Source organism: Mytilus californianus, unplaced genomic scaffold, assembly GCF_021869535.1.
Source record: "Mytilus californianus isolate M0D057914Y unplaced genomic scaffold, xbMytCali1.0.p SCAF_9, whole genome shotgun sequence".
NCBI lineage: Eukaryota > Metazoa > Mollusca > Bivalvia > Mytilida > Mytilidae > Mytilus > Mytilus californianus.
In genome coordinates this window covers 84,512,331-84,633,454 of record NW_026262745.1, presented here as the reverse complement: position 1 = coordinate 84,633,454, position 121,124 = coordinate 84,512,331, and the positions used below count along the sequence as shown (strand labels likewise).

Sequence of the window (121,124 nt, the reverse complement as noted above, 5' to 3'; positions counted from 1 at the left end):
TGGTATCTTCGACGTACAGATACAGATACAGAACTTATCTGATGAAGTTTTCAAGTACCAAAATATGATATTACCAATAATTCAAATATTAAACTTTTTTATTGATGGACTCTCTTTAGACCACCTAAATATAAGAATCATAACATTTTTCAAAGTTTCGTGACCGTACGAAGCCTATGAAAAATATTTGATTTGAGAAGCGGAAACCAAGGGAGATCAAGTTTAAAAGATTTTGGGGTGCAAGTCATGACTAAATGGAAGGTATCCGCGATAGAGGTGTTAAACATTGTTTCAATTGTGATACAAAAGTGGCAACAATCAAAAGAATGTAAGGCAAGAATCAAACATGTACACACATTTTGCTAACCAAATAAAATTGTTGGAAATGTGGACGAAAAGAACTCACAAAAAGATGCAAAAATTATCCAAATTAAGAATACTATTCTAGATAAAGGAAATTTAGAGAATATCTAGGGAGTGAAAATAATCGAGAAACGAATAAAGTTTTTATTATCAGTGTCAATTTTTATCGTTACACTCATCTCTGTTTTTTTTTTTATTAGCTCATTGTTTACTTTGGATACCAAAGAACCAAAAAAACATGGTATTCCGAAAATTGCAGAAAAATTTAATGATTAAGAGACAAAAAATATTTTTGACACGAATTGAATTGCTCAACTCATTGATCAAATGATGGGGATGGTTGAGAATATTTTTATGTGAACATGTTTTGATAAACTTTCTCAATTTCATTAGTATTCCATTAGGTTTATTTTTTTCTGTTTCTACAATATGATTTGTCCACTTTAAACTGGAAATAATAATAAATTTGTAAAAAGAAATACTGAGGGCTCCAGAAAGGTACACTACACGTGAGACATCAGTTGCGTTACTCATTCTAAGTTAGCATTTGGCAATGTTACAACAACAAAACCCAGATAGGACTGTGGACACAAATATAACACACCCTAGGTCTTCGGTCGGACAGATATTCCATATCAGTCAACCAACTGCGTCCGTAAAAATTTCAAAAGGATGACTTCAACATTTACACGTGATGCAATAGCTCATTTGTAAGCAATAACCCTTAAAAATAAATTGCCACAGGACGTAGAACAATCAGAAATCAATAAATAAAAAAAATCCTGGACATATATATATATAAGCCTTATAATATCGAACCAACTTGAAATAAAATGCTTCGCTGAGCGCAGCCTGATACGACCGCAGAGGTCGAACCCTGAACAGTTTGGGCAGATTTGGACACAATATTCAAGCTTGATACTGTCTGAATTTGGATTGTGATCAAATTTTTGACATAATATAGGTTTCTGACACAAAATAAATGTGGTCAAAGATCTTACAAATCTATTGCGCAATACTGTGCAATTAAAGATTTCTTCTTGAAACTTTTCAAAAATTCGAAATTTGAAAATTTTTTAAAAAAAAATATGAATCCCTTAAAAAAATTGGAAAAAAAAAATCCCCCCCAACTTTTTGAAACCCCCTTGGAGCAATAACCCCAAAACTCAATCCCAGCCTTTCCTTTGTAGTATTGAACATTGTAGTACAATTTCATAGAGATCCATACACTTAAACCAGGGCCGTAAATTGCCTGTCTTGTAACGGGAGGCAGCTAAGTTTTGCCTAGCGGAGCGAGGCGAAAAAATTTTTTGACCCATTTTAAGCAGAAAATTATATTTTTTTCGGGCCTTTTCCCTGTATGCAATGTACCTCCTCAGAATTCACCACTTGTTAAATTTTTGTTATATTCAATAAATAAACGCCTGGAATATATTGAAAATAGTTATAAACCAGAGTTAGATTACGTGTGCCGGTAAAGTAAGATTTTTTACGCTTCATCCTGCTTTATGACTCTTCACAAGCTATTCTTACTTAGTTTTAGGGAAACAATTTGCGAAATTAAAATGAAAGGCCCCCTAAAGTTGAGACTTTTTTTGTGGTTTATCATGCTTTTTTGGCTGTCCCAATCGAGCTATTTTGACTTCGTTTCAGAGACACAATTTTCAAACCTTAAAATGAAAATGCATAATTAATCACTCATAACTTTTAATTATCAAATTCAAATTATTATAACGTAACACTTTTTTTTTACACTGACAATTTTATTCGGTTAGGCTTTGTCAATTGCTAAGGGGATTTTTCTGTGCTCGGACGATTCCCATCTCTTTAGCACTTCTATGCATTCGATATTGCCAACATTGTCACTTCTATGTGTAGCATAGCCAGACCACGAAATCTGCTTTCCGTTTTTGTTGACCTGTTCCATGTTTTAAGGTGCCGTAGCGCAGAAAACGATCTCTCACAACTGCAGGACCCAACTGGTAAGGCTAACAGAAGCAAAAGTTAGTATTTGTTTTATATTTGGGTAGAAGTGCGTGTGTTTGATTGCTTGCTCTATTGTACATTTTGACCCAATCTCATTAATAGACAATAAAGTAACAACCAGTGCTATCAAAATAATGCTTGATTTTAACAATTTTTTCTTTTCAGTATTTTTTTCTTCATTTTTTCTTTTTTTTTTTTTTGTCAGTCCGCAATCGGAGGCAACTGCCTACATGCCTCTATGTAATTTACGGCTCTGTAAACACAAGTTATTGTCTAGAAACTAGAAAAATGCTTGTTTTGGCCCTCTTTTGGCCCCTGACTCCTACATGTTTAGGGCAATTAACCCAAACTCAATCACAGCCTTCCCTTTGTTATATGGAACCTTGTGGTACAATGTCAGAGAGATCCATACACTTACACACAAGTTATTGTCTGGAAACTAGAAAAATGCTTGTTTTTATCCCTTTTTTGGCCCTTTATTCCTTAACTGTTGACCCCATAACCCCTAAAATGAATCCCAACCTTCTACTTGTAGTATTAAACATTGTGGTACAATTTCAGAGCAATCGAAATACTTATTCACAAGTTATTATCCTGAAACTAGAAAAATGCTTCTTTTGGGCCCCTTTTGGGCCCCTAATTCCTAAACGGTTGGAACCATCATCCCCAAAATCAATCCAAACCATCCTTTTGTGGTATTGAACCTTCTTAGAAAAATTTATAGAGATCCATTCACTTAAACTAAAGTTATTGTCCGGAAACCAATGGGTCTTCGGACAACGACGCAGACGACAACGACGACGACATCATACCATTATACGATACCAAAAACTTTTTGCGGTCGTATAAAAACATGGGCAATATGCAAGTCGCAGCTTGAACGAAAACAAATTTTTACAGATGTTTTAAGGTATATATAACAAAATAAGAATAATCATAGCTGTTGTGGCTTCATAAATACAAAAAAACAATTAAATTAAGGATATCATTGTAATCAATGTAATTTTGAGAGTTGAATAATTTATTTATCTGTTAGATCTTCACATATGTTTCTGAATAATCTTCCCAAAAGAACATATTTGAGAAATCAAAGGAAAATACACTTTTTAAATCCAGAATAATGTAAGGAATGGATGATCTTCTCTAAAGTAAAGTCATGTGGCCGCATGGTCTGAGTAGTCTAACTAGAACAAGAGGCTCTCAAGAGCCTGAATCGCTCACCTAGCTGTTATTTTTTTTGCTTAAATCTTTCATCAATGATTATTTTTGCTTTTTACCCATATGTTCCATTTTAGCCATAGTGTCTATGTTTCTTGACGTACAAGGAAATGAAATACAAAATTTATACTAGATTCATTTGAGAAGATTTTTAAAGTTAAAAAACATAAAACAACTTGTGTAAAATTGTCCTTAAAGGGCAATAACTCCTTAAGGGGTCAATTGACAATTTTTGTCATATAAACTTTTTTTGTAGATCTTACTTTGCTGAACATTTTTGCTGTTTACAGTTTATCTTTATCTTCAATAATATTCAAGATAATAACCAAAAACTGCAAAATTTCCTTAAAACAACCAATTTAGTGGCAACAACCCAACAATGGGTTGTTCGGTGTGTCTGAAAATTTCAGGGCTGATAGATCTTGACCTTTTGAACATTTTAACCCATGTCAGATTTGCTCTAAATGCTCTAGTTTCTGAGATATAAGCCAAAAACTGCATTTCACCCCATATGTTCTAATTTTAGCCATGGTGGCCATGTTTGTTGATGGATCATAATTTCGGATACAATTTATAAACTAGATTCCTAAAGGAACATTCATTTAAAGTTAAGAAGTACAATGTATTAGGCACAATAGTTTCAGAAGAGAAGATTTTAAAATGTTAGCAAACTTGATGAACACATTTCGTAAAATTGTCTTAAAATGGCAATAACTCCTTAAGGGGTCAATTGACAAATTTGTTCATTTACTTTTTCTGTAGATCTTACTTTGCTGAACATTATTGCTGTTTACAGTTTATATCTATCTATAATAATATTCAAGATAATAACAAAAAACTGCAAAATTTCCTCAAACCTACCAATTTAGTGGCAGCAACCCAACAATGGGTTGTTTGATTTCTCTGAAAATTTCAGGGCTGATAGATCTTGACCAATTGAACAATTATACCCATGTCAGATTTGCTCTAAAAGCTTTAGTTTTGGAGATATAAGCCAAAAACTGCATTTGACCCCTATGTTCTATTTTTAGCCATGGCGGCCATGTTTGTCGATGGATTAAAACTTCGGATACAATTTATAAACTAAATATCCTAAGGAACATTTAGATGATGAAGTTTGAAGGTATTTGGCCCAGTAGTTTCAGAGGAGAAGATTTTTAAATGTTAGCAAACTTGATGAACAAATTGTGTAAAATTGTCTTTAAAGGGCAATAACTCCTTAAGGGATCAATTGACAATTTTGGTCATATAAACTTTTTTGTAGATCTTACTTTGCTGAACATTATTGCTGTTTACAGTTTATATCTATCTATAATAATATTCAAGATAATAACAAATAAAATGCTTCGCTGAGCGCAGCCTGATACCACCGCAGAGGTCGAACCCTGAACAGTTGTGGCAAATTTGGACACAATATTCAAGCTTGATACTGTCTGAATTTGGATTGTGATTAAATTTTTGACATTAAATAGGTTTCTGACACAAAATAAATGTGGTCAAAGATCTTATAAATCCATTGCCCAATACTGTGCAATTGAAGATTTCTTCTTGATACTTTTCAAAAGTTCGAAATTTGAAAAAGTTTGAAAAAAAAATTTGAATCCCTTAAAAAAATTTGGAAAAAATTCCCCCCCCCCCCCCCCCAACTTTTTGCAACCCCCCTTGGAGCAATAACCCCAAAACTCGATCCCAGCCTTTCCTTTGAAGTATTGAACCTTGTAGTACAATTTCAGAGAGATCCATACACTTACACACAAGTTATTGTCTGGAAACTAGAAAAATGCTTGTTTTCTGCCCTTTTTTGGCCCCTCATTCCTACATAATTTGGGCAATTAACCCCAAACTCAATCCCAGCCTTCCCTTTGTTATATGGAACCTTGTGGTACAATGTCAGAGAGATCCATACACTTACACACTAGTTATTGTCTGGAAACTAGAAAAATGCCTGTTTTTGGCCCTTAATTCCTAAACTGTTGGCCCCATAACCCCTAAAATGAATCCAAACCTTCTACTTGTGGTATTAAACATTGTTGTACAATTTCAGAGCAATAGAAATACTTATACACAAGTTATTATCCGGAAACTAGAAAAATGCTTGTTTTGGGCCCCTTTTTGGGCCCCTAATTCCTAAACGGTTAGGACCATCATCCCCAAAATCAATCTTAACCTTCCTTTTGTGGTATTGAACTTTCTTAAAAAATTTCATAGAGATCCATTCACTTAAACTAAAGTTATTGTCCGGAAACCAATATGTCTTCGGACGACGACGCAGACGACGACAACATCATACCATTATACGATCCAAAAAAAATTTTTGCAGTCGTATAAAACCTGCAAAATTTCCTTAAAACTACCAATTTAGTGACAGCAACCCAACAATGAGTTGTTCGGTTCGTCTAAAAATTTCAGGGCTGATAGATCTTGACCAATTGAACAATTAAACCCAATGTCAGATTTGCTCTAAAAGCTTTAGTTTTTGAGATATAAGCAAAAAACTGCATTTGACCCCTATATTCTATTTTTAGCCATGGTGGCCATGTTTGTCGATGGATCAAAACTTTGGATACAATTTATAAACTAGATACCCTAAGGAGCATTTAGTTAAAGTTTGAAGGTATTTGGCACAGTAGTTTCAGAGGAGAAGATTTTTGAAATAGTTTACGACGACAGACGACGACAGACGACAACAGACGACGACGACGGACGCCAAGTGATGGCATAAGCTCACATGGGGCCCTTCGGACCCCGGAGGGCTAAAAAAGCAGTCCAACTTCTGTATCACTAGCCTGTCAATACTGAGGTTTCAAGTTCACTCGACTAACAACCTTTATTGACTAGGAATGTCAGGTTTCCTACCGATAGTCCGTGGTTCTATCTGGGCAGTACGGATACCACCACCAATAAAAACTGACTGCCACTAAATGGCACAAAAGTGATGAAAGTGCTAATGACCAATCAATCTTAAAGTAAGAACTACACATAATATTCAACATATATATCAACTGCTGATGTTTCCTCGCTAAAAGCTAATAGAAGATATGTGGTACATATTCAGAAAAAACAGACAAACAACAATTCATAAAACTCTGCAAAAAGAACTAAAAATTCAGAAACATGAACACGACCAATCAAATGGAGTTACTCCGGTTTCTCAGAAGGCTCTGAAATTTTCCACTATTGTCATCTGTCACGTTGTTCGTGGCAATTATAATCCAGTGATAATTCAAATTATGTGTGGCAACAATTGGTGGAACATATTCATGTTCATCTCTGACCCACATATGCATGTGTCCCTAAAACTTTTATCATTCTTATCAAATTGAATAATTATGATTATTAGATAAACACATTTCTCAATCATTAATCATATTCATGTTCACTAGAATATATGAGATGTAAGCAACTGATTAAAATGGTGGTTATTTAGTGACAAAATATCAATATGTCTGAAATTGAAATTAAATGTGGATTGTGTCCACATGTGGACACAGATGATGCCCCCGCTTGCATATCATATAGTTATAAAGGGACATAACTGAAGAACTGTAAAAGTGACGCTACCCAAATTTGAACTTGATCTGAGTTTTGTGGTAATAAGCATTGTGTGTAAGTCTCATAACATTTGGTTGAGGCTAACTTTAGAGAACAGAAACTAAAAAATCAGCAATTTTTCTATTTGTAAATACGCATAACTCTAGAACGGTTGTGTATAAGTTTTATAACATTTGGTTGAGACAAACTAAAGTTAGAGAACAGACACAAAAAATTCTGCAATTTATATGTTTTTAAAGGGACATAACTCAAGAATGGTAAAAGTGACGCCACCAAATTTCGTACTTAATCTGTATTATGTAGTAAAAAGCATTGTGTATAAGTTTCATAACATTTGGTTGAGGCAAACTAAAGTTAGAGAAGGAAACAAAAAAATTGTACATTATCTTAGTTTTGAGGTAATGAATATTGTGTATAGGTTTCATAATATTTGGTTGGGGCAAACATAAGTTACAGAATGGAAACTAAAAATTTTGCAATCTTTGATTTAAAAAGGGGCATAACTCAATAATGGTTAAAGTGACACTACCCAAATTCTACTTGATCTGTGTTTTATCAGTGGAAGGCAAATTTAAACATTGCATTGTATAAAGCATTGATTGTAGTTGATTCAACTATAATCATGACAAAGGAAGAAAACTCCAATTCTAAAAATTACTTGAATAATGACATTGATATATTAAGAAATTACATTTAGTTAAGACAAACTCAAGTTAGAGAAAGGAATCGAAAAATTCAGCAATTTTTTCATTTGTAAAGGGGCATGACCCTAGAACGGTAATCAAAGTGCTTGTAAGCACTGAATGGTAAAGATTACTTTAATTTATCAGTAGGAAGTAAAATTGATTATTGCATTGTATAAAGCATTGGTTGTAGTTGATTCAACTACCATTATGCACAAAGAAAGATAACTCCAATTTTCAAAGAAGACTTTAAAATATTTTTAGAAATGAAGGGTAAAAATTGCTTTAATTTATCAGTGGAAGGCAAAATTAAACATTGCATTGTATAAAGCATTGATTGTAGTTGATTCAACTATAATCATGGACAAAGGAAGATAACTCCAATTTTAAAAATGACTTGATATTTAGAAAAAAAAAAAAAAATTAACAATTTTTCCATTTGTAAAGGGCATAACTCTAGAACAGTAAAAGTGACGGCACCAAAATTCAAACTTGATCTGTATATTGTGGTAATAAGCATTGTTTAAGTTTCATAACATTTGGTTGAGGCAAACTTAAGTTAGAGAACGGAAACGAAAAATTTAGCAATTTTTCCATTTGTAAAGGAGCATAACTCTAGAACGGTAAAAGTGACACCACCAAAATTCAACCTTGATCTGTATTTAGTGGTAATAAGCATTGTGTATAAGTTTCATAACATTTAGTTGAGGTAAACTTAAGTTAGAGAACGGAAACCAACTTTGGAACGTACGGACAGATGGACAGACGGACGGACGGACGGACGTACAGACGGACAAGGGTAAAACTTAATGCCCCCTCCGCCACGGCGGGGGGCATAAAAATTTTGCCATATGATATTTCTTTTTGCCTTTGAGATTCTGTATGAATTCAGCTTAATATGAGTACAAAAACAACTCGTAGACTCATACCTCTATGAATATTAACATTTTTCAAATGTTTTCTTCAATTTTACAAGGCTTGAATTACTATTTTCATTTCAATGCTCGCAAGAACAATTACTTTACTGATTGAAAACAGTTTATATACAATTTGCTGCCATCCCTGCCATGAGCCATATCGGAATCAGAATTTTTATACCTCTGGATCTTTTAAAAGGTTACCTCTCTTAAGTGGTCACTTTTGATACTACCCATGAGTGACTGTTTAATACAGGTTTGACTATCATGCTAGTGACGAATACCTGGATGTAACTATGCACATTGATCAACATATATCACATTTGTTTCCTCGTATCAGGTGTTTTACATTTTGTCATTTCTGGACCTTTTTTTTTAGATTGCTATGCGGTCTGGGCTTTGCTCATTGTTGAAGGCATCTAATAACTGACATCTATATCATTTGGTGATACAGACTCAATTTGTTTTAATTTTGAAAATAAGACCAACTTCATATTGAGTAATTTTATGGGGCTAGCTTCCTCCTTATCAGCTGTGGATATCATAGGCATAAAGATAATAAAAATAATTACTTGCTTTCCCATCATTTTATCAATTCTATATTTACAATTTGTCACAAATATGGCAAGCATTCATATTTTATACCAATTTAATATTTCAGCATTCTTCTCATAAAAACAGACATTAACAAAACAACTTGCACAACTCTCACCACAGTTTCATCTACATACAACATGTTCTATTGCATTTCAAATTTTTACTCATTTCCACTTTTGACTCTTTTCTTTGACAAAAGCAGTTATAATATCTCACCCAACAATTGAATATATAAATTAACACACAAAAACAGCAATCATTACATCACAGAATAAAATATTTGATTTTGGAATGAGAAAAAAGAGAAGGCATAATGGATAACAAGTAACAAAAATACCTTCAATTGACCAAATTATATATGGTTTCATTATAACAATAAGGGTAAAGTTTATCTTCCTCTCTTAACATATATAATCAAAAGACTGATAAAGATGGAAAGGTGACAACTTAGATGAACAGGAACAACAAGGAACTAAAGACAGAACTATAAAGAAAACTGTACCATATAAATATTGAGTTTCTGTGATGATACCCCCCCCCCCACTCCCCCAAACCCCCCTCGAAAAAAAATTTATCACACCTCCTCCTTCCTACTCAATTCACTCTACACATTTCACACAGTAACAGACAGTGCACCAAATATATTTATTTTGCAAAATGAACACAATAAAGTATTACATATCCATATGTTCTACCACATCCATCTACTTACATACTGACTTAAAATCACAAAGCACTTTGGCTTAATTGTAAATATTCAGCATTTCTGCTGTAAGACTGTAGCAAATCAATTTTTGACATATTTAAGTTGCTTTTCAAACTATCAACTAGCAAACTAATTAAATGACACAACTGACTAGTAGAAAGTTATCAGCTACTGTTTCTCAAAAGAGAAGTTTTGAAACCTACATTTTAGGTCTGAAACAATGTTCTATTATATTTACCTAATATCAACATGTTTTCAATATTAACCATAATTGTTGCTATCAATACTTTATAATCAAACTTTTATTTCTATTTTTGGGAAACATTTTTAAAAGTTTAACTATTAAAACTCCAAAAATGAACTTTAAACAGTCCTTTTCAATATCACATCTGATAAATGACATGCATATCACATTTATTTTATTTCAACCACTTTGAATTCTCAACTAAATGTATTTTTCAACTCTCTTTTTCATTAGTTGTTGAGAACAGCAGAACATAAAAATCCTCTTTGACTGTCTTCCTCAGTTCGTCTACACTTTGACCTTGATCATCTTCTCCATGACCTACTTTCTTCATCCTCTTCTTCTTCATCCTCGACCCTTAACAGATCCTCTTCGTCAGCTAGCAATGCCTCTTCATCAATCTCTTCTGTTCCCTGTCAACACAAAACATGAAAATTAAATAAATGGATCTAACTTCATGGCAGTTTGTTTTATTATGAATTCCATGAACCTATTTGCATGTTTGATCAGCTGGTAATTATTTTCACCATAATACCTACAGAAAGATTTGCACATGTTTAGTCATCATGAAAATCAAACTTGAAGCTTTAAAGGTAATAATTATAATTTATTGCTTCTTCTTTTTGTAATGTAAAAGGGTTGTAAAAGTTGTGACCCTGAGGTAAAGTTGACCTTGAGATATATTTGGCTCTCAGCTTTGAGATCCTGTTTGGTCAAATAGAGCTTCATGTAGTTCAGTACTTATACATCCTTGGCTTTTGAGTGTTCCTGATGAAGGTAAATACAGAGAAGATGTTACCCTCCAGTATTGATACTATTGTTTGTACTTTCATTCATGACTATTGTTAATCATGCTAACATAATTTTTACTTATGATCAATTCTAAAATTTTACCTCATCTGTAGTGTCGTGATGTTCCCCTGTAAAACTATCATCACTGCTAACATTGAGGCGAATGTTAATTTTAACTCCTGTATGCCATTTCATTGTCAATACACTGTCTTGTAACTTAGCACCACGTAGAACTGCCTAAAAAATTAAAAACACAAAATTGTTATATTTCCTGTAATAGTATTACTATATTGACTGAGATGCCATTCAATATAAATTAATTAAAGATAACTTTTTATATTAACCTTTTCATATGCAATTTATTCTTTCTTTAATACATATGAATTCTTAAAAAAGTTCAAAATCTTCATAGTTGTCTTAAAATTTCCCCAAAAATGTCTGTTACGTCAATTTACTCCTAAGAAAGGAGATGTCCGGTATATCTTTCTGAGACAGCAATATAACAACACAAAATTAAAGAACCTCACAAAACCCTATGCCGTAAACTTATTTTAGCAAGCTACAGCTTTCATAGTGGTATCATAAAAAGTGGTCCTACAAAGCTTAAAATATAGTCATGTTTGGTTAATTGGGGAAACCGCTTTTTTGCAATTATTTCTAGTAAATGATATCTTAATCTATTGACCTCAAAATCGATAAGTATTTTAATACTCTCATTAAGTGTGACAATATATAAAGTATTTGATTTATCATCTGGAAACCAAGATGACGACCAGAATAATGGAAGTATGAACAGGTCAAAAACTACATTAAAATCTATACATTATAGTGTGGTGTATAAAAAAACTCATCAGTAATCTAAAAGCCTTCATACGGTCTTAAACAAAAGACAAGTATCTATATAGTATGTAAAGCTCTTAAGGATGTTCGCTTGTCATGTTTTGGAATTTTTGCCAGATTTTCGGAATCCTCTGGTTTTATCCATTTGAATGCCTTAAAAAATTTTGCCCACTAACCCCCATTTTTCTTTTTATAAATCTTTAACATGTATAATTATAAGCCATCTGTAAAAGTCTTATAAAATCTTTGTTACTTTTTAATAGTTTTTGAGAACTAAAACTTTTCAATGATAAAGCTATGAAAAATCAAGAGAGAACATTTCCCCGCCAAAATTTCAATGGCTAATACCTCGAAAACAAGCACACGGACCTATATTTTTATTCCCGCTCTTTTGGTCCTTTATTAATCCCCTATCAATATATACTAGTGCTATGAAAAGCTTGTTATTTTGAAATGGAGTAGCGAACTTCCTTAATCTACCATAGACGGGGTTGATTGATTGATTGTTGGTGTTTTACACCACTTAAAGCACTTTTGGCTATATTACATCATGATGGGCAATTTTTATTGGAGGAGGCAGCTGGAGTACCCAGAGAACCACCATTTCAGCTGGAAAACAGGATATGCTAGTCAATTAAGTTCCGAGTTGACGCACCTGCCTCTTACGGATTCTAACTCACACAGGCTAGTGCTCACTTAAGATGAACGGCTTCGACCACTCAGACTATTATTATCAAAGATCTCCCATCAACTCAAACCTTGACAATAACTTACATGTTCTGCATCTTGTCTTGTTTTAAAGGAGACTATTGCACTGTTATCTACATCATCAAAGTCAATTCTTTCTACCATTCCATATTGCTGAAATAACAAGTAGGTTTAGACTTTGTAGATTGATGGTAATTTCTAATAATTAAATAACATAATTTTTTAGAGACAAATTTAGATCTGTGCCCTATAAACCACATGATACACTCACTTATTCTGACTATTTCAGTATCACAAATCAATCAGATCAGGGAAATAATTCAAAGTCAAAAGGACAGAGCTTTTAATACTGGTTGTATATTACACTTCATGCTAAGTGAAAGAAAACTGGATTATGGTGCATACCTGATCCTGACATTGGTTAAAGTCAACCAGATAAAGGACCTCTATACATCTGTCAACATTTCAGAATAGACCTGCATAGGCCTTACATTGTTATATTTTGGCCTTGAGCATCACTGAAGAGACATTTTTTGTCTCTGGTGAAGTAAAATTGGTACCATTTAATGTTATTCTTAAAGCAATCAAATATATATACAAGACTTTCAATGTTAAATCCTAAAAAGTCCTTCAAAAAATCTAAAGGTCATAGTCAAATGTTCACAATTTTCAACCTCTGCAAAGGACAGCAATTTACCTTAAAATGAGTCTCCAACTGATCTTTCTGTTCAGCTTTGAAGCCGATCACTTCAAACTGTTTAGGTCTGTTGTCTAACGACCTACTGTTGTTAACTGCTGGGAATTGACTAGCACCTCGACCAAGAGAGAATGGACTTGTTCCTCGTGCAGCACCTCCAGCTACCCATGTCATAGCACCACGGTTTGGGATGAAACCTCGACCTCTACCACCTCTGATGGCTCCGCGACCTCTGCCTCGACCTATCAGACCCATAGCTGTAGCCTGTACAAAAAAAAAATTTGTTAAATGTGTATCTATCAAACAATCTTTTTAAGAACATTTCATCAGAAAATAAGAAAATAACTATTTAACTCTACCTGCTAAACCTCCCTACCTTTCTAGAAAATGTCATGTTTTACACTTAATACAATTAAACAGACAATAAATAACTGGATTAAGATGGTTATCATTATTTTTATTTTACTGCACTCCATTCATACTAACAACCTTTCACTGAAAAAATGAGCTAAAATATTTTACCAGTTGATCAGTTTGTAAAGGTGAATTTACACTGCAATTGGGTAAAACTTTTTTTGCAACTGGTATTGTGCAAGGACAAAGCCTTCTGATCAAGCACAGCAAAAAACTTAACCTTTATACTTAAGACATTTTGTGTTGCTAAGATTATCAGTTTCACTTTGCTAGCAAAATAAAATTGCATAAAATACCAACTACTAAATATTTGACAGATTCCTAAAATTCCTTTATTTCCTTCTTATCTGCAAAAAATAACTAACCGAAGCACTACTGCACATTTCAGTTTGTGCAAATTATTTCACATAACAAACATCAAAGACCTTATCAAAAGTCCTGGTGAATGAATAGCCTAAACAGAAAAGAAAATGATGTAACTAACAGAAATTTAGACAACAGGAAAAATAAAGACATCCCTCCCTTTCTTGAAAGTATCTTGTTAAGGAAAGACACTCGAGACACTAATGAATCATCCTTAATGGCAATAAAAGCTATGTGAGGACATGATATAGGTTACACAATATTTTTTTTCAAATTATGATATCTTTATTTCTTAATTACTAAGTAAGAATATTACTATGTTTATAATATGTAGGTTTTTTTGCAGTTAACATGAAAATCTGTTTTAACCTATGCAAGAATTGTTTACAAAGTAAAGATACATGTTTTGTTTTACTATAATAAATGTACGAATTACAGGATTATGTAATTATTTAGGGAGTCCACTGGACTAACAAATTACTATCAAAACATTTAATTCTTACTGTAACAGTAGCTTTTTGATTGTGATTTTTTTATATTAAGAAATCTTGTTTGTAGCCACACAATGATTTTCCAATTTTAATGAAAAATCACATGATATTAGTGTATGTATCTAATCTTGAAAATCATTTATTGATATGATTAAATGGAGATGACAGGTAAAAATCAATAAAGCAACAAAAAATACAATATCCACTGTTTGCTTTGTTGGTATATTTCGATATGATGTAATTTCAGTTTGTGTTATTTTCCTTGGCCTTCATTTTGGAGGCGTAAATGGTTGATTTTCTTATTTGACTAACCAAATTGAAACATGCCATACAAACTGGTCAGATAAAAGATCCTAACTGGATCATAGTGATGAATTAAACAAGACTAAAAGAAATTTAAATTGTTCAGAAAATAACTTTTTCTAAAGTCTAGCGGTCATTATAACAAGTTGAATTAGGCTGATTTTTGAATAAATTTGTGCACTTAAGGTATAGAACCACTAATTCGGCCCAGTCAGAAAGAACATACAAGAAAGTAGTACATATTTTTTAAACATAATAGTTCCTACGAATAGCTGTAATGTTGTCAATAAGTAAAATATTTGGGTAATTTTGGTATCAAATGGAAGCTTAAGGACTTGGGATCACTGTAGAACCCTTGTTAACAGTTCTTTTGAATAATAAAAAAAATATGAAATTAAGATGAGAGGGCATATTTACCCTGTTGCTCAAATCAGATGTACCTGTTTTTGTACTACCTAACTTTCGGGAACCAGTGTGCTCTAATATGCAATTAAAGGTATGCTGATTGTTTGAGCACATTTCAGGATAAGGTATAGTTTTGACATGAAATGACTACCACTTTATTTAAACTTAAGACAAAATCGCTATGAATGCTTGAAGTTGAAGAATTTAACATTGAAAGTAAGGAGGCTATGAATTAGTGGTGTTATTCCTTTAACCTCCAACATGGCGACAAAAAGGAAGTTACTCTTCCTTAAAAAGTGTCAATCGAAACCTATCTATTGTGTTGTCGGTTTCCTGTTTCACTGTCAGACATAAAATAAAAAGATCATTATTGCAAACTGGAACAACTATACTCCACATAAATTGGATTTGTTTAATTTCATTTCAATTTATGCTATGGGCATTCTGCATGTAATTTTTGTTACCTGTTTAGTAAGTTCATTAAGTTTTTTCCTGAGTATTATTGTGTCTTCACCACTTTGCTGCTTGTTAAACAATTCTAATTCTGTGTCAAGAATCTCCTTCTTTGCCTGGAAAAAGAAAGGAATTCATGTCACACACATTTACCAAGTCATTTAAATAAACGAGAAGATTAAACTGTTATTTGTGATTTTTTTACATATAAAGCCTTTTTTTTCTTCATTATTTTCATGAATGTGGGAGCCCATCAAGATTCCTAAACCAAGAAAATTCTGTATCTACTATTTCAAACCATTTTGTAAAAGTTTGAACATGGATTTGTCTGTAATATCTGAAGTGACAGTAAATATACAGAGTGTCTATTGACACAAACAAAGACAACCATACATTAAAGGAAGCAAATTTGTTAATGATCTTATGAGAAACAAACCTGTTCTGGTGATGTAATAACAGGTAACTCGGGTGTGCTAGGTGGTGTAGATTTCTGGATGACAGGTACCACTTCTTTGGTTAGCCTCTCTATACTACCTGTGAGTATCTTTAAAGTCTGAAAGAGAAAGCAAGAATTCAAAAAGAGGTTTTCTAGAATTCAAACAAATAATTATAGATTAACTATTCCAAGAATTCTCTGATTAGCTTTTCATTTTATTACACCGACATTTGTAAAGCAGAAATGCAAGGATCTTTTCCTACATATTCTCACACTTTATTTTCATGCAACTTCGTTGATTGCTTGACAACTATTGTTATATAACAGAAAAAATGGAAAATGTGTCCCCATGGACACAGATGATGCCCCCGCTTGCATACAACATTATAAAGGGACATAACTCAAAAACAATAAAAGTGACGATACCCAAATTTGTACTAGATCTGAGTTTTGTGGTAAAAGTATTGTGTATAGGTTTCATAATGTTTGGTTGAGGCAAACTTAAGTTACAGAACGGAAACTAAAAATTTTGCAATTTTCCGATTTATAAAGGGGCATAACTCGATAATGGTTAAAGTGACGCCACCAAAATTCAACTTGATCTGTGTTTTGTGGTAATGAGCATTGTGTATAAGTTTCATAACATTTGGTTGAGGCAACTTAAGTTAGAGAGCGAAAACTAAAAATTTTGTAATTTTTTCATTTATAAAGGGGCATAACTCTAAAACGGTTACAGTGACGCTACCAAAATTCAAATTTGATCTGTATTATGTGGTAATAAGCATTGTGTATAAGTTTCATAACATTTGGTTGAGGCAAACTTTAGTTAGAGAACGGAAACTAAAATTTTGGAATTTTTCCATTATTAAAAGAGCATTACTCTAGAACAATAAAAGTGATGCCACCAAAATTCAAACTTGATCTGTATATTGTGGTAATAAGCATTGTGTATAAGTTTCATAACATTTGGTTTAGGCAAACTCAAGTTAGAGAACGGAAACCAATTTTGGGACGTACGTACGTACGTACGTACGTACAGACGTACAGACGGACAAGGGTAAACTTAATGCCCCCTCTGCTACGGCGGGGGCATAAAAACAAGATTCATTTCACATGTGAAATAAGTTTTCATTTACAGTGTACAACAAAATTTCTGAATTAATCACTATACCTGTCTGACAGAATTCATAACTATACCTGTATTACACAAGTTTCCGTAATAACCTTTTTCAATGGAGACCCAAAGTTTAGAACTTAACCAAATTACACGAATTAAGCTTATAAACAGTGCTATTTATTTTTTACTATCTATATCATTTGAGGCATGCACTCTACCAATTATTGTTCAAGAAATTAAAGGTGTCTGAAGACAACTTTCATTATACAAAACTGTACATAATTTAATCTAAAATATATTCTTTATTTCTCAAGACAGACTTTGAGTAACCACATTAATTAAGTTTTAATTATCAAGTACCTACTGATCTCCATATAAGGCCCAAGAAAAAAACTATTTTTTTTTAAGTTCAATGTCCAATAATAAAGATCCCAGTATTTCTTTTGATGTTTCTTTTTGCTTTTACATTAGTTAGTGCAAAATAGTAAGAGAATTGTGATTTTAGAAGGTTTCTAGATTTATCTTTTCTCGAATGTGTTTTCTACAGAATGTGTACATTTGAGGATTAAGGCTGGATATTGCATTCACAACAGATACTCAAATCATCAATGGTGCTACTTTTCAAATATGACAAAACGCTATACAGGAAAAGTTATTGATAAGTAATTGTGATCGTAGGATATATACAACAGCTATAACTGTTTCCAGGGCATTTTATGATGCCACCTTGATAGCTTTCTTCATCAGAACCAATCCTCAAAATTGAGCTTCTATCTTGTTAATTAACGTTATAAAGGGCTAAATGTATGAAACATATATGATACAGAAAATTTATAGGCATTATATTGAGGAAGTGTTGCACAAGTCAGACTGACAAATCTTGTTGTATTTTATGTTATAAAGCAATATATATGTATGAATTTTACCTCTTTTATTTTATCCTTGTCCGTAGCTGACAACACCTTATTCTTTTCCAACTTCTCTATCAATTTCTGGAAAATAAAAATAATTCTTTTAATTACATTTACTATAACAAGAACTGTGTTCTAAATGACAGCTACCATTCTACCTCATTACTTCAAAATGAAAAAAAATTAATAAAAAACATCATTCTATTTTTCTTCTGGTGATAAAAAAGGTTTATCAATTTGGTGATGTCTTAGGGTTAGATAAGAGTAAATAAAATGCTTCGCTGGGCACAGCTTGATACGACCGCAGAGGTCGAACCCTGAACAGTTGGGGCAAGTATGGACACAACATTCAAGCTTGATACAGCTCTGAATTTGGATTGTGATTAAATATTTGACACAGCATAGGTTTCTGACACAGAAAGAATGTGGTCTAAGAACTTCAATTTTTTTAATTTACCTATTATGGTCCAATGTCCAAAATCATAATACATGGTTAGATTCAGCATATCAAAGAACCCCATATATTCAATTTTTGTTGAAATCAAACAAAGTTTAATTTTGGACCCCAACTTGGACAAACTTGAAAACTGGTCCCATAATCAAAAATCTAAACACATGTTTAGATTCAGCATATCAAAGTATCCCAAGAATTCAATTTTTGTTAAAATCAAACCAAGTTTAATTTTGGACCCTTTGGACCTTAATGTAGACCAATTTAAAAAACGGGACCCAAAATTAAAAATCTAAAAACACGGTTAGATTTGGCATATCAAAGAACCCCAATAATTCAATTTTTGATGAAATCAAACAAAGTTTAATTTTGGACCCTTTTGACCTCAATATGAACCAATTTGATAGCGGGCCCACAAATAAAAAATCTAAATACATGGTAAGATTCAGCATATCAAAGAACCCCATATATTCAATTTTTGTTGAAATCAAACAAAATTTAATTTTGGACCCCAATTTGGACCAACTTGAAAACTGGGCCAAAAATCTAAAATCTAAATACATGTTTAGATTCAGCATATCAAAGAACCCCATATATTCAATTTTTGTTGATTTCAAACAAAGTTTAATTTTGGACCCCAACTTGGACAAACTTGAAAAATGGGCCCATAATCAAAAATCTAAACACATGTTTAGATTCAGCATATCAAAGTACCCCAAGAATTCAATTTTTGTTAAAATCAAACTAAGTTTAATTTTGGACCCTTTGGACCTTAATGTAGACCAATTTAAAAAACGGGACCCAAAATTAAAAATCTACAAACACGGTTAGATTTGGCATATCAAAGAACCCCAATAATTCAATTTTTGATGAAATCAAACAAAGTTTAATTTTGGACCCTTTTGACCTCAATATGAACCAATTTGATAGCGGGCCCACAAATAAAAAATCTAAATACATGGTTAGATTCAGCATATCAAAGAAACCCATATATTCAATTTTTGTTGAATTCAAACAAAATTTAATTTTGGACCCCAATTTGGACCAACTTGAAAACTGGGCCAAAAATCTAAAATCTAAATACATGTTTAGATTCAGCATATCAAAGAACTCCATATATTCAATTTTTGTTGAAATCAAACAAAGTTTAATTTTGGACCCCAACTTGGACAAACTTGAAAAATGGGCCCATAATCAAAAATCTAAACACATGTTAAGATTCAGCATATCAAAGAACCCAAAACATTCAATTTTTGTTAAAATCAAACTAAGTTTAATTTTGGACCCTTTGGACCTTAATGTAGACCAATTTAAAAAACGGGACCCAAAATTAAAAATCTAAATACACGGTTAGATTTGGCATATCAAAGAACCCCAATAATTCAATTTTTGATGAAATCAAACAAAGTTTAATTTTGGACCCTTTTGACCTCAATATGAACCACTTGATAGTGGGGTCCACAAATAAAAAATCTAAATACATGGTTAGATTCAGCATATCAAAGAACCCCATATATTCAATTTTTGTTGAAATCAAACAAAGTTTAATTTTGGACCCTAACTTGGACAAACTTGAAAACTGGGCCCATAATCAAAAATCTAAACACATGTTTAGATTCAGCATATCAAAGAACCCCATATATTCAATTTTTGTTAAAATCAAACAAAGTTTAATTTTGGACCCTTTGGACCTTAATGTAGACCAATTTGAAAACTGGACCCAAAATTAAAAATCTAAATACACGGTTAGATTCGGCATAACAAATAAATAAATGTGGTCAAAGATTTTTCTAATGCGCCATACTGTGCAATTAAAGATTACTTCTTGAAATTTTTCAATATTTGAAATTTGAAAAAAAAATAATATTTGAAGAATAATTCTTTTTAATTTCTGAAATCTGAAATGAGAAAAAATTGACCCCCAACAATTTCTTTTTACCCCCCCCCCCCCTTTTTTCCCCAAAAAAATTCTTTCCCTCAAGATATGGTCATAATCTCAATTCAAATTTCCAATGGAGTTTGCAACCATAATTACCCATTTAAATTTACCATAGTGCTAACTTAATCTATTTTATAATAGAATTTAAAATATAGTATCAAATCTTTCATATGGATTTTTTTGTAAAAAAAAAAGATGCAACATTTGCAGATATTTTTACTGGTCTTCCTTTATAAATATGCATTTCTTTAAACATAATTTAAAAGCAGTGTAAGGGAAGTAACCAAAACGTTGTATTTGGATTACCTCCCTTACACTGTTTTAAATTATCTTAATTGTTCATTAACCATTACTTTATACATAATTTAAAAGCAGTGTAAGGGAGATAATTTCAATGATGTATTTGATTTATCTCCCTTACACTGCTTTAAATTATGTTTTGTACTAAAGTATTTGTCCATTAACCAGGACAACCTTGTTTTTCCCCCTTTTTTGCCCCTAATTCTTAAACGGTTTGAGCCATAACCCCCCAAAGCAAATCCTAACCATCCCTTTGTGGTATGGAAACTTGTAGTATAATTTCAGAGAGATCCATACACCGTTCCACAGTTATTGTCTGGAAACTAGAAAATGCTTATTTTTGGACCCTAATTCCTTAACTGTTGATACCATAACCCCCAAAATCAATCCCCACCTTCCTTTTGTGGTATTGAACCTTATGGTAAAATTTCACAGAGATCCATTCACTTAAACTAAAGTTACAGTGCGAAAACTAATGCGTCTTCGGACGACGACGACTACGACGACGCCAACGTCATACCAATATACGACCACAAAATTTTTTTTGCCGTCGTATAAAAACTGATCCACTTTTTTGTAATGCCTTATCACTTGATACTTATCAACGTATTTTATAGGAGTAACACGACGGGTGTCGCATGTGGAGCAGGATCTGCTTAGGGCTATTCCATTAAAAAGAATGTACCAGGGTCGGACGGCAATTACAAAAAATCCCGTTGGTTGTTGATGTGTTGAAGCGTGTATGGCCAGTGGCCCTTGGTGTTTAGAGAAACTAAGTATTGTTGGTTGTTGGTCTTCTTTGACAGTCATTTTTCGTGACTGTTGGTTTCAATGTGTTATTTTCCGTTATTTATTATTATTTGTTTTTGCAAGGACTTATTTAACCGATTGTTTTTGTCTCCTGCTCTTATCATGATATTTTGGAAAACATAACTGTCTCCGCGACTTACGCAGCGGCAGGCGCAACGTTGTATTCTACCTATGGTACCAGTTCCGGAAGTGGAAGGGTTACTTCCCTTTAATGACAAGCACATGGCGAACGATGTCAAATTCTATTGAAAATAATATTCGGAGGTTCAAATTAGCGGTGGTCCGAGGTCCGCGACCTTCCACTATTGCAATCGGACTTTCTTTTGGTTACTAGCTAGGCACGACGGACCTTCGATTTGAAAGAAAATAAAAATTAACTTTGACGACCTTTGTTAACCATCAGTATGGTCATTTTAAAGCCATATTACTATTGAGATCGTACACCCCTCCAGGGATTTTTCTAGCATTCCACAGGGTCCAAATACCGGACCCATTCCTATTGGCAATGGCAAATACCCTACGACTACGTTTCCCAATTTTCAATTTGGGACCTAAACTTCCAAACGATCTCAAAATTTATTTTTATCTTTATTATTCATGACAGCGATGCTCAGTTTGTTCAACCGCTAGCATTATACTGAAAATTGCCAACAAGTAATGCGTGAATACGAGTAAAATCGTATCTGACTGACAAAAACAACATTGAAAAACAATGGATGCCATAAACCGGAAATGAAGACGATTGCAATAGCCAATCAGATTCCGGGGTCGGATAAGGGTAATTCCGGGTTTGCCGATCAAATACAATAAACAAAACAAAAAATTCCACGCAGGTGACAAAATACATCTATGATGATGAAATATAAACACTAGAATTGAAAACCATAAGATATATGGAAAAGAAAGAAAAGCATGAAATATTTTATACAGAAACTCAAAATAACTTTTAGTTCACAAATTTTCATGTCAAAATCCAATGAAATGTGACAGTAATTTTCTTTATCATTAATAAATGTTGATATTACATGTAGATGTTTTTATAGAGTAAACATCTACAATTCCAAGAGGTCATTTCTTCTCAATTTTGAACGGCCAGTAAAAATCTGGAAGTTTCTTACTTTATTTTTACAGAGCTTATATAATAGTGCAACTAGATATGGTACATTTAAACAGCTTTGAATTTGAACTGTTACTTTAGTTGTATACTCGGGTATGAATTGAACAATATAAAAAAAAAGATATACAAATAGCCCTTTATATCATAGTAATAACCAAATATTGTAGCTCCTTGACCCTGTCCACTCCCTCTAAATTGTCCAGCAACTATAATGTTTAAATAACAATTCCTTTGGTTGTGGTAAATTAGAATAAAATAAGTTAAATATATTCCAGTTGGTTCTTGTATTATTATGAAACGACTTCCTGTTGGTTGGTGTTAAGATACATGGTACATTCCTCTTGGTCATGGGGGTACTTAAAAATTGCCTTCCGACCCTAGTACCTCCTTTTTAATGGAATAGCCCTTACCCTTACAGAGCACCTGATATCACCCTTAGTTTTTTGGTTGGGTTCGTGTTGCTCAGTCTTTAGTTTTCTATGTCTTGTGTACTATTGTTTGTCTGTTGGTCTTTTTTCTTATTAGCCATGGCATTGTCAGTTTATTTTCGACTTACGAATTTGAATGTCCCTTTGGTATCCTTTGACTCTTTTTTAATACCTGAATTTTTTTTGTCTTAAAATTATGTATGTTTTTTTTCCCCTATCACTATTAGAATTACAGTGTAAACCATTGAAGTGTTAACTTATTTTCTTCCTAATACTGTGGATTCATTTATTTTTCTAGGTACCATTTTTCACAGATTAAGGAAAACTTGCATTTTTGTGGATATTTGATTTCATAGTTTTGCCCAAGTCTGCAAACATCCATATAGAAAATTTGTAATTTGTTGAACATTTAAATTTATGATTCCCCTGTAACCAGGAATTCAACGAAAATTGGTATCCAACGAATAACATTTAAAAATATTTAGGTCACAATCTGCAGGCAAAATGAAAATCTGTTTGATTTCCAAGGGACAGGAATGAAAGATAATGGTAACACTATATACCCTGAGTGATAAGGGGCAGGTGTGTAAAATAAAGATGTAGTTTTATGAAATTTTACAGAATTGTTTCTTACTTTCTGCTGTTCTATTTGTTTCTGCAACAGTTCTTGTTTCTGTTTTTGTATCTCTGCTTTTTTCTTGGCTGCCTCTTTCTTTAGGTCTTCTGCTTTTTTAATGGCCTCTATCTTTGACACAAACTGGGCCGACCCTATGGATGTTGGACTAGTGAGTTTTGGTTTGGCAGCCGGTGACACTTTGGGATTGTACACAGTCTTTGTAATAACCCCCAAGGATGGTGTGTACACAATACTCTACAATATAAACATAGAATTAAAGATGTTATTTAAAGTATAGAATGAATACCACATTTCTTTACGATCTATTTACATTCATTTATTTGCTTCAAGCAAGAAAACCATCAAAAACAAAATGATAAAGGACTTTTTCTGTTTTGTCAAAATTTGTATTTGAAATTATATCAATTATTTTTTTCCCATTTCTATCAAGTTATCAATGAGCAAGATAATAAATAATGTTTTTTTTCAAATTTTTCATACATTTATTTAAATTTCAACTGTCAAACACATAAACCTAAAATAATTTCTTGTTGAAATAGATTATAAGATTATGAGCAATAGCCCAACCTTAAAAGAATAATTAGCTATAAGATGTCTTATACAATTGATTTCATCTCAAATATTTTTTTAGATTAAAAGTATGAGTTTAAAATATATATATGTTCAAATTTGGAAAAAAAATCAGTTAATAAAAACCTTTTCTGGTTTGGAAGCATCATACTGTTTGGGTATTGTATTGTTTAGCGACAATTTGTGAGCAGGAGGAATTTCCACACGTAATTTGACATTTCTTTCATCCTTCTGTTTGGGTGGAGGAGGAGTTGGTGTTGTACTTGTTGCATCAGATGTCGTTGTGTTTGAGTCATCTCCCTGAAAGATATTTATATTTATTTCATATCCGTTAAGAATTAGCTTCTCTTATTGGATAACAAGGGGCCACATGACATTCTTTATTCTTTATTAAAAAATTCCATCGGTCTCTAACAGAAAAAAACGGATAAGAAAACCGGTCGTTAACGGACTTTAACATGTTAATGACCAGTGGGGCGTGGTTTCTCTGTTTAGAGTGATGTCCCTTTAACATAATGCAATCGCGATTAGTTAATTATAAAATTATAGAAAACTTTATTTTGTAATCATACCCTGAAAAATCGCACTTAAATTAATGGCAGTGACTTATAGTTATCACTATGACTGGTCTTCACTCTTTCCTATAGAAATCGTACAATAACTCGAGTTTGCTTTGAACAATTCGAATTTATGAGAATTTTTAAAAACATGGTTCCTCAATGAAAAAAACATAATAGTTATTGAAGAACTGGTCATTATCGTGATACATGGACTGCCCGTAGGACAATGGTATTGACTGCGACAGCCATAATGACCTCGCCTATATCTCAGTCATTATCGCTTTCTTAGTCAATACCACTGTCCTGTGGGCAGTCCATATATCACAATAATAATGACCAGTTTTTCAATAACTATTATGTTATTAATGATAGATGAAAATTTTTTTACAAACTTATATTATTACACCACAAAATGTCTCCCATGTACTCTCTTTCCCTTTTAATAGTTTCTAGTAATTCACTAAATACATGTAGCACTCAAGAATTTTATTTATATAAGAATGTATGACATGGTTTCCACATTTAATTCCAATGCATGTCATACATGTATGTTAAGGTGCCTGTACACAAAAAGCTTTTTGATTTGTAAACAATGGATTTTCAACCAATAGCATGGTATGACTTTGAACCTTCCCTACTGATATATTGTTTACTTATGTTTGATTTTTTTATCATGAATACTCATGCAATATTTAAAACATAAGAGATGAATATTTATTGTTTGTGTAGAGCCCATCTCCATGTACATGATGTATCAGCACACAGTATCTTACCTGTTCTTTTTTATCTTTTGGTTTATGCCAGAAGACTTTAATAAATCTGTTGTTGAAAACTGGTTCACTACTCCTGTAGGCAGCAAAGGCCTGGGCATTGTTGGCAAAACATATCACAGCAGCTTCTGGGTCTCCTTCAAAAGATACCTGTAAAAAAGAACCAGATAGGTTACTATGGTAGTAACAGTAAACAAATATTTCAGTGGCCTCAAAACAAAAAGTCAGTAATAAACAGAATGTTTCTTTGGTAATTTCCAGGCTTTCCATCAACAAGAATATCTGAACTAACCAGAACAGTTACTATGGAAACAAGTAAGGTAGTCAAATCTCCATCAAAGAAAACAAGAATGTGTCCATAGTACACAGATGCCCCACTCGCACTATCATTTTCTATGTTCAGTGGACCATGAAATTGGGGTCAAACTCTAATTTGGCATTAAAGTTAGAAAGATCATATCATAGGGAACATGTGTACTAAGTTTCAAGTTGATTTCAACTTCATCAAAAACTACCTTGACCAAAACTTTAACCTGAAGAGAAACCGACGGACGAACGAACGAACGTACAAACCGAAAAACATAATCCTCTACTATCGTAGGTGGGGCATAAAAATACTTATTGACCACAACAGCATTGTTTCATTAGACAATATAGAGTTCCAAAGCTACAAAACAATAGACTGTTGATTTGAAAGTTTTTTCTAAAAAAAATATTTACTTTAAAATAAAGACTAATATCATAGATAACAATTTGAATACATTTTACTGTAAATCTTTCCCTGGAAATTTCCCTCAGAAGGAAATAAGTAATAATTTGACACATTAATGAGCATTACAAAATATCCAAAGTATTTATGCAAAACCTACTGTACTGTGGTGAGTGAACCAAACTTTCCAAAGTATTCATACAAAACCTACCTGTACATTGGTGAGTGTACCAAACTTTCCAAAGTATTCATACAAAACCTACCTGTACATTGGTGAGTGTACCAAACTTTCCAAAGTATTCATACAAAACCTACCTGTACATTGGTGAGTGTACCAAACTTTCAAAAGTATTCATACAAAACCTACCTGTACATTGGTGAGTGTACCAAATTTTCCAAAGTATTCATACAAAACCTACCTGTACATTGGTGAGTGTACCAAACTTTCAAAAGTATTCATACAAAACCTACCTGTACATTGGTGAATGTACCCAACTTTCCAAAGTATTCATACAAAACCTAACTTTCCAAAGTATTTATACAAAACCTACCTGTACATTGGTGAGTGTACCAAACTTTCCAAAGTTTTCATACAAAACCTACCTGTACATTGGTGAATGTACCCAACTTTCCAAAGTATTCATACAAAACCTAACTTTCCAAAGTATTCATACAAAACCTACCTGTACATTGGTGAGTGTACCAAACTTTCCAAAGTATTCATATAAAACCTACCTGTACATTGGTGAGTGTACCAAACTTTCCAAAGTATTCATACAAAACCTACCTGTACATTGGTGAGTGTACCAAACTTTCCAAAGTATTCATACAATTTGGCAATATTGTTATTCTCCCTTGGAACTTTCCTCAGTTCTAATGTTGTATTGGTGTTATTAGCTCCTGGTTTTCTGTAACCTAGTAACAATCAAAAAAAGTTTATAATAAACAAGGCATTAAAGTGATGAAAAATGATTATACTTTCTTTTTTTTTTGCTCAGTTACAAAGTAAGAGTACATTAGGTCGTTAAGCAATTTAACACCTTGTTATGTAAAACAATAAACAAATATCTTCTTGAAATAAGAATACATATTTTTATGTAGGACACCAGAGAAAACAAAAAATGTTTTGAAGTTGGAACGACTTGTAATCATTTGCTCTATGTTGAAGACATCACTGTGACTTTGAGATCATGTACATGTATAACTGGTATTTTGAGGAAACCTGTTACCTTATGCTTTACTCCTGCTTACTGCTACTTAATACATCTGGTATAACAACTAAGTGCCTACACTCAGGGCACTCTACAAAGCATAGTCTATCGGATACACAATTGTCTATTGTTAAAGACTATGTGTTAATCTCAAGATGGTCCTTCCTGGTTTTGTTGTGATGTTGGGTTGCTGTTTATTTGATGTGTACCCACATCTTTTCTTGTAGGAAAAATAGATTGGACTGAGGCAATATGTGTGATCTCTGGTTTTCCTAAATTGTTAAGTAGTGAGCTGATTTTGTTGTAACATATTAGATCAGATATTTTACATTAGTCTGTCAAAGCCCAATCATTAAAGAAGTTATCTATGGTCTGACAGATTTCAAGAAAACTATACCTCCAATCCTATTGTAATCAAACGGTTTCTTTGAAGGTGGCCCTCCGTAATGTCTGTCTTGTCCATTATCATAAGGCCTCTTTGGTGCAATGACTGTCCTCTCAGGTTGAGATTGTGGTGGAGGAGGGATATGTACAGGCTCAGTGCCAGGAGGATGGATGGGGGGCTCGTCTGATATAACAAATAAATGATAGTTTAGTTATAATTTCTTTCTTCTGTGAACTCTAGTTAACATAGAAACCATTTATATGAAATTTTCTAGTTTTTTATTTTCAATCTATTGCTTTACATTGAAGAATTGCATGTTACAGGGTTTTCATTTGATTTCAATTTAATAAGTTCTCCTTTAGTTCTTAGTCAGTCAGCAAATTCGAAGTTTTGTCACAAATTGTGAATTTTTAGTTTTACCAAAATTTTAAACACATAGGTTTAGATAATATCTTTTCATTAGTAAAATTGAAAAAAATGAACTTTTTGCTTCTTTTAAGCAGCAAGGTTTATGCCTTTGATGCAATCATTTAGCTGCAAATTCTATTTTAGTTGAAAAAATGCTATAAAAATGGCTTTACATAATGAACTGATACTTTCTTAACAGATTTTTCCAAGCATTGGGGGTATTTTTCCTGTAAAGTTCAAGGTTTCATCTTATAGATTATGTAATAAAATTCTACCGTTCGCGATCAAAATATCACTGTTCGGGAGTGTTGAAATTAGTGGGGGTTATTAAAATGATGATACTTAAAGAAGTGATTTTTTGAAAGGAAATTGAGGTATGATACTTAAACAAGTGATTTTTATGTCATTATCCTAGATTTAGTACAAGGTCATCACCTGATATGACCCAGTCATCCTATCAATACAGATGTTGGTTCTGATAATTTTAGAAAAATAATTAGTCCCTGGATCATTAGTATTCTATATTTAAAGCTACAATAAAATTAAATCACTTAGTCTAGTGATAAATTTGTACTACTTAAAAAGGTGATTATTAAAGAAAGACAACTCTTACTTCCAACCTTTATGGACATAATGTTACTTAAATAAGTGATTTAGAAAATCACTCATTTAAGTAAGTCCCCTGACTGTTAGTTGATTAATTTATCAGTCTTTGAAGATCAATGTGTGGATTACTTGTTTTATTTTTCTCATTGGTTAAAGTTCTACTATCAAATCAAATTTGCTCATTTTGCTGGTTCTGTCATTGTGATTGCACAACAGAAACTGATGTCACAAAAATAATAAATCATATCTAGCACATCTTTAAATTTTTTAAATATCAACAAAAATCATTTCAGAAACAGATTCTACCACTGCATGATAAGATATTTCTTTTAAATACACCCAAATACTGTGGATTCATTATTATTTGTGGGATATCAATTTTCTGTGGATTCTGTGTTTATAGGAGAACCACGAATCTGAATGTTTAACAATGAGCGCATTTTCTATAGGATTGTTTATTGACTTTGTCAAAACATTGAAATCAAATATTTGTGAAACCATAATATTTCCTTCATCCACAAATATAAATGAATTCACTGTATCAAAAACAACACATTTCCATGGTTATATCTCTAACATGTCTAACTTACCATTTCTTTGATTAGGCATAGTTTGTATATTAACAAGGTCCCTTGGTCTCTGCTGGTTCAAGTTTGGAGGAAGGGGAGGTCCATGCATCATAAACATCCCAGGAGGTCTTTGTGGAGGTGGACCACCAAGAGGTGGAGGAGGTCCAGTCCAATATGGTGGAGGCCTGCTCATGGCTGGTGCTTCTGGATTGTAAGGTTCGAAATGTTCTAGAATACAAATTGAGATAAAAAAATATACTTACTATGTCATGTCAATGGTCTTCAAAAAATAATGGCATTATAGTTAACAAAGGGGGACGAAAGATACCAGAGGGACAGTCACACTCATAGATCGAAAACAAACTGACAACGTCATGGCCAAAAATAAAAAGACAAACAGACAAATAATAGTACAGATGACACAACATAGAAAACCAAAGACTAAGCAACACGAACCCCACCAAAAACTGGGGGTGATCTCAGGTGCTCCGGAAGGGTAAGCAGATCCTGCTCCACATGTGGCACCCGTCGTGTTGCTTATGTTATTACAAATCCGGTAAATAGTCTAATTCGGTAAGTCACATTCGTGAAAAGGGAGGGTATTGTAGTTACGACATAAGGAACATATCCGATATCATCTGTGAAACGGTTATTCCATAACGGTTAACAAAATGTGTTAAATGATAAGTGTTAGTTTTAATTTTGAAATAAGACACAATCAAACAGTTTTCATTGCACTAATGTTTTCAATTTGTCACAGGTTTATATTAACAATTTTCTGAAGCAGAGACACAAGATGCATACATAACAAAATAAGCAATGAAATCTATACAGAAAAAAATTTAATGCAAGAAAACTGTGCTTGGGCTCTTAATTATGATAATTTCTAGGAATGGCAACATGAATTTGAAAACAATGTAGTGAAATGTACTAGTCCTACTGTACAATCTAAACATTTTATTCAGTGAAGACATTTTGTGGTTTTAAAGAGCATGAAGGATGCCTTCATCAAACTGGTAATTATTTTTTTAATATTTTCTGTGGTATCCAATGGGATTTTTCTTTATGAGAACCTTACCCTATCTCAAAATAAAATAAGAAAAGCAACATATATGTATCAAATTTTTTCTTTGCTTGACCCTGTTGTTTGTTCATGGAAAAATGCATTGTATTCAAATGAATATAAATTAGTATTAGGTTAGGCAGAGGGTTTGGGGACAGGAAACATGTTTAACCCTACTCAATTCTGTATGTGCCTGTCCCAAGTCAGGAGCCTGTAAATCAGTGGTCGTCATTTGTTGTTGTATATCAAATCTGTTTTTAGTTTTATTGTTTTGTACATAAATCAGGCCGATAGTTTTCTTGTTTGAGATATTTTACATCTATGATTTCAGGGCCTTTTATAGCTTACTAGGCTGTATGGGTTTTTCTCATTGTCGAAGGCTGAAAGGCAAGCTATAGTTTTTAACATCTATATCTTTTGGTCTCTGGTGGAGAGTTGTCTCAATGGCAATCAAATCACATCTCCTTATTTTCATTTATAGTATAAACCTTGTGCAGTTACTTTCATAAACTTTTTCTTTGGTAGCTATAGGAAAATTTTGAATTCTTTCTTTCTGCATAACACACTGTCATATATTTGTGTGCACTTATATATCTAAAAGGTTTAAAATTCTGAGAAACCTGAAGCATGCATGTACAAACCTGGCCTGGGTGGTGGAGGCCGTATAATTTGTGGTGGTGGTCCACCATGTGGTGGCATTGGTGGTGCTCCACTGGCTGGAGGAGGTGGTGGTCCTGTAAGATAAAGAGCATATAAAATTACATCTGAGGTGCAACAACGAAAAGCATTTTTAACTTTACAGTTCCTTGTACAAAAATTTAAAGTCATTCTGAGAATGAAGGTGTTATTGTAAACAAAACCTTATTTTGTATTGAATGAATGAAATTTTATACTGAATGAGTGAATGGGAAAAAAATCATGAATTTAAAGAATGCTTCAATGAATGGAATGCTTTTTCCAGACAGAATGAGTGAATGTAAAAAGAATGAATTGTTAAAATGAATGAATGAATACCACCAATTATAAGGGAACAACATATTTTTTTCACAAAAACAACATGATGGTAGCAATAAAAATATAAAAATGACCTTCTTTTGTATTTTTTAGTTAATACTAATTTATGCTCCTGCAAATACCTTAATAGTAAATGGCCAAGTTTCAAAACCTTTTTGAAATGTGCATGAGTTACCTAATACACCAGAAACAATAGCATTTGTCACTTAGGACTATTCCAGAAAAAACAATATGGAGGGTTGTATGGCACTTTTTTTAAGGCCATCATCTTTACAATTGCATTTTATTTTACATACATAACCACACAACTTGAACTTCGTGACCTGCCCCCACCTGTAAAAAATAATTGAATAGCCTTCCAAACCAACCAACCAACCCTATATTTCTTTTCTGGAATAGCCTATAGTTAAATTCATGGTATAAATAATGACCATTCATCAGAAATGTTTCGTATTTATCTTTTTTTTTTTAATTTTGAACTGACCATTTTTCTTTTAATTCTAACCAAAAGCATGACCTGTGGTTATTAAAGCAGCACCCTAAACTGACCCCTTACCTGAAGGAGGAGGGTATGATGTGATAGGAACATCGTCAACAATGACTGGATCTATTCCATGGTCAAATGGACACAAGTCTCCTCTCATGCAGAATCCCTGCTCTGTCAAAATACAAACTTTTCTAATTCTCATATTTGGGTCGAAATTTTTTTCTGTTTCTAAACCTCTTTTTTTCTTAAATCTTATTTTTTCATTTTTTTCTTTGATTCTATCTTAAAATAATTTTTTTTTCTTCAATTTCTGACCCAATACTTGTGTTCATTATATCATAAATAAAAGCAATTAAATACTCAAACTAATTTCTGTTTGAAAGTTAAGTTGAAAATAAGCAGTTGAAGGCCAAAAAATCATCCCTTTTGTTTCTTTTTTCCTTAATGCCGTTTTTTTAACAAGCATATTTAAAATAATGAAACATAATATAAATTTATACAATTCTATTTAAAAATTGCTAGAAATTTTGCAAAGTTCAATTGACATATATATATTCCATGAAGTTTGAACTTTATACAACCTAAATATTGAGAAATCGGTATTTTATCAGTTTGAGTATTTAAGAAAGAAACATATTAACATAATACATGCAGCAATTTAAACCAAAATTCCATTAACATGCATTTAAAAGAATAGCCTGAACTCTTTCTGTGGACCAGTCTGCACCTTTTCTATTTTTTTCTTTTTATCTCTTTTGCTTTGAAGGTTTTATTTTTTCCTTCCTCTTTTGCTCAAGATTTTGAAACTAAATTTGCTTTTTTTTTAAAAGAAATTAAATTTTTTCAGGTGCACATCATAATTATTTTTTACAATCCAGTCCTTTTTTTTTAAAGTAATGTTGCAATTGTTATCTTTAATCATAAAATAGCACATGATTTCTATAAAGCTATATCTTAACTTTTTTCAAGTATGAAAATGTATCAAGATAACTTGATTTACCAAATAAGCATCACACTCTTTCTTATGACCAGTCTGCATATTTTTTCTTTTCTTTTTTTCTTGAAGATTTTAATTCTTTGAAGGCGTTTTATTTTTTTCCTTCACTCTTTTCCTTCATTTTTTAGTCTTCTCATTTTTCTTCCTGATTTTTTTCTTTATTTTGCTCTTGTATCTTCTCACATCATAATTTTTATTATTTTTTTTTCTCAATTATTTGCTTCTTTTTTCTTTCTCTTTAGTTTTTTTTCATTTTTTTTCTTTTTCTTGCTTACTCCTTTTTTTTTTCTTTTTTTTTCTTTTTTGGGAGTTCCTTTTTTTCACATGCAAGACTATTTCTTTTTATTCTGGTCTTCTTTTTTTAAAGAAAGAGCAATGATGAGAATTTTATTTCAGATCTTTCAATATTTAGATTCACCAAAGATAAATTGAATTTTCATTTTTTTCCCCTTTACAAACATAGAAAGCAATGACAAGATCATCCACCGCTAAAGACGGAGAATCCTGAATTACCATCGTAATCTTTGCATCTGGGCAGTGATTTAACAGTTGACGGCTTAGTCTCATTGGATTCCGTTCTAGCTGTGCTGTAGACAGTGACCCCCATGACAGGAATACTAGATTCTACATATTTTCCATTATCCATAGTTGGAGTCGGACCTCTGCTGTCTCTTTTCCTTCCTGAAATTAAATAATATGGCCATATTGTATGGAATTCACACAGAAACATTTGCTACAAAAATGACAATACCTGTATACAATGCAAGTTTCATGAAGTACATAAAGGAAAGGGTTGATTCTAGACTACAGGTACAGGGCCTAATCTAGGATTTTGAAGAGGGAGAAGTGACTTCTCCTTCCATGAGAGAGAAGGGAGAAGTGGTCAACTTCTTGGAGAAGTGAGATTCCATAACCGTTTCGGTTGCATCGTGTTTTAGAAAGTTCTTAATAAAAAGGTTTACTAGACAATATATAGTTGTTATTTATTTATTGATACCATAATGTGTTCTAAATAAAATTTGTTGATTGGGAAATGAGGGCGTAGCCTAGTAATATTATCAAGATTATGATGCATTAAATTCATGTGCATCTGCCTCAATTCATTTTTAAAACTCCAGAAAAATATGATGAATTTCACATGACTGGGAATTTAATTTATATCACCATTTGTCATTGTTTTGTAAAACATTATTGAATGTCCAGGACATTTATGTTAGTTGTAGTAAATTGAGATTATCGTTAAAGATTGTAAGTCTATAAATGAAAATATCTTTCAATCTCAAGTTAATTATCCGATAAAGAGCTAATTTCTATCATATTTTTTGAAAATATCATCCATATCAACGAAGTGGTCATGAGAAACAATCCACTGCTGATCACAATCTGGTCTAAGTGTCGTACGTTTGCAATCACATTATCCATCAGCTGTCTTTCTACCTTTTATATTTCAATTTTTATTCAATGAATATAATAAATCTACCGTTAATTCCCACCCTTTACCTACCGAATAGTAAAATTGATTGACTCATGTAGGTAATAAAAATAAAACAAATCAGCTGAGTGATTACGCAACATCCTCAGATGAAAATCATCGTAAAACGATAACTTAAACAGACTGTCAGTTTTCCGTATGAACAGTTTTGAAAGTTATATCCGAGGATGTTCAAAGTCGCCGCTGTATTTATTTAATTTGATCTTTAACAGTATTAGTCCTGGGTCGTTTCGAAAATTTCGATTTTCCTTGTCAGCCGCCATTTTTTTTTACCTGTGAGACTTGTCAATCACAAGTTGTCTCCCTTTTACCGATTTTGATAGCGATTTGACTTCGCTAAGAAGTCAGTCGGCCGGCGAGATTTAGCAATTTTCAAAATTCTTTGGCGACTTGTATCGTCATTTCGCCGGCAAGATTATGGCCTGCAGGTATATGCTAATAACTGATAACCAAAATAAATGATAGGTACCAAAAAAGTGCAACACCTGGGACTAGCAATGCTTTAGACACGAAGCTCGATGCCAAAGCTCTGACCTGCAGTTTCTGAGAAAACTGACAATTTCAAGGGACAGAAGGTCAATCATAAACAGTATACTACTTCAGGTCAGGAGAATAAATATTCTTGTATGGAAACTGTTGGGAGCTTATCAATAGAAAATAGAAACTCATTCGGAATTTAGCAACTTGCAAGTTTCTCATGAAATAATGTCATATATATATTTTTTTTAAACTGATGTAGATGACTACAATCGGGGTTCCCCATAATGCATTAGCAACAATCTGCAGGTCTCTTCCCATCTATCTTTTGTCAGACTTCATTTTTACAAAATTGGTACTGCTGACAACTTAATCTTGACCAATAATGCATTCATCATTTTACTGCAAGACCATCTTTTGCTGGCCTTGTATTAGAACATGAGCTACATGTATAAATTGAACATCTGTGATTGAAATATGTGACCAATCTCAAACAGTAGTTTTAACAACACTGCAATGTCATCTGATTTTCTCATGTCTCATTCAATATTATAAAAACTCACCTGGAGACCTTGATCCCGACCTAGAACGTGACCTAGGGGTAGATCTGGATCTTGACCTTGACCTACTCCATGATCCAGATCGCCTGGGTGACCTTGGTGACCTGGCTCTAGCTTTGGGTGACCTGTAACCAGGTGATCTTCCTCTTGGAGACCTAGATCTTGGTGATCGTGACCATCTTTTTGGTGATTCCCTTACAATCCTCCTAGGACTTCGACCTCTTGGTGATCTTGACCTCAATCTAGGGGATCTTGCCCTAGGTGACCAGTGTCTTGGCGACTTTGATCTCCCTCTTGGTGACCATGCTCTCGGAGATCGAGCTCTAGGTGGTCTGTATGGACTTCTTGATCTAGTTCTTCGCCTAATTCTCCTGTCATCAACTCTCCGTCTTCTTTCATCACTGACAAAACAACAAAAAGGAATAGTGCATATATCATATACAAGGGTACATTAAAGGTTTCTAAACATTATGTACCATATTCTACCTTGATTTGTGTAATCATTACTCTTTCTGGTCATATCTTTGTCAGATGTGGACCAGTACTTTCCTTAACTATAGGAGGCATTTTTCTAGGTATTCTATGAATACATGATATGAAATTCCTCAATTCAGGCAGTATTGATCAGTTGTTTAGAAGAGCTAAAGTACTGAGTACTCAATGAAAAGTCTGGATGGCAGAAAAATTTGCTGTTTCATCTATCTAAAATGCAGAATAATTGAGGAGCTTTTTTCTTATATTAGACATTTATCATGTAAATAAACAAAAACATTGTTTAAAATATGTTATCGCTTGAAATTCAGTGGTTGTTATTTGTTGATGTAAATCATATTTGATTTTCATTTATTGCTTTGTACATAAATTGGGCCTTTAGTCAATTTGAAGTCCTTTATAGCTTGCTATGGGGAATGGGCTTTGCTCACTGTTAAAGGCCATACATTGACTAATAGTTCTTAACTTCGTCATCATTTGGTCTTCGGTGGAGAGTTGTCTCACTGGCAATCATACCACATCCTCTTATTTTTATATGTATTTTATATGTAAAGTGTTCTAATATTTCAGTGAATATTCAAAAAATATATATATAAAAAGATCACAGTTAACAGTATAGATCTTGTGTACAACTATCAAAAATTTAGATGCAAAACTTCACAAGTAAAGTAAAATCCACACTGCATCTGCAGAATAATACATTGACTGTTCCTTTATACATATACAAGCACCACCCAATTTATAAACCAAGTACTCAACTTACAATTCTCTCCTTCGAGGACTAGGACTTCTTGAACTGTGTCGTTTCCTGATAACATCTCGTAAATCTTTTTGATCTTCCTTACTGTTGCTTCTTTTAACTGGAGGCTTAAAGAATTCAAAAGATAATCTACATAAATTGGCATATAGATTATTGTATAACGGTAAACATAATCATTTGATGTACCAAATAATTGATTATTGCAAACCTAAGACAGTCGATTTATGATGCTGTAAAAAAAAAATTCTTTCCACTGCAATGGAAGGCCATGGTCATGATGATTTCGTGATGGCAAGATGTTAATGTGAACTCATACAGGAGGCTATGACCATGATGACCACAAATTGCAATGTTGAAGTAAGTATTTATACAAAATACATTTGTTTAAAATGTGAGACTAGGATTTAATATGGTTTTCAGGTTGAGTAAAACAATTGATTATATCCTGTTAAAAATGTGTGACTAGGATTTAATAGGGTTCTCTTCAGCATGTTCTGGTAGAGTAAACAATTGATTATATCCTATTTAAAATGTAGACTAGGATAATATTCCTATATGATTATCCTCATGTAGCGTTCTACATTTGTATAAAGTTTCATCAATATCAGTAGTTGTTTAGGAGAAGTGGTGCTGACAAAGCACATGGACAGAATGCCAAACAGTACGAAACAAGAATGCCTCTTGTGGCCATTTTCAAGATAATTTTCATTTATTTATTGGACAATAAGCATTGACATTCCAGCCCCCTCCCCCAAATGAAATAAACATTAAATTTCCTTCTAGAATAAAAGCAAACCCTTAGACTGTGTATTAAGTCTTTCACAGTGAAAATTATTTATGTATATCTCAAAATTGGCCTTTCTTTTTTACCTCTTTTGGTTCTTCTTTGACCTTTATATCATCTGTTGTCGAGGAGGGTGTCTCCTGAATGATATCTGATACATCTAGTTTTCCTTTGGTTTGGAGGTAAGCTTTTGACTTTAAAGCATCGAAAAGAACATCAACAAAGCCTGCTGTCTCTGAAGAGGAAAATATATCTTAATAAATTTTGTTTGTTTTGTTACATAATATTTTTCTTAAAGGGAATATACATTAAAGTATATAATACTCAAATACAATATACAATTGGGGAAATTAATGCATTGCCTCTTATATATGGTATAACAAAAACATTGCCAAGTATTTATTAGTGGACACTTCTATAAAAACTTGATGCCCCCTTTAAATTTTTTCTTTAACAGTCCTTAGGACATGTTTCAAGTTTCTAAGCCTAAAACAGTTGCAATGTTAAAATTGGTGTGTGCCATTTTCTGTATTGCTTGAGTATGAATTATTCAAATTTTCATTTTTAACCTATATCTGAAATTATATTGAAATAAAATGCTCCGCAGGGCGCAGCTTGATACGACCGCAGAGGTCGAACCCTGAACAGTTGGGGCAAGTATGGACACAACATTCAAGCTTGATACAGCTCTGAATTTGGATTGTGATTAAATATTTGACACAGCATAGGTTTCTGACACAGAATGAATGTGGTCTAAGAACTTAAAAATTTTAAATTGGACATTCACCTATTATGGTCCAATATCCAAAATCTAAATACATGGTTAGATTCAGCATATCAAAGAACCCCAAGAATTCAATTTTTGATGAAATCAAACAAAGTTTAATTTTGGACCCTTTTGATCTCAATGTGGACAAAAATGATAACAGTGGACAAAAATGATAACAGGGCCCAAAAATCAAAAATCTAAATACATGGTTAGATTCAGCATATCAAAGAACCCCATATATTCAATTTTTGTTGAAATCAAACAAAGTTTAATTTTGGACCCCGATTTGGACCAACTTGAAAACTGGGCCCATAATCAAAAATCTAAATACATGTTTAGATTCAGCATATCAAAGAACCCTAAAAATTCAATTTTTGTTAAAATCAAACTAAGTTTAATTTTGGACCCTTTGGACCTTTATGTAGACCAATTTGAAAACGGAACCAAAAATTAAGAATCTAAATACACAGTTAGATTCGGCATATCAAAGAACCCCAATAATTCAATTTTTGATGAAATCAAACAAAGTTAAATTTTGGACCCTTTGGACTTCAATGTGGACCAATTTAAAAACGGGGCCCAAAATCCAAAAACTTAATACACGGTTAGATTCAGCATATTAGAGAACCCCATATATTCCATTTTTGTTGAAATCAAACAAAGTTTAATTTTGGACCCCGATTTGGACCAACTTGAAAACTGGGCCCATAATCAAAAATCTAAATACATGGTTAGATTCAGCATATCAAAGAACCCCATATATTCAATTTTTGTTGAAATCAAACAAAGTTTAATTTTGGACCCCGATTTGGACCAACTTGAAAACTGGGCCCATAATCAAAAATCTAAATACATGGTTAGATTCAGCATATCAAAGAACCCCATATATTCAATTTTTGATGAAATCAAACAAAGTTTAATTTTGGACCCTTTTGATCTCAATGTGGACAAAGTTGATAACGGGGCCCAACAATCAAAAATCTAAATACATGGTTAGATTCAGCATATCAAAGAACCCCATATATTCAATTTTTGTTGAAATCAAACAAAGTTTAATTTTGGACCCCGATTTGGACCAACTTGAAAACTGGGCCCATAATCAAAAATCTAAATACATGGTTAGATTCAGCATATCAAAGAACCCCATATATTCAATTTTTGTTGAAATCAAACAAAGTTTAATTTTGGACCCCGATTTGGACCAACTCGAAAACTGGGCCCATAATCAAAAATCTAAATACATGGTTAGATTCAGCATATCAAAGAACCCCATATATTCAATTTTTGATGAAATCAAACAAAGTTTAATTTTGGACCCTTTTGATCTCAATGTGGACAAAGTTGATAACGGGGCCCAACAATCAAAAATCTAAATACATGGTTAGATTCAGCATATCAAAGAACCCCATATATTCAATTTTTGTTGAAATCAAACAAAGTTTAATTTTGGACCCCGATTTGGACCAACTTGAAAACTGGGCCCATAATCAAAAATCTAAATACATGGTTAGATTCAGCATATCAAAGAACCCCATATATTCAATTTTTGTTGAAATCAAACAAAGTTTAATTTTGGACCCCGATTTGGACCAACTCGAAAACTGGGCCCATAATCAAAAATCTAAATACATGGTTAGATTCAGCATATCAAAAAACCCCATATATTCAATTTTTGTTGAAATCAAACTAAGTTTAATTTTGGACCCTTTGGACCTTTATGTAGACCAATTTGAAAACAGAACCAAAAATTAAGAATCTAAATACACGGTTAGATTCGGCATATCAAAGAACCCCAATAATTCAATTTTTGATGAAATCAAACAAAGTAAAATTTTGGACCCTTTGGACCTCAATGTGGACCAATTTAAAAACGGGGCCCAAAATCTAAAAACTTAATACACGGTTAGATTCAGCATATTAAAGAACCCCAAGAATTCAAGAATAAAACCCCATTGAAATTGATCAAGAAATAAGCAATTTATACGAAGTATCTTCTTTTGCACAATACTGTGCAATTGATTATTTCTTGCTATTGCGCAATACTGTACAATTGACAATTTCTTGCTATTGCGCAATATTGTGCTATTGGATATTTCTTGCTATTGCGCAATACTGTGCAATTGAAGATTTCTTGCTATTGCGCAATACTGTGCAATTGAAGATTTCTTGCTATTGTGCAATACTGTGCAATTGAAAATTTCTTGCTATTGCACAATACTTATTATATAATAATTTACACATCCTGTTTGGTGTGTATCTCCTACCATATCATTATTATTTGCTTTTAAATATAAATCAGAAATAACCAACTTAAAATGGAAAATTTTAAAAGAAAAAAAAAAAGGAAAAAAAGAAAAAAAAAAGAAAAAAAAAAAAATCCCCCCCCCCAAAATTTTTTGAACCCCCTTATGATTCATCACCCCCAAACTCAATCTCAGCCTTCCCTTTGTGGTATGGTACCTTGCAGTACAATTTCAGAGAGATCCATACACTTGAACACAAGTTATTGTCTGGAAACTAGAAAAATGCTTATTTTTGGCCCCTTTTTGGCCCCCAATTCCTAAACGTTTCGGGCAATTACCCCCAAACTCAATTCCAGCTTTCCCTTTGTGATATGGAACCTTGTAGTACAATTTCAGAAATATCCAAACACTTACACACAAGTTATTGTCATGAAACTAGAAAAATGCTTGTTTTTTGCCCCTTTTTTGGCCCCTAATTCCTAACATTTTGAGGCAATTACCCCCAAAATCAATTACAACCTTCCCTTTGTGATATGGAACCTTGTGGTACAATGTCAGAGAGATCCATACACTTACACACAAGTTATTGTCTGGAAGTTACAAAAATGCTTATTGTTGGCCCCTTTTTGGCCCCTAATTCCTTAACTGTTGGTACCATAACCCCCAAAATCAATCCCAACCTTCCTTTCATGGTATTGAACCTTATGGTAAAATTTCATGGAGATCCATTCACTTAAACTAAAGTTAGAGTGCGAAAACCAATGTGTCTTCGGACGACGCCAGACGACGCCGGACGACGACGACGACAACGACGACGACGACGACGCCAACGTCATACCAATATACGACCAAAAAATTTTCAATTTTTGCGGTCGTATAAAAATACAGCAACTTCTTCCTAAACACTAAGAATTAATTAAATAAATGAACAAATAGAAGAATAAAATGAATGTAGTATCATGAGTACATCACCAATTCTGCAAGTAGTGGTGATATAATTAATGTAACAAAGTGAAACTAAGTACTAACTGCCCTGTAAGAAGACCTCTAGCTGATCTAGACAAAATTCTCGTAGTTCAGACTCAGATTTATCTTTCTTCACCAAAGCTAAGCAATAGCGTGACAATGGCTCTGGATCTGCATCACAACTGTAAAAGAAAAAAAAGAGTAAAAAATCATGTTCTTGTCAGAGAAAAAAGGGGTTAATAAGCTGATAATTTTAGCTTATTCTTTAATACCTAAAAATAAGATTTCATCATACTAAGACAAGAGAACTTAAATGGATATGAAAGAAAAATTTAGTTTTATGCCTATTTTAAAATTTTGGTTCATTTATGTGTTTTGGAATTAGTGAGACATGCTTTTGCTGAACTAGCATACATTATTGCTTAGGGGCCAGCTGAAGCTCGCTCCCAATCTGGAATTTAACTGCTGCGTTGAAGACCCATTGGTGGCCTTGTGCTGTTCTGCTCTTTGGTCGGGGTTGTCCCTTCGACACATTCCCCATTTCCATTCTCTGTTAAACTTTTCAGTGCTACTATGCACTAGATGTACTAAATATCATATAAAATTTGGCAGACTTGAATTTCTGGATAATATAAATAGAATGTTCCCGAAATTTGGGTCAATCCAATTTTACGGCGTTTGGTATTTTATACGCTCCGGAAGTGAAGGAATCTTGGGAAATCAGGAAAACCATTATAAATTATTGCACATCTCAAATGGAATCGTAGCTTATTTTATAAAATTGAGAATGGAAATGGGGAATGTGTCAAAGAGACAACAACCCGACCATAGAGCATGTAGAGCAGACAACAGCCGAAGGCCACCAATGGGTCTTCAATGCAGCGAGAAACTCCCACACCCGGAGGCGTCCTTTAGCTAATTCTTAATAATTACTTATGGATATTTCTGGAAATATTTTGCACAAACAAGTAGACAAGAAGGTAAGACTTTGTATATATGCAAATTTCTAGCCTTCAAATTATGAAGATTTAATGACAAAATTGGGTCTCAAAGTTCATTCAAAAATTCTCTCAAAATCCAGACAAAAAATGGCTTTAGCTTTACATCATAGGAAGGCGTCACAGAAAAAAAAATTTAAAATAGCCCTTTCAAAGAATTAATATTTATTTGGATTTGATCTTCCCCAACCTGATAGTGATACATGAATCCGGATACGTTCGCCCCCTTTCACATTCGAACTATGGGTATGTTTGCATCCTTTTTAATCATCATGGCCTATATGATACAAAACAGATTGGTAGACATTGACCTATCTAATTATTACAAACCCGGAGACTCACTGACCAGAGGAGGTCATCTAATACATCAACACCGTACTCTAAAAGACCAGTACAGATACTCCTGCTTTCCAAGATCAACTAAGGAATGGAACACTTTACCAGAAAAATAATAATATTTTATTCAATAAAATATCAAGCATATGAGTTAATACAATACTCAATATATACGATACATTAAGACATTACTAACACATACTTTGTAAAATATAATGGTATTTTATGAGTGTAGATAATCTTTAACTGCATGGAAAAAATTTGCTGATATTTTATCAGGGATAACCCATGAAAGCTTTAAAGCTTGTTTCCAATGGGGTCCCTTCATGTAAACGGCTTATAGTTTCGACATACAAAAAAGATATCACACAAATTAATATGACATAAAAAATTCATATAAGAATAATTTGAATAAAAAATTAGTTTAATAATATAAAAAGAAGTCTGATGAGGCCGCACTATAACTTTTGGTCAAGTACTCTTTAACACTAATTTTGAAATCCTTTATTTTCTTTATTTTTTTAACATTATTTGGCAACATATTCCAATCTTGTATGCCATTAAAATAAAATGTATCTTTTTGTTGACTCTTTACTGGTGGAACCCAGAAGTTATATTCACTATTTCGTGTAAAATGATGATGAAGATGTCTCACCTTTGTAAAATTTGTATACATATAATTAGGACAATGATGGTAATAGATATTATGAACATGGTTTAATCTCAATTGTTTAACACGATTTTCAATATTAACATAACCAATACTATTCAATACATTATGGTCAACTTTTGATCTATATCCAGTATTTTTTATAAATCTAACACATTTGTTTTGTAATACTTGTAACTTATCTTTATATTTTTTGCTGACACCAGCATACCATGCAGAACAGGCATAGTCAAAATGACATTGAATTAGAGCTGTAACTAGTCTTTCTAGATTGTTCTGATAAGCATTTGGCCTGTCTGTATAGGAACTTCAATCTTGAATTTATCTTTTGAATAATATTATTTAAAATTTTTTCTCCAGAAAGAGAATAATCAATATTCAGGCCTAAATATTTCACACAATTTTGAGATGAAATTGTGTGATTATTACATGTAACATCAAAGTTACGAATTTTAGACAATTTACGTTTTGACCCAAACAGAATAGTTTCTGTTTTCCCCAAATGAAGTGATAATTTATTATCGATAAGCCATTTGCTGCAAGATTCAAGTTCCTTACCCAGTTTCTCAGATATAACTTCTGGGTTCTTATGAGAATATAGTATGGTACTATCGTCAGCATATAATAAAATTTTACAGTCTTTACTTATACTTATAGACATGTCATTAACATAACATAAGAATAATAGTGGTCCTAAAATACTCCCTTGTGGTACCCCACATGTAATATATCTTAAATCAGATTCAGTACCATTAATACTAACTTTTTGTTGTCTATTACATAAATATGATTCAAACCATTTAGTACATTTGACACCCATTATTTGTAGTTTGTTACACAATATATGATGATCGACCGTGTCAAAGGCTTTTTGCAAATCTAACATTATCATTCCAGTAAAGAGTCCCTTAGCAGATTCATTTTTAATATGATCTAACAAATGAATAAGACATATATCTGTGGAATAAGCAGATCTGAAACCAGATTGTAAATTATAAAGTAGATCATTTTCTACCAGATATTTCTCAAAGCCACATCAGCTACACTAGAAGAGTTCAAGGCCAGCCTTACCATCCTGCCAGAGGCCTTGACAGGAGACTCTCACATCTAGAACTCCATAGATCCCACATGTACATACTTTAAATTTGTAAATAAATATTGTAAATAGAAACTGCTGGATTTGATAATAGAGGAGGAAAGGCCTCATGATTAAATGAGCAAGAGTCATTCTACACTCAAGAAGATTCCGACTCTGTATTGAAATATGAAGAAGAAGAAGTGTTTTGAGAGCCAACGGACCAAGGTGATACATGTAGCTGAGGTATTATGATCCCTGCGATATTTTTTGTTTATATGCATATAAAATTGGTCCTGTTCTAAAGTTCAACATCTGTGGAAAGCTGCGGGATTGTAGCTCTTACGGTTCTTATGCTTTATCAATGGTCTGCAAATGCATTGTCAAAAATAGCATTTGGATCATACCAGAACCGCAGGATCAGCTAAATTTTTCTGAACAGATGCATGGCAGAGTTCGCGAAAATGGTCGGTCCTGTCGGTCCTATTGGTCAAAATGAGGCTCGGACCAGTATTTTGAAGGCTAGTGCCGGTCCCGATGACCGATGTAAAAACGGCCGTTGTAGTGCATATTTCGGCACTTTTTTACAACGGTTATTAGATGTACCGCAACTGTTTCCAATAAGTGTTTACATCGGTTATCAGATGTACCCGCTGCCAATTTCCGGTACTAGTTTACAGATTTATTATAAACAAACCAAAGCGGCGATTTACACGTGGCCTACTAAATTTGTTCATAGAGCCATCCCTGGCAAACAATCGGCGATTGAACCCTTCAATGGAGCAAACAAATACTGTAACAGCTGAGAAAGCGATTCAGATGATGAAATGGATAGTGAAGATGACTTTAAATAAGAACAATCAGAAGACCTGAACTGGTCCTTCATTGTTAATTTGCCTGTGGGTGCGAAGAATCAAACTAATATTAATAAAGTTATTTTTCAATAGAATATGTTATTAATTTTATTTCAGGATAAAATTGACAGATTTTGTAGGACTGGCTAAAATTTTGTAGGACTGACAAATAATCATGCTTTGTCGGTCCCATGACCGACGGGTCGAAATAAGTTTTCGCGAACTCTGGCATGGATGCGAGCAGCCGGTACTTAAAGTTAAACCTACATCGGTGCAACAGTATCCATCACCCATTTCTTCAAAGCTTCGACGTTTTCAATAATCATTTCTGTGGTTACTCTATACGGCCTTTAAATGTTGAAGTAGCTCTTTATAACATAGCTTGCAAATCTTTTTTTTTGTCGTCGCCGGAAACGTGTAGCAAATTTTCAAAATGGCGACAATATAATCTCTTAATTTTAGCCGGTGGTATTGAATAACCAAAAATCATACCAAAATATATAACTTATTGTTTTTTGAAAGAATTAAAATAATTGCATAAAGTTCTATTACATATTTGAATAATAAAGATAAATAGATAATTATTATTTTAGTTATGTAGAGAGTAACAACTATTTTTCAACAGGTCCCCGGTTAAAGAAACGGTCGAAAGTAACCAGTAGTATTTGTAAACAGAAACACGTGGGCAAAGTGAAATGCCCCCGAAGTCAAAACAGCAGAAACAAGAATGGCTTCAGTGTGTGAAATGCAAACACTTGATTTTTCATAAAGACACTGAAAAGCATCCCAAGGAATGTGATTTGCAAAAAAATTACATAGGTTGCAGCATCATTGGAAACAAACTCAGTGCATTAATCTCCCCATTGAATGCATTAGAAGGTTATCATCATTAGTTTTTGTGCCATTGAAAATAAGCATCTAGGGCTTCACATATACATGGAAAATATTCTTTTATTTTTAAATAAAATGATTTTAGGGCCCGTAACTTAGGGTAATCCTTTTTGTGATTCTGAATCTGGAACGACTCATTTATGGGCAACCAAATCCGAAAATCGCCCAGGACTCACAATACGGAAAGTAATTAGTATTTTAGGGGGCTTTTATTTATTGTGTCCAAAGCTGAACTCATTATAAGCCCTAAAAGTTCTTTGTAGCTAACTTGTGTCATTGGAATTGCTGCCTCATTTACATCTAGCCCTTAATTCTTTTTATTCATATACAGTACATTCAGGGTGAATGTTCTCAATGAATGCTAATGATTGTGGATGAGTAAATCTAAAATATCTTTCTGTGTATTCTATGTAGGTAATATATTACAGGGTCATAAATACAAGTGATTTCAAGTCCAATCACCAATATAACCCTGTTTCATTGTGAATGGACACCAGAAAGGGAAATTTTTGACTGGATCACCTGGTGTGTACTGTATAATAAACATTAGCTGTGAAACTAACTCTATAAACTAATGGTCCTTAGGATATTTTCTGATTTGTGCAGACCAATGATGGCCAAAGATGGTCTGCACATTGTCAAAAAAATATGACACTGGATCATAAGAGCTATGGTTCTGCAGCTAGATAAACATGCACTTCTCTTTTAAAAGTATGAATAATGGAAGTACTAGGTATACTATAATGAACCAAATACCCAACAACACAAAGCAAATAACATCAACAAGTCAGCATACAAGTCAATTTTATATCATTTTCCCAAGTATTCAAAATTGTCTTTAAATGTTTTGCTCTTACATGTATGTAAAGGATTAAATTAAATACTTGGACAAGGAGAGGTTTTTATTTCTATGACAGTAGATCAACACTTAATTATCATTGGGGAGGAGTGTAGGGATAACATGTGGGATATCAAATCTTGAGTTTGAATGCTGAATTTGCTTAGAACCTGCAAGGTATTCCTTTTTTCATTACTTTCTAGCACACAAACACTTGAAAAAAGACAACTATCAGACAATAAAATGAAAATCATAAGTGTCCATGACAGTTTTGTTGGATTTTTTTTTTTTTAAATTAAGCAGTTCAACTATTAAATAAATTTCAAATTAAATGTAAAATTGAGCAAATTGGATTAGATTCAAAGTAAACATGGTATTAGATCTGCTTGAAAAAAAAAAATATTCCTTGTTTCATAAATGACCATGATGACAGATGATTAAAAGTTTTTGTAATTATTTACACATTTAGTTATAGCATGCTTCAATTTAGCTTACCAAGAATTTGAAGGTTTATAAAGTGTGCATTTATTGAATGTGTCTATTGTCTCCTCTAAACTGACAATGAACCATGATAAGCGATGCAAAGTTATTGTCAAAGACAGGCTACTTATGACTCCCTGGCCTGGACAAATTGAATGCATTTCTGAAGCAATGAAGATTCAACAGTTTACTTGAAAACACTAAAAATAATAAAATAATCGTAGAGGCATCAAAAGTGGAACACAAAGTTGTGGTCAGTGAAAGGGTAAAAAAGCTTGGAAATGATTTCATGAGCAATTATCATTGATTTAATTGGATAGCACTGCTGTAAGTTCTATAGCACAGCATTGAAATGCTTTAGGTGCTAAATAATGCACTGCAACGTTAAACAGCCTGGGGAGATTACTGCCATCATATATAGCATACTTGATATACATTGTACTTGAATGTCAAAACGTTTTAACTTTTATTTCTTTTCCTTTTTCTATTCTTTTTTAAAACAGTCAATCCTTAACTTTTTTTATTTGAGTGTCACTGATGAGTCTTCTGTAGACAAAACGTGTGTCTGGTGTACAACATTTAAGCCTTGTATCTATGATGAGTTAAAAAGATTCATATTCATTTTTTTATCTTCAACATGATCAATATTAACATGATTAACAGGATTTACAGAAATTTGTTTGCTTTGTTTCAGTTGGGAAGCTTGGTTTACCTCATGATTTAAGTGACAATGTTACTGTTGTTCATCCCAGTACAATGAAATATAGTGGGCTTGCCATTGGACGACCATGCTTATTGGACAGTCATTATGTCAGTGTAGCCTGGCCTTCAACTTCCATGGCCCAGACATCAGTAGGGGTGCCAGATGATTTAATGAAGTTGCTGGAGAAAGAATCTGGTGGAAAAATAACAGTAGAGCCATTAAATTACGGACTACCTACAGCTTCAGAGATATGCTTGAAGCAGAGGTAACATTTATTTTGTAAGACATGAACAATTAACAATTGTTACCTGTTCACCAGAAAATTAATTTTGTAAGAGTACTAACACATTAACAATTAACAAATGTTTCCTATACATTTGTAGTATACACTAGAAAACTTATATTGTAAGAAATGAACAATTAACAAATGTAACGTGTACGCCAGAAAATTTATTTTGTAAGACACAAACAATTAACCAATGTAACCTGTACACCAGAAAATTTATTTTGTAAGAAATGAACATTATGTTTATTTGTTGTCTTAAGCATGTTAAGTGATTAACAGTTGAACAGAGTGATTTACTATTTCTTAGAGTTTATTTAAGTGATTATACATGTACACTATAACAGGGAGACATTTTGAAATTGAATCATGTATTATCAACATTATTCTTTGTGAAAAGTCAGTATCAATATATTTTTTTAATTTAATCATGTGTGGAATAAAATTCTTCTGCAATTATTCAGAGTTATCTCCCATTGATTGCAACAATAAGCAAGTTTAATAAATCTTGAATTTTTGTCTTTTGATAGTGTTCAACATTAAATGGTAAAGACTTTACCATGGCAATTATATATGGGTCATAAATTGTTTATCATATGCATAGTCATTTATCATTTCCCAAAATTTGCCTTTACCCACCCTCTAAAAACATTTAAGTTTGTTTATTATAAAAAAAAGTATGTATATATTTAGATTATTTAAGATAATATTTGGTTCCAATTTCTTTGACATTTAAAGTTGATTGAATTTTTCACTGGAATTTTTAATTTTGTCATTAATTACTTAGGAATTTAGAATGAGACACCTCTAATGCTCCTTCGAAAATGGTGCCATGCATGCCACCATTACTGTTAATAATGTGTCTATATTAACTGAATATATAAACAAATGATCTGCCTGCAGATTTAGGACATTGAATAAGCTAGTGAAGTATAGTATTGATATAAGATGCAAACCAAATAGTTGATCATTTTGTGTATTTAGTATTAATTGATTAATTATTCAATCAGTTTGTACATTTCAATACAGCACTGATGGGTTTCCGCCAGAGGAAAGTTGCTTTCAAGATTTTGTCAGAAATAAGCTATGTGAGTATTTACCATTTAGTGTCAGTATCACACATAATGATGTATTATTCATGATGAAAAAGGCTGTGAAAACAGGATGTTATTATCTCCTGTGACAGCAAAATAATTGTACGATATTGCAAGTATAGAAAAATTTTCAACGAGTAACCAAATTGTTCAACGAGTGAACACATTAATTCTGAATACGCAGCTCATTAGTTATTCGTCAGTGTTGTTTGGTCTTGAGTTGAATATTTTTCACTATTTATATTCTTAAATAATTATTCTCTTAATAACATGACCAAGAACTTTTTTTTAATTTGAATTAAGTACAAAATGCATTGACCTATATCTTTTTTAAACATTTTCATTACTTTTTATACAAATTCATCAACAATGTCTTGACCACACCTTTCAATTATCGGTTTTTCATTGCAACTTAAGAAATAAAACTATACAATATTTGTAGCTTAATTGTCTGCTTGTGTCTTCTGACCTATCTACATGCTATTCGTTTTTTACAGATGGAAAGTGTTTCAAAATAGGAAATAGAATAAACATTAGTTATTATGGACAAATGTATCAGTTTGTAGTGACAGATCTAACCATACAAAGAACTCAAAATCTGAACCAATCAAATGTTGATGAAATATCACATGACCTTTCCAGAATAAATATGTCTGACATGTCATGTGACACATCATTAAAATCACCTTGTACACCTTCAAGCTCTGACAGATCTTTATCATCTGAAAATCAAAGTTTTAATGATTCTTCGCCAATATCAAGTACTCCAAAATCTAAACAAAGGAATATAGACATGTTTAAAACTCCAGAGCCTCCTGGCAAACAGAATTTAAAGATGGATGAACAGTTTGCAAAAATAGCCTCACAAACAAGACTGATGATTTTACAAGATGAACAGATTGAAGAAAAAGATATAAAAGACAAAGTGACATTTGATTGGATAGGAGGACTGAAATCTCAGATTAAAATTTTGAGGGAAATGATTCAGCTTCCTCTAGCAAAACCAGAACTGTTTAAATCATTTGGTAATACAATAAATTTTAATTTTCAAATGGGATATCAGGTACTTGTCAAAATCTTTTGTACCTGGGCTTGTCACAGATATTTATTTTACCCTGTTAATTCTGAAAAATTTTCTAAGACACCCAAAAATACTTGGTAACAAAAGAGGTTGACATTTAATAACCTGCTACAAGTGTTCTCACACTCTCAGAAGTCAAATTGCATAACTTTTTAAGCAATACCAAATTTAAAAATAACACTAAAGCTATTAAAATTTTGCAGCAATTCTAAACAATGATGAGTTGTAGCATATGTATAAAAATTAGGAGATATGGTATGATTGCCAATGAGACAACTATCCACAAAAGTTCAAATTATGTGGATGTAAGCAATTATAGGCAACTGTACAGACTTCAACAATGAGAAAAACTCATACTGTATGGTCTGCTATAAAAGGCCATGACAAGAAAAATATGAAGCAATTCAATTGAAAAAACTAATGGCCTAATTTTAACAAAACAATTTCTTTTCAGATTTGTCAGACACCTACTTCATGTACTTCCTGTATTGCAATACTTTGGATTGCAAGTCGGGGTATGCTTTGCACATATGTGCTCTTGTTTAATACTGAACATATAATTCATATTGATCCTCAAATAAAGTCTTAACGAAAAAGACCTGATTAATTTATATCATAAAGTTAAAAAAAGTCACAAAGCTACTTGCAATTTAAAAAAAATTGCTGGGGTCAAGACAACTGGAACCAGTTGAATTTGAAGTTTAATATCTTTTAAATATCATAGAAAATATGGACTATTTAAATAAAAAATATATTTTTTTGTTTTAGGAATACCTCCACCAAGAGGAGTGTTGATATATGGTCCATCAGGGACGGGGAAGTCATTGTTGATTAAAGCTGTAACCAATGAGGTTCAAGCACATATAATTAGTGTATCCTCTTCGGATGTCATTAGCAAGTAAGTATTTAATAGAATACAGGGTTCCAGTTTTGAAGGGGCATATGAAATAAAAGTGCTCAAAGCTGATACAGCATATCCCTTCTTTTCCGTAAGAAATAAACATTCAGTTAAGGGCTGCTCCAGTATGAAACTAAGGAACTTGGCCGTATGGTTGTCTATAATTGCTTACATCCACTTCATTTGAACTTTGGTGGATAGTTGACACATTGGCAATCATACCACATCTCCTTTTTATACAACCGCAAAATTTTTTTGGGGTTAGTATAATGCTATGGTGTTGTCTTCGGCGTTGTTGTCTTCGGCTTCTATATCGTCATCATCTGAAGACACATTTGGTTTCCAGAAAATAACTTTAGTTTAAGTGAATGGATCTCTATGAAATTTTACTGTTCAGGGTTCAACCTCTGCGGTCGTATCAAGCTGCGCTCAGCGAAGCATTTTATTTTATATTGGAAGATACTTTTCAACCCAATCCATCCATTGAATTTTCCCAAATGTATAATGCAAATGTGTATGGTCAAAACACAACCACCTTCATATTTCTATTTAAATAGTTTTAATGTCCACTTTTATTTTCTGAATATTACAAGTAAGCTTGCACTGAACACTGAATAAATCAAATTCCTAAAATTTCAATGTCAGTGTGTTCTGCAAAAGAAAGTTCAATCAATCTATAAAATAAATTTTAATAATTTTAGTGTCTATGATATTGTAATGGAATTTGTGGTTTATACAGAGGGATATGTTATCAAATTATTCATCCTCATTTCTGCATACTTTATTTCAGATTTTTTGGTGAATCAGAACTAAAACTGAGGAATATATTCATGGAAGCAGAAGAAAGGTAGAATATTTTGTTTGTTGTGTTTTATTAGTTTAAAATAGTATTGGACATGCCCAGAGAGACTTTTTTAATGTTTGATAGCTAAGACTCTTTAATGTGGTCTTCTCAATAAAGAGAACCACATTAAAAAAAAAAGGTACTACTGTCTCATATTCTGTCAGTCAACTAAAGTGAACGGTGTATATGTTGTTGTGGGTTGCATAGTCTTTATAAAATTTGAAAAAGTCATAATGAATTTTGGTATGTTTGTTAAGGTCAAAGTGTCAGTGAATATTTAACCCAGAATTCTTATTTTCAAATATTCCTAATGTTTTGCAGAGCGCCATCTATTATAGTTATGGATGATGTAGATTCTATTTTACCAAGTCGAGATAAAACACAAAATGACTCCCAGAAAAGACTGGTAGCCACCATGTTAACATTGATGGATGGGATAAGTCAGGTTAGTAAAAAATTTTCTTTCTTTTTCATTAAATTATGCAGCTTGATATTGCTTAATTTCTATATTTTAATAGTTTTTAGAAAAGACTGAAAAAGGACAAAAACTTGTGCTATGACAAAAATTTCACAAATTTAGAATAAAGGGACACAATAGAAGATGGGAGACTTTTTTGGAAAAAACCGGAATTATGGTTTACAAAGTACAGAAAATGCAAAAACATGGACTATAGACGACCAAATGTTTGGAATCAAGCCAGCCTCCCCTAATTTAAAAAAAAAGTTTTTACTAAGAAAATTCAGTCTTGTTTCTATCAGGCTCCTTTCAAAGGGAGATCACTCCTCTTATATGACTTTTTACTCACATTCAGCAAAGGTCTATGACAAAAATCTCCAAGATTTAAACCACACCCCCTTTTTATTAATTTATTAATTAAGCACTTTCCTCTTCTCAATTGACTGCCTAATGAATGGGGGACTGCTGTAATAATAACTAGCTTTTAGTTGTGGCATGATTCATTTTGGAGTTAGATTTGTTATTGTTTATCTCTTATTATTCTAAAGTGTAAAAAGCAAATGATACCGATGATTGGTTTCTTATTGAATTTAACATGTTTTAGAACCAGAGGGAAGATAAAGTTATTATGGTTTTAGCTGCATGTTGTGTACCAGATCAGATTGATCCAGCATTGAGGCGCCCTGGTAGATTTGATAAAGAAATTGAAGTAGGAGTTCCAACATCACAGGATAGACGAGAGGCAGGTTTTGATTCTGTATTTACTGTGTTTTAAACATAAAGGGATGCTAGGATAAAGCCTTTTTTTAAACAAGACTAATTATGAATTGTCTGCTATACTTAGTCATGCTTAGAAAAACTGCAAACGTCAGGTTGATAATATCTATATTTTAGTGTTGATATAATACTTATTGTATACTGAAATTTACCATTTTAAATGATTGAAAGTAATAGTGACTTTTGGTATTTATAACTGTTGCGAACTAATTGAAACTTTTCCACAGAGTCATTACCTTTTGGTCAATCTATTTTAACTTTTGTCAGTTCTATTGTCCCATTGAATAAATACAATAGCTATTGTTCTCTGTGTAGTTTATTCACTGGGACCTTTAAAAATACCTTGACCAAGAGGAGATGACTCTGTGGAAAAGTTTCATTTGGTTCGCAATTAAAAGAAAAATATAATTCAAAGAAAGAAAAAAAACCTGATAAACAAACCAGGTCTTGTGTGAAGAAGTTTTCTTAACCTGGCTGAAAAAAAAACTTTTATTATTTGAAAAACACAAAAACTTCAGAAAACACTCCCACAACCACCATTCTGTTCATACATCAAATAACCATACAACCATATATAACTGACAACTTTCCTTCCTACCTGTCCATGTTCATTTAATGGAATAGCGCTAATTCTAATCAAAGATTGATTGATTGCCAATTGTTAACCACCCAGTAATCAATGTGACATTCATTTATGATAAAAAAAGGAAAGCACAGGTATAAAAAAAACAAAAACACATAATAGGGATTAGGGCTATTTCAGAAAAAAAACCAATATGAGTAGGGGGTGGGGGATGGAAGGTACTTTTTTTATAATGACCATCACCCATACAGTTACATTTTACTTTGCATACTTAACCACATAATTCTTAACTTTGTTATCTGCTCTCACCTATACAAAAATAATTCAAGTGCCATCCAACCTCCATATATATTTTTTTATTGGCCCTTAAAGAGAAAGACCAAGAAAGAAAAGATAGAAAAAAGACAGGGGATAAGATATTACCTCATCAAGTTTTCTTTTTCAGATGAAATTTCATTTTATGTTGCAGATTTTACAGAAGTTGTTGCAGAAAGTGCCAAATAGTTTAGAGAAAGAAAGCATACTGAAAATAGCAGATAAAGCACATGGGTTTGTTGGAGCAGACCTTGCTAGTGTTTGTCAACAAGGTATGTGGAGGTCAAAGGTTGGTTGTTTGTAGACATAGCACATGGTTATAGGACATTCTAAAAACTCACTTCTGGAAGCCAAAATTTGATATTAAAATTACAACTTATGTAATATGAATTATTTCCTTTGTTGGGAAGCATAGTGGTATAAATACTAGTTCACTTCAGTGGAGAGCAATGGTGAGAAGTAAATAGAAAAAACAGAAATTTCCAGCTTTATAATTGAGTTTAATTACAAAAATGTTGAAAGGCAAAAGACTACTTAGAATTTTTATATTAATAATGTAATAACAAAAAAATAATCTTTAAATCAACAGGAAACACAAAATCATCCATAGTCATTAAGGTTCTTAAGAAGTCTATTTTTACGATTCTTTAGGATTGATTTAGTATCATAACCCCACTCATGAAGTCACATACTGCAATGACCTGATTGACCTTGCTCATCCATCCATCTGTCCTTTTCTCTGTCCATCAGTCAGTTCATCCATTTTTGACTTGTAAAGTATTGTTTCTGTATTACAAAATGATTTGATATTTGGTGAGTAACTTTATGATGTTGAGTTGTACCATGAAAACGATTTTCAGGTCTGGTTGACAGTATTTTTATGTTTGACACTGATTTTTTTCTATGTTTATTTTGATTTATTTTCTGTTAAACAACAGCTAGTTTGAACTCTTTGAAGAGAACTCTCAAGAATGGTGGGAATCAAATGGTGTCTGTTAGTGTGAATAAAGATGATATGTCTGTTGCCATGACAATGGTTCAGCCTAGTGGTATGAGAGAAGTACAGTTAGAGATTCCTCAGGTATTATTGCAAATATCTGTAATTAAGAATTTATATCAATAATTTCAAATGTACACTACAGGCTTCTGTATTTTTATCGATTCTTGAAATAAAACTAATTTAAAAAGTAAAAATAATGATCATCATCTTTAAAGATCTTAAGAAATATTTTGCTAAAAATAGGAATAAAGGATATTATCGCTATTTTACGAAGTTTTTCTTTGATCTTACTGACTGGTAATTTCCTTTTTCAGCACATGATATGAAAAATTATCGCTAGAAACTAAGGGGGCACGTGCCGTTGTCAATGAAATTAACAACGTCATCATAGGTAAAATAGCGATAAACAGATTATCATTGGTCATCTCAACTCAATCGCTTTTCTCATTTTCGCCGTACCGGCTCAAGCGAGAAAAATCAATCTTGTTGAGATGACCAACGATAATCTATAATTATGTTGCAGGTCAGTATTAAAAATAGACACATAAACAGAATATTTATTTTAATATTTGTTTTGAATATGAATTGACTTACAGATCAGTGTATATGGACCAGTCAAGTGCTGTCCGTCAAATTTGTTATTTGTTTTATCATATTTAATTCAAAACAACAATTTTTAATTAAGGTCCTTTGGAGTGACATTGGAGGACAAGAAGAAATTAAATTAAAGTTGAAACAAGCAGTAGAATGGCCACTGTTACATCCTGAGGCCTTCCAGAGAATGGGAATTAGTCCACCACGTGGTATATTGATGTATGGTCCTCCAGGTTGTTCTAAAACCATGATTGCTAAAGCCTTAGCGACAGAAAGTGGACTGAATTTTATTGCAATTAAGGTAATTTTCAAACTTCTTATTATACTGTGGATTCATAAGGGCTATTCCATTAAAATGTATGTGGGAGAGTAGGAAGGGACTTTCAAAATATCCCTACAACCAAGAACCATTTTTTAGATAATTTTGCATAATGGTAATAGAGGCATACTGAAAAAAGACCCATGACCCACATTCAATAATTGAACTTCCCTTCCTATCCTCCCACATACATTTTAATGGAATAGCCCTAACTATATCTGTCAAAAGCTCAGTAGAGCTTATGTTTTACCAATTTGTTTTTGTATTATGCCAACTTTAAATATATATTTATTTATATGGGGTGCTAAGTTTCATTGATCTTATGGGTAAAGGTGATCTGTGAGTTTAAGAATTCAAGCACAAACAAATTTTTAACTGGCTTGTATTTGAAATTTGTTAAAACCATGAAATCAAGTATGATAGTGTCAACCAATGAAACATGGCCACTGTTACTGGAAATCAATATTTATATTTTCTTTAGGATTCCACTGTTTGGTTAAAAAAAAAAAGAATAGTGACAGCAACAAAAGAAAATGTCCTTAAGGGAACAGACAAAAAATGGCTAAGATCAACTTTTTGAAATCATAACATTTAAAACTGATAATTCTACAAATTTGATAAATCATAAAAAGTTCTGATCAGTTGGAGATTGATACATGTAAAAGGACCTATAAATTACATGCCATCTTCAATCACCTTTTGTTTAGGCAGTTGCAAAATTATAGTTCTTCAAATTTACAAAATTGGTCCCTCTATTTGAACTTTTTGAAATAAGTCATCTTTGAAGTTTGAACTTATTATTTTTATTTGTACAGGGACCTGAGCTGTTTAACAAGTGGGTTGGAGAATCAGAAAGAGCAGTAAGAGAAGTGTTCAGAAAGGCAAGAGCAGCAGCACCATCTATTGTATTCTTTGATGAAATTGATGCCTTGGCTGTAGAAAGGGGGAGGTAATAAGGGTGTTTTTTACAGATTTGTAAAGGAAGATGACCAGAGATAATCCTTGTGGGTTTTCTGCTGTGAAATAATTGAAGGAAAATTGACAGTTATCATTGTTTTCAAGACTTACACATATGGGATATTTGATTTGTCCCATTTAACACTTTAATTTTGTGTTTTTTTTTGTGTAACACTACTTTATCTATACAAATAAAATAAAGATAAAGAGATGGGGTATGATTGCCAATGACACAACTATCCACCAGAGTTCAAAATGACACAAATAGAAGCAAATGCAGGTCACCGTACAGCTTTCAACAATGACAAAAACCCATACTATATATATATATAGTCAGCTATAAAAGGCCCTGACATGAAAAATGTGAAACAATTTAAACGAGAAAACCAATGACCTAATTTATACAATACAATTTACAAAAAAAAAATATGACAGACATGAACCAACGACGACCACTGAATAAGAAGAGAAAAAGTCTGTATATCACTAGGCTTATTGTTTAAAGGTATTCCGCAATGTATAAGGATTAATTGAAAGATTTCTGTTAACATAACATTCTACAGCAAATATGTCATATTAGGACAAAAGATATGACAGAAGATATTATATAAGGATGTGTATTTTAAAGATATTTGATTTAAAGGAATTTTTGAGGATATTGGATGATGATTCCACTAAATTAACTAATGAATAAGAAATATTGATACTCTGCACCTCAAGGGTGACTGGGGAATAGAAATAGGGTTACTCTCAGTCTGTCATGCATGAAATATTTGGCACTGGATGTTGAGCAAACAACAATCAATCACTAATACTCTGTAAAGAAAAAAGACATGGGTTTTGCACAATCATTCATGTTAAGTGTAATATTGGATTATGATCAGGTCTTTGTACATGTTCATTAGACTGTTTTGTTCTTTCTTTAGTGTTAAGAATATTAATATGTTTTAGCTCTGGTGGCAGCAGTAATGTTGGGGATAGAGTCCTGGCTCAGTTATTGACAGAGATTGATGGAGTTGAAAGGTTAAAAGATGTCACTATTGTAGCTGCAACAAATAGACCTGATATGATTGACAAGGTGAGGTTAAAGTTGAAAGGTTAAAAGATGTCACTATTGTAGCTGCTATAACATGACATGATAGAAAAGGTGATGCTTTAGAGATTGATATCTATGAATCATAACCATTGTAATGTATGTGCTTAGAGTTACTGTAAATTCAAAAATTATTGCGATGTTTTTATTATTGCGAAAAATGCGACAGGGTTATAATCGCAATAATTTAAACTCGCATTTTGAAATTTTTTATATGAATTAAACAGGATTTTTCTCAATATCGCAAAAATTAAAATCGCATTTTAGTCTAAAATGACAAAATCGCAATAATAAATGCACGCAATAATTTCTGAATTTACAGTATATTTATATTCCTTATGTTATGCAGCTACAACCAATCACTGAATCTGAATATTACTAAAACTTAAATGAACTGCACCTGCTAAGGATTACTTTGTGTAAAGTTGCATGTTTAAATACATTTTGGAGTACACCAGGCACTCCACAGGCAAAAATCCTTGGTCCTTACTTTTCATCCTGAGAGACATTCATCTGGCAGAGTGGGAGGGAAAAATTAAACCACCATATTCTTTGACTATATACACATCATCATATCTTTAACTCCAGGAAAGTTAATAGGAAATTGAATACTTGTTTTACATGTGAGATTTGACATGCTTCAAACTTTTAACCAAGAACTTCTATTCAACACACTGGAATTTATCTTTTAAACAAGGAGATAATTTTATGTAGCCAAATCGGGATGTAAAACAATTTTTTATAAGTCATTTCTAAAGGGCATACAACCCATCAATGCTAAATGTATAATAAACATTTTTCAGTCATCTTTTCTGGCCTGGATATATTTCTTGTTTTTATCATTTTGTAGGCTTTAATGAGACCAGGTCGATTAGACAGGATTCTGTATGTACCTTTGCCTAATGAAAAAACAAGACATGAAATATTGAGAATTAATCTCTGTAAAATGCCAGTGGAGAGTTCTGTTGACATTGATTGGATTGTACAGAAAACAGATGGATATTCTGGAGCGGAGGTAATTAGAAATGAAAAGATAGGGAGGATACCAAGGGGGAAATCATTAATCATGTGATCAAAACAGACAATACCATGGCCAAAAAATAAAAAAACACTGAAAAGACAAATAACAATAACTTAACCAAAAAAACCACATTAAATCAAAAATTGAGCTACACAAACCCCAATCAAAACCAGGGATGAACTCAGATGCTTCCGAATGGTAAACGGTGCCTGCTCCACAAGAGGAACCCATTGTTTTAAGACATTTTATCAAGTTGTGTAACAGCCTTATTATACCCCACGCAACGAGTTGCGGAGGGTATAATGTTTTTGACCCGTCCTTCCGTCCATCTGTCTGTCTGTCAGTCTGTCAGTCCGTCAGTCCTGTTTCTTGTCATCGCAACTCCTCTCAAACCACACAACAGAATTTCACGAAACCTTTTTAGATAATAAGTACATACTATGTAGTTGTGCATATCGACAGGAAATTACGATTCAATTCTTTTTCTAGGAGTTGCGCCACTTCGAACTTATTTACTTTAATGTACTACTGCAACAGTTTGTCATCGCAATTCCTCTCAAACCACACAACAGAATTTCATGAAACCTGTTCAGATAATAAGGACATACTACGTAGATGTGCATATCGACAGGAAATTACGATTCAATTTTTTTTCCAGGAGTTACGCCCCTTTGAACTTATTTGCCCAATATACTACTGCAACCTTTTGTCATCGCAACTCCTCTCAAACCACACAACAGAATTTCATGAAACCTTTTCAGATAATAAGGACACACTACGTAGATGTGCATATCGACAGGAAATTACGATTCAATTTTTTTCCCAGGAGTTACGCCCCTTTGAACTTATTTGCCCAATATACTACTGCAACCTTTTGTCATCGCAAATCCTCTCAAACGACACAACAGAATTTCATGAAACCTTTTCAGATAATAAGGACATACTACGTAGATGTGCATATCGACAGGAAATTACGATTCAATTTTTTTTCAGGAGTTGCGCCCCTTTGAACTTATTTGCCCAATATACTACTGCAACCTTTTGTCATCGCAACTCCTCTCAAACCACACAACAGAATTTCATGAAACTGTGTAGATAATAAGGACATACTATGTAGATGTGCATATTGACAGGAAATTATGATTCAATTTTTTTTTCTGATACTATTTTTTTTTCTTACACTTATTTTATTTCTCCAATGACAATGTGGGGACGTGGAGTATGTGAGCGCGCTCACTAAGGTTCTTTCATTGTGAGACAGCTTAAGTCAGATTCATGGTATACTGCCATTTTTTATTGTACAATCCCAGTACAAAATCGGTCTAGATATTTGCCCAAATCTGCAAATTTGGAGACAGAATTGCAATTTATTGGTTCGACTGTTTATTTATATAAAGAAAACTTGGTGATTTATTGTATAACTCAAAATATTTAAACAAATATCAAATTTTGTGTTTTTAGAATCAATTTTATTAAATAAACCATTTAAGGGGAGATAACTCTTTTAGTAAAATTTATATACTGGACTGATAGGGAAATTTTTAATTATACCCCACGCAACAAGTTGCAGAGGGTATAATGTTTATGACCCGTCTGTCCGTCTGTCTGTCCGTCCGTCAGTCCTATTTCTTGTCATCGCAACTCCTCTCAAACCACACAACAGAATTTCACGAAACCTTTTTAGATAATAAGTACATACTATGTAGTTGTGCATATCAACAGGAAATTACGATTCAATTTTTTTTCTAGGAGTTGCGCCCCTTTGAACTTATTTACTTTAATGTACTACTGCAACAGTTTGTCATCGCAACTCCTCTCAAACCACACAACAGAATTTAATGAAACCTTTCCAGATAATAAGGACATACTACGTAGATGTGCATATCGACAGGAAATTATGATTCAATTTTTTTCCCAGGAGTTATGCCCCTTTGAACTTATTTGCCCAATATACTACTGCAACAGTTTGTCATCGCAACTCCTCTCAAATCACACAATAGAATTTCATGAAACCTTTTCAGATAATAAGGACATACTATGTAGATGTGCATATCGATAGGAAAACACGATTCAATTTTTTTTCCAGGAGTTACGCCCCTTTGAACTTATTTGCCCAATATACTACTGCAACCTTTTGTCATCGCAACTCCTCTCAAACCACACAACAGAATTTCATGAAACCTTTTCAGATAATAAGGACATACTACGTAGATGTGCATATTGACAGGAAATAACGATTTTTTTCCAGGAGTTACGCCCCTTTGAACTTTTTTGCCCAATATACTACTGCAACCTTTTGTCATTGCAACACCTCTCAAACCACACAACAGAATTTCATGAAACTGTGTAGATAATAAGGACATACTATGTAGATGTGCATATTGACAGGAAATTATGATTCAATTTTTTTTTCTTACACTTATTTTATTTCTCCAATGACAATGTGGGGACGTGGGGTATGTGAGCGCGCTCACTAAGGTTCTTTCATTTTTACTTGTAGCAAGAAAACAAGTTTGGTGACACCATTTTTTCTTTTTATTTTCTTAAAACATATTATAAAACCTATCTTCTCACAATTTATTTCAAAATTCTATCTCATAGATTTTTTTTTATGCACATAAATGTGTTTTTTCATGAACAATCTAACCAAATTTAGGCAATTTTCACTGACTCATAGCTTGGAAAATAGCACGGTGACCCATACTTTTTATTATATTTTTGAAAAAAGCAAAAATCTTCATTTTGGCAAAGTATAATATATAATCAATAAAATCACTTGCTAAAAACTTGCTTGAAAGTAACGTAATTGTAAATAAATGTAGAATTTTAACACAAAATTAAAGAAGAAATTGATGAAGTATTTATAAGACCCATACAAAAGGAATGTTTCTTTTAACATTATTGTATGCTCAAGGGATGATTTTATGCTCAAGAGATGATTTTATGCTCAAGTGATGATTTTGAAGTCTTTCAGGTAGTCCAATGTTACAGGATGTCTGATTTGATTCTCATTGTACAATATCATAAATTATGATGATAGAAAAAATCTACTTGTATCATTTAAAAGTGACATAAATTCAGATTTTAAAGCACCATCCTTATTTATATGAAACAAAGTTGAGAGAATAATTAAGACTTACAGTTTAGTTTTTTTGGGATCACATCTTGTACCTGCAGCTCCTTCAAGAATGATCTTATTTCAAAAATATTTTTTCGAGGATATATCTTATGTAACACTGTCACTGTTAGTTTTCTTTTATTCTATATTTCAATATCTATTTTTTTTTTTACAATTTCCCTATACAAATAAGAGAGCAGGAATTGAATTTGTGAGCTCTGTCTACCCATAGTTTTTCTAATTCATGAGAATTTTTAGTTACATGTCCTTAATAGCTTATAAAACCTTTTTCTTTTACAGATCTGTGCTGTGTGCCATGAAGCAGCCATGAGTGCTTTACAAGAAAACATTGATGCAAAGCATGTGAAATTAAAACATTTTAGTGATGCGCTGACAGTTGTGACACCTAGAATAGATTCTGAGCTTATTAAATGTTATAATGACTATCAAACAAAAAGTGGAATAAATTCTATATAAGATAAAAATAATTTGTTATTAGACTTTTATACTGTACAGTATTTAATAAAAAGTAAAACAACAAAAATACCGAACTCCAAGGAAAATTCTCAATAATCTCATGTGAATTGTTCAGATGAATAAATATAAAAAGAGGAATTAGTGTTGGATAATCGGTTGAAATTACCAACCAATTATCTATTACTATCGGTTGACAGCAACCAACCCACTATTGGTTATAGTCATCATTATACCTTGCCCCCTTTTTGTTATATAAAATCATGAATTCAGCCACATTGTACATGTCTAATGCAAATATTTCATATCATTGCAGAGTTTTATATGTTCATGTTTGATCTTTTGTTTTGTTTTCATATTTTATTTAGCAATTTAAACAGTGAGTCAATTAAAATCCAGATTCAGATTGAACATATTTTGTCTTATAATTACAACAAATTACCAACAATGACACTAAAATTTCTAAATTTTAATGGTATCACTCACATTATAATTTCAAATACATAGCTGTATCAAAATGTGAATGCTTCTCATTTAAAAAAGATATATAAAGTATTTAACTTTAAGCAATTTGAAATTAATCAATAAATAAAACAATGCATTTGCATTGAAATATATATATTTAACTAAGGGGATCCAATCAATGTCTGTTAATTCGTGTGGAATCACTCTCCGAATGTGTATTTGTCACTTTTGTGATCATTATTCTTCTGTCAGTTGTGTCATTCATGCGTCTGTACTTAAAATTGTAAGAATACGGAATATTTTCATATTTGGTCCATATCCAAACCGTGATTCATATATATTTAAATGGCGGACAAACCGAGAAAATTTACAAAACGCAACAAATGGATGAAACATTATTAAAAGGCAATTTGCACCACGTTTTAATGTAGCAACAAATTTATTTTAATTGTCGAAAATCAGAATGATTTGTTGTACGCCCTTGAGTAACAAGTACCGGAAGTGAAAGAAAGTATTTCATAAAAGTTTTTTTTTTAAATAACATATGATCAATCTGTTAAGTCAATACTTTATCCAAGTTTATAAAGAAAGGAATCTGTCTTTGATAATAGGATGTTTGATATTGTTATTGTCATCTACTTATATTTTTGTTACAATTTGTTTGACTGCGCATGTAAAATGTAAACCAAAAACGGACCGGAAGTTGATATGCTAAAAGTCCAGAAACTACAACGACAATCGATTGAACGAAATCCCAATTGATTATCGACATCGCGAAGCCCAACCAAATGATTTCTGACTTATTCTGATCATCGGAACAACACTAAGAGGAAAAATAAAATTTTACCTTATTGAAGGTAATCAACAAGGGATACATTTGTTTGAAAGATTGCATTTTAACTTCATACTTTATTTGACCCTTTTAACTTTTGATTCAAGCGTTACTGATGAGTCTTTTGTAGACAAAACGCATGTCTGGAATTCAAAGTTTTAAGCCTGGTATCTTTGATGAATTTTTTGACAAAGTTCCCTTTTTTAACCTTTGTATTTAATTGCATGCTTAGCTCCTTTTGCATATGAACTGTTTTAGTACTTATTATAAATATTCCAAACTCTTTAAGAAAATTTTCAAAATTGCAAATGACTGTAGCACCCTAAGTTTACAGTACTATGTTTTTACTACAATTCCAAAGTACCTATTTTGTGCATACATTTTGTACTAGTCTACAGATACTAACCATATGCTGCTCTGTTTATTACTTACATATTACTGTACTTTTTCTGTAAAATTTCATGAGTACTTAATAAGTATTGTATAGTCTGTGTAAAAAAATACTAAATGATTGAGTTGATTGTTTAATATTTAATGGGAAATATTAAATGAACGATCAGGATGAAAAGAAATTAACAATCTTTGCAGTTGGAAGGTTCTTCAAATTTAATCTACCCAGATAAAGAGCTGGAATTTCGGATGTCACTGGAAAATGAGGGAAGCTGTATTGGTGCCTTTCTTCTTCCTTTAAAGTTGCTACCATCAAAGAGTTGTTGCAAGGGTTATTAGTCCCCTATCGATGAAGTGGAAGGGGACTATAGGTTTGCACTCCATCCATCTGTCTGTCTGTCTGTTCATCCATCAGTTCGGCAAATCAGTTTTCTACACTTTTTTTCTTCGTGCTTGAAGATATTGATTTGATATTTGTTATTTAGTTTAACCATGACAAGTTACAGATTATTTCGAATTGTGTTCGGTTCAGATGATTATTTTGCAGAGTTATGGTTCTCAGACTTAGAAAATTCACGCAAATAATCAGTTTTCCACACTTTTTTTCGTCATGCTTGAAGATATTGATTTAATATTTGTTAAATAGTTTACACATGACAAGTTATAGATCAAGTTAGAATTTTGTTCCAGTACAATGAATTTCCCTACACAAGGCATTGGACTTAATTGTCCCCATTACGAGCTGAAGTGATTGCATATTCATACATCGAGCATAGCCAAACCAACATTCCTCATTAGCATGGGTTTTATTGTCAGAGATGACCATATTTCTTTACCCCAGTTAACCCTTGTGGTGCACACCAAGTACTAGGAAATTTTGGAACTAAAGCAGGACTACATGATTTAGTTATATTATCAGTATTTAAAACATAGTATTTGTAAAGTACATATTATGCAAACGTAGCTATTTACTTTTCAAAAGGCTCCCTGAAGGTTCTTCCTTCTTGGAAGGGAATTTTCATCAAAGGATAAATCGTGGACAGGGTTTGTTATAAAGACTGCCCACTATCTCTAGAAATTATCACGTGAATTGATCAGATGAATAAATATAAAAAGAGGAATAATAAAATTTTACCTTATTCAAGGTAATCAACAAAAAGGCCACAGACACTGTAAAAATTAAAAAAAAACCGATCAAAGCATGACAGAACGAATATTAAAAAAAAAGTTTATTCCATATCCATTGATATAAAAACATTAAATAAACTGGAAGGGTTTGTAACTTGATAAACTTAAAGCAAACAGTTTCTTGTTCCATAAGTATGTTGCATATAAAAATAATAACAAATGGTTGAATGGTAGAATGGGTGAACATAAGAAATATAAAATATGAGGGAAGAATGCACCAATTGTGAGTTTGCTTTTGCCATATTTTACTGCGCCACAACAGAAAGCGTTCAACGTCACATTTTGTTAAGCAAACCTGTCATTAGACCAACCAGTGCAAAATTTAGGTGAGTTTTGGTAAAAACTCTAAATTGTTGTATAATTACATAAATCAGTTCAAAGACCCAAAAAGCCCAGGTTGAACTCTAAACGTAATGAGACAATGTGTATAAACAGGGTAAGCATATTCTGATTTGAATACATCACTCATCATGCTATTTCAAAATTATTTTTTACGAGAAATATCAAAAATAGGAACATTAGAAACCAGTATTGAATTTTGAATGACGATAATTGGCACATTGCATGAGCACATATGTTAATCTTCAAGATGTACTTTCGGAATATCAATAAAGGGACGACCATTTGATTTTGGAGCTTGGGTGGAATACAAGGATTTTGAATTTAAAGATGATCGCCTGGTAAGAACTGAAAAATCTTGCCTGAAATATTGCAATGCGTTCCGAAAATATTTAAAGCGTATCGTTACTTGTTTAATTTTCAGAATGTTTTTTTTTTCAAAATTTGCAGAACTTGTTTCATATGCTGTTGAAACCATTGCGCCAAAAGACAAGTACTAGGGATATTTTTTATGTAAAAATAAATGAATATGCATGTGTCCATAAACAGACAAGAATTACTGACAAAAGCAATACTTTCGGTTTTACTTTTTGTCACTTTTGATTTTAACAGGTCTTCAACGTTTGTACAAAATGTATTAGTTTCAGGATATTCAAAGAGTGTTTCCTCGAGTATCACTGACGAGACAATAATTTTCAAAATAAGCATCTGATGCAGTAAACTTGGTACTATAGATGCTTTTATCATCATGAATTCCTGGTTTTCGAACCATCAACTGAAAAAAATGTGTTCAGTGTTCTCCATAACAAAATAAACATCATTATATATAGTTTTTAGTAAATAGCGAGACGATATTGAAATCAAACTATGCAAATAAATACAACATAAAACGCCTGCCATGAAATTTGTCACATGTTGTATTGTTACTTCATCTGCCAAAGTGCACTTACTTCGAAAATAAATATATATATTTGTTTTATTCGACGATATGGGCTGATAATCTATATCAGTCGATTTCATTATGACATTTAAAGGATAACATTCATATTAGTGTACATTAAAGTGATAACAGGACCTTCCACAAACACAAGACAGTACAACTGACCACACAAACCACCCACAACCGATTCATCTAAGAAAATAAAATGTAAATTAAAGGGACATAAGCTACGAGATATATAAAAAAAAAAAAGTATAATTTTTTTGTTCAATCATTAATGGAAGTGAAATAGTGAAATAATAATTCGCTTTTAGCAGCAGGTTTGGTTCAATTTTGTCAAAATAAACTAAGAAACATCGCTGATGAATTATTCACTTGGAAGAGAATAATTCGACCTCATTGAATCCGTATTCATGTGACCTTCAATTTAACCCTTTAGCTAGAGATGGGTTACGCATGAATTAGGCGTGTTCAGTTATTAAAAGGAAATGAATGCCAACATTGAAAGTGAAACAAGGGTAAACCGTTTGATTGATCCACAAAAAACTCATTCTTATACAGGTAAAAACGATGATTAACACATATTTTTAACCTATAATATGAAATCAAACGGACCTAGAAAAATCTAATTGCACGAGCTATCTATTTATATCTATATTTATGTTTATATCGAGTTATATGACCGTCGGCAGTCTTCGGAGGTCACCTCGGTGGATAATTAGATGGCGTCTAGACTAAAGCACACACGAAATGCTGATACATCTTATCGAGCCCTTGCATTGTAAATTGTTTATTTCAGACTTTTTATAATTTGGATATACGTTTTAGTATGTTATAAATCAAATATGAGAATTTGAGTCAAATCGGTGAACATGAATTTGACAACTAATGCCCCTTTAAACATGGCATTGTTGAAACTGGACCCACGAATCCTCATAAATTATTATAACCTTCTGTGTCGGTAGCAGATATGTGTTCAATCGTCACGAATATATAAATTTCCAGCAAATTAAATTCAGATGAGATTGAACGACTTTATTTTTCTGAAAATTTTGTACTAGTTTCAGTACAGTATAAGTATAAAAATGTGTATATCAAAAAAGAATAGTTCAGCAGGGAGAAAGAGTAAATACCATGACAGCAATTAAACAATTTCTGATGATGTTACATATCCACATCTATTGCGAATTTCTGGACATGATTTGCATCTTAAAAATCCGAATCTTATAATCATATTTCTCCGATATATAATTTCTCGTAAATGTATGAAATATATGTTGTCTGACATTTGTACATGCGATTTTTGTTATTAAACACAATTACTTTGTTTTAAAATTTCGGTTTAACCAATAACTTATTTCTAGAGTTGAAATGTCAATAAAACTTTGTTCTTATGTTGTATTGTTACACCACAAATTAATCGATTATTACAAGGCAAACCTTAATTTACCACAAGTAAAATAATATAAAGTATAATAAAGTATTGGTTTTGTAGACGAACAACTACTTAGTACTAAAATTGTATTCTATATACTGACATATAAACTTATATTTTATCCAATGGGAATATTTTTAAGATCATATTTTAATAATTCTAAGTAAGATGACAATTTCTTAACTCAGCAGAATCATTGTAGGCATGTCTATTATTTCACCCTCTCTTCATGTTTATTTTCCCTAGTTTCGGGTTTTCTATAAATAATGAGACATTTAACCTAAGAAATTTGAACGCATGACACTTTCTTTTGTATAAAAGGACGAAGAAATATAAGACTTCTTATAAATTCATAAGCACAAGGAAGTTTGCATGAATACAATACTATTTGAACGACCCTGAATTATATTTTACACAATTGTTAAAGTTGCTCCAGAATTCGGTTTGTTTTGGTTTTCTTATATTTGAAATATAAAACCTATCAATCATACAACACCTCCTTATTTTATAATGAATCATTTGCGTAATTGTCTCTAAATTATAACAACTTACTGTAATTTAAGCGTTTTGTTAAGAAAATTTTCTTATAGGGAGACGAAAAAAAAAATCACTCTTGCTAAATTTGATGCATGAGAAGCGCTTTTCTGAATAAAATAAATGAACTGTTATTTGTTTACGCATGCACTATTATAATAGTATATATTATAATTGTATGCTAATTTCTCTGTAACATTATGTTTATGAGAATATAATATTCGTTCTTTCGTTCGAATTTATCTTCATCTGGAACACTCAAAGCCAATGATGTATAAGTACCGACACATGTGAAGAGCTACATGACCCGTGGTCAATTACATGCCTAATTAATTAATTACATTTCAATTCTATGCTGACCTTCTCAATTAAATTTGATTCAGGAGTACACAATTATAAGCCTGGTATCTGATAAGTTTTTTTTAATTAACACAAATTAGAAATGTTATTGATTACATTATTATTACACTTATCGGAAAATTTCTGTAAAATAAAAGTGCTTTTCCTTTTTATATCATACTGTTAACATATTAATATTTAAAATTTATGTATTGAAATGTGCATTTGAGAAATTGTAAAAGATAATAACACCCTCTAATAATGTTTATAACAAAGCAAGACAGTTGAAACATGTTTTGGATAACCTGGATTTTTTTGTTAACAATGAACTGGATTAAATGTTTCTTTAAAAAAAATAGTTCTGAATTGGTTGCAATACTATGATGAATGATCATAAGAGCGGAAGTTCATGCATCCGAAGCGCTTTTCTGGATTTACCATATATCATAGTTTTTGAATTTCCAAGGTCCAGATCAAGTCTTAAACATATTTCATCCTTTAAAAATGAAAAAATAAATTACATCCAGTGTGCAAAAAAAGGATATTTTGGCATACGAAATCAACAATACAACATATAATTTGATATATTGGTTTTTATTTATAATGCAACTGTCATACAAGTGAATGTTTTAGCTGGATACAAAACCAGTTTTAATCCAACTTTTGCCTCGGACATGCCTGTACCTATGTTCTCATGAATATGACAGTTATTTTCAATTCGTTCTGTTGGTTGATTAAGTCGAGCGTGTGATTTTGTCAGGCTTTATGGACTTCCCCCTTTTTGATTTTACCTTGGAGTTCGGTATTTTTGTTAACGCTTTTTTGCATAGTTTGATACCTGCGTGTTTACACTATTTTCCCACATTACAAACGAAATTTATCTTTCAGTTATCAGTTTTCTCTCCGGTTTCTCGGAAGAATGTCATTTTTTTAATTTGAGATTCAAATTACAATAATAAAGTTATTAAGTTTCATTCTCGAAAGATTCGTGCATGCATGGTATGTTATGATCCCGATAGGAAGAAACCTTGTGTGACTTCCCTAAAGAGAATACTAATATTTTGTGCAACTTTAAAATTTTGTGTTATGTAATAATATAATATGGGGTTGTTCAAATAATTTTCTTAGATATTAGTATCAGTAATATAACACTTCTTAGTCCTTATTTCAAGAATGCCATGCCGTCAATTTTAGGATTGAAGGTCTAGTCAAATATAGACTACATGAAACAAGGAAAAAAGAAATGATAAAAATGTTTTCAATGGTTCTTAGAATAATTTTCTGCAGCAGATGCGCGTTTCGACAATTAATGTCTATTCAGTGATGATCAACTAACATGTTTGAAAATCTTAAACCTAATACAATTGTTGAAGAGCTGATAAAAAAAACCCAAAAAAGACCAAAAGTATATATAAATTTGCAAAAGGAATCAGACTTTTGCATGACGGAGATACATTCCTTATTCTTAAATAATTTCCAAAATTTTAAAACAGCAAATTTCAATTACGTATTAAAGTCATATGAAACTTCAAATTTAAAAAAAAAAAGATGAATATGATTAATATACTTGAATACCTGAAGTTTTACAAAACACAAGTGTACGTGAACTTTCTTGTAAAAGAAAATCCTTTATATTTTCAAAATCTTCATAAAAGTACAGCCATTGAATTATTGTCTTCCCGTATACTAATCCGCCGATATTTTCCCGTATGCAGGGACCTTAACTACGAGACCTCTCGTTAGAACTTTGGCCACCACACAGCGCAAGTGCCAGGGGAAAACCGTGATGAAACGGAATGTGAACAAACGTGCACTGGAAGGTAAAAAGAAATAGCTGATTCTTAAAGAACAAGTTTAGTACAACAAATCATTAAACAACTGTTAAGGAAAAGTTTAACTAAGTTTAAGTATGGGTTTTGCTCATTGTTGAAGGCCGTACTGTGACCTATAGTTGTTAATTTCTGTGTCATTTGGTCTCTTGTGGAGAGTTGTCTCATTGACAATCATACCACATCTTATTTTTATATTGAATTGGTAAATTTTACTAAAAAATCAAGTGTATGTGGACTTTTTTGTAAAAGATAATCCATTTTATTATCAAAATTTAGAGATGAAATGCTATTGAATTATTGTCCTCCCATACTCTAATTCGCCGATATTTTATCGTATGCAGTGACCTGAACTACGAGACATCTCGTTAGAACTTCGGCCAACGAACAGCGCAAACGCGAGGGAAAAACCGTGATGAAAGAATTTAAACACGCGTGCACTGGAAGGTAAATAGTAATAACTGATTCTCAAATACACCAAATCATTTGACAGCTGTTATGGAAAAGTTTAATTGACAAATGGGAGCGCACGGAAAATAAAAATAGAAATAAATTAAACATCGCTATATCTATTCACTCTTTTTCAAGTGCTCCACGATTCTGCATTGATTGTTTATCAATGTCACTATCCTGTTAATATCGGGAACTAACTCGAAAGTTAATTAGCTTGCGAACAAAATCACTGAATGAAATATTTGTTGTCGATAATACGTTAAAGATTCGTAATAATGCAAAAACATGCATAGAGGGCGTTGTTTAGTATATATGGATGCATTGGTTCACAAATTTTCTTATCATTAAAATTTCAAGAAACTCGTTTTATAGGACTTTAATACTCAGTACTTGTTCATTTACGAGGCCGTGTACTTAGATATTTACCTTACAACATTTTATTGATTGAACATCCTTGATTATTGGAAACGTTTTTATAAAACTCAGTGGATCTAATAATTATATAAATTGACAGACACCCTAACAAAGATGACTGAAAGGTTTCAGCTGTTATTATGAAATAATATTATTATTAAATGAGTCGTAATTGTCGATTTCAATAAAAAGATAATTCCGATTTCTATTTGCAAAATCATTTTTTCACTACTTTTATAGACTTGTGACAAGTCAGATCTAGACATTTTGTACAAATATCTTTTTATTGTTGAAAAGAGTTTGTTGCCTTTAGGGCACCCGATGCATTTTTAAGGGAGTTAACTCTTGGTGCGACGTTAAGCGTTCCCAAAATATCGTCACTTTCGTGGGGATGTCATGCGTGTAATTTCCCTTAATAAAAAATCCCTGCTTGAACGATATTTAGTATAATCGATGCTATAATTTAATTTTTTAACACTCGACAACTTCAACGATCTTAAGACTAAGTGCCTTTGATTCTAATATTTTGGGTATATATACGCGACAAAAGTCTTATTAAATCATAAGAAATTAAGGGGGTACCCAACACTATACCCCCAAAAAAACCTGCCGTTTAATTTTTCTTGTTTTTCTCTCATTGATAAACTAGGCCTAGCTAAACATCTTATAAAAATTTCAAAAGATTTGAACCATAGGTTTAAAAGATTTGGCAACTCAAATATGGCATCTTTTACATGCTAATATCGGCCAAGCTTGGAAGTTTCAGAAATATGGGTATAGGGGTATATATGTTAATATTTTAAAAAATTAATCCGAAATTGACAATAGCTTAGTTTATAGTGATAACTGAGACAAGTTTTAGTTCACCGATACCCTTTGCTTGTAAGTTTTTTATTCTGGATTTAAATTTTTGTCCGAACTAAAAAAGGGGGTCCCAGATTCAGCTCCCAAAAGTGAATATGATGGGTCTAGTATTTGAAGAAGAAATTAAAAAAAAAATGTGTAGTTTAATTTTTTCAAAAAACTAACCATTTGTAGTGCTATATCAGCCTGTTATTCTTGCAAAAATTTATAAAAATTTAACCATCTGATTTTTTTTTAATTAGAGTTTAGAATATGCCCCCACCCTCAAATTGGCTCAATAAACAAGAGCAATATCCATAATGATAGTACATAATGGAGATAACGTTTTTGTCTTTTGATCTAGGCCTTAGATATTTAGCATGAGAATGTATCATCATGAGGTTAAGTGTCTTGTTTCATGGTGACCTTCATGTGACCTTCAAATTTGACCTCAAGGTCAACTTAATGTATTCTTTGGCAAGAAACACGACCAGGCCATAACTTCTTCGTCTTTTGACTTAGGCCTTACATCTTTGGCATGTGGATGTATCATCATGGGGTGGTGTACCCCCATACAATTATGACCTTCATGTGACCTTGAACTTTGACCTAAAGGATGATAACTGTATATTTGGCAAGAAACAATTGAGTAGGCATTGACTTGTTGTCTTTTGACCTAGGCCTGAGATATTTGGCTTGTTAATTCAATTCAATCGAATTCAAAGTTTTGATTAGAGTCAATATTTAGTAAACAAATACATATTACACAAGCTCTAATGGGCTATTCAAATCGACCATACAACAACACACATTATGACATATAAATCATGTCCTAAAATTTTCAATTGCATAAAAAACGAACATGCCAGCGTTTTTCAACACACAAATTCAAATGTCATATATAAATTTTCCGTAACCTACAATTTTACACAACTAACAGTTAAGTGCATTTCATTCAAAACTACGGTTTTAAAAAAAGTATCGTGGAGTCAATTCTGGTTTGATTTTAATCAATTTGGTACGAATAGAAGCAGAATTGTCCTTAGTTTATTTATTTATTTGGTAATAATTTTATTGTTAGGCATTTTAACATTCTGTTAATTTCATAGAAGTTGTAAGACAGCACCGGCATACTTTTTGGATTCGTTATAGACCGCACGAAGTTATTTTTCTTTCGTGAGCCAACTTTTCCTTTCTAGGAGTAAGGGAGGTCATTAAAACGCCGCTAAGCCCAAATAACTTTTCCCCTACTGATAGATGGAGAGGTGACTTGCAAATGCAACAGTACATGCCTGATGCAAGCAGGTCTAGTTCAACTATTCTTCTCCCAACAACCTAGGACTGTGGTTTCCCATAAAGGAGGTTAGTAACCTCAATCTCTGCTGCTCTATTAATGTAGTTATGAATATAGTTGTAGTGGTCATTAAAGTCAATAAAGATGCCATAATACGTCAGGGTCTTTCTGTTTCCCTTCATTTGCCCATTTGAAAAAAATCTGAACTCCTACTTTTCTATTTTAAATTTATTTTGCTTTGAAATTTTTCTGTTTGGTCTCTCTGAAGATTCATTAATAGAAAGTGTGTAAACATAAATTATTAAAAAGATAAAACTAATAACAATAGATGTACATCTGCTCTTAGCAACAATGTAAACATTCTGATCTGGATATTTTAAATACTTGCATATTGCATGTGATTTTAAAACGCTCCAATGAAATAGACTATGAGTAATAGTTAAACTTACTTAGATGTTCTGTACCCCCTTAAACTCGTATTATTGTTTCTGTTGTTCCTCATCTTGAAGCTTCTGTGAGGTCTTCAACAATGAAGTTAATAAAATATCGTACAGTTATCAATCCCAAGACGACTGAACCTTTTTTTGGTTAACATAATGCATGCAAAGGATCATTTTGAGCTCACCTGGATCCTTTGGGCCAGGTGAGCAAAGGGGCCAGGTGAGCTTTTCTCCAAGATGGCCGACATGGCTAAAAATAGAACATAGGGGTAAAAGACAAGTTTTGTATATTATTTTGAAAACCATTAAAAATAAAGACAATCTGACAGGAGCAAAAATGTTCAGAATGGTTTTTTTACCCTCTTTTGTGTTTTGAGAAAAACTAAAGAAGCTAGAGAGAAACTAAACAGACTAAATGATCAGCAAAACAAGATCAACAAAACAGAGATTTTTGTCATGAATTCTATTCTCGTCTACAATGTTGGAGAGTGTCCTTTGTTGAATATGCACATAGACCAAAGTGAGCGACACAAGCACTTTAGCGCCTCTAGTTATTATTAACATATCCCTGATCGAATTTGATTTGGGTTCGATTTTTCTGACAGCAAACAAAACATAGCTGTACAGCGCATTTTAGTAACAAGCATGAACACATTATTATTATTCTAAGGAAGGTCGAAGTATGAAATATGGAAAATTGCCGGGAGACGTCGAAATTGTCCACCAGCGAGTTGTGGGTTCGAATCCCGCACGGGGCAGGTGCACTCGACTCAATTCTTAATTGACTAGGATTGTCAGTTTTCCTACCAAAGTTCGGTGGTTCTCTCAGGGCACTCCTGTTTCCTCCACTAATAAAAACTGACCGCCACGAAATAGAACAATAGTGTTGGAAGTGGTTTTAAACACCAATCAGTAAATCAAATCAATCAATTAATTGAATTAATGAAGAAAACCTACTTTTAAAATTTTATAACTTTTTTTTAACTTTCAGCCTCAATTTTTTTAAAACTAATGTTTTATTTGATGAATTATTTTACAAGTCGCCTAGGCTAACAACATATTTCAATATTATAAAAACGACAATGCAAAGTGAAACTGTATCGGATGCCCATAATTAAGCTCGAATGTATAAAGCAGCGCACTAAATATTTACATGAAAATATTGATTAGTTATGTAAACTGTTTTTTCACCAAAAAAAAAAGGAAGAAAAGAAGCAGATTTAAAAAAAAAAGTAAATAAATATGTTTCGCCATGTGATCATTTTTAGGATAAGTCCAAACGTAAACAGTTGAATCCCGTGGTCTAGCTGATTTTGCATTTAATGCCAATCCTTTTTTTTTTTTTTTTCGTTTTGTACCTCGATGTGTCTATTTTATATGGATTAATGCGATTTGAACATCGTTAAACTACTGTTGCCTCTAATTTAACTCTGTGTAGATTCTTATAACCTGTCCTTTGGCATGGAATGGACTATAAGTTTACTGAAAGCAAACAGTCTGTGATCAACTTTGAATAGTATATTTAAGGGAGTTTATACAGTTTCAATGGAGATTACTTTTAAAGCGATCATAAACGTTTTATGTACTGTTGTTACTATTTTCATTATTGTGACGTCGAAGGAACATAATCTAATCATGGAACAAACAGAATATATTCCTTTGAATCTAAAAACAGAATATGTTTCGTTTTTGCGACAAAAAGAACACAAATATTTGTATTAGTTTTCGCGCATAGGTCAGTTTAAATTTCAAATTTGATTGTTTGACAATGTTTGGTATATAGAATATTTCTCAATTTCTCTAAGTTATAAATGGACTTCATTTTGTATATAGACAGGGCGTAAGGTGTATATATCAGTCTGACAAGAGTCCTTGACTACGACCAATTTATTCAACATGTAACCTTTTCGTGCCTTGGTCAGTTTCTACGCTATTACGACAAATTAAAGGAATGTATCTGCTCTCTTCGCCAATTATAAGATGTATATATTCGTCTTTCGACTATTAAGTCCATTATTCGTCTGACAGATTGATTCTGTTCTTGACCTTGTATTTAACGAATAGACTTAAATACGTTGTTCTTGGTTCACCTCCTGATTAAGTGATAGGTTAACCAAATTTGGTGAAAGGAATACTTCCACTAATAACCTTGGTTAATTGATTGATTGATTGTTACTTGGTTAATTTCATATGTGGCAAATATTTCATTCATATGCAGGACAGACAGCTTAACAATAAATACAGCTGGTAGGTTCTGCAGGTAATGTTCATCCGGATATAGGACATTAAATTAGGACTGCCACTGGTAACTGAGGATATGTTGGATGGTAGCAGTAGTTTTGACTTACAATAGACAACAAAAAGACTCCTCATAGAGTAACTACAAAAGAGAGACGAAAGATACCAAAGGGAAATTCAAACTCATGAGTAGAAAATAAACTGACAACGTCATGGCTAAAAAAAAGAAAAAAACAAACAGACAAACAACAGAACACAAAACACAACATAGAAAACTAAAGACTGAGCAACACGAACCCCACCAAAAAAAAGGGGGGTGATATCAGATGCTCTGGAAGGGTAAGCAGATCCTGTTCCACATGCGGTACCCGTCGTGTTGCTCATGTTAAAGGTTCTTAGACGTATTAAAAGTGTGGCACTCACTCTACTTGAGGTATTGAATTTAACGTTCTCATTCTAACCAGACGTGGCTGCAAAACAAACGCTCCACCAGCAAGGGTTGCACTGCCGGACAGGGGAAGTCCAGGCACGACCATATATCTATTCCCAAGTCAACCCTTGGTGTATCTATTGATTAACATTACAGTTGTTGATTATTTATTTTAAAGTACCCAAAACAATTAATTATATGAATTTTTTAGACAACAGTTGTTCACAGATGTTCAAATCTCACAAATCTATTGAGGAGATACAAATCAATGTAGCAAATAAAAACTGAGGATATCATAAAGGAGCGATACTGTTTGCGTCGTCAGGGTAAGCGTTTCTTACAATACATGCATCGCCCGCCAGGCAAATCCACACTCAGTGGAAATGTCACAATCGGAGATATGACACAATCTGTAAAATTACATATAAGCCGACTATTCTCAGTCTGTCATATAAAGATCTAGGACCGGGAAAACATATCGCTGGTGCGTTGATGCGCAGACACATCGTATCGGTCAATCTTTTGGTATTGGTGATAGTTAATTATATTAATCTTATAAATATATGCAATATATTACTTTATGAAAAACATTTTTGTTATAATCGCATTGCGTTCATTAAAATCTATTCTTTGTCAAATTTGAATATGTACATGTCGAACTAAAGCAAAGGTATCTAACGATAAACTCATGTAGATGAAGACAACAGCGTATTACAATAAATGAAAGGTCAAATAAAGTTATCTTAGAAATTTGCTACATTTATTATAATCTTCCGAGAAAAGATGACTTCTCTAGACCAATAAACAATGAAGACATGCGATGTACTAAGAGAAATTTCAGATAGATGAATTTTATTCATGAATTTTGCTGGTTGAAATTAAAACAAATAGCAAAATCATATATATGTCCACCATCAGACAATACTACGGTCAATATAATATGATATGACAAACGACGGTCCAGAATACATTAAACAGAAAACTAAAGATAAGACTTAACGACAAAATTAAAAAATTAATTCGCGCTCCACTAATTGAATCCTTTGTGTTGCTCACGGTGATACGTCATGAAAGAGTAAAGAAAGACGAAATTTTACCAATGATAAATGCAAAATATCTGTGATCATCTGTGACAATATAAGTAATTGTCAACCAAAATCATAAAATGGCGTCTGTAAAGCTGCATTAATATGGAGGGTCAACAATTGGGAAACAGACGTAATATCTTTTATAGAAGGGTTAAGTTTAGATTCAACCTATTCACACTGTCAGGTTCAGTGTGTCATTAAATGTATGAAGCAGATCAGAGTGCATCTACATTAATCTTTCAACTTCAGTGGGATAGTAAAAATACAAAATGTAGTTACCAATCTTTTGTGTTAGACAATTACCATTAAATTTGAGCGTGAAGTGGTAGGATAATGCTGAGTGTAGTGGAATTATAATGCCACCTTGATTTTATGAAAAACCCTTTTTGACATCTGCCTCATACAAATAAAAAAAATTCGCCGAATAAGCGTAGTTGTTTCCATTGGATTGTAGACTTAATGTCCATCTCGAACGAACATAACAAATATAATTTCAATCAAAATGACCGGGTTTTCGATAATTTCAGTTTTAAAAAGATATACCGGGAGTATGTCTCTTCTTTAAAAAATTATCTTAGTATGCCATTCTTTTTATTAAACAAATGCGGATACATTTTTCATTTCTTTTTGCTAAATAAAGATGAGAAATTCATATGAAGATAAGAGAAATCAAATGTTTTATAGTTTTTCCATGAGGAAAAGGACAGTGACTATTATGCTGAAACAGGTCATTTGAATTTTTCTCAATCTGGTTTAAATCTCCCCTACAAAAAATGGTTTACCGTAACTCTGAAGCCTCACATATGGAGAACAAGCAATAACATGTTGTTTGCAAGAATGCCTGTTTAAGTTCGGTATCCAGTAGAATGATTGGAAGATCCAGTTGGCTTAAAAAAACATTACGCAGACCTTTGACAATGTTTGATTACCCATGATTCCCTTTTTACTAAGTGTATTTTGGATTCGATATTAGCTTTCCTGGTCAATTTCGTATTTCTTTACTTAGTTGTTTGCATAATGTGATTAACACATAGAAAAAATATTGCGTTAAGTTTCGTTTAAGTTATTGTTAAGTTTTGCACAATGATTCTGTAATATATATGGGATATATCCGATGTAATTATTAAAAACGTTTTTCTTGTAAATATCCCTCACTGCGTTGATATCATAATTCTAATGGCACAGTTTATAATATTTCAAACGTACTAAGATTAAGGTTGCAACTTTGCCAAAGTATACCTTTTACTGATCTATTTACTATGGTATGACATTTGGTTGTGATTCTGTCAATCGCTTTCTAATGTCGACTTCCCAAAACGTTTAGTCTAGATCTAGACATTATATGATAAAAGTTATTCCAAAAGTACGTTCATCACATGTTTGGTTTATAAGCTCATCATTATTTTAATCATTTTTGGATATTCAAATATGTTGGCATCGAACATCACTGAAGAAGCATTTATTGTCAAAATGCCCATCTGGTGCCAAAAAATTGGAACAGTTAATGTTATTACATTCATAAAACAAACAAGACTTAAATAGGCAATTTATCATTTGAAAAAAAATATGGCGTTTGGCGTTAGTAACGTAAGAACTGATATTGTATCAAGGACGGGTAATAATTTGCAACATTCAGGGTTGTACATACAAACATGATAAAATCGTTCAATTAAGACCAGAGATTAAATATAACATGTATAAATGAAAGTATTTGTTAGCAATTTATATCTTCACACTTTTTGCAATAAGCAAAATAGATTTGATAAATTCATAAATATACACTACAATGAATTTTTCTTTGACAAATACTATCAATGTTAGCATTGATTGACAAGTAAAAACCTGTGAACTGGTTTTATTATGTTCATGACTTTACATTTTTGAAGAATGTTTCCTTAAGGAAGATTGTACCTTTTAAATGAACCCCCAAAAAGTTGCAAAAAGACGGAAATTAATTTTTACATTATATTCTTGTGAAAATGGTATCATATTCATATGATAAATTATCTAAATTTCGTTTCCTTAATTACATAATCAGCGAAAAACTAATTGTTTGATACGTATGGAGCTCAGCTATTGGATATCTTTTTTTAAAGAAGCAAGAACACATATAAATTGATAGTCACAAAAACTATTTTGTATTCAAGAAAGATTACCTTCAACTGGCACTTCAACTTGAGGTAAGATGCTAGATATAATGTATGTTTAATTTTCGTATTTAACCAATGCCTTCTTTTAATTATGAGCAAAAACAATGCAAAAATTAGCTTTGATAATAATTGCAAAATGTATTAGCCGATAATTCATCAAGATATACGTAATAGAAAATCTTATCAAAGACACCAGGCTTATGATTTGGTACTCCTGACATAAGACTCGTCAGAGGCTTACGAATCAAAACAGTTAGAAGGCCGACTCATAAACAAGTTGAAAAGCAATAATCAGGGTATTGCAGAAACATTCACGACAAGTATGATAGAATCATAGAGGAATATAAGCCCAACAGTGAAGGTTAATAGATGTAAAGTACAAAATGTTATTTTTTTATGATCCATCTTTTAGGTATCAAAAAGGATAATAAATAACCCAGAGGAAATAATTTGTACCTGTGAAGCTATATTTGCAGTCACGTCCGGTCAGATTGGGGATGTGCTTGGAGAACATTTAAATCTCCACTGGTAAATGAGTACGAGCAATAGTTCTTCTTTATGGTTCATTTATAGGTCTTTTTTGAGAGTTGAGGGGCATTATTTTGTCTTTGGAACCCAAAGAAGAGCTATTTTTCTACCTATGGGATTTGATAGTTTGTTACATTTAATACTTTGATAAATAGATACATGCAAAAGAATAATCAAATAATATATGCGTGCTTTGTAACTTAAAAGCATTTGACCAAGGCAATATGATCTTTTTCAAATAGCTAAATAAGGGGTATGGAAAATTGTCTAAATTATCTATCGTTATTATAACTAGTTTTCAAGCTTAGTATCATCACTCAAATTTGATAATGTTTTCTCTCCATTTTTAGAATAAACTCAGAGGTACGTTTAAGAGACAAAATAAGTCCTCCATTATTCAATATATTTATATATGATATCGCAGCTATTGGTTACATACCAATCGAAGTGGCATTTATTTTATGTTATTTATCAGTTAGATTTCTACAAACGTAAATATTGTAAAATGCATGATTCGGAAAGATTTGTCATTTATAAGAGCAACAGTTCGGTCAAACTATAGTATTAAACTTAAAGACACATATTGATTGACAGATTAATAAATTTAAAAAAGTGCATTGATCTTCCTTCAACATATATTTGGAAGAACAAAATGCTTCATTAATTTAGCAACTAGTCTGGAAATGGGACGGTTAACAACATTAAGGTAAAGTTTTTCTTATTTTGTCTAGCTCTCCTATCAAATTAGGTAAATAAAGATTTTTCAAGTAAATCATATGCTGTTCTTTGCAGGAGAAAAGCACAATAACTATGAATTACGTAAGTATTTGATCTGCTGGAATGGTAACAACTATATGTCTGATTAACATATTTTACATGTTAATAGCTTCATTTCAGGAATGCTTAAATTCATATGAAACGAGTCTCTTGAAATTTTAATGTTATCGAAATTATTGAACCAATGCATGCATATATACTAAACTTAGTCTTGTATGCACGTTTTTTTTATATTTATTACAAATCTATAACGTATTATCGACAAATGATATTTCATTCAGTGATTGTTGATTGCAAGCAAATTAACTTTCGAGTTTGTTGCCGAAGTTTACCGGAATGTGACATTGATAAACAATAAAAACAGATCACGTGGAAAACGTGACAAGTAAGTGAATTGAAAGAGCCATGACATTTTTTTTTTTATATTTTCCATGCGTTCCTATTTGATTATTAAACTTTTCCATAACAGTTGTTAAACGATTTGTTGTATTAAATTTGTTCTTTAAGAATCTGTTACTACTGTTTACCTTCCAGAACACGTTTGTTTACATTCTTTCATTACGGTTTTCCTCTTGCACTTGCGCTGTGCGGTGGCCGAAGTTATAACGAGAGGTCTTGTAGTTAAGGTCACTGCCTACTGGAAAATATCGGCGAATTAGTGTCTGGGAAGACATCATTCAATATCGGTAAATTTATGAAGATTTTGATAATATAAAGGATTTTCTTTTAAAAGAAAGTTCACGTTCACTTGATTTATAGTAAAACTTAGCCATTCGGGTATATAAAACATATTCAACTTTTTTTTTAAATTTGAAGTTTCATATGACTTTATCATCTCAAGAAACGTACTACTCATTAACATTTTCTTTGCATGCTTTGATTTAAGATTATTTTATATACATTTTGTTTAATTGAGCATTTACTGTAAGTTATTTAAGAAAGCATTTGCTGTAAGCTAATTTAGAACTGACAGAAAGAGAAAAATGGTTTTAAACTGAGGGTTTCCCCTGACTAGAAATCAGAAAACAAATGTTTCTTTTCGTTCTCTATTCACTAGGATTGTCAATAGGTTTCAATGTTTCTAATTTTCTTACTTTTGAGTTTAGTCCTGGTATTTTGAGAAACCAAAATAATTTTTTTTTCATTATAGGGATATAACGATTCACTGACTGTCTCGAATCACGATAATTTTCCAGGACACGGTCGGACTAAAGAATCATATATCAATATGTTTCCCATACAGATACGCCTCCTACACAAATGATGTGAATATCAAAATGACGGACATTGAGAAAATATAACTTCAAATTACAAAATGCGATATGTATCAAATCTTTGTCAAAATGCCGTAATACGTTCCAAAAATATAAAAAACGTATCCATTCTCGTCTAATTTTCAGAATGTTATTTTCTTCAAAATTGGCGGAACTTGTTTTCTATGCTATTAAAATAATTATGTCAAAATTTCTGGCAACCGCAGTCTTTGGTTTTATTTCATGGAATATGCAAATACGGGGTTGAATATGGCTAGATATTCGATAATGTAAGGCAGGCATGGGGTAATGCAAATTTGTAATTGTAATGCATGGTAATGCATTACATTTTTCCAAGTAATTGCACCAATTTTTGCATTACATGTAATTGTAATTTAATGCATTACTTTAGCAAAAAGTTGTGTAATTTCATGCATTACATTGCATTATATGGCATTAATTTTTTCACATACTATATATCTTTAACAGATTGTTGGAGATTAAGTTAAAGCGGAATTTAAGATTTCTGGATTAATTTAGAACATAATCATTTGAACATTAACAATCCGAACTTTTCTGATTGGGTTCCATTAATATATCCACCAGAACTATAAATTAAAGAAACAACAGACACGGCTTCCTCCGCCTCATTTTTAGACTTATACCTCGAATTTGACATACACAGTCATCTCAGTACCAGAATCTATGACAAACGAGACGATTTTAATTTTGAAATTATCAATTTCCCCCACCTTAGTAGCAATATACCAACTTCACCTGCATATGGGATATACATTTCCCAACTTATTCGGTATTCAAGAGCTTGCAGCTCCTACTCAGACTTTGTAAAACGTCACCAGTGTCTGAGCAGAAAGTTGATGAACCAGGGGTATGTCAAAGAACGTCTCGCCCTTTTTCTAAAAAAAGTTCATCGGAAGGTACGAAGAACTTGTTGATAAACATTCCGTATCAACTTCACAAATAATACACGATGGTCTTGAAGTATAGATTTTGCGTACTGACGTTGTTTATCATCTTAATAACGTGTTATAGTATTCATTTATTTATCTTTATTAATATTACTTTTACTGTTAAGTCTGGTTTATTTGAGATATCCATTTGACGTGACTCTGTGCTTATGTATCCCGTCGTACTTTGAACGAAAAAATTATTTTGTTTATTAATATTACTTTTACTGTTGAGTCTGTTTTTTGTGATATACATTTGACGTGACTCTGTACTTATGTATATCGTCATACTTTGTACCACATATTTATTTTATTTTATTAATTAATATTACTTTTACTGTTAAGTCTGTGTTTTGTTGTATCCATTTTACGTGACTCTGTATTTATGCATCCCCTCATACTTTGAACGACAAAATTATTTTATGTCTACCTGTGCGAATTCCAAACGCGCGATTTTACGCCAGTACTTAAAACCTTCTCTCCTTTATGGGTGGATTTTACATAGATAAATAAAATCGTATAATATAACCAAATGAGGATTTTAAATTTGATGTATGCCTTTTTGTGCTTCTTCGTTACATTTGTTTGTTTTTATAGTGATTAAGATGATAACACAATGTTGACTGCTGTACCCCTATTTTTGACATTTTTACCTATTGTGTCTGTTTGTTTTGTTCACGCATCATTGTCAATATAATGGAATTTGATGCGACTGTCATACAAGTGTGAGGTTTAATTAGCTAGCTATAAAACCAGGTTCAATCCACCATTTTCTACATAAGAAAATGCCTGTACCAAGTCAGGAATATGACAGTTGTTATCCATTCGTTTGATGTGTTTGTTTTTTTTATTTTGCCATTTGATTGGGGACTTTCCTTTTTGAATTTTCCTTCGAGTTCGGTATTTTTGTGATTTTACTTTTGAATATTATTTTTTTTATATTTGAAAAGGATTACTGTAAACGTGTTTTATTGTTGTCAAAAGATCAATGAATACCTTGTCATGATTAAATAACAGATAATTGAACATTGTCATAAAATACTAATTAGTTTGTTTTACAATCAATCTTTTCACCATTTTGACACATGGTAATAAATTAAGCTCTTTGTTTATTATTTAATTAGGAAAGAAATTCTCAGTAAATATTTTTGATTGGAATTAAAAAAGCAAATGTATTTCTATTTATAAAAGTGAAGTAAACATTAGTTAAAATAAATATTAAACTTCATCTCTGTAATTTCATTTTAGAGAAAACACAGAGATGTATACCTTGAAACCCTTATGATGTTAAATTGTAATAGTTGTATTGAATAGACTTTTTACTTGATACTTGAATTCAATATATAAACGGAACAGATACTGCATATGCTAGAATCTTTTGTGATTTCATGTTGTTTTTCAAAATGTTTAATTTTTTTTCACGTAATAATATCATTTACAAATGTAATGTGTAATTCAATGCATTACTTTGCAAAAGTAATTCTAATTTAATGCATTACTTTGATAAATGCATGTAATTGTAATTGTATTTAATGCATGGTTTTGTCAAAGTAATTGTAAAATAATGCATTACATTGCAATGTAATTCACCCCACCCTGATGTAAGGTTGTGTTATTACTATGATGTATGTCCTCTAGATATATTTCCCTGCTTTGAAAATTATTAATGTTTAAACCAAAATTTTGGCTGATATACCATGTATACGTCAATAAAACAGCAATCCAACAATACAATAAAAACATACATAGAACAAGCTTTTTACGTTTAAATCGTTTCAAATTTAGTTATCCCAGGGTCTTTTATAGCTTAGTATACGGCATGGGATTTGCTCATTATTGAAGGCCGTATGGTTACCTATTTATAGCTGCTTTCATCCACGTCCTTTGGTCACTGTTGGATAGTTGTCTCATTGGCAATCATACCATATCTCCTTTTTTATTTATGCAGCGGTGTTCTTCGCTTCATAATTTTTGGCTGTTTGGAACATCGACGTATTACTTTTAACAGTAGTGCAAAGTTTTACGGGGAATGGAATTGTTATTTATTTCAGTTGGTAAAATCAAAATACTGTACATGCAAATTTGATGGGGGACAGGGTGGTGATCACAAGGAAAATCATTTTAAAGAAAAATAACGTAGTTTGACCAAGTTGAAAGCGCTAAAAACTACATCTAGCACAGTAGACAATAAAGGCAACACATGTTATTAGTATTGTTAATTGATATTTTAAACTTTTACAGGTAAAACTTTCTTCATGGGGAAAACGAATAGTGGTAGGTGAGGAATTCACCATAGAGGTTACGTGCAATAAAAGCAGCGAAATGGCTGACCCACAGTATGTATAACTATAACCTCTATGATTCAGTAAGAAAAAAATTAATTTTAAAGGAAAATTGATAAAAAATAATTAAAGATTTTAAAGGTAATTGCAAATTAAGAATATATTAAATAATCGCCTTTAAACTTTAATCAAAAACTATAAGGACCAGTTGTTCTATTTTAAATTTTTATTCGAAGTTGCCAGTAGAACATTTTTTATTTGAAAGTTTTGAATGAAATGATGTTAGGTAAAAAAACAAATGCGCACACGTACATACACGAACTATAGAAAGAAACTATAGGGATAGTTTTTATGTAAAAATGTGTAAATTTTCATGTGCCCACAAACATACGAAAATTATTGACATAAACATTAAAACCGTTTTCATGTAAAAAATTGTAAATTTTTTATGTGTAAATGGATATACGTGAACTATAGAAAATAGCGCTTTTAAAAATGATAAAATTATGTACAAATAGCACTAGGAATCTTTCTTTATCAACACTATAGGCACAAGTATTTATTTTTATGTACACTAAAGCAATAGAAATTATTTACCGGCCAAAATATTGAAATTTTCATGCGCACACGAACATACGGGAATATACTGGATAGGTACTAAAAGTGTATTCTAACAATACTTTAATGCAAGCATGAAACATTGGAGTAACATTAAAATCAGCAATATTGCGTGTTTCTGTGTCCTATTTGTTTATATTGTATTATCGAATATTGTATGATTTAAATCATTGAAAAAAATATTGTTTAAACTAAGAATGAAATAAGAAACGATACAGTTATGGAATTGATAGTAATTTAGGAATGTATCTTCCTTATGTATATATCTGATTGCTTCTCTGGGTTAAGCTTTACGTTTGGTCCTTTTTGATTTTAATAGCTGCTCTTCAAAGTTTGTATTAGGTTTTGGATTTTCAATATTTTTGCTTCGAACAACACTGAAGATATATTAATTGTTGAAATGCGTATTTGGTGCAGGAAAATTGGTAGCGTTATTGGTATTTCCAACCACTGGGTCGATATCTCTGCAAGTGGACTGTTTGTTAGTCCACCAGGGTATACCAACTGATTTAGAGTTCAACCTGGGCTCTTAAGGTCTTCTTTGAACTTATTTTTGTACATGAAGATGTTAAGTTTGAACAGAATGTTTGCGCTGGTAGGTCTAAAGCCAAATTGGTTTGCTTAACAATATGTGACGTCTAACGTTTTCTGTTCTTCCCTCATATTTTATATTTTTTACAGTTCGTCTAATATCCTCTGAATATCGATGTACCATTCAATCATTTATTATTATATTTTTCATGGAACAAAAATACGTTTAACGTGAGGGTACCAAAATTGCACCTATTTTGACAGTGTTTACACGTTAATTTAAGAAACATACAAAAGTTTCCATTCTGTATTTATTTTATAGATGTATTCTTATTCCCTAGATAGTTCCACAAATTTAATTTGAATCCATTCTGAATCATAGAAAAATGGGTTTGAACCGACCTCCAAACGATCCATATTACTGTAATGAGTCGTACCTAAACTGCATCCATGATTATGAACACATCTGTAAAAATCGAAAAACTGATGTTTTGTGTTATTTCGCCACCTATTTGAACAATTTGACAATAGTCCATGCTTGTAATGCAATGTATGAAATGGATGTCTGTGACAAATGTTAATTTTCTCATTTTCAAAAGCAGACATTTTGTAGACGTCACAAGCAACGTTTCCGTAAATTTTGCTTTTTTTCACTGGCAACTTTATTTGTTTATATATAATGTGGCCGTTTTGTGTATATTTAAGTATATTTAGCTATGTTGATAGGAAAGCCTTATGTTTCGTCTCTTAGAAAACATATAAGACTTCCTATGCTTGTTTTGCATAATGGATGCAATTTTGGTACTCTGTGCACTTTGACGTTACTTAACATTTATCAAGTTAGAAATCCTTCTGAATTATTTCTTGTTTTTATTTTAGAGGGTATGGAATAAACTTTCAAAAAAAAGGAAAGGAAGAAGACGCCGGCATCATTTTCCATTTCAAACCAGTAGTCCCAGAGTCGACTGTTTATTTGAGAACACTACAAGTCAACGAAGCCAACAAGAAAACATCATGGGATAGTAAGACAATGACGATTCAGGATGACAACGTCAAGGAGATTTATTTTGCCAACTCATTCAAGCTGAAACTAAAGCCGGTAACGGAAAGTAGTATTCTTGTGTATGTGAATGACAAGTTCAAAACCGAATACGAATGCCCAGGCAAGAAAATAACTGACACCGAATACATATTTTTTTCGCCCTCAGTTTCAATTGAACAATATTAAATACAATTTTCAACTCCACCTTCAGAACGCTAGTATAAATCAATTGATTGGCTTAAATTCAATCCTGATTTGCTTAAAATGTTAATGCGGTTCTTTTCTAATGTTTTCATATATCTTGATGTTTGTGCTATGTGATTTGACGTTTATGCTATGATTCTAAATCAATAAAGCTATAGTTGCATGTTTTCTGTATATATATATAACTATATGATAGTATGGATGTAATTTACAAAAGAAAACATAAAACAATGATGTCACTTTAGTGAGGGTTTTTAAAGATCACAGTCAGATCAGTCGCATATATATAAACTGAAACATAATGAATACTTGACATTGAAATTGATAAAACACGTTCGCCAAACTTCCACTGCCATATATTTCATGCATATTCAAGTCGAGAAAAAAGCCGATATGAATCAATTTGAGGAATCGGAAGTTGGTGGAAAAAGATCATTGACATTCTGAAATAAGAGTTTCCGGAATTCACAATGATGCCTATTTTATTGCCCATGGCAGTTGTTTCCGGTATAATCTTCATTAAGTAAATTAGAATTTGAAAGTTTACAAGTAAAAATGTGTAAAGCGTAAATGGACGATCTCTTAGAAAAAAAAATTGCATACGACTATACCATTGCGTCTAAATCTTAAAATGTTATACAGATACATTGAACTAAAATGTCTACCGATTAAAATTATAATGCATGTATTAGTACAACAAATCCCTATACCTCTAAAATCCCGTTCTATATTTTCTTTACAAAAAGATAAACTGTCTTTCCTTTGGGGTAAAATGTTCTACGTTCTTACATACAGAATACCATGTTATTTTGATTATAGAATCGATGTATATAAAAATTACAAGATGTGATAAGATTGCCAATGAGACAACTCTCCACTAGAGACCAAATGACGTAGAAATTTACAACTAAAGGTCACCGTACGGTCCTCAACAATTAGCAAAACCTATGCCGCATAGTAAGCTATAAAAGGCCACGAAATGACAAATGTAAAACAATTCCAACGAGAAAAACTAACGGCCTGATTTATGTACTATATTAATAAGGAAAAACAGATATAATATACAGCAACTGACAGCCACTAAACTACAATCTCCTGACTTGTGACAGGTACATTCAAAATGTGGCGGGGTTAAACTTCTAAACCCTCCACCTAACCTTGGATAGTGATGTATCAGTACAACATAAAAACCAACTACTAGTATAACACGCTGAAATGTATCGCCTGCTTTACCTACCTTTGATTTATGTTGAAAGTCTTAAAGATGAAGGTTTTACTACAAGTATCACATAAACTTAACTCTTTGAAAGTTAATGACAATGAGGTCAAGGTCAGATAAATTATGTCAGACAGACATGTGCACATTACAAATATTCCACACCCCAAATAAAGTTGACTTTTTGCTTATGGTAATTAAAAAACAGACCAAAACACAAAAACTTAACATTGACCAATGAACTATGAAAATGAGGTCAAGGTCAGATGATACCTGCCAGACAGACATGTACGTCTTGGAATTATTCCATACAACAAATATAGCTGACCTATTGCTATTAGTTTTTGAAAAACAGACCAAAACACAAAAACAACATTGACCAATGATACCCTGAAAATGTGGTCAAGGTCAGATGATACCAGCTAGACCAACATGCGCACCTTACAATTATTCCATACACCAAATATAGTTGAATTATTGCTTATAGTACTTGAAAAACAGACCAAAACAAACTCTACCTTCTGAAATATAAAGTTTTATACAATTAGTTTACGCTGCCGACGCCGCCGGGTAGTAATCCCTATCTCTCGTTGCAGGCCAGATATAAATTAGCTGAATAGGGCTTCACTCATCTCTGCAGTACAAAGCACAACAAATTAACAAAAACACAATAGACACAAAGTACGGTATAGTTTATATCACCTAGAACCTACAGAACGATAGTATAAATACGATTTATTTCAATGAGGTATTGACGCTTTGTTCTAAAAAAGTGCCCCTTGGTATCTTCTTTATCTTTTTAGTTCACTTATATTTTGCATGCAATTTTATTTCTGTGCTTTGCTAAAGCGTTTCTTCACACACTATACGGACTTCATTAATAGGTGTGTGCTCCTTACAAAAACAAACTGCTAGAGAGATATGAAAAAGAAAGACTGGATTCGACACCACCTACGTTGTATAAACAACATCACGAATAGGTTTGTGTGTGTCTTCACTCACTCGCGACATTTTTTTCGTTTCTATTCTTAAATCTTTAGATACCGGAATAGTCGTTTGATCTGTTTAGCGATTGTGTCCTATAGCTAATTGTCACTTTTTCATTGATTGTGTTTTTGATTGCCTGATGATTTATGCATATAAAGAGCGCTTACTCTGTCGACGCACCTGATTTCGCTCCTTTTGGAGTAAATGCGATTCACTCAGGTTTGTTTTTGTTGTTTTCACTTTATTTGTATCCTTTAAAGGGATTTACAACAGGGATATTGGACGACCAGCTATAAGAAATGTCCTCGGGAATAGCTCACAGTCTGAGTCAATTAAACACCAATTAAAAAATTCAATAATTATTATAAATTCAAATATATCAAAAACCAATTCGAATATAACAAATCAATCATACATGAAAATTATGTGATTGGAATTAATGTATACTGGATGGTACGAGTAACATGCTTAATCTTCTCAAATTGAAACACTCCACGGAATTTTCTGGGTAACACCAGAGAAATTGAAACGATCACCACAATTACACTTTGTCAATTCGCCGAGATCAAGAAGATTTTCATCTTCTCAATCTGAATGCAGTTATTACAAACGCATATGGTAGTTTTGAATTATCAAAAGTAACCCTAACGCTAACCCTAACTTTCCAGTAATGTTCCAAGCCAAGCCTTATAAATCACAAGGATAAAGTTCTATTCATCGTATCAAAAACCGTGCATTTGTAGAGTAATGTAGATAAGGCCTGTAAACATCAACTTTACTACCGGTTAAACGGTTAATCGGTCGAAAGATTATCCGAGTAACCGGTTAGGCAAAACTGTTCGATTTGACAACACTAATAAAAACAGACGGCAAAGTCAAGTATAAAAGTTTTGTTCACTACGGGTTACCCGTTACAGAAATTTAACGTAGCTTAGCTTATCAGATTCCTATATAACCTAACTTTAGATCTCATTTGGATTATCAATTAAATGCACATTATAAATGATAGAAGATAAGAAATCGATTGTTATAGTATTTAAGACAATAGACAACGACAAGCGGATTATAAAGTACGCAGTGTGTAAAAGCCTAATCAGCAAATTTTTGTAGTCAAAATTACTTAAATCAAAGAAAACATAAAAAAATACTGCATGATAAATTAAATTGAATAAATATATAGAACTTTACTATTATTTGACACTAGAAATAAAATGAAAATTATTGCTGTCACAGATTTTTGAGTTTTGAACATAGATAAACTACAGTTGCCTCAAATTAATTGCTTTTCCTTCTATTATATCATGTATATCCTCTTCCAAAACAGGAACATACATTATAAATGAAAATAACAATTGATTATTATCATTTGTCCGAAGCGCTTTTTTTATTTACCATCATCAGGAACGCTCAAACTTAAACATTTGAAAATCAGTGATATGTAAATGCGTAGAAACCTTAGAACTATATTTACCAAACGGGAACGAAAAAATAGCAAAATTTAAGGCCAAGTTTGCTTGCGGAAATTGAAGCATTTTGGTTGAGTTGCTGTTCTCGTAGAAAGTGCTCAACAATTTTACCAAATTCTTCGTCTGTGAACAGTCCACCATTTCCAACCTGTCTTATTTTGTTGCCGTTCTTACAGTTGTATAATCAAGTTATATTCCGATTTTCCTTTTTTCTCTTGTTTAGCTATGATATATTTGCACTGTATATCCAAAATCAGCATTGACGATTTTGGTGATGCCACAACCCAGGAAAGAGCTGAAAGTATAGTATATATTGGTAGAAATAATTTAGTAATTAAAATCGTATACAGTTAATTTCAGGAATGATTGCATTGACCATTGAAGCAAAGGCAGGTTAATAGAATATACATAAATCAAAAGCTTCAGGTTAAGGAGCTCTAACTCACCGATACTAAAACAAATGCGTGCTAAGACCAAAAATGAATGACTTTTCAGCACACTGACCAAGTTTATTATTTTTACCGTGAAACAGTGTCTTAAAAAAGTTTGTATTCAACAGTTTTGGTGAAAATTCTGTTTTTAGAAAAACAATCGGTATTTATGTTACAATACAGTTACAAAACAGCAAAATAAAAACCCATCCATTCAAACCGTTAGTCTGCCACTAAGCCAATAAGCAAAACCTTCACCAAAAAAAAAAAAAAAAGAAAAAAAAAAAAGCTAACACAGGAGGTTGATATTCAAAAAGATAACACAATAATGATGGCATGGTAGATAGACAGTACCGGAAAACACTATTAGATAACACCAAACATTTGTCTCGAAAATAAAATGATATCTTGATACCACCAAGCACCATCTGAATCAATATTATTGAATGGGTCAAGAAATTGGATATCGTGTATTCCAAACATCAAGAAATGTAGAATACTAAATCTGGACGACCACATGGATACAAAAACCCTTTGGGTCTGTTGGACTAGAACGGACAAGAAACTGATTTGCTACGTTTGCTATGGTTTTCTTCCACTAAGAGAAAGTCATAATTGTAGCAAAACAATTAATAGAACACATTTCAATACCATACAACACGAGTTGAGCTTCTTCTGTAGATACATTTGTCTATAATGCATGATTGACTGTGTGTGTTTAACGTCATCTTAAGCACATTTGGCTATATCATGGCGGCCAGTTTTTATTGGTGGAGGGAGCTGGAGATGCCCGAGAAAAACCACCGACCTTCGGCAGGAAAACTGCCAAACTAGTCAATAAAGATCGGAATCGAACGCACCTGTCACGTGCGGGATTCAAACTCTCTCACAACATGTGTTGAAAAACAAGTGTTTTTTGTAGATGAAATACCTGAACCACTCGGCCATTGAGGCCCTTTTGAAGTGTGACATCTTGAACATTGTGTACAAATATTCTTTTTCATCGATGAGATTTCAAACAAATTCTTATCGAAAGCTACTGCAAAAATTAAAAGAGAAAAGGGCATTTATTACAGATTCGTCAAAACATCAAATGAAATAGTCATGGAGTCAGTAAGTGCAACAGCTGTGGAATAATAAATAAAAGTATCGTCGGTGATGTGATCCAGCCATCTTGTTAGCTAGGGGTATTCCGATATTTTTATCTCATTTTTGATTGAAAGATTGGACGAGTTGAGTGCATAATTTCAAATCATATTCTCAGGTATCGTGGGGAACAAAAAATCTTGATATACCACTCTTAAATTCCGAAAGATTATTAGATTTTTTTTCAGTTGATAAAACAAGCTTCTCTCCCTAAATTTACTTGTAAAAAATAAATTGTTGTTTTTGGAGTATTTCTATTTCTAAAAATAGGACTTCAATTTTTCTAACTCATCTTGGGATCATTTATTCAATTTTTGATAAAATTTATATGACACTAAAGATGAATGGTATATTTCATTTCCATAATCGTACTAAAAAAAATTGTATTCAATTGCCAAAAGATGGAGAATTTTTCATTATTGATATAAACTCTTTAAAATCTACTTTTACAAGGGACACTGATTTATAATATCTTCGTTTTTTAATTAAATAATTTTGGCATGCTTGGAAATAGAAATCTACAAAGGAAGGTGAAGTATATTTATTTATTGAAGTTTGACTATAATTTCCGTAAAGAGGCATTGAAAATGCACTTTTTCAACAACAAAAATTAAATCACTATTTTTGAATTTAAATTGGAGCTCATTCTTAATTTAAATAGCAATATAATAGGGGAATAAACAAATAAATTTGATTGTAGAAAATTCCCAGGTTAGAGTTTTGCAATTTTGTGTATTGCTTCAAGTAAATAAATGATAATTGTAATATTCTGGAACCTTGTTCCTCAATTTATATAGATTTGAATATTTTCACAATCAATTTATGTGTCCCTTACCTAGGAGGATTATACATCTTAAATCTTAAACTGTGGCTAACCACAGAGTCAGTTACTTTTATAACAATGTATTTGAAGCTTTCAAATTGCTCTTCATATATTTGAACCTTTTATCCGTGAAATACTGGAAATTTAACTGTTCTTAAAAGTACAACACTTTCTCGCATTCAACGAACTCTGTCATCAATAGGAATCATTCACGACTTTTCACGAGAGGTGGCGTTGCAGTTCCAAAGGTGGTTGGCTGAACGCTTGATTTCATGGAAACGCTTATAGCTTAGATAAACAAATGGATGCCAGCGACCAGTACTCATATTGGCTTTTAAAAAAAAATAAAAATGAGCTTGCAAGTCGTAATGCAGTGGGCACTTTGTTTGTGTCTCCACGGGTATTCAGGAAATACTTATAAATGGACATTTGAACACCATTAGACAACCTAGTGTCCAATTTTCATGGGATATTTGTTTTTAATTGCAACGGTGAGTATAAAAATATTTGTAAACAAACAAGTGGGACGATCAACAAGGAAGTTCAGAAGCAGGTGCGCGGTGTATTATTTCAATAAAAATTTCCATAAGCGGTAGAATAATTTCAGTATGAATTAAGATACATTTGTATCTCTTGAACAAATGTTGACAAGTCAGACACTCTCGATAGAATGTAATTACCAGTCATTGGTTGTTGTTAATCCAAACGCTATATGATGGTTATTTTTTTTGTAATGCGACCCAACATTTTAATGGGAAACTTTCTCGTACTTCAACAAAAATTCTTCATACTTCAACTTCAAAATGGTGGGGCTACATTGAATAATATTGTGTGTTTTTTGCTTGGGGAGAAATATTATGTGCATACAATCCCACACATCTCCATAATAAAATGTAAGTAACTATGTTATCAGTATTAGAATAATGTTTCATATTTCATTATTAATCACTCGTTAAAAATGTTGAAATCGGGATATGGTGTACAAAAAATCTTTCCACCTTTGTTTGTGTGTACCATCTTCGCCGCAAGTTTATTGTTTTCTGTTTGGTATTAAATTTATAGTTAAGACCCATTTATTACACCTTGTGATCCGTTTATTTGGCAATCGCCAATGGCAGTCAACAGGATTTAAGAACATTTGTTGTTCGACCTGTTTGTCAAATGCGTTTTGTTAAATTATACTTTTTCACTTTTTTGGTCTTTTGGAAAATGTTGTTTGTGCTGTATTTAGACCCCTCTAACAAGAAATTTGTTTTGCATGCACACGTATAAAAATTGCGGTTTTTATCCAACGCAATCATAAGTTTGAACGTTGTTTTCAATTTAGACTTGTTTATATTTTTTCGTATGGGCTTGTATTATATTTGCCTTCGGGTTTATATGATCCGTTCATCCTATTTTGACTCCTCAAAATTCAAGAGTCTATCCTAAATTGAGGTAAATTATGTGGCCTTCCAATAACCGTTTCGATTCCTAACATCACTGAAGAGACATTAATTGTCGAAATCCGGATATGGTGTACAAAAAATCTTTCCACCTTTGTTTGTGTGTACCATCTTCGCCGCAAGTTTATTGTTTTCTGTTTGGTATTAAATTTATAGTTAAGACCCATTTATTACACCTTGTGATCCGTTTATTTGGCAATCGCCAATTGCAGTCAACAGGATTTAAGAACATTTGTTGTTCGACCTGTTTGTCAAATGCATTTTGTTAAATTATACTTTTTCACTTTTTTGGTCTTTTGGAAAATGTTGTTTGTGCTGTATTTAGACCCCTCTAACAAGAAATTTGTTTTGCATGCACACGTATAAAAATTGCGGTTTTTATCCAACGCAATCATAGGTTTGAACGTTGTTTTCAATTTAGACTTGTTTATATTTTTTCGTATGGGCTTGTATTATATTTGCCTTCGGGTTTATATGATCCGTTCATCCTATTTTGACTCCTCAAAATTCAAGAGTCTATCCTAAATTGAGGTAAATTATGTGGCCTTCCAATAATCGTTTCGATTCCTAACATCACTGAAGAGACATTTATTGTCGAAATCCGGATATGGTGTACAAAAAATCTTTCCACCTTTGTTTGTGTGTACCACCTTCGCCGCAAGTTTATTGTTTTCTGTTAGGTATTAAATTTATAGTTAAGACCCATTTATTACACCTTGTGATCCGTTTATTTGGCAATCGCCAATGGCAGTCAACAGGATTTAAGAACATTTGTTGTTCGACCTGTTTGTCAAATGCGTTTTGTTAAATTATACTTTTTCACTTTTTTGGTCTTTTGGAAAATGTTGTTTGTGCTGTATTTAGACCCCTCTAACAAGAAATTTGTTTTGCATGCACACGTATAAAAATTGCGGTTTTTATCCAACGCAATCATAGGTTTGAACGTTGTTTTCAATTTAGACTTGTTTATATTTTTTCGTATGGGCTTGTATTATATTTGCCTTCGGGTTTATATGATCCGTTCATCCTATTTTGACTCCTCAAATTCAAGAGTCTATCCTAAATTGAGGTAAATTATGTGGCCTTCCAATAACCGTTTCGATTCCTAACATCACTGAAGAGACATTAATTGTCGAAATCCGGATATGGTGTACAAAAAATCTTTCCACCTTTGTTTGTGTGTACCATCTTCGCCGCAAGTTTATTGTTTTCTGTTTGGTATTAAATTTATAGTTAGGACCCATTTATTACACCTTGTGATCCGTTTATTTGGCAATCGCCAATGGCAGTCAACAGGATTTAAGAACATTTGTTGTTCGACCTGTTTGTCAAATGCGTTTTGTTAAATTATACTTTTTCACTTTTTTGGTCTTTTGGAAAATGTTGTTTGTGCTGTATTTAGACCCCTCTAACAAGAAATTTGTTTTGCATGCACACGTATAAAAATTGCGGTTTTTATCCAACGCAATCATAGGTTTGAACGTTGTTTTCAATTTAGACTTGTTTATATTTTTTCGTATGGGCTTGTATTATATTTGCCTTCGGGTTTATATGATCCGTTCATCCTATTTTGACTCCTCAAAATTCAAGAGTCTATCCTAAATTGAGGTAAATTATGTGGCCTTCCAATAACCGTTTCGATTCCTAACATCACTGAAGAGACATTAATTGTCGAAATCCGGATATGGTGTACAAAAAATCTTTCCACCTTTGTTTGTGTGTACCATCTTCGCCGCAAGTTTATTGTTTTCTGTTTGGTATTAAATTTATAGTTAAGACCCATTTATTTCACCTTGTGATCCGTTTATTTGGCAATCGCCAATGGCAGTCAACAGGATTTAAGAACATTTGTTGTTCGACCTGTTTGTCAAATGCGTTTTGTTAAATTATACTTTTTCACTTTTTTGGTCTTTTGGAAAATGTTGTTTGTGCTGTATTTAGACCCCTCTAACAAGAAATTTGTTTTGCATGCACACGTATAAAAATTGCGGTTTTTATCCAACGCAATCATAGGTTTGAACGTTGTTTTCAATTTAGACTTGTATATATATATTATATATATATATATATATATATGTTTTAAATTCTATTTCATAAAGCTTCCTTTAAAACAGATTGAAATTGGTTTTAATACAAGAAATAATACCACATAAAATTCAGAAATTTGATTGAAACTGTATATACATTTATTTCAATACACATTATCGCTACTTGTCCGCCATTACTGGACATCACAAAGGTTCCTGTAAAATTTTTACGTCACAATAGAAAATGTATGACGCCACAAAGGAAAAGTGATTGGTTGTATGACGTCAATAGTTCAAGTGCCGCAAATTCTCGGGTCAAATGTCGCAGATTCCCAAATTTAGCGATAAGGTCTATGATATATGTGGACAACCCTTCTCAAGCTTTTTACTCTTCTTAATATTACAGGTTAGAATTTTATTTACATCATATCAAGAATGTGAAGCATTTGGAATATTCATCTGCAATGTTATAACAAGGTTGAAGAAATGGACAATACTTTTCACTCAAGTTAAACCGTGACCAGTTCTTGTATAGAAAGAAGCAACAGATTCGTGTTTTAAACACGGAAGATATATAGATATATATGTACATACCATCTGTTGTGACTGACTGTATAGAATAGGGATATAAGCTGATCCTGTTTTGTGTGGATGCCATAGCAATATATTGAATTATTTGATATGATTTATTTAAAATTTGGACAGTATTTTGAATAGAATATCTGTAGTTCATCCTGTTTGCTAAATTTTCAACAAGGATACATTCAACAACACCATCTCAAGTATATGTATTGTATATTTGCTTATAAATTTTATTAATGTTTACCAGAGACATCATATAAACAAAACTTGATAATAATAATCTTTCGGTCCTGCAGCTTTTAATTTGAAATACATAAAATAATACGTCAGTGAGACAGCAACCAAGCATGTCTAAATGGTGAATTTGTTCCAGCCAATTAACATAGGTCACCAATTACAAGAGGAACAAGGTTTGTTATCAGCAAAGATGGCTGTTTTATGGCTTCCATTGTTCACTAGCACAACTATAAACGAAATATCTGAATATGTAATAAATATTGAAACTTGTGAATATTGGTTGACTTACTCCTATTTGGTATATATAAATGTGTAGTAAGTAGTAACATATCTCACATGAGGTATGTGCTGGTTGGTTTTCTTTTCAGTTATAAATTAGGAACATACAATTCATATTTTGCGGGGGGGGGGGGGGGGGATTTTTTTCAAATAAAATTTTCATTTCAACTATCCTAAACTCTTTAATAGAATAGCTTTTGTTTCAGATGTGAAGTTAAAAAAAAAAATTGTGACAGAATTTATTAATTTCTTTATATAAAAACAAGGATATGTGGTATGATTGCCAATAAGACAACTATCCACCAAAGTTCAAATGGAAGTGGAAGTAAGCATTTATAGGCAACCGTAAGGCCTTCAACAATGAGATATGGTATGATTGCTTTTGAGACAACTATTCACCAAAGTTCAAATGAAGTGGATGTAAGCAATTATAGGCAACCGTATGGCCTTCAACAATGAGAGTCAGTATTTTGTTGATATTAACCTTTATCTGTGTAATTTTCCATGCACACTGGTGATACTCTATACACATCTAGCAATTTATACTGCTCTTTACTAATGCTAGAGACTGTCCTTAATTTTGGCAATGAATTGTGATCTTTTGCTTCAGGATAATAGGCTCACTGCTCCTGCATTTCGTATGCGAGCAGTTTTCATCACTTGATTTCCATAATCGTTTACAATTCTAAAAATATTTGAGTTTGAACAAAGTTGGTCTAGGTTTTCTTTATGCCTTGTCACTTTAGGTCATCTATGGTAAAATGAATCTACCTACCTAACTTGTCAGGCTTTACCATACTTAAAATATAACATACCTACATGTGTTCAATGATGTATCAACAATAATATAGATAAATCAGAGAACAAATCTAGTTAGGATCAGTTTCCTAACAGTGTATTAATTTGATCGTAAATGAATTCTTCTATTCTTTTTATAAAAATAGGAAGAGGTGGTATGATTGCCAATGAGACAACTCTCCACCAGAAACTTTTTTTTTTTTTTTTAAATTCTATATAATTTTATTTGAAATGTACATTTGTTAGAGATACATAAAGTACCGGTACCTTATCCCGGCCTCGTTAACTTTAGTATATAGCATTTCAGTGATAAGGTTAGTACCTGTTAGTACACAATATACAGTTTTGCTAATAAATAATGTGTAACAGAATAAAAAGAAATTAATATGATACATTATAAATCTTAGTTAAGAAGATAAATTATTTTTTTTCTGCAACCAAATTGTAGAAGTTTTTATATTTGCCTTGTTTATTTGTCAATATTTCGTAATGTTGGAGAATTTCATTTTTAAAAATTTCAAACACATTAATTTGTATTGTTTTCTTGTTTTCTGCTCGGATATATAATATACTTTATATATAGTAAAAAGTATGATTGTTAGAAAATCGTTGATATTGTAATAATTTGTATCGTTTATCTTGTATCCATACAAAAGTGATGCAAGTGTATTATATGATGTCCTATTTTAAGTTTGTCTAGTATTAGTTTTATTTGATCCCAAAATGATTTCAGATATTTGCATGTCAGAAAGTAATGTTCATAATCTTCAATGACATTACATATCTTACATAACGGAGATTTAGTTATTTTCCAAGAGAAAAGTAATTGTTTGGTTGGTAAAATGTAATGTAGAAATTTCCATCTTAACATTCTCCATTTATTATCTTGGATATAGTTAAAGATAAAGTACAACATTTGTTCTCTTTTCCTTGTATTATTATCTAAATTTAGAATTCTGTCCCATTTTTGAAATCCTATTGCTTTCTCATAATATCTATTTAAAAGCGATATGTAGATATCTTTCGAGGAAAATGTTTTTATTGGTACCATTTTTCCTTCTCTATCTTTGAATTTAAATTCGGTGTCGGTAGCGACTTTTGTTTTAATTTATTCTTCTTTTATTAACTCTTGTACCCACTCTTTTGGTATTGCTTTCATCAATTTAGTATATTCTGAAAACCATTTAGCATGGCAAGATAGTTTATCTAAAATCTTATTTTGATTAATTTTTCCTTTATCATCAATTATGTCATTTACAAATAAAATTTTGCTGTTTATCCAATTTTTGAAAATAAGACATTTACCATTTAATTTGATATGCTTATTGCCCCATATTAGTTGCTGTCTCCTCTTATATTTGATGTGTTTCCCTCAGTTTTAGTTTGTAACCCGGATTTGTTTTTTTTCTCAATCGATTTATGAATTTCGAACAGCGGTATACTACTGTTGGCTTTATTTATGCTTATATGTTTGTCGATCTGATTCTTTTTCAGATTTTGAGTTGATCCATGATGTGATTATTTTTAAGTAAAATTCTGGAAAAATTTCTTTTAGTTTATTAATCAAATTAATATTGTTAAAGTCCATTTTAAATATAAGGAATTCTTGTCCAAACTTGTCTAAGTAAAATTTTTGTAAGACTTTCCAATTGGGTGATGAGTCTTCATTATCAATGAGTCTTTTTACCCAATTAATATTTATGGATTCTAAATATTTATCTATGTCTATCATTTTAAGCCCGCCAGCAAGATAATTTTTACTTTTTATAGCTCTTTTAACTTTTTCTGGTTTATTATTCCATAAAAAACTATATATTATTTTTTTTAATTTTGCGAGATATTCTTTATCAATTTCTGTTACTGATGCAACATAGGTTATAGTTGGTAGGATTAGTGATTTAACAAGAGTTATTTTACCTAACATAGTTAATTTTCTTTTATTCCAATCTTTAATTATTTTTTCCGATTTTTCGTATTGTCTTTGCAAGTTTAATGTTTTACACTAATTTTTATTAAGTCCAAAATATATCCCTAATACTTTTATCGGTTCTTGTGTCCACTTAATGTCTTCAACTTTATCTTTACAGGACTTTAAATCCCCTCTGTTTTATTTCGATTAAGTTTGAGGCCTGAAAGTGATCCGAAAATTTCGATAATGTTCAAAGTTAATGAAACTTCTTGTTCCACCAGAAACTTAATGACATAGAAGTTAACAATTATAGGTCATATAGGTCAATGTACGGTCTTCAACAATGAGCAATCCTATACAGCATAGACAGCTATATAAAGCGAATTGAAACATTTTTTTATTCCTAAATGTTTTAGTTGTTTTTGTATCATGTACAAACAAAATTGTATGTGCTAGGGGTTGAAATATTTCGCTATCAAATTAGCCTGCTACACACAGCTTTTAAAATTATATAAGTTTGTCATATAATCATATTCCAAAGTAATTTGCTCATTTTGCCAGTTAAAATGATATAATTATCATAAACGGAAAATCTGAACAAACATCTATATGTAGTATCAAGTGGAAGTTACTTATATCTATTCAATATTAAAGTTTTCTTTGGTAGGTATTTTTTGTCTTCATTACTCTGAGGAATAATTATTGATTTTTAAACAGTAAAAAGGCATTGCCATATTCTACATGCATAATATATAGTATTGGCGCAGATTCATCTCTTCCCTACGGACAGTTATTCCAAAAGAACATAATATATTCTTGTTGGATCTCTTTTAATTGAAGTTTACATGTATCAAAAATTGCAAAACAATAAGAAAAACAAGTTCAACTTTTACCACTGTATATTTGTTTATTCCTTTATCTAGTCAATGAATACAAAATTATTACCTTCGACACTAAGATTTAATTGTTCGATTATTTATCTTCAGTCTACCTATATTAAGTCTGGCAATAACCAAAGAATATTCCTCTGCCATGTCAGTTTGAGTTCTTACGATGACAGGGACACTTTTTACGCTCGGTTTGACATGATCATGATGATGACATCTAGAAAACCTGCCATTTTCACAAATTATTTAAAGGTTTTAAATGCAAAGTAGACTGTAACTACACGAAATAATTACCTGTTAACAGAATATTTCTACGATAACATACCTTTCAACGTTGTCACCATCCTCATCTCCACGTGTGTCTATCGCATCCATTTGTAAACAAATTAAAACGCTCACGTAACCACCGTTAGTTCACTGTCCCCACCTAGCGGGAAAAGTGGTGAATAAAAACCATTCACTTCATGTACATTTCCATATGTTTGAGCATTGAAACTGATGCCAGTGACTGGCCTCTTAAAAAATTAAAAAATGAGCTTACAAGTGGTGGCTGACCTTTTTGAAAGGTTTTTTTAATATAATGTGTTTTTTTTAATACACCAATCTTGAGTTTTATTTATGAATGAGTTACACCGGTTGACCTGAGGTCAATCGGCGTAAATGACGTCATCGAACAATCGGTTCTAACTGTGACCTAATAACATAAGCATTGTGAAATAGGAAATTTACGGGAAAATGCACGAATTCGAAAGTCTTCTATGAAGCTTATTGACCCTTATACCCTGCTACAGTCACTTGATTTTTCTGCCGATCTTCACTACATGTACTGTTACTACATGTATATATTTCAAATGAAACTACGTTTTATCAAAGATATATTCTGAGGTCATTTCTTGTCGAATATTATTCAACTTGGTACCAATAGAAAAAGAATTATCAAGGTTCGTTGCTTATTTGGTTATATTTTTGTTGTGGAGCGTTTTCATTTACTGATGATGTATTAACTTTTATTTAAATTTTGCTATATAAATTTCCACCAAATGAAATTGTAAAAAAAATATTATACTTGTTCAACTGTATCAAGAGAAAACAATGACTTAATAAACAAATACTTCGGGTTGTTGTCTCTTTGACACATTCCCCATTTCCATTCTCAATTTTATCTCTGTGATTAATTTAGCTCCCTGCATAGATTATTATTTGGTAGTATATAAGCAACTGCTATGTGTTCCTTGCCAAACCTTTTTTGTCCAAAGTTTTCTTTATTTATACTTACTGTTTCCTCGAATAATTCACATCAATTTATACTTTAATCATTTATTATAAAAAAAAATAAGGAAACATGATATGATTGCCAATGAGACAACTATTCAATGGCTTATACATTTTATCTCAATAAATGTAATTTCAGAATTTTCAATCTTATTTTGTAATTGTCTACTTGAGGATACTTTTTTTTTATTAATTTGCAAAATACAGTTTTTATTGCCTTTTGTAGACTGCGAGCATGTGATAAACATCAGAATTTTAAAAATCCTGTTGTCAATGCTCCAGAGCCATTGGAGGTAGAATGGCCTGTTTCATGGTTTAAACAGTTAAAAAAAGGAGCACAAGCCCATCATACCTAAGTTATCCAGGGTGCAAACAGAGGTTATTTTTTGGTATAGAATGGCAGGTTAGTACATGTTGACCACTGCTATTTATCATGTTCATGCTTGATTTGTTATAACTGGGGTTTTTTTTGTACCTTTAAAAACTTTTTGCTCCTAAAGTATATAATATACACCTTTACATTTAAGTATTAGAATTGATAATTTCTCCATATAAAAAAGAAAAAGAAGACACAAAGGGGTCACTCTAAATTCATAAGTCCAATAAAAACAGACAATACTATGGCCAAAATTAATCAAAGCACTGTGAGCGCTGTTGGCAGTTAATCGAAACCAAGGCAAAAGTAAAGATGGAAATTGCGAAAAAATTGGTTTAATTATTTATCACAGATTGTTACATCTCAAGTATCAACATTTTTCTGTACTGTACTGTTTCCACTTTCCTTAACCACTATACCATTTGTTTTTAGGGGTCGATTGCCAGATTTTAAATTTCTTTAACATATGTAGACTTTTTGAACATTCAATGTCTGAGAAGATGTAGGTATATGTACATGTATGCATGTCTTCACTAAATCAATTGAAAAAAAACAAACACATGCATCTATGAAGTGAATTTATGAAAAGGTGGTTTAGTGAGTTTAATGGGGAGGTTCAATCTTACGATACATTTTGTTTTCTCACAAAATATTACATAGAATGCTAATATTAATATGAATGTTGTTGTGTTCATGATTATGAACCTTTTTTTAATTGTCTCGCCTGCTTTTCTATTCATAATTTATTTTATTCTGATAATCATAAAGATGAAGTTTTACTACAATTATCACATAAACTTGACATTATCAATTATTCATGAATATGGGGTCATGGTCAGATGATACCAGACAGACATGTACACCTTACAATCATAACATACATTTGTACACCAAATATAGTTGACATATTGCTTACAGTATACAAGAAACAGACCAAACCATGAAAAATTCATATTGACCAATGAACCACAAAAATGAGGTTAAGGTTAGATTGACCCTGCCAGACAGACATAAGGTTAGATTGACCCTGCCAGACAGACATGTACACCTTACAACCATTCCATACACCAAATATATTTAACCTATTGCGTAAAGTATCTTAAAGAAGGTGCTTACTACTGAAACTTAACATTGACCAATGAACCATGAAAATGAGGTCAAGGACAGATGATACCAGACAGATATGTAGACCTTACAATCATTCCATACACCAAAATAAAGATGGCTTATTGCCTATACTTTTAGAAAAATAAACCAAAACACAAAAACGTTACACAGAACAATGAACCTTGAAAATGAGATCAAGGTCAGAAGAAACCTTGCAGACTAACATGTACACCTTACAGTCATTCCATACACCAAATATAATTGGCTTTACGCCTACAGTATCTGAGAAACCGACCTAAAACGGTAAACTCTGACCATTTGCAGAGCTTTTGAAATCTTTTAAAGTCGGTCGGACAATAGGTCTGACAGACTTGTCTCCTTTGTCAGACCCTTTGAGGTTTTGCCAGACCTACACTTTATTTTATATAAACTGAAAATTTCAATAAGTCATGTTCTCGTATGCATTTTTGAAGTCATTCTAAATATTACATTAGACTAAATAAAAGCAAATACAAAAACTACTTGACTCCAAGGGAAATGTCTAGAAGAATAGACAAGTCTGTATCAACAAAGTCAAGAATTCCTTAACACACCAGAATAAATGTCACATCTCCGACTTAATATATGCTTTTTAAAAACCAAATCGTAAGGGGTTCCGCGGAGCCAATGTGTCCCGCATGCGATTGCTGCTGTCAGTGTAAAAGTGTAATGTTGATTTAAAAAGTGAGTCCATTTATACAGAAATTAGAAAAAAAAATGTCTTTAGATGCTATTTCTTGACCATGAAGATAAGTTCCTGTCCAAGTTCCATAACAATCCGTGAAGGTTTACAAATTTATCATGTCAAAAAAATTAATCCCAGCCAGCCAAACTGTTTGTAAATGTTATTTGTAAAAAACGATGTCCATCTATCAGAAAAATACTAAAAATGAAAAAAACAAATTTTCAAAGATTTGCTTCAGAAATTATCTCATAATCATAAAACAGCTTCTTCCAAAATTTCATAAAACTCTATGAAGGTTTTACAAAGGCATTGATGTGTAACAAACTTTAACCCCAGACTGTCTCTACTTGTTTTAATTGTAAAAAGAAACTAAGTCCATTTATCGGTAAAATGTAGGAAAATAAAATAAATGATTTCAAAATTTTGCTCACGATACTTAATTTTCCATGAAGGTTTGACAAATTTATTGATGAATGAAAAACTTTAACCTCAGACTGAGCCTTCGGGTTAACTGTAAAATAAGTCCATACAATGTACATGTGATGCCTTTTCTCACCATTAACCCTTCTTCATACTAAAACAGGACCACTTATACACATCCTAATCACCAAGGACGTATATGTTAGTTATACGTCCTTGTAATCACCAACACAAGAAATGGATAGTTATTAAACCACAAAAATAAACTTACACCAACTTCAAAGCATTATGTATATTTTGTTCATGCTAGAAGTTAAATTTTTTTGGAACTAATGAGACAGATAAATCTTGCTGTTGATTTCTCACTTTCAGAAAATGAATGCTTAACTGTCAGCAGACAATCCTCACATGCAGGGCATAGCTGTTTAAAGATAATAATAAATTAGAAAATAAACCTTTGGTAGCTGTTACAACATGCAATGGGCTTTTCCATTAAATATTCTAAAAAGGGGGTGGATGGTTACCTTGTCAAAGACCCCCCCCCCCCTTCCTTAGAAAATTTTCAGGCAAATTTCAATCACTCAGATGCTTGATTTTAAACCCCTGATGACAAATCGTGTCAAAGACCCTCATTTTTACATAATAAGACAAGGAAAGGCCCCTCAGAAAAAAATGGGTACCCCTAAGATATATTGTGAGCCAATCGGTGCCCCAAAGAAATGGCTTTTGATACCCCTCAGAGAAAAACATACACCCCTTCTTGGATTTGAAATGGAATGGTCCAATGAATACTTGTAAAAATGGTTCAGAACGGAACGTTTTGTTAATCGTAACAAAAAATTAATCAGACAGCTAGATAACCTGGTCAAACGGCTAACTCGTTGTCATTTACAAGTTTTTATTACTCGACAAAAACACCGGTAGACGAATAATCAGGTGCAGCCATTATTTAATTTGTGACGACGTGTCTCCAAATATAAACACCCGCCTCTGCAGATCTCGGCTCCTCGATTGACGGACAAGTTATAAGAAAAAGACATCTGAGTCGATGAAATCCCTATATGATGCTTCAACTTTAGTATCATTATTGTTTCCGTAGTTAAAACTGAGTTTCATTGTAATATTATGTGTTGGAGGGACGTACAAGAGATTTGCAAGAGAGTAAGTACGAATTGTGATTAAGGACGACTCGAATGTACACATAAAATGATCATGCGCAGTCGCCTGATGGACTGATAACGGATGACAACATTGGCACTGTTCGTTTCTACTTGAAAGAAAATTATTTGTTGACACTGATATTGGACTTTAAACAGACTTTTTATCGGACCTAAAAGATTGAAATTTTTCATCGGACAAAGAGTCCGACATGATAGATATGTCACTCGGACTGCGTCATTTTTATGTCTATCGAGTCCGACGATTTTCAACAAATCTGCTTTCGTCACGTGACGAATGTCTTGACCTTAGAATTAGGTCAGTTATGTATAATAAAACAGATTAGTGTAATAGATGTTGGAAGGACAGAAAATTGATGTTCTCGCGTTAATTGATCAATGCATGGGTGCCACATATTACAAGGACGTTACTTCTGAGGCTGCAATAACGCACTTAGTTATAAATCCTTGAAATTTACCTTTCGTCTTCAAGTTAAATTTACCGCCAAACAATATTAAAATTCCCTATTGCCATTTGAAAAATATAAACAACGTGTAACTAGAAAGTTTCGGCAATGAACTATTTCATACAATTGTTTTTTACCACCCTTATTAAAAGTACAGAAGATAAAACTCTATGTAAGACTTTCCATTGAGCACTATTTCTTATGGGCAACGTCATTTATTTTGGGTTGTTCGACGATCATTTAAGGTAATTCTCTATATAGTTTTTTGTTTTCCAGAATTAAAAGCATGAAAAAATGTCCAATTAGTTATAAATAACCTATTAGCACTCTAGATAAAGGCAATGGCACCTATTTCAGTATTCCCGAGGATAAAAACAAATCTGGTGTGCTAGCATAGGTCAGCTTAACTGCCCAAAAACGACGGAAGGATAAACACCAATAACAAAACATCACATAGAAAACTAGAGACTAGTAACACAAACCTGTAAAATTTCTTTAATAATGTTAATGTTCAAAACCAGCTTTTCAATCCATTCCTGGTTCATATATCAGAGGAACCAGATATCATTTTTATCTTTTAGAGGACAATGTGTACAGTGGTGATCTGCAATCTATGACAAAGGGTCAACTGATGTTTAAAAGGCCATAGAGTTTTAGCATATTCTATTTTAAAAAATGAGAATGGGATATTTCTTTGTGGTGTGTTAGGAGCAACTATGAAGAAAAGGGTATCATAGCACTTACTGCAATTTATTACAAGTTAGTGGAGAAATATCTAGTTATCATGCGTCATCACTCATTATAAAATTTTGAAAGATACATTTATTTCTACATGTGTTATTCATTATTTTTTAAATGTCATCTTCACTTCAAAAGATCAAATAAAGTATAATTGATTATTTTCGTATGACCTTGAAATTTCAATTTATTTTGTATTCAGGTAATTTACAACTGAACTACAGGTTGTAACCTGAATAGAGCTATGTTGATCCACTGAACTCACATTGTGAATGTCCAGTTGGAAGGGGACCACAGGTATCCTGCAAGCATGTGGCAGCAGTGCTTATAATGATTAATGAATTTATCACCACGGGCAATGTAAATATAGAAATATCTTGTACTGACACTCTGATGATGTTTACCAAGCCAAACTCATCATATAGTGGTATGTTATTTTTGTGATTTTCATAGGGCAAAACTGTAGAGGAAGCCTTAAGCCACCTGATGAGTACCCTAAGCAGAGACGAAACAGTTTAGCAAAAAACTTAATTACCAGCTATTTGCTGAAATTTACCCTTTATAAATTCTAATTTACTACTTTTAACTTTTTTCAACCTTGACAATACACCTTAACACTATCTACAATCAGATCTATCATTGTACCATGTGTTATCTAAATATCATCTTTAGTTACTTTAGAATAAAGCTTTATGCAAAACTTCACCAAGGTTACTCAAGTGTGAAATATAGGTCAAATTGACATCATTCCCTTGGTCTAGCATCCTTTAGTACCCAGTAAGATCTGCAGATCTATTTACCAAGATTAATTGAATCATCATCATTAGTTTCTATAAAATGGACCAAAACACAAAATCTGTATTCATGGTTTGGGTAAAAAAAAATTAACTGTATGACACATGCTGTCAATTTACTAGATATTAAGTAATGTCAAAAACTCACTTTAAAACTTTGTACTTGAAGTTAGGAAAACAGTAATCTGGATTTGAGGTCAATTTAATTAGTGTGGTCAAATTTTTGTAATTAATATCATTAGATACATGACTAATTGCTTTTTATTTTGCTAAGTGAAGAAGGTTTTAAATGCTTTAAACTACTCAAAGGATTTATGTTAACTTTTCTTTCATATAGACTTTCATGACTTTTTGTTGTAAAGTATAATGCATGTTTGCAGTTTACTTCTGTTCTTTTTGGGTCTCCAGTGAAAACAGAAAAAGGCCAATTAGGAGAAAGCTGGTACCAGTTTATCCTGCTGATCCTAGACCAATGAAATACAGAAACTGCCCGAGTTACAATGACCACATCAAAAACACCGTAACGAACTTCTGCAGTGTATCGTGTATGGACTTATCAATGAGATACTTGTATGAAAAAGCTAATATTCAGGTAAGTGTGACTGTTTACTATAATTGTATAAATATATCAACATAAACAATTTAACAGAATAGATAATGAAATAAAAATAACATATTATACATATTGGTGAATGCATTAGTCTGTATGTATACCATAAAATGTGTGTGACACTCTTAACAACATTAAATATATTCATAAATATTGATTTCTCCTATTAACATCATAAATCACTTCATTGCTTTATATTCATTTTCAGGCAGCAGCCAAAGATCATGATTATTGTCCCCTGCCTTTTACTAATCACAGGGTTGACAGAGCAAATTAGGTATTAAAAACTTGTTTAATTTGTATCACAAAGTTGTGTAAAAAACTGAGTTATTCCCCTTTGTCCTTGAAATATAATTATTATGCAAGTTATCCAGGAAAAATGACATAAGTATGAATGAAGTTCGTCACTCATAAACCTGTTGTATAAATTAACCTAAAGCTTAACACTACAATACAAGACAGTTTTTGTAATATTTAGCATTCCTATTGTCATCCTATTGTCATGTACTTCAAATGGCCTTAGACATTTTTACATTGTCAAACTTTAATAAAGATATGGATAAAAAAATATTTTAATTAATTTCAAAAAGGAGTGAACTAAATTTAATTATTCAAAATTCTTCTTCTTCTTTTAATTTACAGGATCATGATATTAGAATCAATCAAACAATCAGAATAATTATTATGTTTTATATAGGTTACGCAATCAGATGTAGATATGATTGAGAGATCGTTCCACCTACAAAGTTGTAGTCCAAAGTGGTTAAAGGAAAGAAGATGGGGACGGACAGCATCTACCTTTGGCGAGATATGTAAAGTTACTTCAAGACAGAACTTATAGAAATGTTGTTATTGACTTTTTTACGGCTCAAACATTCAGAGCAAGACACTAAGTCATGGGAAAACTAGGATGCTAAGGATTTGAAGGCTTTTAATTCTAAATTTAAAATGAATACTAAAAGATGTGATTTTTTTGTGAGTATTGATAAACCTTTTCTTTGTGCTTCACCTGATGCTATTTTTGGAGGATGGTGAAGCAATTGTTGAAATTAAATACCCCTACCATGCAGGATGTAAAACCCGGTACAAATTTCAAATTTTTACAGATGGATGATAATGGCAATATCATTTTGAAAAAAAGCAGTAATTAGTTTAATCAAATTCAAGGGCAGCTTTATGTTTTCCAAAAGATCTCGAGGTTACTTTGTTGTTTATACACTATGTAATTTGTTTGTACAAACACAGCATTGCTGAAGAATATTGTTATGACTGTCTTGTTCCAAAACTAGTCTTTTTACCAGAGTTTTCAGACCATATATTGCTTCAACATTATAAATTTGTAGTAAAAATCAGACTTTAAGTAAATGAAATTCAATTAAAACAAAATTATAATTTACCAAACATGTTCACTGAATGCAACTAGTTATGCTGGAATTTAGTCATATGAATCAATTAGGAAATTGAAATTTGGAGCTTTTTTTTACCAAGCTTGTATGTATATCAATGAATTTGCGAACTTGCTGTCTATTGTATCATATACATACTTATATTTACATCATATATATATATGAATTGAAAAACTACCACCCTGATCTAATACTAAATCGCAAACACTTCAAATAAACAGAGTTAGTAATGAAAATCAATATATTTTTATAATAGTACTCTTCAAATATTTTTTTATCAAAATTGAATTAAAAAATCAGGTAATAATGGTAATGAGGGATTTTGATCCACTTTCAAAATATTTCAATGTAATGAACTCAACTGATAACAACTATAACATGGTGGGTTAGTGTTGCATAAATTTTACTTTTCCGAGAAGACTAAAGTTGTTAACACCAGCCAATTTTCAAAATCTGCCTTGGATATATTTAGCACTTTTAAAATATGTTTATAATGAAGAAAAAAATACTGCAAATTCAGAAATTATTGCGTGCATTAATTATTGCGATTTTTGAAGAATGGACAAAAATGCGAGATTAATTATTGCGAAATCGGGGTAATTTGCATCCAGATATGTGTATCGGAATACCCAAAGTGAACTATCTACCTTTGACTGAAAAACTTTCAAGTGAATCCTAATCAATTCCTGGTATAATTGCTTGCACCCAGTTGACCATGCTGGGACGAATGTATGGAATTATAGAAAATTTAATTTGAATCAACAGTATTTGTAGATTTTTATGTTTAGTTTAGTCTGATTTGGTGAAGACATGAGTATTAATTAAAGTATATTATTTTTGGAAGAAGAAAAAAAAACGTCGCAAGCAATAATGGCACAGAGCAGGCTTAGTTGTTGTGGTCTGTTTTTATGGTAATTCAAGTTATCCTTTTATGCATCTTCTTCCACCTCATAGCTATCAGTTTTGCTATTTTTATTTGTACAGGGACCTGAAATGTTTAACAAGTGGGTTGGAGAATCAGAGAGAGCAGCTAAAGAAGTGTTCAGAAAAACAAGAGCAGCAGCACCATCTATTGTTTTCTTTGATGAAATCGATGCCTTGTAGAAAGGGGGAGGTAGTAAGGGTTTTTTTTACAGAATTGTAAAGGAAGATCACCAGAGATAAACATTGTTGGTTTTCGGCTGTGAAATATTTGAGGGAAAATTGCCAGTTATCTTTGCGTTCAAGACTTACACATAAGGGATATTCAATTTGTCTCATTCAATACTTTAACTTTGGGATTGTTTTGTGTAACACTACTTAATCCATACAAACAAAATAAAAATAAGGAGATATAGTATGATTGGCAATGAAGTTCAAAATGACACAAATAGAAGCAATTATAGGTCACTGTACAGCCTTCAACAATGAGAAAAACCCATACTATATAGTCAGCTATACGAGACCCTGACATGAAAAATGTGAAACAATTTAAACGAGAAAACCAATGACCTAATTTATACAATACAATTTACAAAAAACAAAACATGACAGACATGAACCAATGACGACCACTGAATGAGGAGAGACAAAGTATTCCTCAATGTATTAGGATAAATTGAAAGATTTCTGTTTACATAACATTTTACAGCAAATATGTCATATTAGGACAAAAGATATGACAGAAAATATTAATTTCCTGGTCGATTAGATAGGATATTGTATGTACCATTACCTAATGATAAAACAAGGCATGAAATATTGAGAATTAGTCTACGTAAAATTCCAGTGGAGAGTTCTGTGGACATTGATTGGATTGTACAGAAAACAGAGGGATATTCTGGAGCGGAGGTAATTAGAACTAAAAAGAGAGGGAAGATACCAAGGGGGAAATCATTAATCATGTGATCAAAACAGACAATACCATGGCCAAAAAATAAAAACACTGAAAAGACAAATAACAATAGACGTATTTACACTTGTATGCAAATTTGTTCGCCATTACGTAAAATCACACAGGTTCCCGTAAACTTCGACATCATAATTCAAAACATTTGACGTCACAATTAACAAGTGATTGTTGCCTGACGTCAAAAGGTGATTCGGAGTAGATCTAAGGTCATTCGGAGGCAAAATATAGCTAAATACCAAAAGTGTAAATACGTTTATAACTTAACAAAAAACTACATAAAATCAAAGATTGAGCTACACAAACACTACCAAGAAGGAGTGACCTTAGGTGCTCCAGAATGGTAAACAGTTGCTGCTCCACATGTGGAACCCATTGTTTTAAGAAATATTCTCAAGTTGTGTAACAGTCTCATTATGAGACAGCAATAATATATTGATATCAATGAAATTACTTGGCCAAAAATATGTTTGATAATAACAGTTTTGTTAATAAGTGCAGAATTTTAACACAAAACTGAAGAAAAAATTGATGAAGTATTTTTAAGACCTATACAAAATGAATGTTTCTTTTAACATTATTGTATGCTCAAGAGATGATTTTGAAGTCTTTCAGATAGTCTATCTGCAGCTCCTTATTTCAAAAATATTTTTCCGAGGATATTTCTTACGTAACACTGTCACTGTTAGTTTTCTTTTATTCTATATTTCTTTATCAATATTTGACAATTTCCCTATACAAATAAGGGAGCAGGAATTGAATTTGTGAGCTCTGTCTGCCCATAGTTTTTCTAATTCATGATAATTTTTGGTTAGGAGTTATATGTCCTTAATAGCTTATAAAACCTTTTTCTTTTACAGATCTGTGCCGTGTGCCATGAAGCAGTCATGAGTGCTTTACAAGAAAACATTGATGCAAAGCATGTGAAATTAAAACATTTTAGTGATGCGCTGACGGTGGTAACACCTAGAATAGATTCTGAGCTTATTAAATTTTATAATGACTATCAAACAAAAAGTGGAATAAATTCTATATAAGATAAAACATTTTGTTATAAGACTTTTATACTGTACAGTATTTAATAACGGATACATTTGTTTGAAAGATTGCTTTTTAACTTCATACTTTATTTGACCCTTTTAACTGTTGAGTCAAGCCTTACTGATGAGTCTTTTGTAGACAAAACGCATGTATGGATTACAAAGTTTTAAGCCTGGTATCTATGATGAATTTTTTGACAAAGTTACCTTTTTAACCTTTGTATATGATTTCATGCTTAACTCCTTTTGCATATGAACTGTTTTAGTACTGAAATAACCCAAATTCTTTAAGAACTTTTTTTATTAATTGCAAATGACTGTAGCACCCTAAGTTTACAGTACTATGTTTTTACTACAAGTTGGAAGTACCTATTTTGTGCATACATTTTGTACTAGTCTACAGATACTAATCATATGCTGCTCTGTTTAGTACTTACATATTATTGTACTTTTTCTTTAAAATTTCATGAGTACTTAATAAGTATTGTATAGTCTGCGTAAAAGAGTACTAAATGATTGAGTTGATTGTTTAATATCTAATGGCAAATATTTAAAGAATGATCAGGATGAAAACAAATTAACAATCTTTGCAGTTGGAAGGTTCTTCAAATTTAATCTACCCAGATAAAGAGCTGGAATTTCGAATGTCACTGGAAAATGAGGGAAGCTGTATAGGTGCCTTTCTTCTTCCTTTAAAGTTGCTACCTATGAACCATCAAAGAGTTGTTGCAAGGGTCATTTTATGTGCAGAGACCGTGGCAATCTCCCTACACAAGGCATTGGACTTAATTGTCCCCATTACGAGCTGAAGTGATTGCATATTCATACATCGTGTATTGCTAAACCAACATTCCTCATAAGCATGGGTTTTATTGTCAGAGATGACCATATTTCTGTACCCCAGTTAACCCTTGTGTTGCAAACCAAGTACTAGAAAATTTAGGTACTAAAGCAGGACTACATGATTTAGTTATATTATCAGTATTTAAAACATAGTATTTGTAAAGTACATATGCAAACGTAGCTATTTACTTTTCAAGTGGGTCCCTGAAGTTTCTTCCTTCTTGAAAGGGAATTTTCGTCAAAGAATAAATCTAGGACAGGGTTTGTTATAAAGACTGCCCACTATCTCTAGAAATTGTCATGTGAATTGTTCAGATGAATAAATATAAAAAGAGGAATAATAAAATTTTACCTTATTGAAGGTAATCAACAAAAAGTAGGCCACAAACACCGTAAAAATTAAAAAAAAACAACAAAGCATGACAGAACGAATATTAAAAAAAAGTTTATTCCATATCCATTAACTGGAAGGGTTTTTAACTTGATAAACTTAAAGCAAACAGTTTCTTGTTCAATAAGTCTGTTACATATAAAACGTAATAACAAATGGTTGAATGGTAGAATGGGTGAACATAAGAAATATAAAATATGAGGGAAGAATGCACCAATTGTTAGTTTGATTTTTCCATAATTTTTCTGCGCCACAACAGACAGCGTTTAACGTCGCATTTTGTTAAGCAAACCTGTCATAATACCAGCCAGTGCAAAATTTAGGTGAGTTATAGTCAAAAGTCTAAATTGTTGTATAATTACATAAATCAGTTCAAAGACCCAAAAAGCCCAGGGTTGAACTCTAAACGCAATGAGACAAGGTGTATAAACAGGGTAAGCATATTCTGCTTTGAATACATCACCATCATGCTATTTCAAAATTATTTTTACGAGAAATATCAGAAATAGGAACATTAGAAACCAGTATTGAATTTTGAATGACGATAGTTGTCACATTGCATGAACACATATGTTAATCCTCAAAATGTACTTTCGGAATAGCAATAAAGGGACGACCATTTGATTTTAGAGCTTGGGTGGAATACAAGGATTTTGAATATAAAGATTATCGCCTGGTAGAGATTTCCAATAAAATGACATTACTCTACATAACCAACGTATCTGAACTATCTCGGCCTATTGCATTGAAGCATGACTGAGTGGAGCATAGACTGCACGATTTTTTTTTGCTCGTTGAATACATTATGTATATACTTATGTTGGAATATATGTTATTAAACAAATATCCTAATCTACTATTTTAAATCTTAACATATTTTGTTATTGAATTCTGGAAGATTTTATTGACAACGACCTTTAAGGGAATAAATAATTCAGTTACCGGGATCAAATGCACCGATCTTTACTTGGTCATTTCACTTGACCCATATATTTAGTTCTCAAATAAGAAATTTTCAAAACCACTAAAATAAGAATTAAGTTTGAAATAATAAAAATAATGAAATCGGAAGCGAGATAATATTCTCATTTTTTATTTATAAGTAATGATGTGAAAACCAGAGCTTCAAACACGCCGGAATGTAAAAGGTGTACACGACTAAAATTTTCTATTTTTTAGCATACTTCTATAATTTATTTCAAGATACTTTTGTCCGACTCAAAAATACAGATAACAATGCGTCTATCTGATAGCACTTTGTCATCTTTCCATAGAATTTAATAAAATGGAATATGGAATTTATTGGAATGAATCTTCAAGAAAAACGTGATTACACTTTACTAAATCAGTATTTTCCCCCTTCTGATGCATGGGTATAATTTAACGTCATTGCTCACAAATTGTTTTTGTGAAATGTTTGGTGTGCAACTTAAAAAAAAACGTCTGAAAAACGGACATAGACATGTATGGAATTTTTCATTGCAGTTTTGTTGAGTAGGACTCTTTTATTTCTATTACCAACTTATGTGGAGCAGGATCTGCTTACCCCTCCGGAGCATCTGAGATCACCCACAGTTTTTGGTGGGGTTCATGTTGCTCAGTCTTTGGTTTTCTATTTTGTGTTTTGTGTACTGTTGTTTGTCTGTTTGTCTTTTATTTTTTTAGCCATGGCATTGTCAATTTATTTTCGACTTATGAGTTTTTGAATGTCCCTTTGGTATCCTTTGCCTCTCTTTTATGACAGCAAGGGGTTATTATATTTTCTTGTCTGTTTGTCCGTCCGTTCATCCGTCCCGTTCCAATTTTAAAACTTTTAGAATTATATACCAAATAAGGGTTTTACCTAAATTAAGTGGGTTTCTGAACATGGAAATGCGATAATGTTAGGGGCACACATGTACATGTATGCGTATCTTCAATATTCATAACCGCTTCTGTAGTCCTGTAGTAGCTTGCTCGCCTCGGGTGCAGGAGGTCCTGTGTTCGATATTCGCCTGGTTCAAATCAAAGATTGGATGTATCTCTGCTAAGCACGCGATATGGCATAGAAGTAAGAGCAAACTTTATGGTGTGGAGTTAGAATTATCTGTCTGGGTAGAGTGTCTTGTCATCCTGCGGACCTTGTGAACTAGCATGTTAAAAAGTTTGGACCAGCGTGTAGGTCTAGTACATAGTCTGGTTCATATTCATTTTCTCGTCCTGAATACGCATATTCAAACTACATATGCAATGAACACTTATTGTCCAACATCCTGTGGATACTTATATTTTAGCGTTTCGAAAGTCGTGATCTTCTACACTGCATTGGGAATAAAAACACCGAAAAGGAAAATATCAGCATGCACTTGGACTGCATTGCGCATCCAAATCATATCATCTTTTTTTTTTCTATGTTTCTAACCTATGACACATGCAGTACAATGATTTATACAGTTAAAACAATTGTCAATAAATGGATAAAATACTATAAGTAAAGGCACTTCGAGGTTTATAAGATATTTTGCCCGGAAATGTCTTTCGTATTTGGACTCGTATAGCATTTTTAACTGTCGTTCCCGTTAAACAAGACTACACAGAACAATCCTTAACCGAGCACACCTTCGAAAATACCTCTATAGGGAAGTTTTTATTTATTAATTTTATAATAAATGGAAAATACTTTAGCTTAGAAATGAATTGGAAGCGATAATTCTATCTCAATTTTCAACTTTAATCAATCATCGACAAATGCAGACAAACAATGATTTCGACATTTCTGAACTTGTCAGCAAAATATCCTTCTAAAACATATTTTCCCCACAAAATATAAATAAATGGATAAAGAAAGAAGATAGAACATCGGATAACGAAAAAAATAGCATCTTAAATATAGAATAATGGAACGTTCATCTGCAATGCGTATTGAAAAAATAAATCTCATGTTTATACGTGATCTTATGTCAGAGAAAATTCAGGCGGGAATCTTGAGAACCACGTGATATATAAAAAATACATGATTTCTTTCATTTTATATCCCGTAAAAACGTAAAAATTATTTGATATGGACGAAAATTCCAGTGTATGGTTTTAATAGTCTTGAAATATTTGGTTTAAACTTGTGCGACGTATTTAACCAAATTCAATGGTTGGCAATAACCAGTCCCATTCAATACAAACCAGTAAAAGTCTGAAATGGCCTATATCTGTACTCGACTGTACTGATTTTTACTCGACCAGTCTGAATTGGTCTGAATTTTACTCGACATTACTCGACCCCAGTCTTAACCATACTCGACCGTACTGATTTGTACTTGACCCTTATCTTTGCCATTGAAAATAGTCTGAACTATTACTCGACCAGTCTGAAACAGTCTTAACCCATTCTCGACCTGTACTCGACCAATTTTTTCAGTCTAAACCATACTCGACCAAAGGTCTGAACATTACTCGACCGGTCTGAACCATACTTGACCAAAAAACCTATACTTTTTTTTAATTTTAGCTGTTAAAATTAATTTCATTTTTTCTGACATGACAACAGCCACAATAAAATAAAGATATATATAAAAACATATATTTACATCCTTACATGATTCTCAGATTTATCGAATAGAGATAGTTAAATTAAATTATCTTATATAATAATTTAATTATATTAATTTTAAAGTTTTAGAGTTTTGTTAAAGAAAAGATTTTCTTTCAACTAAAAACCACACTTTTACTGAGGGTAATAAAACCTTATTAAGGTGCTTCTTGTTTGGCATGTGTTTTTTTTTTTTTTTTTTAAACTTAATGATCCTAAATTCCTAAAGAAAAACTTTATGAATTCATGGTTACATACAATTGTTATATAATTATCTTTTTAATGAGGTAACAACAGCCAAAAAATCACTGAAATTGTTTAACCTTATATTAGAAATATATCTATTCTTATTATAATTTGGGATATTATATATAATATATATCAAAAAGGGATAAAAAAAATTAAAGAAATAGATAAAAGTGTTCTTCTGATTAGTGGTAAAGTATAAAGTAATACCTCCTGCTTTGGACAAACTCATTAAAATGATCACACCTGGTCAGAGAGTATTAATTTCTAATTAGCATTCATTAAAAATTGCAACATCCTGTAAAACTTAAATCGCAAGGCCTTTTGAATTCACTGGATAAGTATTACACGAGTTTAAGAAAAAAAGGTCTTTCTTTTTACCTGTAAAACACACATGTACTGAGGTAATTAAACCTATTTAAAGTGCTTCTTGTATGCCATGTCTTTAATTTTGACAAAAGTTATTTAAATTTAATTGAAATA

The 121,124-nt window shown here is 32.2% G+C and overlaps 2 protein-coding genes and 1 long non-coding RNA gene across 3 annotated transcripts; 2 read left to right on the top strand and 1 right to left on the bottom strand.

Annotated features, from left to right (window-relative positions):
* Window positions 1–9,291: 9,291 nt before the first annotated feature.
* LOC127714111 (RNA-binding protein 26-like) lies at window positions 9,292–46,133 on the bottom strand. Its single transcript, XM_052220087.1, has 21 exons — window positions 45,971–46,133; window positions 41,834–41,952; window positions 37,879–38,027; window positions 37,012–37,115; window positions 35,760–36,157; window positions 33,741–33,908; window positions 32,300–32,401; window positions 31,371–31,463; window positions 29,688–29,894; window positions 28,096–28,266; window positions 27,275–27,402; window positions 25,782–25,928; window positions 24,575–24,748; window positions 23,876–24,112; window positions 18,212–18,277; window positions 16,169–16,285; window positions 15,744–15,848; window positions 13,304–13,567; window positions 12,673–12,759; window positions 11,161–11,295; window positions 9,292–10,679 (listed from the first exon to the last, which is right to left on the bottom strand). Exons 1-21 carry the CDS (start codon window positions 46,027–46,029, stop codon window positions 10,572–10,574), a joined length of 3,138 nt encoding a protein of 1,045 aa, XP_052076047.1. The 5' UTR covers window positions 46,030–46,133; the 3' UTR covers window positions 9,292–10,571.
* Window positions 46,134–46,347: 214 nt separating this feature from the next.
* On the top strand, window positions 46,348–63,969 carry LOC127714114 (ribosome biogenesis protein SPATA5-like). Its single transcript, XM_052220090.1, has 15 exons — window positions 46,348–46,582; window positions 48,607–48,880; window positions 49,928–49,986; window positions 50,490–51,017; window positions 51,842–51,971; window positions 52,762–52,818; window positions 53,137–53,260; window positions 53,877–54,014; window positions 55,102–55,219; window positions 55,886–56,028; window positions 56,633–56,842; window positions 57,676–57,809; window positions 58,769–58,895; window positions 59,761–59,925; window positions 63,350–63,969. The coding sequence occupies exons 1-15, from the start codon at window positions 46,399–46,401 to the stop codon at window positions 63,524–63,526; spliced, it is 2,568 nt and encodes an 855-aa protein (XP_052076050.1). The 5' UTR covers window positions 46,348–46,398; the 3' UTR covers window positions 63,527–63,969.
* A 17,073-nt stretch (window positions 63,970–81,042) lies between these two features.
* Window positions 81,043–89,533, top strand: LOC127714118 (uncharacterized). Its single transcript, XR_007987564.1, has 4 exons — window positions 81,043–81,194; window positions 82,485–82,511; window positions 86,932–87,026; window positions 89,001–89,533. It is a non-coding gene; the product is annotated as an uncharacterized LOC127714118 (long non-coding RNA).
* The last annotated feature ends 31,591 nt before the right edge of the window (window positions 89,534–121,124 follow it).

What these genes read in the sequence shown, in the direction of transcription:
- LOC127714114 (XM_052220090.1), top strand. Translation starts at nt 46,399, where the DNA reads ATGCCCCCGAAGTCAAAACAGCAGAAACAAGAATGGCTTCAGTGTGTG. An exon ending in TCTTCGGATGTCATTAGCAA is followed by an intron (nt 51,972 to 52,761) that starts GTAAGTATTTAA and finishes ACTTTATTTCAG; the next exon opens with ATTTTTTGGTGAATCAGAAC. An exon ending in GACCTGATATGATTGACAAG is followed by an intron (nt 58,896 to 59,760) that starts GTGAGGTTAAAG and finishes ATCATTTTGTAG; the next exon opens with GCTTTAATGAGACCAGGTCG.
- LOC127714111 (XM_052220087.1), bottom strand. Translation starts at nt 46,029, where the DNA reads ATGATTATTGAAAACGTCGAAGCTTTGAAGAAATGGGTGATGGATACT. An exon ending in GTCGGGATCAAGGTCTCCAG is followed by an intron (nt 33,909 to 35,759) that starts GTGAGTTTTTAT and finishes ATTTAATTTCAG; the next exon opens with GAAGGAAAAGAGACAGCAGA. An exon ending in TTAATGAACTTACTAAACAG is followed by an intron (nt 13,568 to 15,743) that starts GTAACAAAAATT and finishes TTTTTTGTACAG; the next exon opens with GCTACAGCTATGGGTCTGAT.